This window comes from Streptopelia decaocto (assembly GCF_964273445.1).
Source record: "Streptopelia decaocto genome assembly, chromosome: 2".
Lineage (NCBI taxonomy): Eukaryota > Metazoa > Chordata > Aves > Columbiformes > Columbidae > Streptopelia > Streptopelia decaocto.
In genome coordinates this window covers 30,111,334-30,238,426 of record NC_138655.1, presented here as the reverse complement: position 1 = coordinate 30,238,426, position 127,093 = coordinate 30,111,334, and the positions used below count along the sequence as shown (strand labels likewise).

The following is a 127,093-nucleotide window of genomic DNA, read 5'->3' as shown; positions in this document are numbered from 1 at the left end:
TATTTTTTTTTTTTTTTTCTCCCCACTAAATCCCATTCTAAACAATTAGTTAAGAGAGAAAGTACCACTGGGCAGAGCAGCAGAGCAGGATTAAAATACTGTTCTTCTCAATGAGCTGAGACTCAAGACAATGAAGGTATCTCACAAAGTCACTAAGGTCTAGATTCACTTCTGCTGAATAGGATTAAAAAGAATTTGACAACCTGATAATGTTTTACCCAAGGCTTTCCTTCTCAACACACTACCCTGGATGAGCACATAACATCAGGCACTGCAGAAACCTGTTGAAGAAGTTCGAGAGCACTCTGAATCTGAAGTTTTAAAAAGAATCCTTGATTGGGGAGAGAGTGAGAGTCACGGACTTCATGTTTAAAAAACACTGAATATTGCCCAGTGGTGCAGGAAGATTTGTGATGTGGTGAAAACTTGTTATTCAAGCAGACACTATTTAAACAGCGGTTTTATCATCCCTAGGGCATAACAGTCCAAAGACATGTGCAGTTTGACCTTGAGAACATACGTCGAAATATGTGTGCACCTTCCAGTACCTGATGGAAGTCTTATGTGTGCAGGCAGGGCTGGCTGTTGAACATCTCCCATGTGCCAGCAAGGCTGGCAGATTGCTGCCGCAGCCTTTTCTGTCTGGAGAAATGAAGGTTTTTTGGAATTATTTTGTTTGTTTGTGGAGTTTTTGTTTCTTTTGTTTTTTCTTTGTTTGGTTTGTGTTTTGTTTTGTTGTTGGTGGTGGGTTTTTTTGCTGTTGTTTTGTGTGTGTGTGTGTTTGTTTTTTTGGTTTGGTTTGTGGTTTTTTTTTAATGCAGCAGGTGCCTTCCTAAGAAAAGGAATTCAAGCTATGTGCCAAAGGCCTGACAGGAACAGATGACAAAAACAGCCTGTAGCTGGGTGACTTCACCTTTGGTGCTCTGGAAGTCTTGTCCCTGATAAGAAGACTGAGCTGCTGTGAATTACAAAAAAACAACAAAAAAGAACCTTATCATTTCTCTTCCCTAGCAAAACAGGATTTATCATGTTGTGAGCAACAACAGAGCAAGCACTTCTTGTTTTCACTGCAGTAGTTGTGTAATTCTGTTATAACAGACATGCTGATGATTTCTGCTATTCAGTCTATTTTTCTCAATATCAGTTGTGCTGTGGTATCATAAATTGGTTTTGCAAAGCATCCAAAGCCAGTCAAAACACTATAATAAATCTGACCTTTCTTATAGCTTTGTTTCAATTTTTTTTTTTTCTAAGAAATGTGACTGTTTTCTGATTCCATCAGTTCTGGTCATGTTCCCCGTAGTATCTGCACAGAACATCTCTACTCTGCTAGCAGTGTTGCCTGCCGATGGGTTTACTTGGATCTCTCCACATTTAGTAGCTCTCTGCAAGTCTCACGGGAGACAAAGGCTTTAATTTAATATCTGAGTTTCTAGCTTTGATGACTATGAAGAAAAAAAAATGAAACTATATGCTGAAAAAAGATAAATAACACCTAATTTATTAATTCAATGCACATACATTTTAAATTAGTCATATGAGCTCACAGTTTTCTGTTATTTGGTTTTTAATGTTGAGGACTTACTACACCGAACTTCCAGATACATGCCTAATCAGAGGCAGGTGTTGATGGACCGACTGGTTATGTCTTTACCGATATCAGTTGTGTGATATCACCAGCTAAAGAGGAGACCTAGTCTCCTCTGTATTGTACCATCAGGAGGCTGTTAATTTCTGCTGATGCAAAAACACAAAGATGTCTATGAGAGTGGAAAAGTTTGTAAGTACAATAACAGTACTTACAGACCAGCTTATCTTTAAGAAAAAAATGGGCAAGTTTCTGAGCCCATCAGCTCTTCCAAGGTTGACTTTGCTTTTTAGTCTTTTACATTCACAGGACTGCAGGTACATGAACCCTGAGGCAAAAGTCACATGTGGCCACCCTCTATCTAAAATCACTCAAACTCTAATGGCAGCCCCAAAGCTTACAGAGATTCTGCAATTTGTCCATGAGTTCTGCAGGCTGTAGCAAGCTCCTTGTGTCCTTGTGAGCTGGATTGCTCACTTCTGCCTGGAGGGCTTCCTGTCAGGCATTAGGGCTGGTCACGGCAAGGAATCATGCGGGGAATTTAGGTGTCAGCTGCCAGCATTGAACAGGTTCCCAGCAATGGGCAGCATGGTGGTGTTGCCATCCTGAACAGTTATGGTGCCCAACACTGTCAGAAGCATTGACCACCTGTATTATTGCTACAGTACTCATGACCCTGGCCTTTTGTCCTTTCCTGGCTTGCACAGGTTACAATCATGCATGGTGTCTTGCTCCCTTCATTCATCACTGTGTGGTATTGCAACGCCTTCTGCAGAGTGAAGTCTTCTGAGGACAGGTCCCAGCTCCAGAGACAGTGCTAGATTTAGGTTATGGTTGGACTCGATGATCTTAATGGTCTCTTCCAACCAAAATGATTCTATGATTCTATCCAGTAGACTGGTAATGGGAACAAGCTGAGCAGACAGGATGTCCTGCCCACAGGACCTGTAACCTTATGGACCCATTATCCAAGAAACTTTGAAGTTACTCATGACATAGCAATACTTTTCTGATATTATCATCATGACAAAGTCAAATGGGTTTCTCATCCTGATATATTGTGCATGTATATGCATACACAAATAGCTTGGTGAGTTATTTGAAAAACACTTCCCAGGCTCTTTAAACATGGCCTTCTTTCCCTGCTTGAAAAGTAAACCTGCCGCTCTCTAATTTTGTCCAGCAAAAGGAAAGGGTGGGTGACAAGAGGATGTGACCAGACTCCTTTCATTGGTGCTCAACAATAGGATGAGGGGCAATGGGCACAGACTGAAACATAGGAGGTTCCATCTGAATATGAGGAGAAACTTCTTTACTTTGAGGGTGCCAGAGCACTGGAACAGGCTGCCCAGAAAGGTTGTGGAGTCTCCTTTTCTGGAGACATTAAAAGCCCTCCTGGATGTACTCATGTGCGATCTGCTCCAGGTGAACCTTCTTTAGCAGGTGGGTTAGACTAGATGATCTCCAGAGGTCCCTTCCAACCCCAGCCATTCTGTGATTCTGTGACTCTATGAAAGGGATTTTTGCATTTCAGAGACAAACTGTGGCAGAGCACTCAGCAAACAGAAGAAAATAAAACCAAAGCTAAAATTCATCTGTCCCTTTCCTCCTCACACAAATTTATTAAACACTCTGCAGCTTGAGATAAACACACAGTCAGCTGTATTGTAGACATAAAAGAAGGCAGCAGCTCATTACAAAGCCCAGTGATGCTGTCAAGCTGATGGCTTAGGTAGGAAAACAGGGGTTTGCTTTTTCAAGAAGTATGTTATTGTCAAACTGATGTACAGAAACAATTAGCAAAAGCAAATTAAAGGCATTAGAGAAAGGCTCCAGCTCATTGTGGATGAATTATAAAATAGCTGAACAGGGAAGGGCCTCTAAGAACAGTGTGAACAAAAACCATCATGCTGAGTGAGGGCTGCCTGGTCCAGGCAGAACATACACGTTTAAAAGTGAAGTTGGAATTTCCCTTGGAAATTATTGATGTCAGTTAGTTTTACAAGTATCTAAAATTGAAAGGTCCAAACTCAGGGGGTTCCTATAAACACACATCTTTGCTTTTATCTTACACAGTAATTGTACCGACCATCCATCACACTCAGCATCACATGTCTGTAATTAGCCAATTTGTAGCCTGAAGCAACAGATTTTAACAGCATTTCTAGGGGAATATTTTTTCCAAAAATAACGGAGGCTCAAAAATCTTTCCCAGCAATCTTTCCCTTTTGGCTCCAAAATATGGTACATACACAGGAGAACACCCTCAGACAGGAAGGCTGAGACAACGGGCTTCCACAATGCCTTGCAGCTTTTCAACTAAGTCATTAGTCTTAAAAAGAGGCCTCAGTGTGCCAAATTAGGGGTAGAAAGTAATTTGACGTGGGTTTCCCATTTCAAACTATTCTAGTTATGGAAATCCTAGATTCCTCACTAGTTGTTTTCTGGCACAAGCAAGAAATGATCTGACTCCAGGAAAATAACTGGTCTTTGAATGGATGAGCCTTTTCCTTACCTGGGTAAAAATCCATTTTTTGTGGGTCTTCTTCCACTGCTTGCCTACTTTAAATTTCCTCCAACCATGTTTAGTTACTCTTCTCTCTGTGTGCCAGCTTTTGTGGGTGTCACTCCCACGGGCCTGCTTTTCCCCCCACTCTGCTCCTGTCTCTCTCAGCTTCTTCATAAAGGAAGGACACCTGGGCAAGCAGCTGGAGAGGCAACACAATGGTCTAGGCAGCTGGGATCCAGGTCCCTGGAGCCCACTGGGGCATGCGCTGGTCACCCCGTCAAGGTGTGCATTCATGTCTCTGTGTATGCCAGCTCATACCTTGCAACTTGTATCCCATTTCTCCATTTGCTCACTGGGCATCTTTGAGCCTTCTCAGCCCACCAGCTGTGGAATCCAGCTGTCCTGGCATACTTGTCAAATTCCAGTTTCAAGAATTTTTCAAGTGACCATGACCCTGGTCAAAATATATTGTGTTGCCTTTTTTTTTTTTTTAAACAGAAATATATTTTTATTCCTCTCCTGTGTTGCATAACAGGTAGAGTGTTTGTATGCATTATGAAATGCCTGGGCTGGACTGCCTGCATTTTGCTGCAAATATGACTGTGTGTGGAGGGAGAATGTCCAAAAAGTGAGATCAGAAATTAGCAGGTCTTGTTTTAACAAGCCAGTTGAATTTATTACAGGCTTTTTGCTGAGTGTGCAAGCAGAAACAAAGCAGAAAGAGTTTCAGCACTCAAGTGGTGTAACTGCTATTAGCTCTTCTCCAGTGGCTCACGTCTGCCAGCTCAGTACAGTTTAGCCTGCTAGACTGAAATCTGCAGAAACAAATGAGACACCTTTAGCTCTCTTCATGAATGTCTAACAATTTTTTCTACCTTCTGCTAGACAAAAATCACTGAATGTGGAATAGTGTACGCTTTAAAGATCAGGATTTTGTGTGTGTGTGGCCTCAATTCTATCATTTTGTTAGAGGTTTAACTAACGCCATAATTCATATCTAAGGTACTGGTGGTGCTGCCATTAGAGCTGTTTGACTCACTTGACTGCTGTAGTTGTGATGCATACTAACGATTAGAGGACTTCTCCGTTCCCTCCTGGTGCCAATGCAGATAATGAGAAACCTACTATTACCTGTTGCTGTAAATATTTATACAACTTTCAGCCCTGCAGCAAGCCCAAGAATAGGTTCTTTTTTCCATCTTCTAACTGTCTATGCTTATCCTTTAAGCAAAATTTTGGGTTCTGCTTCCATGCTTGGCTGCTTTTTATATTCAGACACTGCCCCATGGACCTTCCAGTCTCCTGAGGCAGAGCAGCAAAGGAGAACAACCTTCTAAAGTCTTTAATTAGTTGGATTTTCTCCCAGTTGCTAACATCTCCTCTCACATTTGCATCTGTTTTGTATCATATCGTAGAAGCACAGACAATATGGCTGGAAAGGATCTCGAGAGGTTATTGTCCCTGGGGGGTTGATCACTAACACCTCATTTCTGATGGGTATCTGCACAACCTGTTCTTCCCAATCTCTTTTTCTAATGAGAATTAATCTTTCTTGCCGCAGTTTAAGTCTATAATTCCTTGTTCTGTCACCACTGAATGGTTATTCCTTTACTTTTGCAGAAGCTGCCTGAGCATTTTAGTTAATTCTAAGTATCCCTCCAGTTCTCTCATCTCTGTTCAACAACATTCTTTCTTCAGAGCCCAAGTCTTCCAGGTGCCTGATCCTTCCTATTGCCTTTTTCTGAACTTCCACTGACAACGCTATAAGATGGGCTTCTCTACCTTGATGCTTCTTCATTGCCTTCAATACTTAGCACACTATTCAGTAATGGCCAGCAAAAAAAAAGAAGATTCAATACGTCTTTGTGGCGGGTCCTTTTGCAGAAACCAGTTTAAAATGTACTTTCATTCTGAGATGTATAAAACCAGTTTATGAGGATAGTCACAGTCTTTGGCTTTGTTTCTTAGTCATACTTCTGGCAGAAATACAACAGTATTTGTACATAAGCAGCTCCCAAAGTCTTCCATGTACAGACCTGCAAGTAGGAGGAAAGACAAACAATGATCCATTTATGTGTAGAAGGAGAAGCAGGTTCTTTGTGAGGGAACTGAGAAGGATTTGAAGAGATGTGTTTTCAAATGAGGCTTTGATGGTCCTAACTGGAGAGATTTGGGGTTGCTACATGCAGGCACACAAGGCGCTTCTTTGAAGCTGTATGGACAGACAATTGCTGGATGCTCAGTCTAACCTCAGCTGGTTAGAAATGCTCAAACACTACCTGGAACATTTTCTCTGTGACCAAAATATTACCTTTTGTCACCAGAAAGCAAAGCAGAGTCTTCGCTGGCTCTGTGCCTGTTCTCCTGACACAAGCAGTGCACTTGGCAGTGGTTGAGGCAGGGTGAGCCTTTAACTTAACCAATCACCTGGGAAAAATGCAAAGAGAATCCCCAGGTTCTGTATCATGGTGTCTCTTCCCTGAAAGCATCTGCTTATTGCCTGCATTCCTCTGCCTATGCTGATAGCTTTTGCTGCTGAGGACTCAGCAGATGTGTTGATCTTTTCCAATGTTCCTTATCTGCTGCCTGGATGCAGGGCTAACATCCTTGCACCATGGAGATTTTAGATGCTGTTGTCACTAAATAAACTTTTATGAAGTGTGAAGCTGCAAGTGACATAGTAGATTTGGATCTAGCACTGTTATCAAGAGGCTATTATGCACACATGGTATGAAGCAATCTCTACAGTCAGAGGTGTCTGAGTCATCGAAAATTATGTCTGGAAAGGGCTTCCACATATCAGCCATTCTACCTCCCACTCAAACACTAGATCAACTCTACCTACTACTTCTCTGGCAGATATTTGTCTTATGTCTTGCTAAAAGTCTCCCATGATGAAGCTTTTCTCAGATTTCCTGGGGCAATTTATTCCAGTGCTTGACTATGCTCACTCATTTTCCTAATGCATAATTTAGACGGGACTAATGTGTAACTTATCACTAGATGAGAAAGCAGTGTGATCAGAGAAAGGTGATATTTCTACCTATCTCTAGTAGAACTGTAATGAAAGAGTAACACAATTAAGTATCTTGAAAGAGCTAACCCAGAGAGACCTGTGTCCATACACACGTAGATGCGAGCATGGCAGCAGTGAACTCGTCAGGAAGCTATGCAAATGCGGTGGTGGGAAGTGCTGAGGTCTGACATTTTCTGAAGTTTCTCCCTCTCTAGGCCCTGGGTGTCTTAGTCAGTGCTAATGAAGTGACGCTTCCTCCACACAGGTTTCACAGCTCTGAGTCTTCACCTGGAGCACCTCCTTTGGCAGCAGCGGCAGAGCTCACTCCCTTTCTGCAACACAGATTGGCAGGATGAGCAAACTCTCCTTATAAATCATTCAGTTGTGGAGCACTCATGCAAGATGATGAAAACTGGCTTCAGTGTCTTCTTTTGCTTAATGAGTCCAGGCTTATAAATTGCACTTGCCTGCAGATTGCTCACCGTTTTCCCCTGTTGCAATGCCCTGCTTGGCGTGAAAAAAGGTTTAATTGCACTGGAAAGCAAGACTGTGATTTTTAGCCTTGCAATTAGCTGCTCACATCGAAGCTTGGAACAGTGTGTCTGGGCCTGGCCACAAGCCTTGCATCAATATTTTATGTAATGTTTGCTTTGTGAAAAATACGTACACAAACTTTGGCTGAAAACGCAGACATCACCCTTCACCCTCAACCACTTTTGTCAGGAATCATTCTCACTTTCTGTGACTCACCAAACATTTCACTTCTCCACACAGCAGAACAAGTTCAGCAGGTGAAGCAGAGCTGACCCTGCCCTCGGTTACACACCCTTTGGTGTGTTACCACCCTCCAGGAGGTGAGCAAATGGTGGTTTGAATCCTTTCCCACAGAGAGAAGAACAAACCCTGTAACCCACCTCTTGGTGGCTGCTGCAGAGCATTCAACATTTCCCACACAGCTGCATTTTGAAGGAGAGCAGCAGCTTCTGCTGAATCCAACTCTGGGAGCTCAGAGTGACCCTGTCTGCCCACCAGGCAGCCAGGGGAGGGCCTGGAGGGGTTTAGACAAGTGAGGGCAGGAGCTGAGCTGCACATTGCCGCCCCAGCGGGCCCAGCAATGGAGCTGCTGCTGCAAGAGGGGAGGTCACGCCAGAAACCCCCATTCCTTCCTGGTGAAGTATGAGCAAAGATCTTGAGGGCCCCAGCTGGAAAAAGCTGGATGTCAGTTTAAATTTAAATTGCCTTCCCAAGTACTCACAAGAAAACTACAGATCCGACAGCTTCCCACGGCCCAGTGCTGTGAGCTAGCTCCTGAATGAAACTTAGTCCTATCACACCAATAATGTGTTGATGTTGATTGAGTTGTTGACTGCTTTTAAAATTGTTATCCTGCATCTTAGAGAACAGAGCATCAATTAATTAGCATAACCTTCTTGCTACTATTCATCAAAGAATTTTAATCTAGTTATAGTAGTTTACTACAAACTTTTCCCCAGGGAGTTTCAGACTGTGGAATTGCTAGGTGTGCTGAATAAGTTAAGTATGTGCATTTCTAAGCCATTCAGGAGTATTTTAGTGCCTAACTCCCACTGAGTTTCTTATCTCCTTTGTTTTCATTTCAGATGTGGTTAAGTTAATTCTGGAAAATTAATTAACAACTAGTAGAGAGAATCTGAGATTGAAAGCAGCTTGCATGATCATGGCTAAAAAAAAAGAATTCACAATTAAAAGCTGGAGAAAAAGGGACGCGAGGAAAACAAAACAATAGACCTCAAGAAAGTAGATTTGACTAAAATTTAATGGGAAGCCAATGAGAGGAAAGGGTAAGCTAAGGAGAATGGCTGCCACTCAGAAAAGAACAAAGACAGGTACAGATAAACTCAGACAGGACACAGAGGCAGCTTGTTTCTTTGTCTTTTCATCTCTGTCCTCAAATGGAAAAAAAAAAAAGGAAAGAAGGTCATATTAATAGTTACAGAAAAAGAATTAGCATGAGCAATTAGGGACAGGATCCAAAAGACCAAAGCATGAAGGAAGATGCAACTTGAAAAATATGGCAAATAACAAGAAATACAGCTATAGATGCCCTTAAGTAAGAGAAGAGGCAGGCAAGGGGAAGGCCTCTTCTTCACTTACTAAACAGATGTTGAGAAGGCAAAAACAATCATTTCTTCCTTTTGCTCAGCTTTCCATAAAAAGTTCAATGATGAGCAAATCTATAACAATTAATACCAGCTGAAAAAAATGAAATATTTCAGCCTGGCATAAGTGAAGAATGGGGCAGGGAGATCTTGGAAGGTAAAATTCTTAGAGGTTTGATGTTTCATCATGGATGATAAAATGCCTGGTATGATATTTAAGGACAGGTTGAAGCAACCTCAGTGGAGAACATACAGGAGGGGAACAAAAATTCAGGAAAAATACCTGCCCTTGGGAGAGAGGGAGAGAACTGGAGAGGAAATAGGGAATAATAGACCTTACTGACAACAAGTGAAAAACTAGCTGCAAATATCTGGTTGATGAAAAAAATTCTGGTACTTGCCAACATAGATGTCAGGAGCAAATTATATCAGTTCAACTATACTTTTTTCTTCAAAAAGGAAATTAATGTTAGTGAAGAAGTAATATGCCATCTGTCCTGACTTTAATAGGGTCTTTTGACACTTCCTTTCAATGCTTTTGCAAGGGTTTTAAGAAGGCACGAGTAGGATTAAATTAGTAGAAAAGTGCAACAAAAACTGTATTTCTCCATGATTTGTTGATTTGGTGTCAAAATGGAAGGACTGGGCTTTCTGTAAGGCCCTTACTTAGGTTCAACTCTGTTAAGTTTTCTACTTGATACAAGAACAATTTTTGACTTATATGCTCACACAGGATGGAACAAGAAGTAACGAGCTCAAGTTTAGCAAGATGCATTTTAGATACTACTAAAAACATTTCCTACAGTAAGCAGCACAAGGAGAAGGAAACAATTGCTGAGTGTCTGTCACTGGAGGTCTGTCATAACAGCTTAAACAAACATCTGTCAGGGATGGACAATTGTACGTGACCCTGACTCTTCTTCCCTCCCTTTTTGATTGGATGAAAAGCACTCAAAAGAAAATACTTTGACTGCAAATGCAATAAAAACATATTTTTTCCTGACTTTAAGAAGATAATAACCTTCCCCTTGGCTTCTGGAGGTAGGCACTTACATAGCTTTGAGAATCAAAGACTCTATCACATCAACTGCTGGTGATGTTTGTGAAGATCACTATTTATCTCTACTTTTTAATCTTTATTTCTAACAGCTATAATAATAATTAAATTCAAATATTACTGTTGTGGTTTGTGTTATACCTTCTTGCTTTGCAGTGGCATAGCTGAAACACTGATCAGTCTCTGGACTCTGTTAATTAAAGGAGGAACATTCATAACAGAGAACTATCAAAAAAATGTTATTGTAATGGGAAGTTTAAGGGCTAAATGGAAATGCAGGCATCTTCTCTGGTGCCTGCTGGGGCAGCGGGTTCTGCTCTGACAAAACCCTGAAGTCTTTGCACATTCTGATGTGAACAACCATAATGGTGGCCTTCATGGAAGGGTGAAAATTACTGAGCAAAAGAAAATGTGCTGCTGAAATATACTTAGAGAGAAAGGCTTTCCAGTCCGGAGCCGCCAGCCTGGGGACTAGGCCTAGGAACAGAAATACCCTTAGGAAGTGCAGCTGGCATCTCTGAAGTACAGCTAAAAACCAGAAAAATCCTGAAATATCACCAAAAAGGCCCACACCAAGAAACTACAATAGCAACTTATCATCTGAAAAAAAATGAAACCAGTGTGGGAAAAGAGAATGGATCTAAAATAACAGTAAACAGCATCATCTATTGGCTGTTCCAGATGAAAAATTGAAGTCAACAGCATCTATTGGCTGCTCAAGGTGGTGATGTCCTACAACCTCTTATGCCTCTATGATCTAAGAGGGAATTGTTTTTTTCTCCAAAACAAAGCCTCTCTCTCTGAGAACTTCCCATGCCACATGCGTTTTTCCTTTCATAAGCAGGTTGAATCCCACACAAACTTTCTACAAGCTCTTGGATGCTTACCAGGGATGCCTATCTGACTCCAGGCTTGGTGACACAGATCATCTCCCAAGTGAGACTCTGTCTATTTATTTTATTTGGCCCCCTTTTGGCCCAGTTTTGGGGTTTGTCGTCCCACCTTGGGGATGGTTGGGTTTCCCTCTGAGAATGGTTTGTCCTCTCCTTTGGGATGGCTTGGCCCCTTCTGAAATCTGTCTCGTTCACTTGATCCTGGTATTATATACCCATATAAGTAATCCTAGAATGAATCATAGAATGTCCTGAGTTGGAAGGGACCCACAAGGATAATCGACTCCAACTCCTGTTCCCGCGTATGACAACCCCGCAGTTCACACCCTGTGTCTGAAGGCGTTGTCCTGTCTCTTCTTGAACACTGTCAGGCTTGGGGCCATGACAACCTTCCTGGGGAGCCTGTTCCAGTGCTCCACCACCCTCTGAGTGAAGAACCTTTTCCTAATGTCCAACCTGAACCTCCCTGCACATCTTCCTGCCATTCCCTTGAGTTCTGCTGTTGGTTGCTGAAGAGAAGAGTTTGGTGCTTGCCCTTCCTCCTCCACTTGTGAGGAAGCTGTAGACCATGATGAGGTCTCCCCTCTGTTTCCTCCAAGCTGAGCAAACTAAATTACTTCTGCCACTCCTCATGAGGCTTCCTCTCCAAACCCTTCACCAGCTTTGAAGCCCTCTTCAGGACACTCGTCAGTAGCTTTATATCTTTTTTATCCTGTGGCACCCAGAACTGCACCCAGTGCTCCAGGTGAGGCTGCACCAGTGCAGAGCAGAGCGGGACAATCACCTCCCTGCCCGGCTGGCAATGCTGTGCTGGATGCACCCAGGACACGGTTGCCCTCTTGGCTGCCAGAGACACTGTTGGCTCATGTTCAACTTGCCATCAGCCAGAACCCCCAGATCCCTCTCTGCAGAGCTGCTTTCCAGCATTTTGTCCCCCAGTCTGTATGTACAGCCAGGGTTGTCATGTCCCAGGTGCAAAATCCGGCACTTGCCCTTGTTTAATGTCATGCGGTACTTATCTTTCATATCTTATGCTGTATTGTAGACAAGTTGCTTCACTAAGGAAAAATTTGTGGTAACCTGTAACAGCATGCACCTATTTGGCTGTTGCTGTCATTGGTTGTTGCTACACAATAGGTTACTGCTATTATTAACTGCCACCATACTAATTATTGATACTATATGATTTATTGCTGATCATAATTTGTAATAGCTTGAGAGAGATATATATTCACTTTATTAATCACAGGTATATTTTCTAGCAGTGATTTTTGTGGTATTTGTGCTAATCTGTAATAAGGTAGAGAAATTTAGTGGATAAAAACCTCTGTGTCCTTTTGTATTATGGAGTCCTATCAACCCAGCCATGATCTTCATGCACCTGCAGGCCAGTTGTCCTTTAGGTCGTGACATATTCCCAAACATGTGCTTAGTTTCCCTAACTGTGCTCCATTGACCCCACTGGGAATACAAGTGAACCTAAAGGTAAGCATGTGACAAATTTTTTTGCTGGATATTTACGAAGCTATAAAAATCAATAGCATTCCATCAACAGACAGGGTCATGTAGGAGGTTCAGGGAAGGGAAAATACACGCGTTCATCAAATGGCTTGTCATCCACTAAAGACACTTGATAACAGACCAGCCTCTTCATTCAGACCTGTGGTGTTGCGGGGTCAGGCTGCTGAGCACACAGCCACTCACGAGGTGAGCTGCAGCTGAAGAAGTAGCCGGTGATCTGAACTTGTGTCCCACCCAGGAGCTGGGGATAAAGGGATCGCTCACCAGTGCTGCCTGCTCCTCTCCAACAAAATGTTGGTTGGTCACTGCTAGAAGTGGAGGCTTGCTGATGTAAAGAATTTAGGTGGTGTTGAGCAGAAAATATTTGACACCAGGTATCCCAGCCTAGCCATGAAAACAGCGAATTGGTGTGTACAAGTTAAATTAGTATTTACCAAGTTAAAGCTTCTTCATACATTAATTTATACACTAATTTTAGCTTCTCCAAACCATTTCTATTTTGATGTATGTGGACATTGGCTAGGTAGTAAATACGTATAGTATAGAAGTATATGGATTTGGGCAGAGTAACTTGACCTTTTCTCATGATGCCACCAGGAGTCATTTCTGTGGCTCATGAATACACAACTGAAAGTTCCAGCATGAAATCAATGGAGCTACACATGGAACTACCTTGCCCTTCCAGGTTTCCTCCCCTGCTTTCAGTCACATCAAATTGCGTCAACTGCAGTCTGGTTTAATATGACAAAGTACCTAGTGTATGTCTCTTCAGGCCCACCTACGTACCTGCTGTGAGTGTGTCTGCCTTAAAAAGCCAGGGAACTGAGAGCCAAAATGAAACCAAACCAAGCACACTCTGTTGCATGGAGCTATTGTTTACTCAGACATCTTCCCTCTAGTGGAAAGCTATTGCAAAATGTTCCCTCTATCATTAACTTGCAATATCTCTGCCACTGTAAGACAGCCCTCCCTTACATGCCCTTTTCAAAAATAAATGCATCCTGTCTTTAAAGCTATTTCAGTCTGAGTTCATTAAGTTCATGTCTCTCTGAAGTTGACAGGAGACATTACAACAGGCAGGGTGGGAGTGGACCTATGGTTACTGTACTGTGTTTGGAAATGCCATGGGCGAATTTTCACAGACTGTAATGGAAGAGTCACACATCTGAGACACTGACAAAACATGTCATCTTGCACATCCCAGAAAACATGAAGCAAGTGGGAAAAGAGAAAAAAAAAAAAAAAAAGCTTTCATGAGTATGCTCAGGTAAAGATTAGTATAGCAGAAAATTTGATATGTGATTGATACAATAAAATTTCTTCCCCAAGACAACTTAGGCTACAAGGAAGACTATGATTAATCTGCTCACAGTATTATCTAGTCTTTGAGTCTTGCTGCTATAATCCAAATACTTTTATTGATGTATTTGAAAACCTCACTTATTTTATTTTATTTGGTGCTTACATTATCTCAACAGCTGTAATTTGATTTGGGAGGTTTTTATTGTAACTGATACCACCTTTAGGAAATCATTAATCTCTTTATAGGTTAAAAGCATAACTGAGTCCTTCCTGCTTTGTCATCTTCTGTTCCATCTTCTATGCAGACGGTACCTTTGCTTGTGAAAGTTAAGTCAATATAATAGTTTTAAATATTTGTGGAAAAACTAGCTGTTCTACTAAAAAAAAATTATTATTTTAACAGATGCAAATGTCTCTTTTCCAGAGATCGCGCTCTGAAAGCTTCATTCTGGATTACCTCAGAACTGCAGGGCTCTGTGTGGAGCAGAGCCGCATGTGAAGCTGGAAGTAACTGGTTTTAGTGGTCATTTCATTTTCCAGGTATTCCCTCAGACTTGTTACTACAGAATACAAACTAAATAAGAACTGAGAGATTTCATACAGTTGGCCCATTAAATGTCCGTGTGCGAACATCTCCACACAACTGCCATGGTTATACTAACCCTATACAACAAGCCTGTATCTTGCATTACTTGCATGCCACTGTGCATTTTTGTCTGTAATTCTTTCATTTAAAATGCATCGCAGTTCTTGGATCAGGAACTGGAAACAAAGATTCTCCATTTCATGTCCAGATGTGCAGCACAACCAGACCCCTGCAGTCTTGCTTGCTTGCACTCTAGTCCAATGAATCTCAAACTCTTTCGTAGTTAGGAGACTCACCTAGAATGTAGGCCTGAGTCTCCTCAAGCAGAGAAGAAACTAAATGTGGACTCCTGTGCGCACACTCTGCTTCCTGCACAAGGCAGGGGAGTCTACTAGTTATTAATTCTCCATGGTATTTAAATAGAATAATGGAGAAATTAACTGAACAGGGGTGCACACTAGTAGAAAAGATATTTTCTCTCTTAATTGATTTGGTTGACTGAATAGCAGTGTTTTTCAGTGTCAGGTGCACAAATGGCTGTTGATGGGAATCATTATGTCTGGATTTGCCCTTCCTTCCAGTGGAAACTGCTATTAAGATCTAAGTGCCTACAGTAGTAAAGCTTTTAAAGCCCCCTGCTATGACAGTTTATCATTATGAATTCCATTTCAACATAGTGAGCTGAACAAGGTGAACAGATGAAGTGGGATACAATTTACTTTTACACAGCTAACATGTTGCTAATTAGACCCAAATAAATATTGACACAGGAATTTCTAATAACATTAAACCTTAATCTCTTTTAAATGTATTTTACTGCAGGACTGTTCAGAACGGTAATCACAATTTCAAGTATAATGAAGCAGGAATAAAGGGAGTTTTTATTATTTTTAGCTTTCAGTAGTGAGGTGAAAATAACAAGTATTTTCTAGCTGTTTACCTACATGAGGCCAATGCAACCATCCAGTAAAGTGGAGGTTTCTGCCATTCGTAATAAATAAAGTCATTATGATGAACTCATAAACTTTAATTAACTTTTTTATTCTGGAAAAGCTATAGAGAATTGAAAATCTCTACACAGGCTTTCTATATGGCTATATAGAAAAACCATACAGATGTCACTCTGCCTGTTCATCATGGAGCTGGAAAAGAATGACCTTTCTAGAACTAGAAAAATTCCTTGTAGGTACTAATATAAGCTGGTCCCAAACTAGGACCTCTTGTCCCTTCTGCAGCTACCTGCTGCTGTTGGCCTTCTTTGCCCAGATCCTCTCCTGCCTCCCGCAAGATCACACACCCCACGCATCCCTCCAAGTCAACGCACCTCCTCACTTGGGATCTCTCTTTCTGCAGTTATTTTTCCTCAGCCAAAGTCCCCACTGCCAGAAACAGCAATCAGAGCTTTTCTCTTGTCCAAAAGGGAATTTACAACTAAGGATAACTGGAGAGACTGTAGATGTCTCGCAACACCATAGAGAAGTCATAGCCATATCACGTTGATCCCACACTAGTGTCCCTTGCTCATTTCAAGTCACTGTGGTGGATGCACTCGACCCTCCCCCGCAGCCAAACCAGCAGCAGTTTAGTCCAGGCTCCAGAGGAGGGAAGGGCCTGAGCCAAAGCCAGGCCAAGAACTCCTTCCAGGAGCTCCACAGGGAAGCAGAACGGCACATTGAACGCCGGTGGCTTGTGGGCACAGGGAGTCTCATGTAGACCTTTCCCACTGCACGCAATTTGATTACGAGTCAACCACTTCATTCTATAAATATGGCAGCCTGGATGAGCCCACTTTGAGCTCTCCCTGCTAAATAATTGAGCTGGATGGCAATGGTTTTACTACTCACAGGTCAGTAAATTAGCCCAATTCAAGTTCAATGTTGAGCATTTAGCTTAAGTAAATGCACACCAAATGTAATGGATTATTAAGAGATATAAGTTTGTATGATTTTTAGTGTACTCTGATTCATTTTACTTGGTAGACTAGATTTGCTAAAATTTTAAGCTGTAAGGTCCTGCTTGTGTTTACCAAAAGCAACTGCAGACTACACTAAACGCCTGCAAGATGAAGTCTAGCTTGCATCTTGCTGGAAAAAAAGGAACTGACTGGGAAAACAATGATCCAAGGCTAACACAGAGACATTACAGATATCTGCATAGTGGGGTCTATTTTGCACTCCACTGAGAAAAAAGGACTTATCCAGACAAAGGATATGGACCAAAAACAATGTCTACAACTGAACAAAGCAAAGGCCCCACGTGGAGTCAGAGAAAAGGGGTCCAATGGGGAGCAAAGGACCTGGTGGTGAAATTTTGCTATTGGACTGGATCTTGGTGTGAATGGTCTGTAAAGATATAAAAGTTTGTAGTTTTCTATGCTTGGGCGGACCTCTGTGCAGGTACCCAGCTTGAGCCAGCCCTTCTGCTGTTCTACTCCATTAAATTTTTTATTTTCTGAGAATCTTGTCTCCTGAAAGTCTGCTCTGCATATGGTCATAAGGCCTCGCCTGAAAGTTTGCTGCTGGAGTTCTAAAATACAGACTCCGGAGCAAACGCTTATCAGGGAAAGAGGAAACCTGACAGTTTGCACCACAACGGATGTGGCCTCGCCTGAAAGTTTGTCTCCAGAGTTTCAAGGCAGAGCCTCTGGAGTGAACAGTTATCAGGGAGGGAAGATGCCTGAAAGTTTGCTTTGTGAACGGGTACGGGCACCTGGAAAGAAGGTAAGCAGCATTTGGCTTGGCATACTTCCCCCGTGCAGAAAATAATAGAGTGAACCTGCTGCAGAACTCTTTTCAGTCACGCTTCTCTTTAAGAAATCTAAACATTGTTCTGCAGCAAGCAGAAGTAAGGAAGCCAAAGTCCTCAAAAATGTAATTATTTTGAATAATTCTCAAATATGCTCTTGTATCCAACAACAATTACAGAGAGCAGAAGGACGATGGGAGGGAGCAGTGGAAAAGGGAATCTTAATCTATAAAAAAAGGAACCTTGGACCTTCTTTCTGGTGTTTTCCTGGCTCCGGCTGCCACCTAGTGTTGTGTGAGGCACGGTGAGGTATGCGGTTTAAACCTGTGTAAATCGTCTCGGAGATTAAACTCCGCTTTGTACACACGGGCAGCATCGATAGTACTAGAACCACCTCTCTGAAGGGACATCAGGGGAAGAAGATTTAGCACAGCCAGGTGATAAAGAATTCCAATCAAATTAGTTTCCAAGCATTCGTGGTAGAATCCCTTCTGAATTAATGCAGAATCAACTGCTTGACATAGTTTTAAATGGGGTCTCTACTGAGAACAGACTTAAAAATCATGAACTTGATCTTCCACTGCATAAAAAAGGGACAGGTTTCTGTTCTTGTCTGCTGCTGTGGTACAGGAGTTGTATTTTGGGCTTCTTTTCCTTTTACTTAAATGGGTGTACATAAGGCCTGATTCCTAACTAAAGCAACATTGGTGTAGGGAGAACCGTCTTGGTGTAAAACTAGTCACTGCAACTGCAAGCCAAGTATAAGTACGACACACAATGTTTAAACTCAATCTAATGTAGCGTTCATTGGCACAGGCAACCCTGTTTCCCCAAAAATAAGACCTACCCTGAAAATAAGCCCTAGCATGATTTTTCAGGATTTTTGAGGATGCTCAAAATATAAACCCTACTCCAAAAATAAGCCCTAGTTACAGTTCACTTAAAAGTCCATTTAAATAGTGTCCAGGCAGCTATACATGTAAAAAAGTAAAATTAATTGACAATAGAGTGCAGCAGAACAGATGTGACAGAACATGGTGACATGACTATATTTGAACAAATGTTGATTTTCTGTTCAAGAGCAAATGTAGATTGATGTTCATGGAAAAATACGACAGCCCCTGAAAAAAAGCCATAACACATCTTTTGGAGCAAAAATTAATATAAGACCCTGTCTTATGTTTGGGGAAACAGGATATAAGCTTCTGGAAGAGGATGTATATACACGATTATTTTTAGCATCTTACTAGCTTGAATTGTGCTAGGAAAATATTTCTTTTCTACTGCCAGAGAGCTAATCCATCCTTCACAAACAGGCAAGAGTTTGCAGCTCTTTAATACAGGGGCATAATGTGCTCTCAGCTGAGCACACTCTTGCAGTTTGTTCTGGGTGGAACACGAGGCTTTGAAGCGTGGTGGGTTTGTTTGCCCTGTGTTGTAGCAGGTAGACAGGGGACAGCGGCATGGAGGACACTTCTGAAGCTCCTGCTGATCTTTGGGAAACCCTGCGTGAAGACTGAACAAACTGAAGAGTGATGTGACAGACTACGTTTGCTGTCACTTTTGGTGCAGGACAAAAAGTAATCTGGAGATCAAATGGATTATCTTGTCCAGATGTGGCTGACTCCAGCTCTGGCAGAAACTCCTGAGATGTCATGACGCTGACAATGTCCTTCTAATGCCTGGAGCTTGTGTGAATGAAGGAAGCTGTGCTAGCTGCTGTAGATCCAAAACCAATTTGTTGTTGGAAAGCTGACTGTCAGCACTTTAGCAACAGGATCAGACTTGTGAAGCGATTACTTCACTCACAGGTAATGAATAGAGCTGAACTGGTAGCTGGCTTTGAGAGGGTGAGAAACAAGAAATGAAAAGATCTGTCCTATTTACATTGTTTTGTATGAGGTCGCAGGCTGATGTTTTGTAGCTAGTCAGGATGCCTAGTTCACACCTGGTATTAGACTATGCAGAAATAAAACCATAGCTTTGGGTCACAGATATGATGAGGAATAGCCCATATTCCACCGGGGGGCACAGGGGGCAGGAGAGGGATTTTCTGCAGGGTCGTTTAACAGAACTGGATGAGAGCCTGAAGCCTTATATGACTTTGGCAGTATTTCATGCTGGGAAAAGCTCTGAAGGATTGAATCTCCTGGAACACTCTGCTTTGAAGGAGCAGAGCTTTGCAGGTTGTCGTAGAAAACAATCACAAACTGTCAGTGGATCAATAAACGGAGAGGACTAGCAAACAGTGATTAGAGCCAGGCTAAGGCTACCTCCCCTTTTTCATACCTATCAGTGCTAAAAAGTAGTAATACCTATTTTGTAGTACTGATTGCTTTAGTCTCGTGCTAAAAAATCAGTGCTCCTACTCTGAAAACCTTTGTAAAGAACAGCACTAGGCTCTGCCGCAACTATAGCAATGACGTTGACCATTCAGTCAAATTCTCAAAGAAAAGGTGAAGGGACTGGTTAAATTAAAGGGACTGGTTAAATGTGGTCCTCTCATTTCCAGCAGTATTTTTTTGAACTTTTCACTTGCTCCAGTTGCTGAATCTATTTGTCTCATCTCCTCCTTCTTGCATGTGTAAGTTTTGAGTTAAGATTCAGAGTAAGTTCAGAGTTAAGATTCAAACCACAGCAGAATTTGCCAGCTGTTGTCACGAGCTGCTCACTGAAAAGCTATATAGGAAAGCTTCCCATTCAGTGAGCTGTTCATGTCTTCATAAGGAATACTGATGATCATGATTTGACAGTCTTATCTGTTCAACCTCCGCTAACTTGTTTTCCTTCCCAACTGTCTCATTGCCCAGCAAATGCTATCTTCATTAAATATATATCTTAAATTATTAAAAAATCTGAGATGATTGTCACTCTGTCTTTCAAAGCAAGAAAATCAAGTATTTTATTGTTTTGAACATTCAGGGACTACCTCTCATATATAATCGCTTAAAAGCATTTTGAATACCCAACAATCACAACTTCTCTGTTTTACCACAAATAACACTTACTAAAACCATTTGTGAAAATTGCAGGCTAGCACAGAAACAAAAAGTAAATGCCTTTAAACTTAATACATTTCAGTGTCCTTTCACACGACGAAAGAAGTGGCCACATATTACATGAAGAGTTAACTGAGAGGATAATGCGTAGCAAACTAACAAACAGGGATTTCTCATCTCATTGAAAGGGAGATAGAAGTTAAAAAGCAAGCAGACAGTTGATAAAAGGTGCTACTATAGAGTAAAAAAGCAAAACTAGGCTGGTCTCCAACACAAACAGAAAAGATCATGATGTGAAATTCATGTAAATTTTTCCTCAAAGAGCACTATTAGAAAAGCTAACAGTGAGAAAGTGACATGCTCCAGCCAGCTCATGGGCCTCCAAAACAAATCACAGGCACAATAATCTGTGAAGTTCAAGCTCTGAGGTTAGAGATGGTTAAGGTGCCATCGTCTCACAGGAAGGCGTTGGAATACTCACTCTAAAAAACCTACTGGAGGTGTATTAATAATCCCACTTCTATAAAGGTATAACAGTTTATTATGTATGTACATCAGAGGCCAAGAAAGTGTTCAACTCAGAAAGTTTGAAGCCCACAAATCCAGCTTGTTGAGACCCAGCATTGTCCTCTGAGAAATGTTAAGAAAGGATGCACAGCTGAAGCCGCTGCTGCTAAAGCAGATTTATTTTGAATGTGTTCTCCCATCTCAAATATTTTTAGACATCTCTCCATTTCACAAATAAATCAATTTTAAAAGTTATGCAGAATTAGTTATACAAAAGCCACAGAAATGGTACAGTAGACATACTTCTCAAGACATATTGATCCCACGTCATTTACAGCAATAAAGTTACAGTGAAATGCTCAGAAGAGTTTATATCCTTATCAGTAGGAATTTAAAAAGTAAAATTAATGGAAGTCTGGCTTTTAGACAAGACCTTTAAATAGCAGCCTGATCTCACTAACGTTTATCATCTGGCACTAGATACAACTTCAAGTCACATATTTCTGCAAAATCTGCAAAAATCAACTGATATAAAAGCCCGAAATTTATAATAAGAGATCTGTTGAATCTTGAAGACAGAAAACACCATTTTCCAAAATAAAAATAGTAGGACTCGGGTTTTCCAAAGCATTGCTGTGTCTTGACTGGACCTCTAATGAGACAACTTCCTTTAGGAAACTTTATACACAGAAAAATCAGTCTAAAAACTGGTTGTTTTTTTTTCTTTAAGTGCATTAATTATTTGAACAGGAAAGTGATACTTTTAACAAGCTTAAATAGAAAAAAATCAAAGAACCAGTGTAGTTTTTGAAGTATAGAACAATTGACACCAAGTATGAAATTACTAATATTTCTTAGATTTATAAACCCTTTAGGTTTAGATATGTATCTTCTTTAGTGTCTGTACACTCTACAACCTTAGTATCAGCTGATTGTAATGGCCAAACACGAATCATACTTCATCTTAATTTAGAGTAAGTCCATTTGGTGAGAGAAGGTGTGCTCAGAAATTTCTTCTGGGAGAGGCACATATTTTCTGGCACAAGAACAACTATTTTTGCAACTCTAATGAATTTGCAAGCGTACTGGCCACATTAGAGGCTAAAGGAGAGACTGTGTATAACTACCATAAGAAAGGTAGACTACAAAAACAGTGATAGCTCAGTAATAAATGCTTTAAATTAGAGCAAAAACTACAAGGAACTAAAAAAAGACTGGAAACCTGCAAACTACCTCTACAAAGAAAGAATGACTGATGCCACTGCAGAAAACAACAGACGAGATACAGAAAGACTGGATAAGCAGTAATGCCTTCATCTTTCAGGTTGAGGATCAGATGCGATGCTGTGGTGTTTAAACAGTGAATTTTGTTTCCTCACTTAGGGAACTAGAGATTTTTATTAATCTATACATAGACAATCTCTTGCTATGCCTTCCAGTGTAGTATAAAACTTGAAAATATTAGTTGTACATATTTGCTTCTTTTTATAGATCTTTATGTAATTGTGATGTTAAATAAAATATTTAACAGGAAAAGCACTTAGCACCAGCACTGAAAGACTACCATGTATTTATCTATCTTTTTATCAGGTTTGCAGCATTAGAACAACCAACACATAGCACTATAAGACAACACTATATAATTACATTTAAGGTGTAGTTTTGGTATTCAGTTGGTTGCATCATCCCTTTTCAGAGGAATTATTTGAAGTGCTTTGGCTATTCTCTCTGCTATAGCTCGACTACTTGCTGCAATTATTCTTCGAGACATCAAATCAAATGGTCCACCTGGAAACCAAAGCAAGAAAAGTAACTACGTTATAGCTGGAGAAAATTAAAAGTCAGTAAGAAAATGAACATTGAAAGAAATAAAGTGTAATGATAAATCACTATTTAGGACCAAGTTTTGCCCCCGTATAAAAATGCACTTAACAGGACAGGTATCTCATATGAGCTACATATAAATTCTCTTCAGTGTATGTTGTCTTTTTTCATTCTTGCAGGTGCTCAGCCAAGGGAGTAAAGCCTGGCTTGCAGCTTAAGCTTGTCATACAACTGACTGTCTATTAACTGGGTTCTGTCTTGGTCTGTTAGCAGGATGGGAACCCTGCTCAGTAGCAGTAACTTGGAAAGAGGATGGAAAAACCCCTTTGTCCTCTCATTTCAGCTATGTTTTGCTCCCAGTTAGCTATTTAGAAGGACAAAAGAGTATCACGCATGCCCGTGTATTTACCTGATACATCTAGCAGCACACCCCCTGCTTCAGTAATAATGATTCCAGCCCCTGCCATATCCCAGCAGTGAATCCCCATTTCATAATAGGCATCAGCTCCACCCGTTGCCACAAGGCACATGTTCACAGCTGCAGTACCCACGGCTCTAATCCTAGAGGAGACACAGTTGTTTGTTTAATTGAGGACAGTTTGTAAGGAGGTCACAATGTCTGTGTACACTGCACAGAGAACACAAAAGCATCACACGCAAAGTGAACTGAGCTAGAGAAATGTAATGGAATGCTGCAGTGAAACAAACAAAAAAATGGGAATGGAGTTTGGCTTAAGTAGCTTGAAGACCTCTCCGAATTAGCAATTTTCCAGAAATAACATTTATTATTTCTACTGAACAATTTTGTTTTAGAGTCAAAACACATCTTAAACCACTTCTTAACCCAAAATATATTATTGAAGGCACCTAACCATGAAACAACAACATTTGCATTCTGAATACAAGACTTTAAGTAGAGAGTATGCTGATGTTGGCATTGAAAAAAATGTTACTTCAAATTCTCTGATGATGCTCAGTAAGCATCTCTACCTTGCAAAAAACCCTAACAGCAGTAATTAAAAAAAAAAAAAAAAAATTACACAGCATAAATGTGGTCCTGATCACAGAATGTTAGGGATTGAAAGAGACCTCAAAAGATCATCTAGTCCAATCCCCCCGCTGGAGCAGGAACACCTAGATGAGGTTACACAGGAAGTTGGTCCAGGTGGGTTTTGAATGTCTCCAGAGAAGGAGACTCCACAACCCCACTGGGCAGCCTGTTCCAGTGTTCTGTCACCCTCACTGAGAAGAAGTTTCTTCTCAAATTTAAGTGGAACCTCTTGTGTTCCAGTTTATACCCATTACCCCTTGTCTTACCATTGGTTGTCACCAAGAAGAGCCTGGCTCCACCCTCGTGACACTCACCCTTTATATATTTGTAAACATTAATAAGGTCACCCCTCAGTCTCCTCTTCTCCAAGCTAAAGAGCCCCAGCTCCCTCAGCCTTTCCTCATAAGGGAGATGCTCCACTCCCTTAATCATCTTTGTTGCCCTGCGCTGGACCCTCTCCAGCAGTTCCCTGTCCTTCTTGAACTGAGGGGCCCAGAACTGGACACAATATTCCAGCTGTGGTCTCACCAGGGCAGAATAGACGGGAAGGAGAACCTCTCTGACCTACTAACCACCCCCGTTCTAATACACCCCAGGATGCCATTGGCCTTCCTGGCCACAAGGGCACAGTGCCGGCTCATGGTCATCCTGCTGTCCACCAGGACCCCCAGGTCCCTTTCCCCTACACTGCTCTCTAATAGGTCATTCCCCAACTTATACTGGAACCTGGGGTTGTTCCTGCCCAGGTGCAAGACTCTACACTTGCCCTTGTTACATTTCATTAAATTTTTCCCCGCCCAACTCTTCAGCCTGTCCAGGTCCCGCTGGATGGCACAGACTTCTGGCGTGTCAGCCACTCCTCCCAGCTTGGTGTCATCAGCAAACTTCCTGACAGTGCACTCTAGTCCCTCATCCAAATCATTGATGAATATATTGAATAATACCGGCCCCAGTACTGACCCTTGAGGCACTCTGCTAGATACATCAAAATCCTTGTGTTACAAATTCCAGTTTCTTTTTGGAAACGTTGACGCACTTAGTAAGTTTGACTTGTACAGGTAATTGCCATTATTTCATTAAAAAGTACATTAAACTGTAACTGATAGCAGCTAAGATACTGCAAGAAGCAACTTAAATAAACTGCAGTCTCAATTTATTGTTTATGAATAAAATATCGAATTTGTACTGACCAAATACCTAAAATGCATTCCTTACTCAAAATTTAGCATATATTCTTAATGACATCAAAAGACTTTTTGGAAGTACAAAAAAAATCTACATGCAAAGTTTCAAAACAAGAATCCCGAGAATCTCAGGATAAAACTATAGGCCCTTTTAGATCAGAAATGTGAGCAGGTTTCAGTAACAAGAAACTGTCTATTGAAAACAACTTTAGACATAAAAGGGTTTGTGTAAATGCAGGTTTTGGCTTATCTGGAGAAGAAGTGAACGTAACCAAAACAAGAACAGTTGAGGGACAATTTCAACAGGGTTGAAAGAGGAAAGAGAGATCTATTTTTTCTTCTGAGACTATATATATATATGATTTACATTACTACAGGGAAAGGAAACTAATACATGCAATATACTTTCTGTTTATCCAGTTTTACTCCTTGTGTGCTTCTGAGAAAAAAAAGCACAAAATTGTATTTCATTTCTTTAACTAATAAACAATACTTTTCAGTCCTACAAGACCAAACATGCTTCACTTCTCAGTACTGATTGTTAGGGTTCTCTCACATATGTCCCAGCTTGAAAAAATTTAACACAAAGTTTCTCTGCAGAAGCTACTAAACAATAACATGTAAATAATATTTCACATTTAAGGTGTCAAATGTAATGCAACCAGTCCTTCCTAAAACTGATCATATTTACATATTTACAACAGTAACACTATCAGTAAACATAAAAACCAGGAAGTATCTTACCCATGAATAGGAATACTGAGAAGTCTTTCCATGTTAGAAAGAATTATCTTTATAGTCTCTGGATCACGATTTGATCCCAGTTCTGTTACTAAAAGGGATTTTGTAATATCTGGAAAAGAAACAAAACCTCACTTTTCCAACAGTACAACTTGATAGTAACAGTAATTAGCAGAGTTTACTTCATTGCTTTCTTAAAAGACTGAATAAAAGGTATTTTAATGTAAATATTACATATATTGAATGTATTAAAAATCTGTCCTTACATGGAAAAAATGGCAGGAAAAAAAAATATAGCAAACAAATAATGATGTGGTTCTATTGTGCATGTCATTAGTAAATAAAATTATATTGCTATAAAAAGTAGAACAGTGCTCAGATCTTTAAAGGTCCCACTTTAAGTGTGGATTTTACTTTACATATGGTGGTAAGTATACAAGCATGACACTGATTTAAACCATTAGTTTATAGCTGGAAAAAGTTGGATTGTTTGGTAGATTGGTTACAGACTCTCAAAAACAATCACAGAGGGACTACAGACACACAGAGAATTAAAAGCAAACAAACCAACCACAACACACAGAGAATAAAATTTTCAGTTGCTGAGTCCCGATTTTGCAAAGATCACAAGCATGTTATATGCAAAGAGCACATAATAGCTGTTTCTCAGAAGTGAATAACCCATGGCCAAAGAAGTTGGCTTTGCAAAACAAAACTACGCGCTAAGAAACAGGAATCTATCTAAGTGTAGAACTGTTGATGTCTCATTTGCAAAATAAATGTAATTACTAGAAATAAGCTACTCAATTTGGCTTACCTTCTTGGCCTGATACTTGAAGTTTTTGACCATTGCAAAATGCACCTTTTCCTTTTCTGGCTGTATACATCTTGTCTTCTATACAACTATACACAATTCCAAACTCTATCTAGAAGAAAAAGTAAAGATACCTTAAGGTTTTTTCCCTTTTTTACTATTTACTGTGAAAATACAGATCTTAGTTATAAGTAGCAACAAGAAATTAATTTGGTTTTGCTTGATTACATATTAAGTAAGAAAAAATATACCTTTTTGTTTACAACAAAGCCAATTGAAACTGCCACAAATGGAAACCTACAAAACAAAACATTTTACTAATTTATAGTGAGATACTATGCTTCTCTCATAACCATGCTTATTCTTAATAAAAACAATGTTCAGTTAAATGTAAAGAAACTGGGACTATATAGGAAATTATTAATTTTCTGGAACTTGCACAATTCCCTGTGAAAACAGACCCCACAACACTGATTACCATTTAAAATACAGACTTTTTCACCCAGCAGCTCAGAAACTGCGATCCCTGTTGCAGCCAGTTACAGCTGTTACTAGCTTGGGTACTGTCATTTTACAGTCACAGAATACAACAAGACTCTGTGCTACTAACCTTTCTCAGAAGCAACAAGCTGGCCCAAATGGTCTCACCAAAAGAAGCAAGTCACCTCTGCCCCCACCTCCACTTTCTCCACCAAGGCAAAGAGAAAGACAGATATTGAAGTGAGAAGGAAGAACGCAAGTGGGAAGAGTGAGGGCAGTGGGAGTACACAGGACACTGTGGGCTGCACTCCAGTCTTACTAAGTTTTTAGCAATCAAACAATTAATTTTTTTTTTTTACTCTTCAAAATTTGCAGTTCCAAAACATTTGCTTTAATTACGATCTACAAAACATACAAACTTAAGTCTGTAAATCCAGCAGAATGGGTTATTTTTGTATAGCTTTTGAACATGTCACTTAGCAGGATTCAGCAGCTGTTTAAAGCCATAAAGCACATAGCGGCAGTCATTTCAAATTTGGAATCAAGTACACTCAGAAAAGCTCACCATGGCCAAAATCTATCACATTTCAAAGAGAGAAGGGATAGGTAGTCAGCATTACACTGAAAGTTCCCTCCTGACCCTAGTGCAAAATGCCACTGGGTGATCACTGGTGATATTCTCTTCTCTTTCATAGTAGTGGCTCCTAGACCTCAGTGAATTTGAAATTTCTTAGAAATCAGCCCTTGGAGCCGTTAGTGCTTCTCACCAAAGCCTCTCTGAAGAGGCTCCAACTCCTAATTCTGAGTCCTGTTGCTATACTGTTAAAATCTGCCCACCTATCTTTGGCACCTGTGCCAAAGGCTGCTGACCCTTGCTATACAGTATAGGCCTCTCATGGAACAACTGCTATTGGTTACACAATGACACTACTGTAATACTTACAGAAATACTAAAATTATTACAAAAATTGTCCAGTGGCTCTCAATAATGCAAATAGTAATTTGTAACTATTAACAAGTTCATAGTACCTCTTCTGAAGCAATTTAAAAGTGAAAAAACCTTACTTTCATGGAACTGGAGACAGAAAAAAGGTAATCAGTTGTAGTTGCTAACATAAAAAAAAGAGAGGTGGACCTGTGTACGAAGTTCGTAGTTCCATCAATAGGGTCTATAATCCATGTGGGGTTATCTGTCAAAATGCTGCCCTCTCCAGCTGCAACAGATTCTTCTCCGATGAAGCTACAATAGTAAACACATTTAAAAGATATGAAGAAATTGTTTAAAAGGTCTGAATTACACCACTGTCCTTGAAATTAAAATTCGTAAAGTGAGATGTAGTTTGGGTACCACCAGTGATCATACGTTAAAAGTTGAGAAATACATAATTTATCTGAAAAGCACCAACCACATCTGATGAAGCTTGCATCAATATTTATGATGTCAGAGATAAGCACAATATGTGTGGAAAAGAAATATCCATCACTGGCATTTAGCGTTCAGAAGTTTTAATAATTTTCTCCAGTAACAGCAGCATCAAATTTTGGTCAGAGTACTTGTAGCTTTTTATACCTTTCAGTTTATTTGTACTACAAAACACTATTTTCCAGCCTGTGTTTTAACTGAAGAAAGCCTTTGTGGTCATGTGCACCCAGTTATATCACTGCAGTATTTGCTAAATCTGTCTTATTTGGGTTGAAATCAGACTACAAAGTTATTAGTCTCAAACCTGTTCAGTTTTACAAGCATTACAAAAATGATAACGTGGTAAAGGGATGAAATCCAAACCAGAGCTCCTCCTGAAGAAGATGGCAGAGTGCACGCTCAACCGTAATACTAAATCCAAGGGATAGACAAGGCACAATGCCACAGGAACCCAAATTTCACAATTTTTCCTGCTCATGAGAGTATTTGTTTTGAACTGCAAAATTACTGGGATGAGTCTAAGGGGGTGGAATTCTCTTCTATGCCTTTTGCATGTTGTTAAATTTATCACGTTACTCAACCTATGAAAAACACGCATCAAACACATGCTTTCCTCCACAAACATGTAAAATGAGGAGAACTGCTGAGAGTAAACAAATCAGGTCTCTTTAACGTTAATTAGGAGTTTTATGATTAACTATGGAGGTGAAGATGATTGCTCAGAAACAGCATGTTTCCAAAAAGAAGCAGATCTTTGCAAAGAGAAGAGAGAGACTGAGTAGCTATTCAGGTGGATGAGTAATTCATTAGAAAAAGAAACTCAGTACCAGTATTTCTAATGTGATACCAATTATATCATATAAAAAGAAGCTAAAATACTCTAAAATGCTATTTCAATGTCATTCCCTAAGTCTGTATGACTTACACTAATTTGATTAGGCTACTGACATTTTGCATCACCTCAGTTGTTCCAATTTTATGCACAGTTGTTATGTTTCACATATACAGCTACAATAAGAAAATCTTCAAGAAAATGCAAGAAAAATTAGCAAACCCACTTGAAGGAAACTGTATTAAACTCAAGTCATTATGTCAAAATGGGAAAGAAGTCCCAGGCAACTAAAACACATACAATTCACCCTTCAAGAATAGATATATTTTGGAGGGCAGGAGGAGCGGTGGGAAGGAAAAAAAGGAAGAGTGATTAAAAAATGAATATTTTATATGACAGACTTTCAGTTATGCAGAATCAGAAGATCCTGTCTTCTAAGGACGTTTGACGTTCTTAAACTGTATGAGATTTGCCAAAGGTGCACTCAGTACCAATGGGACCCATCGAGCACAGACGGCAAAGACATGCTAGTTCTAACAGCCAACAGCAGACAAGAAGTTTGGGTTCCAGGTATCTTGGAGCCACCTTTGATTCTCCAACACAAATAACAAAGAAGTTATTTACAGCTCGCTCAACTTTCAGCATGAGTCTTAAGCAAGGCTAAACTCATGTCAGTAGTCCCTGGATACACCTTGTTTTGTTACTACAGCCCTCTAATATAATGATAAAATCAGCTACCAATTTATTTAGAAACATCAAGACTTAAACCCACTACTACCGTAAATACTTAATATACTGATGGGAAGGGAGATTTTGTATCTTTCCAGCACACCAATTGTAATGAAATTTTACCAGGCAAAATCATTAACTTTCCATTTTCTTCTTCCCGTCACCTCTCCCCTTATTCTATGAAAAGCGAAGTCATACCTGTGAGAAGGATACTTTTCTTTTATCAAAGAAATGAGAAAGTTTTCTACTTTTTGATCAGTTTCTGTCACCAGATCTACTGGTGAACTTTTAGTCATAACAGATACTTTTTCTTTGAGTGCTCCACGGACTATCTGTTAAAAAGAGGAAGAAAAATAATAAAAAAGGGAAGAGAAAAAAAACTTTCTCCATTAACAGTATGGAAAATATTAGTTTTCCCCAAAATTTGAGCATAATTTTTACAGTAATCTTCTATAATGCCCACACAATACACAAACACAAGCAGTGACAAAACCTGGATTTAACTGCAGGAGCTGGAGTTCACCCTTGCATCTATCTCCAATCCTTACTCAGCACAAACTTTACATGATCTTAAATCTATGTAACACAAGAAGAACCACTGGTACATGAAACTGAGCTCTATTTTGTTAGAACAAATTTTAGATTTATAAAGTTACATACCAGTGTTAAATGAAACACTTAAGACTGAGCTTAAGTCAGAAAATTTTAGCCATAACCTGCATTTGTGATCTTAAAACTATCAGAATCAGCTTAAGCAAGAATCCATACCGTACAGTCCGCAAAATTATTTTACTATAACTTAGAAAGATTTTCTGAGGGAAGACTTCAATGAAGTCATTGCAGGGACAATGTTCTGCAGATTCTGTGGCTCCAGGGGACAGAATTAGTACTTGTGCAATCTTGTCCGTCTGCAACAACATTCAAATGTACCAAGCAGAACTACCAAGAGTTGAACATTTGGTAACGGCTCTTATGCTGAGGCTCTGCCAAGATTTTCAAACTCTTTCTTGTTCTAAGCCTTCTTAGATCACAAATGGGAAAAGTACCGCCACTGCAAGGATGCTTCTTATTTAGAGAAGTAAAACAGTCTTCTTAAAGAGAACACAATATGGTATCTTTTGCCAACAACAAGCCACTGCATAAAGTTGACTGAGGTGTTCACAAGACAGACAGTCAACAGCTTTCCGGTAGCAAAATAATACGGTGGGCAGGTACAGTTTATGGGGAGAAACAGAGATACTTTTTGTTTACCACAACTCAGATTTATTTTTTTTAATCAAATTTAAGGAACAACAGATACTCCTTGGTCTTTAATCAGACTCTGGTCCAAAGAAAGGTGCAAAACTGTTTTCTTAAATTAACCAAGCTGTAAACATGAAAGACACTCCAATCTTGAACATCACCAAATGATTCTGCTAATTTATGTTTTTGACAAAATACTCCTCAGCAGACTATCCAACATCAAACTCCTTCAAAAACTACACACATACTAGACTCAGTAAATAATGTTATTACTTATAAGTAGTTTATACTTACCTCCCCGGCTTTCCTTGCTAAATCAACTGCATAATCCATACATTCTTGCCAAGGATCTGCCATCTTTTCTTAGATATGCAGCCTACCAAAAGGAGAGATTAACACAAAAATTATTTTGGCTATGTTTTTTTCCAAATCCTAATTTTCTGCTTTCCCTGTTCTGGACTGCACTGTTTTCTCCTTGCTGGAACATGGAAGTTTGTCCTACACTTCACTTTGAAAAAAAAAAGTATTAAAAGCTTAGTCTAAGTTACCACATTTTTTCCCCACATTTTGTGATTATCAACAAGGCATGACATCAAAACAAGTACAGAAAGTCCATCTTGAAAGATACAAGAATTTACAAGGCTCTACATTTAGACACTGACCTCAATGTACATAAAGGCTCTGAAAAGCAACAGTGTGGTTACACACAAGCAACTTCACAAATACAGTGTACAGCTCAGGGCCTTTTTGCTTAAAAATACTAGAATCTTCAGTGTAATTTACTGTAGAAGACTGCTGACATAGAGCTGAGTCTATTTTTAAGTATGGTTTAAATTACTTTGAATATCTTAAATTAGAAGATTAGTATCTTAAACTCCAAATCTATCCTTTTTGTATTTCAGTCCTTCATGCTTTGTTCTAGGGGTTTATTCCGAAAACAAATATGAAATGGTTTTGATTCTACATGAGAAAGTTACAAGATCCCACAGTCATTTAAAAGTGTATTCTATATTCTTAAATATTATGAAGCAATACAAGCTACCTTATTCTATGTATCTCTACTTCTCTACTTTAATGAGCAATGTGAAATACAAAACAGCATATCATACATTATTTCTGATACATGCCCAACAGTCCACAAATCCATTCAGTGCTGCAGTGGTATTCTGAATTTTGGAAGTCTGTTTCATATTTGAGACCTAACCCTTTCAGAAGCCTTCTGGGTACTTCCTGCTTCAGCAATTAAGTCTTTAAGCAATGACCTGAGTAATAGTTTTGTAACACTTGCAGATTCGCAAATAGAAGGCAAATTATTATTAAAAAGACAGCACTAAAACAGTAGCAAAAAACCTGTGCAATTAACATGATCCATGAGTCCCCAAGTCCAGTCACCCTGATCCAATGCTCCTTGCCTTGTTCTATATAGCTACAGATGGCTAGAAAAGCTAGGTAAAATGGAAAGGGTATGATGCCTCATTACATTAATAATGCTCTTTACTTTTGGAGTGTAGGGTCTGTTATATAAATGCATAAATAATTTGTCAGGACACATAACTGAGTACAACAGCAGTGAAGTTACTGTTATCCATAAAAGACAGGTAGCGGTAGTGGCGCCATAAGTACACTGACTGACATCCAGTACAGCCAGAAGAAATAAAAAAATCATTTACATTGAAAACCTCACCAAAACTGCAACACGTATTCTGGCTAAATACCAGCGCCTGCATGGACTGGAGTAAGCGTATTATTTTTCCCCAGCTTAGTTTTGTCCTCTCTGGCTTCCCCGCGACGAGCTTGTCCCACAAGCTCAGGCCGCGGATACAGCGCAAAGGTTCGGATCTCGGGTGTCCGAGGTTCGGATCTCGGGTGTCCGAGGTTCGGATCCCGGGCTGGCAGGTCTGAGGGGCGGCCCGCGCTGCCCGACCGGGCTGAGAGCGCTTCACGCCCTGCCGAAGACAGGGCCACGCAGCCGCCGGGGCAGCAGCGCATCCTCCTCACAGTGCCCCGAAATGGCGTCGCAAGGAGCACGAAAGAGCTCACCGTTGCCGCTCTCCGCCGCTGTCACCTCCAGGGCTCCCTCCGCTCCCGCTGGGGCGCGCAGCCGTCCAGTGCGCAGGCGCCGGGGAAGCCGTTAACCCCGCCCCCTCCCCCGTGCTCAGGGGCTGCACTTGCGCCTGCGCAGTGGGTGCTGGGGAAGGGGCGTGGCTGCTCCCGCAGCGCGCGGGTAGAGATTGCGGTTGAGGTGTTGAAACTAACTTTTAATGTCGACTTCCAGTACTATTCTATATATTCATCAACGAATTGGATGAGGGAATAGAGTGCACTGTCAGCAAGTTTGCTGATGACACCAAGCTGGGAGGAGTGGCTGACACGCCAGAAGGCTGTGCTGCCATCCAGCAGGACCTAGACAGGCTGGAGAGTTGGGCGGGGAAAAATTTAATGAAATATAACGAGAGCAAGTGTAGGGTCTTGCATCTGGGCAGGAACAACCCCAGGTTCCAGTATAAGTTGGGGAATGACCTATTAGAGAGCAGCGTAGGGGAAAGGGACCTGGGGGTCCTGGTGGACAGCAGGATGACCATGAGCCAGCACTGTGCTCTTGTGGCCAGGAAGGCCAATGGCATCCTGGGGTGTATTAGAACGGGGGTGGTTAGTAGATCGAGAGAGGTCCTCCTTCCCCTCTACTCTGCCCTGGTGAGACCACATCTGGAATATTGTGTCCAGTTCTGGGCCCCTCAGTTCAAGAAGGACAGGGAACTGCTGGAGAGGGTCCAGCGCAGGGCAACAAAGATGATTAAGGGAGTGGAGCATCTCCCTTATGAGGAAAGGCTGAGGGAGCTGGGTCTCTTTAATTTGGAGAAAAGGTGACTGAGGGGTGACCTTATTAATGTTTACAAATATATAAAGGGTGAGTGTCACCCTTGTGGTGAGTGGAGCCAGGCTCTTCTTGGTGACAACCAATGATGAGACAAGGGTCAATGGATATAAACTAGAACACAGGAGGTTCCATTTAAATTTGAGAAGAAACTTCTTCCCAGTGAGGGTAACAGAACACTGGAACAGGCTGCCCAGGGGGTTTGTGGAGTCTCCTACTCTGGAGACATTCAAAACCAGTCTGGATGCCTTCCTGTGTAACCTCATCTGGGTGTTCCTGCTCCGGCAGGGGGATTGGACTAGATGATCTTTTGAGGTCCCTTCCAATCCCTAACATTCTGTGATTCTGTAATAATTGTACGTGTTGGGATGAAGACACCTAAATGCTCTCCCACGAAGCACACAGTCGGCCGTTAGCTGGGCTTTCAGCTGCTGAAGGCGCCGCTTGACACAGCGTTATTCAACGTGTGGAAAAAAAAAGAACCAAAGCCCATGAAAAAATAATGTGAATGTGTGTGCAACAGGCCACTAGAAGTAAAACGGTGTTTAATCAATTCAGGCGCCATGCTTAAAAAGAGTAAAAGCAGCAAATTTCTTACAGATGCAGTTCTTCTCCATTACGTCTTGACTTTTTCCTCAAAATTTGTCAACACCCCTGAAACAGCCTCTTTCGCTCCCTCACTAGCCCCTCCTGCCGACAGTTCTGCTAATGAGAATAATATCAAATCGGCAACCAGATAAAACTGATATTCTTAAAATATGCAGTAAGCAGATTTTCCAGAAAACTTCCGAGCTTTCAAACAGATTTTTGAAAACAATTTCCAGTTCAAATGATGCATTTTCAAGATTGCTATAATTTAAGTTATATAGAAGGAAAGAATAAAACTTTCCCTTACAAGACTGACTGATACCAGTTTCATTGTTTTTCTTCAGTCTTTTGACCCAGCTGAAACACTGAGGTGTTGTGTTCACAAATTGCAACTGATGTAATTTACTGTCAGATGCCAAATAGTGATCTATTGTAGACAGGACAAGGGTTGTGGTTTGCTTTATAGCTTAAAATGATCATAAAATGTCTGCACCACCACCATTAGCAGCCTTATCCCATTTCCCCATTGCCAGTCCAACCCAAAACTAGGCACTTCTTCAAGGCCAAACGGGTAGTTTTGTCCTTCTTTCCATCATCCGAGATATGGTTTCCATTCCTAGTGGGGCTGTTGCGTGGGACGAGTCACTGTGTCTTTTCATGTTTCCTCCTTCCCATTTTGTAAACAGGAGTAGTCACATAAGCCTGTTTTTTAAAGTATTCACAGTCCTTAAAGAACGACAGAGATGATAAGGTATGGTTTTATTAATTATTTTGGAAGTCATTCTGTATGAGGTTACACTAAAAGCACACAGCCAATTGAAAGAGGCATTTTGGCTCTGATTCAGTTTTTTTTTGAGGCAAGCTGCCAAATATGCCTCAGAACAAGCTATATTGGACTGCACCAGTATTAAGCAAAATGGCTTATTTGACATAATTAACAGTATACTTAACATTATAGCAAGTGTTTTACATGCTTTGTAAGGGGATCTCAAATTCTGCATTAATCCTAAAATCAGCAAAACAAACAGAAATGCCTGGAATTCCTCATAAGTGTAATAATATCCCTATCATAAACCATAATTTCCATTCCAGTTGAAAGGAAATTTTGTATTTCATGTAAGAGGCTACTATAAGGAGAACTGATCTGCAGGGAGGTTTATTATATGTGACACCTGACAAGCAAGAGGAACAGTGGTGATCTGTTGGTAAAACTCTTCAAACCAGACTGATCACGCTCCAGGGCACGTACTTTTCTGTCTTCCTAAAATAGACACACAAAAGGAAACGGATGAAAATAAAAGTATGCAAGATTACTACCTGCTTTCGTAGTGTGACATACTATTTCTTGTTTGCTACAGCTTTGCCCAGCCGATCTAAGTCACATATCCAAGCAAAACTGAGCTCTTGATGTTAATATCATGCTTTCTGAACTCTGTTATGTATATCACAAGAATATGCCAGGCAATTTTGTAACAGTATTTGAACTGTAACAAGGACAGGAATTGCTACCAAGAGCATTCTCGGTGGTAAAATGTTTGCAAAGCCTTGACCTTGTGCGTTCTCTAAAATTACTATACAGATATAACAACCAAAAAGCTTGATATTCACCTATTTTAATAGTTTGGCTGAAAGTACTGTTTATTATAAAGTCAGTAGGTATTTCTTTTGACAAACTCGTCTTCTCAGGTAACTTTGCAAGCATTTTCTTTGCATCTACTAGAGCTGAGTTTAACATTTTATTTATTAACGTTGAATTGGAACAGTTCAGCAACTTCTAAATGCACACCTGTAAAATTAACAATGGTTTCAAATGTCAGATGTCTCCTCCAAAGTATGGTTGTTTAGTTGTTTTTTGTTGGTTTCCTGCCCCTCCCCCCCCCCCAATCCAGTTGTTGAACATTCCCTGTGAAAATGTGCTAAGATAATAAGCTTTAGAAAAATAAAAAATTGTATATGCTACATAAAGATATGCTGGAGTCTAAACAACTAACATGTGAGCAATTCCTGCCTAGGCAAGATACTGAAGCTCTGGGAAAGTTTCTGCTTTTGTTCCTGGAGTCATTGATTGGGACAAGTTTTCACCTCTCTTCAATTATGTCAGACTAGCTTAATTTGGTTTTGCTTCGCAGTTTCTGAAGACTGAGTGGAATGAGCTTCTACATACAAACCCAGACACATTCCTGGAATAAGATGAAAGTGAACGTGAAAGATTTTTGGAGTTTTATCAGCTGTGAGTTGCCATATTTGTACTGTCATTGACAGGCTGTTAGCCCTTAGCATTAAATGGCGATTGATGAAAGCAGCCTTCCCAGGAAAATCTTTGAGATCTACCCAAAGATTTACTTCCTGCATCCCACATCTATCTTTGCCCTATCCACAAAAAATGTTGTTTTAAATATTTTGCCTGCAAAATAGGGCAGAAGAATCAGGGGCATAGGAAATGAGTAAGGAGAGAGTGAGGATTTTTTTCTGAAAAAAATGACCCTTTTCTGTAGCAGTGTTTTGCACTTGCTTCAGTAGCAACAGAGGGAGTGAGTTCAGTTTGGGGCTCTTCCTCAACTCACTTGTCTGACAGTGATAGTTGGCCTCTGATTGTGTATTCCTTACCACAGCAGCCTGAGATGAAAATAAAGGTGAAGAGAGAATTGCAGAGGAAAGAGAGAAAAGAAATAGTAAGAGAAAAGGGAACTGGAAAAGGGAGCTGTTCCTCTTAGTCTGGAAAGGGAGATGAAAAACAGCTGAAGAGATAGGCAGGGAAAAGTGGAGAAATGCCTGTGTACTTCCCACTGTCAAGAACCAAAGATTTCCAAAATATTCAGCCACTGAAGACCCTTTATGGAAACCAGAAGCACCCTCCTTTTTGTGATGTCCACACTGTATCCAGTAAAATAATTTATCAATACCCAAGTCATGTTAAAAGTACAGTTTAGAGTACTGTAAAACAAAATAAGAACAAGCGTGACACGCTTACTGAGATGTTTCTGAGGTTTATGCAAGTCTAGTGAAAATATAGTGAACCTACATGTATCTCTAAGTTGTCATACAGGTGTATTACTTGGTAGTACAAAAGACTATGACACTTTACAGCCTCTGGAACAAGACCACATTACCCTTCTGCCATTCAAGAGTACCTTTTGAAAAAGATGATGGGCAGACTCCTTTTACATTGTCTTTTTTTTTTTTTTTCTTTAATTGCAGCTGTATCTAAAATGGGTATGTCAGGCATGGTTATCTGTTTGTTTTCCAACTGCTACAAATGAACCAGAATGTAACATTACAGCCAGTGGACAATGGTTCCCTTTAGGCAAGAACCTAGTAGAAGAAAACCTGCAGCGTTTTTCTCAGTGGACGCGGTGGCTGAATCAGCCAAACCACCAAATCCAGATCTGAGAATGCCCAGGTGACTGTGGTGTAGTGTCCACCTCCACTTGCAGGTCTGAGTACTCCTTACTGCCTTAGGTCAGCTCTTTGAACCAAAACTCCATTTCTCACAGGACAAGCAATATTTCTTAGCCTTACGTGCCTTGCCCTCCCCATAGAGTTTGTCCCTACTTCTGTGTATGTCCTTCAATGGCAGGAAAATGTCCCTGAAATGCATCATATTGATACAGTCACCCTGTAGCCCAGTTATACCTCCAGGCATTGCTGAGTATGTGCAGTCATGTTGCATGTACAAACTGAAACATCCTTGCAAACATGAGAACAGCACATGAAGTTACTTGCCTGAAAACAAAGGCCCCATGTCTGAAAAAGAGCTCATTTCAGTCTTGTCAAAAGAGGAGTCAACACTGATCTAGCAGTAAGTCAGGCAGGGAACAGAGATTTCTTCCCCTCTAACTGCTGCACCATAATCACAAGCCACAAGGTGACTTCAATAGCAATGCATCACACCTTACATGCTGCAGCTGATGCCAAGTGAAAACCTCGCTAGCCAATTTACTATCGGATGAGTAGGTTTGCCTCAGTAGTTCATTCACACTGCACAGGACCATGCAGTGGTAAAAACACAATACAGCTTTGCACATGGAGCTTAGGCTTGTGCTTTCCACTGCTCTTGCACCCATTCATATATCGTCCTTTCTGTCATTACAGAATTGCCTTCCCAACTCCTCTCATTTGAAGAACATTGGCTAAATAATTGTAAATAGATGAAAGCAAATTGAAGGGATCAGTCTTGAAAGCATTCTACTCTTCTGGCTTAAACAGAAACAGGCTCAAGGCCACTGCAGAATGAGTTTAGATTGTAACAGGCCCGTTCAAGAAAGGTTGTACATCGGAACTTACGGTTAGGAGAGTGAAACATTAAACATTTTTATGTTTCAGCAATTCAAAACACCTGTAATGTGATAAAGATAATTTGTGGTTCTTCCTTGTTATGTTCACTTTGAATAACAATCCAGTTTTGAAGTCCGCCAAAACATATTAAAAAAATGGAGCACATCAACTACTGATATTCGGAACAATCTTCTTAATAAGCACCAAACAATTTCAAGACACTGACAATTGAGAAAGCCATTGATTCTGTAGGTCATACTTATGCAACCACAGGTGTAACTTCTTTATGAACCATGACTGTAAACAACCATTTCAGAACATCTGAAGTCCATCTTGCTGAAGTCTATGAGTTCTGAAGAGGAAGCAATAGATACCCAAGGTTGGAAATGCCAGGATGAAACAGAAAACCATTTAATGTTATACTTTTAGCTGAACTGTATTTTTCCTCTCTTATCATATTTCTTCCTCTTTTACACAAGAATTAGAAAAGGATATTTTAAGTTCTTGTTTTAGTTCCCACCTAATCACACAATGACACAAGACAACTGTTCTTGGAGATGTAGAAAAGATTCTGTAATAGCATAAAGTGTTCCTTCAGAGAACTGAAACACTGCAAATTTATATTTTAATTCTTTATTTTAATACATACTTTTCCTATCATTTACAAAATATATATTAAATTTAAGAAAACATTGACATTATACAGCTGAACAAAGCAATAATTTATTCCAGAAAGTGAGTATCTGTAATATTAGTTATTATAGGAACTAATTTTCCTTTCAGAACATAATTCTTCTGTCAGTCATGCAACTGAGAAATTGATGTGAACTGTGTTCTTACAGCTGAGGACAGACTGTGGCATACCAATGATTTTAAAAGAAAACTGGATTTGGTTTGAATACCACACTTCTAAAAATACCTTTGATTTTTTTTTTTGTTTGTGGTAATTTACTGATTAACTAAAATATGACTCCGTATCTTCTATAAATAGAACATCATTATCAAGATACTCCAAAATTACATTTCCACCATTGTACAATGGATATTCTTTATCAGATAGCCATGTTTCCAATGTGTGCTCAAATGGCAAGGCTTGTCCAGAGGCAGTATGGCATAGTCTCAATTTCTGTAAGACAAAGAGCACAAAATTTAATATCAAGATTTGCCTGAGATGCAAGAAGCAGGGTGAGGGAGGAACTAAAGGGTAAATATAACCAAATAACCAATAAATAACTAACAAATAAATAAGCAAACAAACCAAACCCAAACCCCAACCACCTGGAAGATGTTTGTTATTATTACTGATTTACCTGGGCTGTTGATTTGTTGTTGTTATTTTTAAGGCTTGCTAAGGAAGCTGCAGAATCTACTACTTTGCCAATACTCCACTTACTGCAAAAGAACATGGGCTTGCTTTTCTCTTTGTTGCCTTTTGGTAAAAATACTTGAAAGTAAATTCTTTCTGCCTAGGAAAACATGAAAAAGAAACAAATTATTCAAAGAACAAATGCATAATTCCAGTCATACACATCTAATAGTTTTTTCAGTAAAATCTTAAACTTCAACCCCCAAATTACTGACTGAACCTTGTTTCCTATTCCAGCAGGACCAATATCCCATTTTACTGCATAATACAAATGACAGAGATCAAGTCCAATCCCCTCCAGCTGCAAGCACACACACAACAGCTTCAAGTTGCACCAGGGGAGGTTTATATTGGCTATTAGGAAAAATTTAATCACTGAAAGGGTTGTGAAGCACTGGAAGAGGCTGCCCAGGGAAGTGGTAGAGTTACCATCCCTGGAGCTGTTTAAGAGACATGTAGGTGTGGTGCTTAGGAACATGGTTTAGCGGTAGACTTGGCAGTACTAGGTTTACAGTCGGACTTGGTCTTTTATAACCTAAATAATTCTCTGATTTTATGATTCTACATAATAGACAGTAAGTTCAGAAAGGTGGAAAGAACATCTTTTGCCAGAGTCTCACAGCTAGACTGTCATATATAGACAGACATCAAAAGGTGTCTGCCCTGGGTTTACTAGACAATAATGACTGCCCTGGGGAGAAAAAGCTGGGTTTAAATAAGCAGTGCTGGCTTTTGGCATCAGTGTAATGTCTCTAACTGGAATGCAAAGGTAGTATATATTACAAAGGTGAACTATATTACAAAGGGACAAGAGAAGCAGGACCCAAATCCTGCTAAAATGTAAATGACCACAACTTGTACAACAGCTAACACAAGAGCCATCCTTTTAGGGACACACACTAACATCACTGAACAGCCATCAGTGCTCTGGCACCTTCTTACAGTTGCTCCTCCAGTTCCACGGATGATGAGACAGTCTCCTACAGTTCACAGTCCACAAAACAGCTCATTCTACTGTTGCATCCCTAAACTATGGGATATGCCTCCTGGAATTTCTGTGCCATACCCAAGAAAATACTGGTCAGTCAGGAACACAATAACTAACACTATTTGGAAGCATGGCCCTCCTGTTTTAACCTGGTCATTGTCCAGAAGGGTAACACATAAGTCTGACACCAAAAGAAGTAATCATTTGCAGAAAGCTAATCTCAAAAAAGAGGTCAGAGAAAAGGTATTTCTAAGATAGCCTGATTTTACTGATCTGTAGAATAAGAAATGTCAGGAAGGACCTTTGGTGTCATGTAGTCCAAAACCATTCTCAAAGCAGGTGGAATTTTAAAGCTGGACCTAACTATAAAGGTAGATCAGATTGCTTCAAATCAAGTGCAGTCAAGTTTTGAATATCCCAAAGATGTAGATTCCACAAATTTTCAAAGCACATTGTTCAAAAGTCTGACCACACTCACTGTGATTTTTGTTCCTAATATCCAATTGGAATTTCACAAGTTGCAGCTTGTGCTTATTGGCACCTGTCAATTTTCCATGCACCTCCAAGACAAATGTGTCAATCTCCTCCCTATAGTGATGAGAGAACTAATGTGTCTAAGATGCAACCCAGAAACTTCATACTCAAAAAGTCTGTCTCCAGACTGGACTGAGGTGGGCAGAAGACTGCTAAAAGGAGTCTAGGAAGCAATTTAAATAGAGAGAAGTGCTGAAGGGTAACAGGATTAATTTATCAGTGTTAGACATATCACTGTTCTAGATGATTAAACAATTAACACCCAAATGAGAAAATGAATAGTATGAGAAATTAGCATACAGTAATTTGTGCTACACTTTTTAGAGCTTACTGGCTTTGGAATTAGGAAGCAACTCTTAAAATTTTCCTAAATCTATGTTGAGGGTGGATTTTTAAAATTATGTTACACAATATTTGAAATTAATCACTTTCCCTCCAGCACACTTTTAATAAAGTGCTACTATCTGTGCAGAATGCTACAGGCATGTCTTTGTGTTAGGATTTCTGCCTAAGCAAAGTTATCCAATTTGTGACCATGACAAAGTACAAACAAAGAAGCTCATAAGAGGACTCAGTGATAGAATAGCTGTAGTTGTTTTAAAAACAATAAGTAAATGTACTCTACTAACACCTAACAATAAGACAATCACACAATGTTTTTAGTATTATCATGGTATTATTTCAGTATATAAAAATCAATGTAACAGGCCTAAATTTGTTGTGTTCCAACATAACAATGTGGTGAAAAGTAATTTAATACAGGCCTTTTAAGAGGATTAATAAGTACAGATCTTAAGTGAAACCCTAGATGAAAGAATCAATTTGTCTCTAAACCCAGCATAATCCTGATATTTGGAAAAGGCCTGAACACCAGGTTTGGCTGGCCACAGTAGTGAAAAACCATAAGGAGTCTCTGAAATACTTCAAAAATCAAATAAATTAAAGGCTAAAAGAAATAGGAAGCAACTGTCATAACCTTTTTCCAACTCAAAGGCAGGAACAACTGACCTCAGGCCCTTCATACCTCATCCAGAAATGTCTGCTACATCTGAGTAGCAGAAATGACTCTTTGCAGAACACAAAGCTCAGTTTTATATGAGATGGGTTCAATCTGACTGGTACAGAGTTGTGCAAATGGTGTCCTGGCTGTGTCAGGAACCTCTCAGTATCCAGCATGAAAAGCATCACATTCAGATGTGTTTGCCATATGTGACTGGTACCCCTGCTCCTGACCCCTGGTAATAAGGTCAGCATAATTAACACCATTTTATAAAGCAAATGGATGCTTTCTGCAACCATGATGGCCACGTATCTGTTCCCTCTCCCCTCTTCCTGATGGCCGTGAAGACCTTGCACACCAGGCAGACGACTTCTCCCCCTCTCTATCAGCCTCAAGGTTCCTGGGCACCAGGCCAACTACTCTTCTCCCTACCGTCCTTGAAAGCCCCAAGCACCAGCCAACCTGGTGGTGATGACCCTGTCACAGAACAGGGAGCGCAGCAGCACACAAAGCACTGCACATAAAATGAAGCACTTACAACCCCTAAGTTGGACTTGGACCAGAACTGCTGGACTGCAAAACCTGTGATCTCCCAGTGGCCAGGGACGCCTCCACCATCATCTGCTGCCTCCCAGGACTGAGAAACTCATTCTTTTACATGTTTTAAGTCTAGATGATGAGGGGGATATTGATACTGCAAGCCAAGTATTAAGATTTGACCCATTCTGCAAAGGGTCCAGGTGACTGGGAACCATAAGCTAAGCTGTGCTGTAAAATTCTGTCCTATGTTACTTATAAAATTGTGCTACAATAGTTCCGATTATAAAAAAATTGTGGTACTCTGATCATAAAAGTCTATGCTATGCTGATCATCAAAGTCTGTTAAGATAATAAAGCCCTAATTGTAAGTACAACTTAATGCTGTTGTCTTTCTGCCAAGGATCCCCAAAAGAACCCGTTTGTCCCTGCAGTGTTGGGTGACAGCCGTATGGCAGGCAAATATATTTCTGCTATAAAGGAATTTACCCCAACTGCTCCAAACTCTACACAGACACCATTTAACAGCCACAATATTAGTCAGATTATTTTTGCGTGCCAGGCTGAAATATATGTATAAATGATCATGGGTTTGAAGAATTAAATCCAAACCCGAAGTGAGGGATCTAGATGAAGAACAAGAAATTTAGAAAACTTGCCATTTTCCTTTGGGAATTCAATTATTGAAAACAAACATGACTGACCTGAGGCAAGGACTTGTCCCCACATGCATGCATTTTCAGTTTCATTAATGACACTTTTGCCGCTGTCTCACTGTTTTTCGCTCCTTTAAGTTTTTTGCTTTTTGCTTCTTCACTTTTTTTAGAATCTGAGAAGAACATTATTCCTTTTAGTGTGAAGATTCAGACTGTCTCCTGAACATATATTGAAATTAAACTGTCAGGCCTCATATCTCCATCCCTTTCATATCCCTTCCACATCCTCCTGAGGCCATGATGTCAGGTACTCCTATTCACGAATATCTGGAATTGTAAAGGAGTTCTAAAACTGTCACATTGAGAAGTAGATCAACACTATCATGAGGTGAACACAGGTTGTAAAAGCCAAATAGATACAAGTTCTTAAGTTCCTACACCTGTGACCATCACAGCATTAATACAGCAACAGTTTCAAGTCATCCTTTCTACACATAATCCCACTGCTCAGTTAAGCAGAGCTATTCATTCTTTCTCCTGTCCTAGAGCTTGTTTAAAAGCTGCAAAACATTACACTGTAGACTCACTTTTTTTGCCATCTTGGTTGTATAGGTATAATCCCAGCAGACTGGCAAGCACACCCAATGCATTATTTGCACGTGAATTAATATGCAAATAATAATGGCTCAGTACAATTAATTACATTATAGTACTTATAGAATGAGAACAAGACAAGAGTTCTGAAAGGAACCTGAGCCTCATTTAATCTTTAAAGATGCTCCTTATAGACATACGCTGCTGTTGTCTTGTCTCAGTCCAGGTGAATGGTATTACATGCTGACATGAGTTTATGGCTATTTAAACAAGGAACTCCCATCCTTTCTTCTTATTTGGTCAAACCTGAACCCTTGGAGTTGGTCACAAGCTCAAATAGCCTTCTGAAGAAAACTGTAGAGTATGTATCCCACCATACTTGCCTATAATATGTTTAACTAGCTGCTGGGTGGCAACCATCCGAGGTTGAGGCGTGTCCAGTTTCTCACATTCATGGTCTGATTGATGCCGGTGTCTGTAAACAACAGTGTAAAACCTGTATTACCTTTTCCATACACTAATGAATGACTATTGATGCTTTAACACCCTGTTTCACTCACCTTAGGCAAAAATGTTTCTCACAGTAGGGACATAAAACTGGCAAAAGTTCTTTTCCATTGCAGCCCTTGTATGAGCATGGGTAAGATATGTGCTGATCTGTTTTCACAGAACTGTTTCTTATATTCACCTAGACATTAGTACAAAATACTATGTGTAAATGAACAGATACTACAGATCCAAGTTACCACCCCCACTTTCCAAAAGAACTGTGCTAGCTCTCCATTCTATGGACAAAACTAGTCCAGCAATTCTCTTCTAATTGTGTCCTGGTTAAGTTTAGCTCTGAGTTAGAAAAAGAATCATCATCCTACTCAAACTCAATTTACTTCCGACAGGCAGAAAAAAGAGTAGATCCATTTATTTCAGCTTGTCACATTCTCAGTTAAATAATTCATATTTATATACTATATGTACTTATCTAATGAAAAATAAACAGTTAAGTTGCACAAAATTCAATTTTAAGGTAGTCATATATTACTAGATTACCTCAGAACACCCATGAGCATCTCGGCTCCTGTGCTGAAGGCTTTGTGGCAAAAGAAGAAAATATCACACTGTTATCAACATTTCAGGAAAAGAAAGCTGCTTGTCAAAACATTTAAGTGATATGAAAATTTTTATCATGGAACACTTCAGTTAAATAATTAATCTTCTCCAAAACTTGTTCTAACTTATTTGCATTTCACAGATTGAAAGGATTGATCATATTCTTCCCAATTGTGTACACTTAGCTCTTGGAACTTGTGCCCCAAGATAACAAACTATTTCAAGAGAATAAGAATATTAGCATGTTTAAGAGTTCAGCTCAAAGCAACTGGAGGTTGTCTGTTTTAACAGATTTTGGAATCACAACAGCATAAAACCCTTCAAAGCTTCTAACACGTTAAAGTGAAATCTGCCCTCAGTTTATCAGGGGTTACCTCAGCTGCCCTCTGCTAATCTGAAGTGTAAATCAAAGTACAAGCCTGATTTGAACATCAGAAGAAACTTTATTTTTTTTTTCCTACAACAAAAAATATTCCCCCCCCCCTCAGGAAAAAAAACAAAACAAAAAAACAGTACAGAACAGGGTCCAAGCTAGATGGCTTCCAAAATAATCTACCTGTATTCTAGAAATATTCCCACTGATATCAAAGCTCTGCAACAGCTGCTCCAGAAAAGTGCAGCAAGTGTGAGGATTTATTTTTTAACTAACCTGAACTGAGTCACAGAACGTTTCACACAACATTCAGGTCTACACAACTGTCACACTGAGATCTCTTCAGAAAACCAACTTAATTTCCTTTTATGACAAGGTAATCCATCTAGCTGCACTAAGAAAGCCAGTAGATGTGGTGTTTTATTTTAGCTTTTGATACTGTCTCTCACAGCATCCTTCTGGACAGAAAGTCCAGCACCCAGCTAGACCAGTCCATGATATGTTGGGTGAGCAACTGGTTGATGGGCTGAGCTCAAAGAGTTATGGCAAATGGGGTTACATCAGGCTGGCGACCAGACACCAGTGGGGTTCCCTAGGGCTTGATTTTAGGACCAGTGTTCTTTAATGTTTTTATAAAGTATCTGTATGCACAAATCAAACATGCACTAAGTAGGCAGAACTGCAGACTCCCTTGAGGGTAGAGAGGCCTTACAGAGAGATCTGGATAGGCTACAGAGCCAGGCAATCACTCACTGTATGAAATTCACCAAGAGCAAGTGCCAGATTCTCCACCTGGGAGAGGGTAATCCTGGTTATACAGGCACACCAGGGGACAAGAGGCTGGAGAGCAGCCCTAAAAAAAGAGGTCTGGGTTGATGGCAAATTGAATATGAATCAACAGTGTGTCCTGGCAGCCAGAAGGGGCTAACCATGGCCTGGGATGCATGAAGCACAGCACTGCTGGCTGTTTGAGGGGGGCAACTGTCCCACTCTGCGCTTCACTGGTGCAGCTCCACCTCGAGTACTGTGTGCAGTTTTTGGTGCTTCACTATAAGGACATGAAACTATTAGAGAGTGTGTCCAGAGAAGGGCAACCAAGACAGTGAAAAAAAGGCCTTGAAGGCAAAGGCTGAGCTCACTTGGTTTGTTCAGCTTGGAGAGTGCTGAGGGGTGGTGATCTCATGGCAGCCTACAGCCTCCTCCAGGCAGGCAGCAGTGAAGGAGCTGGTGATCTCAGCAACACGACACAAGGAAATGGAATGAAGCTACGTCAGGGGAAGTTCAAATTGAACATTAGAAAAAGGTTCTTGACTGAGAGGGTGATTGGTCACCGGAACAGGCTCCCCAGTGAAGTGGTCACAGCATGAAGCCTGTCAGAGTTCAAAGAGCATCTGGATGACACTTTTAGTCACATGGTTTAGTTTCAGGAGGAGCAGGGAGATGGACTCAATGATCCTTACAGGTCCCTTTCAACTCTGGATACTCTATGAACTTACCAAAAGACACCTGAACAGCCATCACATACAAAGGGGAGAAAATCTGAAACAAAGAGATTTGTTTTCAGTTAGACAACATCGTTGTTGTTTTGCTAGTAGTTTCTAGCTTAACTTTTACACAATTAACTTTTGCTTACCTATGTCATAGAGCCAGTACCTTTACAAAGACACTTAGCAACTGCATCTACACAGTACCTAGAAGGGGCTTTTGTAACACAGTTACACTGCTAACACCTCCAGTGTTACTGAAGAACATGAGTAGGTAAATTATATTTAGATACATTGCAAAAGCCAGAATTATGCTTTAGTTTTGTTTCTTTTCAGTATCAAACTTCAAAACTAGAACATTTGGTTAGCCATCAAACTCACCATTTATCCTAAATACTAAATTTATTGTGAGACCACTCAGAACACTAATGACTACTGCAGCACTGGATATTTTACATTTTTGTTATATGGATTGCCAACTGGAGATGCTATCCCTTCCAGAAAACCAGCATCTCCTCCATTTGACAGTCCTGATGATCCTCCTCCTTCATACCACCCATACAGTCCTTGTGTATTTAAACTGCACATACTTTGTAAGTCTCTGCACATCCCCCCCATGTACCGCATCAACTGGATTTTTTTGCAAATAAAACCACTTTACTGTCTGCTGAACTCGGCCACATCACCAGTGGCAGCGAATGCCCACTTCCCGGCCATTACTCCAGTTCTCCATCCTTCAGATTTGGTCTCAATGCACCACCACGCGGCTGGGCTGCACAGCTCAGGTCACGAAGATCTCACTCACTCCAGCTACCAGACCGAGTGTCCCCATCAGGAAGCTTTCAGTGCCGGCAGTTTCGCTGCCTCTTCCTAACAGGTTACATTGTCACAAACATGTTTTCCTGAGAACGCGGAGGGCAGGCAAGGGTGAGGAATGGAAAAACAGTGGGATGAAAGAGCTGGTGACACAACCGACACGACAGGCCCTGGCGATACACCGTGCGAAGCCGCCCTGATGGGCACCGGCCCCTTACAGCCCCCTCACCGCCGTCCCCGGCCCGGCCGTGCAGCCTCCCACAGTGGCGGCCCGCGGGAGGCCAGGCCCTGTCTCCGCGACCCTGCCAGGACCCCGACACGCCCTCCCTTACCGAGCTGCCGGCACTCCGGCACCCCGCAGTGCTGCCCCAACTCCAGCTCCGCCATCTTCCCCGCCCCGCGAGCGCCGCGCACGCGCTGTCGAGCCATAGGGGATGCCGCACGAGGCTATGTAGATGTGTGGGCGATCCCCGCTCCGGGGCGTGGCTGGTAGCCTTGTGGGCGGGGCCTGGCGGAGGGGCGGGGCTCAGCGGGGCCGGGCGCCCGTGTCGGTCTCGCTGCCGGTTCCCGGCTGGGCCGGAGCTGCCGGGACCCTGGTGGGCTCAGGGAAACCTGCGCTGGTGAGCCTGGATCGGTTTCAGCGGCGTTTCAGCGTTCCAGTCCGCTCAGAGCCGCGGTGCTGGGGATGCTCATGCATCAGGCGCTGTTATGGTGGGGGAGGGGAATATTTTTTGTGTCTTATGTTGCCATTAGTTGAGTCAGCGCTCCGAGCAGGGCGTGTTTTCAGGCGGCAGAGGTGGGGGCAGCGCAGCTGTCCGAGATGCTCTTGTAACTTCTGAGCGCCGCGGAGGTTTCCCTAGCGATTCACTTACACTGCTTGAGAGGGGCCAGTGCAGAGCCACGAAGATGATTAAGGGAGTGGAGCATCTCCCGGATGAGGAAAGGCTGAGCGAGCTGGGTCTCTTTAGCTTGGAGGAGACTGAGGGGTGACCTCATTGACGTTTATAAAGGATGAGTGTCACGAGGATGGAGCTGGGCTCTTCTCGGTGACAGCCAACGGTAGGACAAGGAGCGATGGGTACAAATTGGAACACAGGAGGTTCCACTTGAATTTGAGAAGAAACTTCTTCACAGTGAAGGTAACAGAACACCGGAACAGGCTGCCCAGGGGGGTTGTGAAGTCTCCTTCTCTGGAGACATTCAAAACCCACCTGGACACATTCCTGTGTAGCCTCATCTGGGTGTTCCTGCTCCGGCGGGGGGATTGGACTAGATGATCTTTCGAGGTCCCTTCCAATCCCTCACATTCTGTGATTCTGATTCTGTGATTCTGCGATACATCTGTAACAGCCACACTTGCGAAGAATTTAGTGTTTATTTTCTCAGTCCAGACCCGTGCACGTTCCCATGCCCAAGCGCTAAAGCCCGTGACTGACGCCTGGGTCTGTGTCACCTCCGATTCTCCACGATGCGATCACGAGCCGTTCCGCCCGTGTCACCTGCTTGTGGCGCACCGGCTGTTCTGCCCCGGCCAGCGCCGTCACAGCCTCCGGCGCTCCCAAAACACCTTCCTGCGGCGTGGGGCTGAAAGAAAATGGGGGCGGGGGGAAAAGCACAAACTAAGCAGCCGCCTCCGCCCGGCCCCGCCTGGGCCGCCCTCCGCTCCGCCTGGGCTCTGCCCTCTCACCCGGGGTTCGCCCGCACCTCCCGCCGCTGCCCCCGGCGCTGGCGGAGAGCACGCGTGAGGCCGCAGAGGGCAGCACCCGATTGGCCTCCGCGGAGCCGCCCATGGGCGGGCAGCCCGGGGCCGGGCCGGGCCCGCCCCGCCGCCAGGTGCGGAGCCGCCGCCCGCGGGCGCAGGAAGTGCCGTCACGGCGTGTTTCGGGTTGGGAGGCTCCTGCGGGCCGGCTCGGGTTGCTCAGACCCTTCTGTCGGCGGGTGCGGAGTCGGGGTCGCCGCCGCCATGAGCAAGATTTCCAAGTTCTTCAAGGGGGGCGGCTCGGCTGCCAGGGGCCGCGGGGGGCCCTCGCCGCAGGAGGCGCTGGCCCGGCTGCGGGAGACGGAGGAGATGCTGAGCAAGAAGCAGGCGTACCTGGAGACGAGGATCGAGCGGGAGCTGGCGGCAGCCCGGCAGTATGGCACCAAGAACAAGCGCGGTGAGTCCGCTCGGCCGGGGCCGGGCCGGGCCCGCTGCCCTCCGCCCGCCGCCGGGGCAGCCCGGGCGCGCCCTGCCGGGCCCTTGGCGGCTGCTGAGGTGGCTTGTGAGGCTTCAGGTCCCGCGGTTCGAAGGGCTCTGGGGACGGGGCTGTGTTCAGAAGAGGGGTACTCGGGTTCTCGCAGGGTCTGCTTGCCCCGCAGGTGTGCGGTGGGTTTCGTGTTTCTCTGAGTGAATGTCCCCACGGTGCGTGTATGCTGGGACGTGGTGGTGGCTTCGGGACTTTGGGATCTATTGAGTGCATTGTGGGTTCACTGTGGTGAGCTGATAGCAGGGTGCTTTATTCTTAACTAATTTAATGACTGCGGTTCGTTGTGCGATACTTTGCTTCGTGTTTTGCACCACAGTCGATGCAGGTTTCGGCTGGATAAACAGTGCTGCTAGGCACTGTTAAACATGGGAAGGGGATCACGGCTTGGGTGTTGAGCATTAGTTGTGGACATAGCAGAGGAGAGGAAGCATGTGAGGATCTTCTGTGTGTTCATGGATGAATTCACGTTATCCCCACTGTGAAGGTTGGAGAATATACTGTTGGCAACTGAGGAACAAAGTGATTAAGTGATTTTTCTCAAATCACATAGGAAGTATGGGATATCACTAAAAAATGAGTGATCGTTTAGAGCATTAGTGCCTACTGGTGTGGGCTGTTGTTAGCTGCAAAGGAGAGGATAGTGAGGGATAATAAGGTCTGAATCCTGCTTATATTGATGTTGTCATCTCTGGGAAGCAAATGATGGTAGCCAATGTCTTGGGGATATACAGGCCTCTGAGAAACAAGTTAATTACTTTCTAAAGTCGCGTGGAGTCCTGTTTGTCTACTGTGCACTTTATTTTTCTTTAAATACTTCAAAACAGAAGCAAAACATTTCCTATTAAAGATTTGTGATGTAATGAGAAAGTAGCTCTTTCATCTGCTTTTTCTGTTGCTGGATAATTTTAAAAGTGAATGCCATGTGACTTGGAACTTATGAGGAGTTGTGTGTTAAAGGTGTTTTGGTTAGTCCTTTAACATATCTGTAATACTTTATCATTTAATAATGATTAGCAAAAAGCATTTCTGTGGAAAGGATTTAAAAGCATCGGTCAAGATGGGCCAGATTTGAAGGCACAAACCATCGGAGGGAGTGAAGCTGGTTCAGCTGTGCCACGGAGCCTGCCGCTCTGCAGCACAGGAGCTGCCGGGGCTCTCCTGGCCCCAAACTTTCCACTCCCCTGGCTTCAACTGGAGTGTCTGTCTTGACCCCTTGTGCAGGTGCTGGCATCTGTGTGCTGGTGCAGTGAGCTAGTTCGGGAGGGCCATGCACCTGAAAACTAATTTGCTGTGGGACAAAGTGACCAGATACCTCCCAGGACTAGTTTACTGTGCAATTGCCTGGGGGCTGATGAAGGAAAACAGGCCTGCTGCTGTGACTGCAGCAATTCCTGTTTAGATGCAGATGTGCTCAGTCCCAAGGCTGGACTTTGAGCTGGCATGGTTGCAGGAAAGAAGGAATGCTGCCTGCCTTGCTCCTGCCTCTGTGCTGCTCCCTTCCTTTCCTCGGCAGAGATCCCTGAAGGGTGTGTTTCAGAAAGCTGGATGCAGCTGTAAGATGTCGTGGTTTTTTGTTATGTGTTTTTTTTTTTTTTTTTTTCTGTTTTTTTTTTTACCCAGCGTAGGTTAAGTTCCACTTTTCCAGCTGAGTCTGCAACTGCACAGGTGCTTAGGCACCTGCAAAGAAGAGGGCGGTGCACAGGCAGGAGTGATGACTTGTTGGGAAAAGGTCGATCTGCTTCTCCTTTAACTTGGCTGGTTGATGCTGGTTCCAGGTGTTTGTCAAACTGTGGCCTTGTGCTTCAGGTGTGCAGCACTTGACAGTTGAAGCTTTTATGCCAGATGTTTGTTTCCACTGCTATGCTCAGTATGCAATTCCCCTAGCTTTATCTATGCCATTGTTTGTGGTCATGCTGCAAACAGGACTGTTGAGCTGATTATGGTTAAAAATAACTCCTTTTTATCTTGTCTTTTGCTCAGGAAGCTGCAGTTCAGGACAGTAAAGAGACTGGAGTAGGGCAAGAAGTAGAGAGTGGGAATTTTTTCATGCCAAAAATGTCTCTAAAGCCAAAATGGGATATAGTCAGAGAAGAAACAAGGGAAACTAACCTTGCCGTGCCAAAGTACTTGAATTAAGCAGGCTAGTGAGTGAACTTAAATGAAGTGGTATTCTTGGAGATTTGATATGTCAGTTGCTTTACAGTTTAATTGCTGTTGATTTACATATAACAGTGTATTAGCTGGTACACTGTACTATATAGTTCATAGGAAATCTGTGCTAACTGGCATATTCTGTAGTGTTATGTAAACATACACACAAATGAGAGAATACAGGTTTTAATCTACATTGCCTTGCTAAAATGAATGTTTCAAACAGACCTTGTAGGTAACTTCTAATGTTTTTTCTTAACTGTATCTGTGGAGAAGCCTGTGGAAACTGAAACAGGAGTATCCGAGACTGGAGCGAGACATATCTAGGTATAGAAAATGCACTAAATTAGCATGATCTCATTTGATTTTTAGACATGTGTGTCTGAGTTATAGTGACATGAGAGAGCAGATTCAAGCACCAGCAATTTTTTCATGAGTTCAGATGAGTCTTGAATGGGTTCATGTGACATCAGTAGGCTTAGCTTGATTTAAAACTCATAACATGTTAGCTATGCAAATAGGTGTGAAACATCACTTAGATATTTTTGGCTTCTCCTTTATGAAGTATCTCTGCAGTTCCTGTACCTAATCGGAAATTAGCTATGCTTTTGGCATGATACATTTCCATCATTCCCCATTAATATCTTACTGTTGCTAGACCACTTGAGGCTTTTTGAAACAATGATGTGTGTTGGAATTTCTCCTGCAAAGGTTATGTCTTGATAAGCAGTGTTTCTTTTCACAGTTAGCACTGTCTTTTAATCTCTCCCCATTCCAGATAGTAATGTTTTTTTGGGCTATCTCTTGCTGTACTTTTTGGAGTACCTCAGTTTCAGCCGGTGCACACCTGCCAGCTCCCTCTGCAAATTTGCCTTATGTCTTCAATATTTTGAAGGTCATACAGGAAAACTTAAAGGACAGAAAGTGATACCGAGCATTTGAGAACTCTGTTTAAAAGGAAATGTGTTTTTTGAAGTGCACCTGCGCCTGTGAAAATAACATACATGCGAATGGGCGTTGTTTCAGCCTGGAATCTTTCACTGATCCTAAAAAAATGTCTAAATGGAAAGAACTAAATTAAAATAAGGGATCCAGAGTAGGATTACATCTTAACCATAAAGAGCCATATAGTATTACGGAGAACAAAACCTACATAGAAAGACAGAATAACAGGTAGGCTTTTTAAAGTGTATGCTGCTTGTTGTGTGGTGCATTTGGGCAGGGCTTATGTGGCCCTGTAGCATTCCTTTTCAGTGAGTGAGTTGTCACCAGAACACTGCTGAAACCAAACAATGCTCTGGTAGTCAGTGTTAACACGGACAATGTTGTCACACCTGTGGCAGGGTGTGTGACAGGTTGGGGTTGATGGTTTCTGGCGGGGAGATATGAGGAAGCCTTTAATGTCTCTTTGTTCTGTGAGTTGCAGTTATTGTTCTCTGGTCTTCGTGATCACATTTCAAGTGTCTTGCCGTGAACTGCAGTGGTTACCCCGAGTCAAATGCATTATTGTTCTTGGATTAGTGCTTCGGTTGTAACTGTATATGGCTTCCCTCACAGGTTTTAAGGATTATGAATGCTGATGATGAGCTTATTTAGGGTGGTTATGATTTTCATGGCCTCAGCAGCATTTATTTTAGTTGTCTCTGGTATAAGGGAGGTCAGAAGTTGTGATCCATTAGTTCTTTGCAGGATTGGAGTGGAGGTTTGCAAACTGCATCCAGAAATGAGATCCAGTATTTTGACATCTTCTGAAGAAACGCTCTTTTCCTTCTTCACCCATTTCCCCCTGGGAATTTTAAGGATTACTAGACAGTTCTTTTATTTCTACTTCAGAAGATGAGATCATGGGTAATTCCTGTACTGATGGGTGTTGGTGGTGGGCTTGACAGATAAAGATGTTGTTATCACTGTACTGTCTCTTTTCATTCTGATCTGTCATGAAACCACAGGACGGTGCCACAACTACTCTATGTTACTATGTTTTTTCCTTTAGAAACCTGGATATTTGTGTGGCCAGGATTACTATTGCCCAGCTGACCATTTCTGATTCCTTAGTGAAGTATGAGCATAGTACTGATATTGGAAGTGTCCTTCTGTATGTTAATAACAGTAGTTATTTAATATGCATACTGATACAATAGTCTACTGTTGTTCTGGCCACTTGTCTTGGAAATAAAATAAAACTTCATATTAAAAGCAGTGTTCCCTGATCTTTGAACTGTATTCTGCTTGTGCTGTACTTCTGAGACCAGCAAGCAATGTGCCAAAGACCAACCAGTTGCTCACCTCTTCATTACCAAATGCAGGAGTTGAATTGGCTTCTTTTGAGCATGACAGCAATAGGGTATGAGGTGCCTTTTTTTTTTTTTTTTCCCCTGGAGAAGACCTCTTCCTGGTTGAATTGGTATTAATTACGTTTGCCTGCTTAGAGTCGTCTTCCCTGAGCTGTCTTCCTTCTTCGAAATCTTTGGAATGGGCAACACCCCTTTTCAGTGCCATTCTTAGACCTTCAGTGAAGTAAGTTTATGTTCTCTGCTCAATTTCTTTATGTTTTGATAGAATTTACATTCTTCTTCACCTTGGTTATTATAATGCAATGGCACTTCTGTGAAGCATTTCAGTGTTCTTGTAAGGGTTGCACACAAATTTTAAAATGCTTGTATGCACAGTAGAAAAGCACTTAAAATGAATAATAATCTGTAAAGCACAGAAAAACAGAGTTCAAATAACAAGGAAATTCTCATACGTTTGCTGTAGGAGCTACTATTACAAAATGCGAGTGAAGGGCATTCATTTAATATAAATGAGAAAAATCTTATAATGTGGTGTGGGAATTATGCTTTGGTTGATAAGGAAGGAGTGTGAATTGATTTTCTATGAAGTCATTTGTTCTATAAGGCACTGGTAAAGCTAAAGAGAATTAATAAAAATTATATGTTGCACTACAATAATTAGGACAAGCTGTTTATGAAAAGGTGAAGTCACAGAGTTTAGCTGCTTGTGTGGTTTAATTAAATCTTAATACAGGAACCTTCAGGATTTTGAAAACAACTGCTCTGTGTGTAACTGAGGAAATCCATTTTCTTTCTGAGCAGCCAATAATAACATTACCATTACAGAGTCCCATTTCTGAAAAACACTGACTGCAAGTTATTTCTCTGTGGTAGCTGCTGATACCAGCTGAAGCCTTTTTGCATCGATCAGTTAGTGCTCCTCAGTCCATGGGGCTTCAGAGTCTTCTGTGGCACAGCTGGTGTCATGCACAGTCTCAGACCATGACATTTACCTGCAATCTCTGGCTTCCAAACCTGAGAATCCAGGATCAAATTTTGATCCAACTGAAGCAGAGGGAGAGAATGGCTCATGTTCTAATAACAAGCATAAATAACTAGGGAAATAATAAGTAGGTAAAAAGATTATTTGTGATTAAGTCAAACAGATTTATTTTGGAATTGTCCCTGAGAATTTCACAATTCTCACATTTGCATGACATCATCTGGGGTTCATGCTTCTATTTTCAGAATATGCATGGCTTTCAGACTATCCCCCAAAACCTGGGGAGATCTTGATGAGCAACTTTGACCATGTTGATTTAAGCATTTTTCAACAAAGCACTAAATTCTTTAGTGTGGTGTTACACACCATAAATCTGTGCCCCCTCCTTGGAGGGATGCTAACTTTATTTGAAAAGTTGTGTACCCCAGTGTCAAGATTCAGTGTTATTGCGCATGGGCAGTTATTTGAATAGGACGGCAACAGTAATTGCTGGTATCAGGTGGTTGAGGTTGGGGGGCTGCAGAGCTGCTGTTGCTTCCTGGCTCTGAACCTGATACAAAAATTGAATGTAAGAGGCAAGGGAAAGGACACGATTATTAATATCATTGAAAAAGCAGTGCATTAACACAGTCTCTCTTGTGGGGTTTTTTTTGGTTGTGGGTAGGTGTGTTTTTGGTTTTTTTCTCTCCTGGCACACATGTAGTTTGGAAAGGACAGTGGTCAGGAAACGCTTGTGGCAAGATTGTGTGTGTTCCACACCCAGAGGCCAAGAGAAGGCCCTCTTCTCCTCCTGCTTGTCACGTGCATTTATTGTGGTAATGATTTACTCTGGGCAAAGTATGCTGCTTATAACTTAGCAAATATAAAAGGCTAATCTCAACAGTTTACAACAATAATGGGGAATAGCTGGATTTGGCTGTGGCCACATCTGCAAAATTCTGTATGTTTTCAAGTTGTAAGCTTTAAAGATCATGTTCCTTAATGACTGTAAGAAATAAGTGCAGCTGAAAGCCAGAGAAATGTGAGTCCTTTTCTGATGTGAGCCCTTTGGGCTTTCTGTTATACTTGAGAGTTTCTGCTGCTGAGACAATGTTTAGAAAGCAACATTGGTGGAGGTGTGGTTATCATGACAGATCTTCCTCCTCTGTCTTCTGTAGTTTTCACTTACGTGTTGCAACCTCTTCTTTCCCGTTTCCTCCTTTCTGACTTCTCTCTGATGTTTTTCTTTTTCCTCCCCATCTTCCCTGCTTTGCCTGTGTGCACAGGATGGAGTTCAAGATCTCCCGCAGTGGCGGAAGAAGCTGCTCTTCCCTGTGGTGCTAAGTGGAGTTAATCTAAAAGAGGCTTCGCAGCATGTTCGTGCAGCAGCATGTTGGTGATAAACAGGCTGCTGATCTGGTGTGGTCAAAGTTTGTCTCCCTACTAGTAAGGTAGGAGAGTGAGAATTATGAATTCTGCAGGTCGGCTCGGTGCTGAACTACTTGTCCTTGCATTTTGCTGTACAAATACACAGTGCACTTTGCCTCTTTGCTTTCCAGCTGCCTTACAAGCACTGAAGAGAAAAAAGAGATATGAGAAACAGTTGAGTCAAATTGATGGGACACTTTCGACCATTGAGTTCCAGAGAGAGGCACTGGAAAATTCCCACACCAACACAGAAGTGCTCAAGAATATGGGTTATGCTGCACAAGCTATGAAAAAAGTACATGAAAATATGTAAGTGCTTTCTAATAGCTTTTAAGTTGGGCTTACTAACCATTTTTAAACCATTTCATCACGGCAGTCTATTGTATCAAGTCAGTCAGTTTTGACTTTGTTTTTGGTCCAGGCATTTAATGTCAGGAATGCTATTGGTGCTTTAATGTTATATTTGGCAGAAAAAATACCTTTTCTTAACAGCAAGTCTTAGAAGGAGGTCCAGCTAACTAGAGAGATCTGTGTGGTACCTGTTTTTTTAGGTTTGCTTTGGCAGAGGAGACTGGCCTCTGCCCTTGCGTTTTCCAGAAGAAAACTTAGTTGAACAAACCAAATGGACTCTTTTCCTTGAAGTCCATAAGCTGGACTGTGTGATTCAAAGTACTAATTAGACCTTACTAAAAAAGAGGGTATTTTTTTTTTTTTTTTTTTGTGCATGTGTAGTATTTTTATGTCTTATATTGTTTCATGGGGCATTTGCCTGCCTGAATAAACAGACTTAAATCAGAAAGGTTGTTTTGGAATAAGTAAAAAGGAACAGAAGCAATAATGAAGTTAACAATAAGGGGAAGCTTTGAAATGGGGTGTGGTCCTGTTAAGTTCCCCCAGTTCTGCTGAAAGCTTAATATCAAAAAAGATCCGTCTGTAAAGATGCTGACCTTGGGAAGGAGGTGGGTTCTGCCCAGGGAATGAGGCTGTTGGGTGGCAGAGGTATGAGAAGCACAGAGAGGGAGAGAGACACAGACTGCTGCAGTTTGACTTCTGTTATAATCCCAAAGTGGAAGAAATTAGGTTGGCTAAAACACACTGAAACTTGTCAGGAAACATTAAGGTGTACGTGAGGGAAATTATTCCCTCTCAGTTCTTCTGTTTATACAGCCATGGGCATTAAAAAGAAAATAGGGTCTATTCAGGTTTCCGACTCTCTGCCACAGGATTTGAATGATATATCTTTAAAGAATGTTTCTATGTTATCTTGCTAGGGACTTGAACAAAATTGATGATTTGATGCAAGAGATCACGGAACAGCAAGATGTTGCCCAGGAAATTTCAGACGCTATCTCAAACCGAGCTGCCTTTGGTGATGATTTTGATGAGGTTAGTACTTCAGTAAAGCCTGCAAGTTTTAGCTGTTAAATGACTCTATAGTGTTGTGTGGTGGCTTGTTCCAGTGGTTTCTCAAAAGGTGTGCATGTGAAATTCCTTAGTTTTAGCTTACCCTACCTAGGGCATTTTTATAATTTTTTGTGTGTATATAAACACACACATATATATATGAAAACACTATATAAATTATATAAAAATAAAAGATCTAGATATGTAAAATATAAAAAATATTTTAATTTACATATACATTTAAAAAGGCAATTTTAAGTGCATTCCTGTAGTTGTTATTCTCAATTGTACCATGGAAGGAGGTCACTAAACTGTGTAATTTGTACTACACCAAGTGGAGACTGAAACATATAATTTTTGTGCTCCAAATAGACAGCCATTTGACAAATTGCATGTTCCTATGCCATGAAAGGCTGTTGTTGACAGTTCTGAATATTTGGACCAGTTTTTTAAAGTCTTTTTTAGCGCTTGAAGGTGCAGCTCCTTTTCCTGTTTTCTAGATTTTGTACAGAGGTAGATCCATTAGGTAGAAGTAATTCCAGTTGGAGGCAATCAGATTTCTTCCTTGAGTTAATTTGTTGCAGTAGCTTTCATCCAGTGTTCCTGGACTTGACTTTGTATATTTAAGCAAAAAAATTACTTTTTTCTGACCCAATTATGGCTGAGGACTTAAGGGTCAGATATTCTCAAAATTCCTGCAATCTGTGGAATGCAAAGCTGCAGATCAGGCCCAGTATCACATCCAGTTTGGGTTTGGTTTTTAACTATGTTTTAAATTGACCAAGCACGAGGAATCATTTGAAGAATGTTCTAAAGAATCAAACAATTAACTTTCTCCCCAACTAATTCATTCCCAAATGGACAACAAAGAAATATAGATATGCTATATCATATTTGCTTGACTGGGGGGGAGGGGAGGTTTCATTGAACAGTTACAATTTGTTGAAAATAGTGATGATTCTTTGTATTTTGTCCCTATTATCTGCTTTCTTATTTCTCCACTTTGTAAACAGACTTTTCAAGAAACTTTTAATCAATACTGGTATTAAGGAATGGGATTTGGCCTGTATAAACTGGGCTTCAAACAACTGAAAAACATAGTGCCATCCCGAATAGCTATATGGTGTCACTTACTTTTCATCAATGTTTAACATTTAGGAGTCTAGACTTAGTAAGCATGTTGTAGATTGACCTGGAAGTTCCTAAGGGATACTAGTCTAAATTGATGGGCATGTTTTTTGTTCTGGGAAAACAATGCACTGTCACATGGGGCATTGTTGTACCAGCACCTGCATTTTGACAGGAGCCCAATAGTTGCAGCATTTGCCCAGTAATTGGGAAACCTGGTTTGCAGGCCACGGCAGCTTTAGAGCAGGAGAGTGAATGACTTAATTGCTAGGATGTGACGTGACTTGGGTTGGAGGAGGATATTTATTTTTTTAAAGGACATTTTGACCACACTTTTGGATTTCCTCTTCTCGTGTGCTGCGAGTGTAAGGAGATGATGGAAGCTTGTCATTTCTACTGCTCCAGATAGGCGCAAAAATATCAGGGTTCTTTCTCCCTGAGTTGACAAGGTGTATGTCATGAACAATGTGAAAACGAAAAAAAGCTGTGTTGTACCTGAGTAGGATGCTCACTGGGGGGTGATCCTTGCCAGGAGGCCTGTTTCTGATAATCAAATTTACACCCCTTGCAGTGGGCAAGGCCTGGAACCTGAGAGTTCACACAACCTCTTCCCTCTGCTGTCTTTTTGGCCCAGGTTCCAGAAGAGAAATGGGATTTGTTGTTGCCATTGTGATATTCCACAGCATAGTTCCTGAGTTGTTGGAAACATAAACCACATCCATGTTTGAGATTAGGATTAGAAGAATTTAAAACTTGTGTCTCCCACTTTGAGAATAAGTGGGGTTTTTTTGTTTGTTTGTTTGTTTGTTTTTGTAAGAGCCTGTCGTGGCTGACACACTTCTCGTTCTCTTGTTTACTTCTTCAGCAGAGGCTGGTAAGGGCTGATTTGGTGTGGGCAAGTGTTAGATGACCACCAGAAGAGAGGTCTTCAGAAATACCTATTTCCATTGACTTTAAAACAACTCAGATACTAACTTTGTAAGAGGCTTGTGTTCACACCACTGACTAGGGCACTTTTGGATTTCCATTCGCACCTCAACTAAATGCCTAAGTTAGACATGGGGCACCAGCTTGTGCATTTCTTTGAGAAATCAGCCATCAATTGTGCATGATCAGATATAGACCTGATGCCAAAATTTTTCAATGATATCCTAGGATTTGCATTGTGAAATAGGTCAAGTAGGCAAACTGTGCCTTTTTTTTGTCCTTAAAATATAAAAAACACAAGAAAGTAAGCCTAGGAAGGCCTGTGGTGACTATGTCATTATCATTTTTAACTTCCGTGTTGGTGATAAGCACTATATAAAGGGGTAGGCAAAGCCCATTGCAATACCTGGTAGATCTCACTTTGCTACAGGTGCTTTTTCCCCAGACACTTTTGCCCATTGTTTCCTTTTAAACCATTTTATCAACGTGGCGAAGGTACATTTCTCTACAAGTATGTGATATTTAGCTTCCTTTCTTTGGGAAACTCCAGCCAAGGAGACTCCAAAGACTCCAGTCTTTGGCTTTTTAAAAAAAGTATATAGCTTTTTTATTTTTAATATTATACGAGGGGATTAGGTCATCTGTCCAGAAGAGCGTCCCATGCTTCTAGAGTGAATAACAGGACCCATGAGGACTCCTCTGATTCCAGTGCTGCTTTGAAATCATATATAATCATAAACTTGTGTGATATGGCTGAAGCATAATGATTAATGCCAGTCTACCTTATAATCAGTGGAAGCTGTTTATCCAAAATGGCAGAAATCACATATTAAAATTAGAATCCATTCAAGAGTGCAGGCTCTAGATTTGGAACAAGCCTGAGGAAGACAGAGGGATCTTTTTGTCTTTTGCTCTTTTTGATGAGTACTATGCTGCCTTCAGTTTTCTTTCTAATTTTATTCCTTGACCTACTTCTAACTTCTGTTATCCTTTTCCCAGCTCTCAATTAAGGTTTATTGTTATCTCCTGCACTTAGTAAAAAATAGACTCGTGATATGCTGGTTTTTGATACTTGTTTTCAACAGTAAACTATTTTTTCTGTAGTGCTTTGCTTCATGGTGGTTGACTGTGCCCTTGCCTGAGATCGCTGTCAGGACAATGAATTTGTAAATTTGTTCTCCTTGAATTTAGGATGAGTTGATGGCAGAATTAGAAGAACTGGAGCAAGAAGAATTGAACAAGGGAATGCGAGATGTCAGGTTGCCAAGTGTTCCGTCCACATCGCTGCCTTCTCGCCCTGGTAAACTGCTTCCTTGCCATTTTATGTTTCTCATGATTAAGCCATGTTGTGAGTAGGAGGAGGGGAAGAGTGAGTTCCAGAAATATATTTAACTCTGTTTTAACTTTTAAAGTACTGTGGTTTACTTTTTATATTTTGTATCTGTTTATCAGAAAAAAAACAGAGTGGAATTCTGATTTGCTATATGAAAGCATTTAGTACCAAATTCTCTGTATATTTGGGGAGACAAACTCTGGGACCTTGGCCGTGCACATTTACTGATGCATCTCCTACTGAAATGTAATGAGATCACTGAGGACTGAGAAGGCTTTTTTCTGTTTGGCAATTAAATCCTTAGTTTTTTTTCTAATAAGAGTCTGGCCTAGATTCAAAATTTTTGCATCACAAAGATCCAGCTTTGTAGGATAGTGGTTTGATATTTGCCACTGGTATTTTAATTAGAAATGAAGAAATATTGTCATTCCTTTCCTCTCTTTCTACAGAACAAACTTATTCTTGGCATTAAACAGTAGGTTTATTTTTCTGTAGTTCTGCTCAGTTCATTTTTGATTAAGCTGGAGTCAGTTACATCACTTTTCAATGTGTCCCTGTTGTCCTTTGTCAGCTGAAAAGACTTGTCCTGTACTGGTGCTAGTAGAAGAGTGGTGGCAAGGAGAATGCACATGTGGCACAGGTTGTTTATGGTGTGTTCTGCTGCAGAATAGGTTACCTAGACAAGCTCAGCTCAAAGACTCTTAGGTGTGTTTTGGCAGACAGCACTTAAATCCCTGAGAAGCAGTTTAAAATATCCAAACTGGTATTGTGGCCTCATCTACTTAAGTAAATTGCAGAACAGCTAGTAAAAAAATGGACTTAGGAAAACCCAGGGCAAACTGCAGTCTGGGCGTTTATGGCTTGTTCATACATCCTCCTCCAGATCCAGCTGTGCCAGCTGACATTTTTATGAAACCCAGGCCATCTCCATGTGCTTCTCACCATCTTAATTTGCTACTTCATCTCTCTGTGTGGCTGCTTCAGGCAAAATTAGCTGGTTACATAGTTTAAGGCCATGCAAAACTAGCTTATCTTTTCTGAAACTGGATGCTTACTGTTTCACAGCAACCACAAAATAAGAACAGTTAATGGTTCTATAATGCTTCTAATTGGTGATGCGTGTTACCCTCCTGATTTTAGAGAAGAGGAAGCTGAGATGGAGTAGGGACAGTGACCTTCCCAGTCGCACAAGGAGCCACTGACACTCGCCTCCAGAGCAAGGACTGAACCCCTGGTCTCCCATGTCCTTCTCCCAGCTTTAGTCCCTGAAGGTGGTAGTTGCAGCCCCTCTCAAGACGGTGGCTCCCGGCCATACGGCTGTCCCAGGCGGGAGCCAGCGGCTGCTGTTGAATGCACACGCGGGGTTGTTGTACCCAGGAACAGCGTCCACTGGTGTCTGGAGGATGCAAACCCTGACACGCACAACCTGAAGATAGAGGCTGTAGGGCGTATAGTTTGTAGGTCAGTGAATGAAGAGTGTTCGGATGAGATTTGAGTTCAGGGGATGCAAAAGATGTGTGATAGAAGATTTGGGTAAAATATGTGTGGGGCCTGGTAAGAGAGCTGGGAATTGGTGTTGCTGGGACCACAGCAGTTAATTGATGTTACCTTAGCAAAGATAAGTTCAGGAATTTCTTTCTCCCTTTTAATAAAGGACACCTCTCATTAAATGGGGTGAGTTCCTTTGAAGGCTGGACCTGCACATGCAGAATCCTTCAGTGCTATTTGGAAGGGGAGCAGGATGCACAGCTGGCCAGGGCAGGTGACTTGTGCCTGCTCAAGTGGCGGTGAGAGAACTTGTGGCATTCTGGTGCACGCTTGCTCTTTTTGACAGCTTTCAGAGGTTAAATGTATTTTCTGTGGGAGTCTTTCAGAAGGAGTTACATCAGATCTACATTGTAAACCTCAGGGTTATATGTGAGATAATGGCGTGGCAAAAGAGTGGCATCTCTCGCCAGCTTCATTACTGCATTACCTTTGTTTAGCTCGCCACTCCGTAAATTGATCTGAGATCTTCACGCTGAAAAGAACCATGCAGGTCCTAATGCTAACAAACAAATGGTTCTGACTGTTATATTTTTAGATGATGGTTATTGTTAATCTCTCTTTCTGTGCAGCATCGACCAGGAAGAGAGCGGAGGATGAAGATGAAATGAAGAAGCTGGCTGCCTGGGCTTCATAAGAGCATGGTCTTTTTATAACACTGAACATCATAGTGCAGATGTAAAGAGCTGTACTGCTGTTTTATAACCAAACCAATTTAGTGTGATTGCATTTCATACAGACTGATTTTTTTTTTTACGGCCAACCTTAGTGTTACTGCGATATTACAAAACCAGTTTAAAAACAAAAACAAAGAAATGCAATTGTTGCCAAAACCTCTAAGCATCAAAGATTTTCAACCTTGTCCAGAGACTTGTTTTGTTGTTAGTATCAGTTTTTATTAGGTAATGTCTCACTATATCTTTCCAGTTTGTTAAACCTGTGTGCCTCACTTATGAACACAGCTGGATTCATTATTGAAATGAAGAAGTTTAATACGTCATCAGGGCCCTATCCTAGGGGGTTATTTGGTTCAGACTATTTGAACATTAGCAAAACAGCTTTATAAATGTCCTGCCTTACAAGTTCCTTTGAGCCCAAGAGCTAACAGCCATTGACTTGGGCTTGGAGATTTAAACAATCTGCCTGGAGCAACTTACGGTGTCCTAAATATTAAGAGGAGACTCTTCTGTAGATTTTTTGAAGTGGGATAGGTTGCTTGTTTTGTTTTAGCTTTGGCAAGAATATCCCATGCACTTCTGTAGGTCAACTTGAATTGTATTTTGAACTATTTTCAACTTGTTTAAAGAACAGTTTTACAGTGACTGGAGAAAAGGAGATTTCCAAGTTTTTATAGATTCCTGCCAAACAAAACTGATTGCTGCTAACCCTGTCAAAAAAACAGAAGAGATTTGACTTTCCTGTGTTTTGTTCCATTGTGTCTTTCTAGGGTGAGTCTTTACTTTGTATGATAATATCCATTCTCAAAGGGGAATTAGTAATACATTTTTTGATTATACAATTTCAAAATAATTTTAATTTCTGAGCATTTGGTTATTTTCTCTTACTCAGTTTCTGAACAGAAATAATAACAACGTGTTGTATTTAAATGCCTTTTTAACCCTTAAAGGTTAAAAGGTGCATCTGAAGTACTTGTAAAGCTGATGTGTTATTGTCCTGCTGACAGCTTTTTAGCCTGAGGAAGAAATGCCACTCTGAGTGCTAAACTACTACATATATAGAGAAATCACTGCACAAATAGAACACAAAATGTAAATAGACTGCTTTGTGCTAACAAATTTTACTAAATAAGGCTTAAGCTGTATACTAGTAGCCTGCTGCCAGTCACATGGAAATAGTAAAACACTGTGGAGCTCCTAGGGATGTGGGAAGCAGAGTCACATTGATCTACGTTTCTTGTTTTCAAGTTAGTTTAAATTTACTGATGATTGAACCACTTCGGCAATAGGGGGAGACTTGTTTTCTCTAGATCTACAGCAACGGAAGACTGACTCCTTCTCCTGCGGGTTTTAGCCTGTGATGTGCTGGGTGTTGAGCTTTGATAGGCTACAAAAGGCTTCAGCTTGTTGGGTTTAGGTTGAGAATAAGCTAATGTGTGTTTGTGGACATGACATACTGGCATGCTGACAAGCTTTCAAGTTGATTTCCATTGATGAAACCCAAAATTTACAAACCCTGTGGAGAGATTTAGTTTTTCAGGACTTTTTAATTCTCTGTAGTGGAATTGCTTTTGGTTTGCATCCATGTGAAAGGAGAATCAAGCCATGACACTTTACTTTGGATAAATTTCTAATTGGAAAGAATTAAATGTGTTAATTCTGTCCCAAAGTTTGGAGGTACCAAGCAAATTGTCCCTTTCTGTTGAGAGTAGAGAAAACTTGGAACTATTCAGTTTTTGTTTAAAAACAATTATGGTTCTACCTTAAATTTAAAAATACATTTTGAACTCTCAGTAGGAAATGAAACACTGAAAAATGTTACTCGGTTCTAATGCTTGCTGAAATTTGGGATGAGATGCCAGCTGAGAGCGGGCTTATTTAATAAAATAACAAATATCCTGAGTTATTTAGAATCCATTTGCTAATCCTTTGGGCTGGATTCCCGTTTCCAATATATGCAGTCTATGCAAGTCTCCGAGTTGGGTACAGGAAGTGCTAGTGTACATGGATTGCATCACTGTGCAAGGCTGGCCATGTGCTGGTGGACGCATCTGGTATTTCTAAATGCAAGGCTGTGCCAATGTAGTCCTGTGCTTAGCTTGGAAAAGCTGGCTTCCAGCAGCTGTTCTTGGTCAAACTAGTGGTTTTCCAATACTTGGCACTGACTTCCCCATGATGGTAGCACCTAATGTATTTAAAGTGCTCTACAACCTAACCAAAATAGGTCTCTAAGCTTCGAGTTTGAAACTGAAGTAAATTTTAGTCTGTTTTAGAAAATCTGGACCTGCTGGTTTTGCAGAAGAACTTCCCGTGTGAACACCCTGCAGAGAGAAGAAATCCTAGGAAAGCTATTATCCTTTGCAAGCTGGTGTCTGGCTGTTCATCTCCAACAATGTTTTGGCCAAGTGTTGATCCTGGGAAGCTTCAAGTGTCTTCAGCTTATTAATTTCAGACCAAGCACTTAGGGCACAAAATTAGGGAAGAGTGAAGAAAAGAAACTGTGGTCATTTGAGTGAGCTTCTCTAAAAGCTTTTGTGTAGTGACTGGTGATTCTGGAGGACAGTCACATAGCAGTTCACAGGCTGGGACACAGGTGGTTGGGGAAGTTGTACTGAGAGATACTGTAGTCATCATCTGCAAACCAAAATGCAGTGTGGACCTCCAGAGCTGGAGTGCTTGTTGCCATATTTGTTTGGGAAAGCAGAATTGCTGCCCTGGACTTGAGTAGGGCCAACTTTGGCCTTTTCAAGCAATTGGTAGGAGAAATCCTGTGGGACAGAGTACTTGAAGGTAAAGGAGCCCAAGGTAGTTGGCTGGCATTCAGGGACTGCTTCTTCCAAGCTCAAAATCAGAACATCCCAACAGGTAGGAAGTCAAGGAAGATAACCAGAAGACCTGCTTGGTTAAACAGGGAACTGCTGGGCAAGCACAAGTGGAAGAGGAGAGTTTATAGATCACAGAAGGAGGGGCTGGCCACTTGGGAAGAATATAAGGCTGTTGTCAGATGGTGTAGGGAGGCAACTAGGAAAGCTAAGGCCTCCTTAGAATTAAACCTGGCGAGAGGGGTGTTGCCTTCTACGAAGGTAGTGATGACCTGGTTCAGGAACAGCACGGTGACTGCCTCCAGGTCGCTCGGTTCATCAGCTCGCAGACACCAATGTGGTGGATGGCAAATGGCCTTTATTGGCAGGTAACACAGGTTTATATACCTTGAGTTTACAACGTCACTTCCGTTTGCTTACATCACACACTTCTACCTGTCTAGGGAGGGGCTGCTGCCGCGATTGAGAGACGGGGACGCAGCCTGATGCAAGCAAGGTGTCCGCTTTATTGCTCAGCAAGCACACATTTATACATCAGAAGGCACATGTGTCTTATGCTGATTGGCTAATCACTTTAACAGACACTAGGCTAGCTAGGGCGGGATCGTTGGCCAGGCGGTGTTCGCATGACGACAAGACGGCCATCTCGTGGTCCCAAGCAGCTCCCAGCTCCGGGGTGCAGGCGCTGTGATTGGCCACAAGTTCCTTGTCTCTAAGTCCTGTCCGAGCGCTCTGTATCTTGCAACTATTACAACACTTAACCTTATTCATACAGCAAACATACAGCAAACTAACTTATTAACTCTAAACACAGAAAACCAACTTATCAACTCTAAATTCAGACAATCCACATCTCCCCTTTTTTTGTTTTAATTAACTGGTCCCTCCCAAGGTCGGTGACCGACCAATTCGAGGACATCCTGTTTCACTAACACCTCCGTACTGGGGGCTTTCGTGATCCCTTTCTGATTTTGGTCCGCTTCTTGCTGCACAAGGAAAATTTTGTTCATTGAAGCAGTTATTGATTTTTGCAAGCATTGCAACACACACGGGATTACTATTAATAATGCACAAATCATTAAAAGAATAGAAACTCCTTGCTTAAGCAAATCTTTTAACCATCCAGTAATACCCCAAGAAGCTAACCATCCATCGAATCCGTCCAGACCTTCCTTTACGTGTTGTACCCGAGCTCGTAATTCTTCAATTTGTTTGTGAATACTTTTTGAGTGGTCAGACAGATTCATACAACACATTCCTTCAAATTCTTGGCAGCCATGCCCGTGAGCTAATAAAAGGAAGTCGATAGCAGCACGATTTTGCAATACAGCATGTCACAAGCTATCAACATCATTGGCTAGGCCTGAAAGAATATCAGAGGTTGTGTTGAATTCTTTTACAGCCCAGCAGGCTAGCCTCTTAATTCTGTTCCAATTGCTTGCAGCCATTCCTCCAGGTAAAAAGAAGGATAAAGCTACGGTAGATCCTAAGGACCCTAAATTGACTTGGTCATCGCAATCTGGTCATAATTGTCGTAGCGATCTTTTAGACCTGGAAGAAGTGCTATTCATAGTACGGTTAAACAGGTCTCTCATATGGGGTGCAAACAGAGTAAGTTTTCCAATATAACAAGGACCTCCTATAGGTTTGAAGGGAATCCCTGGCCAGGCTCTATCTCCGCAAATTAGAAAGTACCCGTTTGGTAATTTTAACTGTCCTGTAATGTCTTTTACACTTCTAGCCCCTACGCTTTGTGATATGTTCCAGTGCAGTGAATTACCTGATACATTTTGGTATCCAATGAATATGTTATGTGTCTCTTGATCACCTGAGCGTAACAGGAACTCGTAAAACGGATCACCAAAAAAAACTACACCAGACCCATTAATCGAAAAGACCTCAGGCTGGTTCCAAGTACAATTGGGCCAAGAGGTGACGTTCGCCCAATCTCTCTGCGGTGGGAAAGAACCCCATAGAGATAATTCTTGGATCGGCAAGGGACTAGAGACATTAAGCTTTATAATCAGGTCATGTTGTAGTATAGCTCCCTGTTCTACTAGCCAATCATTGCTTTTTATGCACTTGCCGTTTTGATTGTTGTTACGCCAGCTCCAGTATGACTGGTTAAGACTACTTTCCAAGTTTGACTCGTTTACGTACCCTACAAAATCTACCAAATCTACATATGGGTACCCAATTAAGCACGTTCTAAATGGATCACCCGCTTGTGCTAAGGACAAGCAAAAATCTGTAGTCCCCGTGTGATTTGCCCAAGTGAGCCACACATTAGTACGAGGATCAACGTGGTGTAAATCAAAGCCCATACCAGTAGCGATAATCACAATTAAAACAACTATTCTTTTGCCCATTTTCGTAACCTCTGGAACAGAGTTCTTTCAGTAGTGTCTTCTATATCAGTCGCAAGATCAGGACCAGAAATGTCTTCAGGAGGCTGCTGTAGTGTCTCTCGAAAAGGTCTCACGTTTTTAGCCGGAATCCAGCGGGGGCCTCTTTCTGTGGAAACACAAGCATAGCCTCTTCCCCATGTGACAAGGGGATAGGGTCCCATTATCTTACCTGTTTCGGGGTCCCGGATCAATACTGGCGGCTTGACCTTGGCTTCAAAAAGGGTGTTTGTGCTAAAATGGCGAACTACTGGAGGATTGCTGTCTAATAGGGAACAATTCAAAAAGTTAAAAACATACAAGGCTTTCTGTATTCGCTCCTCTGGCGTAGCGGCCCCTATTCCCCCTTTTTGTTTTAATAACAGGCGTTTTAAGGTTTGGTGAGAACGTTCTATTAAAGCTTGTCCCGTAGGAGAGTGAGGGATACCTGTAACGTGTAATATACCCCAAGAGGTAAAAAAGGTTGTTAAGGTTTTAGATACATATGCAGGGCCATTGTCAGTTTTAATTTGAGAGGGTACCCCTAAAGTGGCAAAAGCGCGCATTAGATGTCTTTGCACATCGCGTGCTTTTTCTCCTGTATGACAGGAGGCAAATAACATTCCCGAAAATGTATCAACAGAGCAATGAACAAACTTTAATCGGCCAAATTCAGCAAAATGAGTGACATCTGTTTGCCAGAGTTGAAGGCTCTGTAGCCCTCTGGGGTTGACTCCTCCGGCTATGGAAGGGAAAGAATGCCTTTGACAATCAGGACACACCGCAATGATATTATGGGCTTGTTGTATAGTGAGGCCAAATTGACGCTTAAGGCCTGCAGCGTTTTGATGAAAAAAGGAGTGGCTGAGTCTAGCTTGCGCTACGCGGTCTGGTAATACCTGTACTGGTAAAGTCAGCATGTCAGCCTGCCGGTTTCCTTCTGCAATAAAACCAGGTAGAGAAGTGTGAGATCGAACGTGCATAATAAAATAAGGGTGAAGACGGGAATTTAACAGGAAAATGAGTTCTTGTAACAAATTAAACAGTGCCGTATGAGAGACATCTCGTAGCACGGAAGCTTCTGCTCGGCTAACAATTCCTGCAACATAAGCAGAATCAGTAATTATGTTAAGAGGAGCAGACCATTTTCGAAATACTCGAACAACTGCAGACAATTCTACTATTTGAGGAGAACCTTGAACCGTTTCAATATCAGACTCCCACCGTTGGCATTGGTCATTCCACCAAAGGATAACTGACTTGTGAGATCTCCCAGAGCCATCTGTAAAAACAGTAAGGGCTTGTAAAGGTTGGTTACTTTTCTTTGGCATCGGCAAAAGGTGAAAATCAACATTTAACAGCTTGTGGGAAGGCGGGTGAGAGGTAAGCTGACCTGAATAGTTAGCTAGAGCTATACCCAATGCGTCTGATTGCTGTATTAACCACTGTAAATGGACACTTGTAACAGGCAGACAAATAAGGGCAAAATCAGTCCCTGCTAGGGTTAAGCGCTGTCGAGCTTTGATGATCAAAGATGCAAACATTTCATGCTGGGTAGAAATCGTCTTTGTGGCTTGGTTAGGCAAAAAAATCCATTCAATGATCAGTAAAGGGTCCGTTTTCTGGCAGTCCCATTGGAAAATAAGTGCATGAGGTTGCCGAGCAGGGTTAAGGATGATTAATTGAAAAGGCAATTCTGGTTCCCATCGATGCGCTTGCCTATGAGCAATCGCTGTCGCAACCTTATTCAAGGAATCCACAGCTTCCGGATTAAGGTTCCGCGGAGCACACAAATCTGAGCTGCCTTTGAGCATTTCAAACAAGGGGCTAAGGTCCGCATTAGTAATTCCTAGCAATGGTCTAACCCAGTTGATTGTCCCTAACAGTTTTTGCACGTCATGTAAATTTTTTACATTCGCCTGAATTTGTAAAGGTTGCGGACCAATAGTCTGAGCCCTTATACGCCATCCTAAGTATTTCCAAGGTGGTATTTTTTGAATCTTTTCTGGTGCAATACAAAGGCCTGCTGTTTTCACAGCAGCCATGACAAGGGCTACAGCTTTCTCCATGACCTCATGGTGTTGTGCTGCCACTAGAATGTCATCCATGTAATGATATAACAATGCAGCAGGTACCACAGTTCTGACAGGACTAAGTATTTTCGCCACATACCATTGGCATATTGTAGGGCTATTTTTCATTCCCTGTGGTAGCACAACCCAATGGTATCTTTGCAAAGGGGCTTGCATGTTGACGCTAGGGACCGAAAAAGCAAATTTAGGAGCATCATTTGGATGCAATGGAATGTTGAAAAAACAATCTTTGAGGTCAATGACAGTCAAATGCCAATTGCGAGGGATCATGGTAGGTGATGGGAGGCCGGGTTGCAGGGCCCCCATATCTTCCATAGCGTCATTAATTTTTCTCAGGTCATGGAGCAAGCGCCACTTGCCAGTCGGTTTTTTAATAACAAAAATAGGCGAGTTCCAGGGGCTAGTGGAAGGCACAATGTGTCCCATGGATAGCTGTTCGTCGACTATTTCCTGGAGGGCGTGAAGCTTTTCTAGTGGCAGGGGCCATTGATCAACCCAAACAGGGGTATCAGTTTTCCAAGTTAACTTTAGGGTTTCACGCCCCTCAATGGCCCCACCTAAAAATGTGTCTGGATAGACATCCCCCACTGGGATAAGACATCATGCCCCCACAAGACCATAGGTACTGGTAAGATAAACGGTTTGACTGAGGCAACTTGTCCTTCTGAATTTTGAACTTGTATTATTTCTGCGCTTTGGTGGCTAGCTCCACACCCCCCGATTCCTGCTAATGTTTGAGAGACATTGGCTAAAGGCCACTGTGGAGGCCATTTAGCTTGAGAGACAACTGTAACATCTGCACCTGTATCAATAATTCCACTTAACACGACTTGCTGACCTCCGCGAATGAGGGTGCATTGACATATAGGACGTTTTTGTGAGATGGCTTGAACCCATAAAATTTGTGGCTCTCCTGTAGAACCAAAATCTCCCTGCCTCAGTCGAAGCGACTGGTCAAAAACTGGGGTGCAATCTTCCTTAGGAATCATTATCAACTGCGCAATACGACTACCTTTTGGGACAGTACAAGGAGGAAATGGGGTCCAGGCCATAATTTTGATTTCTGAATTACTGTCAGGATCGATTACTCCGGCAATACAAAAAGACCTGACAGAGTGGTGGACGACCTTCCTAATATTAATGCCTGTGTTCGGGGAGGTAGAGGGCCAGCAATGTTGGTAGGTAATAAATGAACAGAAGAATCGAGCAGAGTTATTGCGTGGGTGGTTGCCAGGTCCAGGCCGGCACTCCCTGCTGTTGCTGGGCTGAGGCTGGAAACACTACTGCTTCCCCCTGCATCCGCGGGGGCGCAGGCCGCGGAACTTGTGTCTGCGCGCGCCGCGTTCCCGCGCTCTGCGACCGGTTTCCCTGTATTGGGCGTCCCTGAGAATCATATTGAGATCGGCATTGGTTAGCATAATGACGCCCTTTCTGACACTTGGGGCAAACCCCAGGTGTCTGGGGTCGTTTCCAAGTGTGGGCACTAAAACAATCTTTTTTAAGGTGTCCCGGCTTTCCACACCCATAGCAGTTTCGCTGTGGGTTGGCGCCCATCGGGCCGCGCATGGCCGCAAAAGCAGCAGCCATGGCTTCATATTTATGCTCCATAGTGCCAATTCTGTTGCAGGCTTCTACCATCTCGATTAAAGTGGGGTTCTGATTTGGAAGGGATTTCAAAAGCTTTTTACAATCGGCGTTAGCATTTTCCACAGCTAATTTAAGGAGCAAAATCTCCCGAGCGTCCGCATTATCTATTTGATGTTCTAGGGCTTGTTTTAATCTGTCTATAAACTGCATATACGGCTCGCGAGATTCTTGGGTAATGCTAACAAATGCTTTTTGGGGTTTACTAGAGTCAGGAACTCTCAGCAGGGCCTTCTTTGCTTCCTCCCGGATTGCTTCTAAAGCCTCCCGGGGGATATCCCTAGCTTGGCCAGCCGGATCAGAATGCTGCCTAGTTCCTGTAAGGTGTTCCATAGTTAACCCAGCTAAAGCAGCATTCGCATGTCCTGCATAACCCGACAAAACCGTCTGCAATCCCGTTCTCCACTGAGACTCCCACATTGTATATTGCGTTGGGGTTAATAACAACCGCGCGAGAGATTTTAAATCATGTGGGGTCATAACATACGTATCAAACACAGAGGCTACAAGGCTTGCAAAATAGGGAGAAGACAACCCATGTTCGGTAACCGTACGACGCAATTCCTTAATGACCGAGAAAGAAAGAGGTTCCCACTGAGCCGCCCCCCCCCGTCCTTGGTATATCACAGGGGCGACTATGGTTCTCGCTATTTCCAGTTCCCCCTCCTTCAGCGCTTGGCGCTTTATCTCTCCCCAAACTTCATGAGGGTCAGGGGGAAAAAGATCTGGTTCTTTTTCAAGGTTAATCAGACTCGGGTCAAAGGGAGGAGACCCCGCAGCAGAGGCTAACGGTGGCGAGGCGGCGGCGGCACAAGATGGCGGCAGTGCAGAGGGTCCCGCCTCACCAGTGATACTAGAAAGATAGGGAGGAGGTGACTGAGCTTCCTCCTCGGAGCCTCGCTGATTTTGCTTTTGAGCCGATACGGCTTGAAAAATTTTTCTCCAACTGGGGAGCATACGCTGCGCTTCCTCATTTCCTGAGGTGGCTGCATCCCATAACTTTACCCCCACATTGTCCCAAAGTTCACGCGTAAAAATTGAGGAGGCAGTCACTGTGGGGATCTTAACCTGCACCCATTTAAGGATTAACTTAAGATCTTGTCCTGAAAGAGCTTTTCCTCCCTGCTTTTCAAGCAGAGCTTTCATTAGCTCATAAACGTCTCTCTCAGGGGAACTCTCCTGATTCCCCATCTTTTAGTTTCCCGCAGCTCACCTCGCGTTCCAGACGGAGGGATTGATTGGCCGTCCGGCTTATCCTGCTTCCTTTCAGCAGCTCATTCCACGTTCTGCGGGACTTGCGACATGCCACCAGGTAGGCGGTTATTCAATCCTCGGCGATTTCGTCGCTGACGATCACGTCGGGGTCACCAATTTGCCGCGATTGAGAGACGGGGACGCAGCCTGATGCAAGCAAGGTGTCCGCTTTATTGCTCAGCAAGCACACATTTATACATCAGAAGGCACATGTGTCTTATGCTGATTGGCTAATCACTTTAACAGACACTAGGCTAGCTAGGGCGGGATCGTTGGCCAGGCGGTGTTCGCATGACGACAAGACGGCCATCTCGTGGTCCCAAGCAGCTCCCAGCTCCGGGGTGCAGGCGCTGTGATTGGCCACAAGTTCCTTGTCTCTAAGTCCTGTCCGAGCGCTCTGTATCTTGCAACTATTACAACACTTCGCTGTTGTCTGGATTCTATCAGTGCGGAACTCTCAGGCTCAGACAGGATGCTTGCTGACTTGTTGACTTCTCTTGTCACCGGGGTACACGGATTACGAGGGTGCCCGATGATCCGGTCCTGAAAACAGAAACTCAGTTTTCATTAGTTTTAGTCTGAAGATCCGGTTTAATGGACTTAAGCGGACACCATCTGACTCTGCCATCTTTTTTGACCGCAGCAGGTCAAGGACAACAGAAGGAGATTTTTCAAATACGTGGCAGATAAAACTAACACCAGAGGCAGTGTAGGCCCACTGATGAATGGGGCGGGTGCCCTGGTGACAGAAGATACAGAGAAGGCAGAGTTACTGAATGCCTTCTTTGTCTCTGTCTACTCTGCCGGAGGCTGTGCTGAGGAGCCCCGTACCCCTGAGGCCCCAGAGGAAGTCAGGACAATGGAGGAGTTTGCCTCGGTTGATGAGGACTGGGTTAGGGAGCAGTTAGGCAATCTGGACATCCATAAATCTATGGGTCCGGAAGGGATGTACCTGTGGGTGCTGAGGGAGCTGGCTGAGGTCATTGCTGGACCACTCTCCATCATCTTTGCCAAGTCTTGGGAAATGGGAGAGGTGCCTGAGGACTGGAGGAAAGCAAATGTCACTTCGCTCTTCAAAAAGGGCAAGAAGGAGGACCCAGGTAACTATAGACCGGTCAGCCTCACCTCTATCCCTGGGAAAGTGATGGAACAACTTATCCTTGGTGCCATCTCAAGGCATATCAGGGATAAGAGGGTCATTAGGGGCAGTCAGCATGGCTTCACCAAGGGGAAGTCGTGCTTGACCAACCTCATTGACTTTTATGAGGACATAACAAGATGGATGGATGATGGCAGAGCGGTGGACGTGGTCTACCTTGACTTGAGTAAGGCATTTGACAGTCTCCCACAGCATCCTTACAGCTAAACTGAGGGAGTGCGGTCTGGATGATCGGGTAGTGAGGTAGACTGTGAACTGGTTGAAGGAAAGAAGCCAGAGAGTCGTGGTCAATGGGACAGAGTCCAGTTGGAGGCCTGTATCTAGTGGAGTGCCTCAAGGGTCAGTACTGGGACCAGTATTCAATACATTCATCAATGATTTGGATGAGGGAATAGAGTGCACTATCTGCAAGTTTGCTGATGATACCTGCCGTGATTGAGAGATGGGACGCAGTTTGATGCAAACAAAATGTCCGCTTTATTAGTGTACTTCACATACATTTATACTATTCCTCAGTAACGTGCTTAGAGCTGATTGGTGTTTCTGTTACCGTGTTACAGACTGATTGGTCTAAGACATTTTCTTAAACAGTTACTACCCCGACCCAAGCAATCTTCCCTGTGCAAAAATAAGAGTCCCCTTTTTACAGGACAACCTTATTAACTTGTGAACCTTGTCTAAACATAGAATAAGCACTCTCCACTCCTTCTAATTAAGGTTCTCGCCTCTATCCTTCCCATGGCCTGTGACCAACAAGTTCCAGCACATCTCCTTTTACCAATTGATAAGTACTGGGAGTTTTGCTGAGGCCAGCCAAATCCTGTCCCACAGACACCAAGCTGGGAGGAGTGGCAGACACGCCAGAAGGCTGTGCTGTCATCCAGTGGGACCTGGACAGGCTGGAGAGCTGGGCGGGGAATAACCTGATGAAGTTTAACAAGAGAAAGTGTAGAGTCCTGCATCTGGGCAGGAACAACCCCAGGTTCCAGTATAGGCTGGGGAATGACCTGTTAGAGGGCAGCATAGAGGAAAGGGACCTGGGGGTCCTGGTGGACAGCAGGATGACCATGAACCAGCACTGTGCCCTTGTGGCCAGGAAGGCCAATGGCATCCTGGGGTGTATTAGAAGGGGGGTGGTTAGTAGGTCAGAGAGGTTCTCTTTCCCGTCTACTCTGCCCTGGTGAGACCACATCTGGAATATTGTGTCCAGTTCTGGGCCCCTCAGTTCCAGAAGGACAGGGAACTGCTGGAGAGAGTCCAGCACAGGGCAACAAAGATGATTAAGGGAGTGGAGCATCTCCCTTATGAGGAAAGGCTGAGGGAGCTGGGTCTCTTAAGTTTGCAGGAGACTGAGGGGTGACCTCATTAATGTTTACAGATATATAAAGGGTGAGTGTCATGAGGATGGAGCCAGGCTCTTCTTGGTGACAATCAATGATAAGACAAGGGGCAATGGGTATAAAGTGGAAGGAAGGACATTCCAGTTAAATTTGAGAAGAAACTTCTTTATGGTGAGGGTAACAGAACACTGGAACAGGCTGCCCAGGGAGGTTGTGGATTCTCCTTCTCTGGAGACATTCAAAACCCACCTGGACACATTCCTGTGTAACCTCATCCAGGTGTTCCTGCTCTGGCAGGGGGCTGGACTAGATGATCTTTTGAGGTCCCTTCCAATCCCAAACATTCTGTGAGTCTGTGAGACAGTAGATGACTGGTTTTCTGCAAAAGCAAAGGGGTTCTACAGATTTAATTCAGTGGAGGAGGTGGCTCTTTCCCATGTAAATTCATGTGACGCTGAGACAAACAGATCTTCCTTTTTGAACATATGTCTCTTCATGCCAAGGTGGTATTTGTTTGGTGTGTGAACAGATGAGGGTGAATAGTGTCAATGCCTGATTGTAAACGTACTCTCTGTTAACTGGAACGTGTTTTACAAGAGGATTGTGGCAGCAGATGGTGCACTACAGCTGACTTCCTTTCTTGTTTCATATTTATTTTGAGAATGTTTTCTTCTCTTAGCCGGCTTGGACATTTTTAATCTTCATAGCTTTAGAACGGGAAAAGTATTAATAAAAAGTGAAAAGAATTGATATATATGCTGTAAATAAATATTTTGGTGTCCTATGTGTTATATGATTGTATTAAATTTATTTTTCTATCAGGCAAAACTGTAAACACTCTCCTTACACTGTCATTAAAATACAGTGCTCTTTAGAGGATGCAAGGATATTTTGAAACATGTTTTGATGTATTTTTTGATCTTTCAGCATCTGGTTAGAATTGAAGTGTTCTTCAAAGGTGATTTGTTTTAAAAAACAAACAAACACACACCACCACCAAAACCCCAGTGTATGCTATGGTGTTTGGGCTGCATTCCTTGACACTTAACAGTTGTGTTGCAGGAGATTCTGTTATTTTAATGTGTCCAAAGTATCTGCCTCTGCCCCAAGATATTTTCATTGTTTCAGAAATGTATTTTACTTTCCAGGCCTTAGTTTAAAGGAAGAATGGTGAGGTCTTTTAAATATGAAAAAGAAAAATTACTGGGGGCAAGGATGAATTAAAACAATTAAAATAATGCATTTTTTCACGCTTCTCATGAGAATCTCCTTGTGTGTGTATAGTGTCTCACATTTTATGTACGCACACACACACGTATATTTACACATATGGATAAAGTGTTGGAGCAGAGATTTAAGGCCATCTAATCTTAAGTAGCAGTTGTATTTTCTCATGTGTCCCCATTGCAGAGGCTGTTGCAAACCCCACCATTGTAGCACTGTCCAGTCAGATGTATATTGTAGGGAAAATCTTCCCAGTTCATGTGACTTTGATCATGGTTTATTGTTTAGTTATCAAAATGTAATTAACTGGCCGTTGCTGAACTATATGCTTGGGATCAATATCTGCAGTGCAACAGATAAAGCTAGACAATATAGTTATGAAATGTTAATATGTGCCTGGAAACTTCTAAACATCATGTTTTGCTGGTATGTTTCCTTACCTGTTTGTTTTGGTGTGGTGGTGTGTATGGGCTTTGTTTGTTTTTCCCCCCAAACTGTCTCCTGGTAGTTCCTCAGTTGCTGTTTAACACAGTTGATCATTGTCTTGCTCTTTACCAAGATGAACTTCGAGCAAACGCCCTCGGGACAGTGTGTGCATCCCACTCCCCGACCCCTTGCACCCCTGTGCTGTCTCACCAGCGGTGTTACCCCATTTTTAAGGCAGCCGGGCTGTGGAGGAACCAGCTCAGCTGGATTTCTCAAAAATGTAAGCATCTGATTCTTCTAGACTGGACATCTGATTCTTCTAGACTGGAATAACAATGTGTTGTCTAAATTAAGGATCTGTGGTCTGTAAGTGAGCCAAATGTAATAAAACAGGTGGGAAACTACTTGGTCTGAGCCAGTGGTCTTATCCCATGTGTCGATCCCTCTCCTTGGTCCAACATCAGCTTTCAAAGATGTATGGCCTTGGTGGGCGAGGGGTGTTTTGTGGATTCCAACAATTTATGTGAATCCCCCTCCACCCTGAGTTTAGCACCCTTTCCACAGAGAAGAGGATGTGCACGTGAGGAGGAATGGAAGTCTTCAGATCTATTTAATTTGTAAATATATTCAGATGTATTATATGCACTTTTGTGATTGGATTTAACTTCCAAAGGGACCTCGGTGCAGCTGCTGAACTAACTGAAGACAGCTAGGGCTGCCTATGTATAGGCATCTGTATGGTTACTATATTAACCCATATGTACCTATTGTACATACTCTATCTGTATTTGGGGTTGCTGTTTGTGCCAGGCAGCAGCGATGAGCTCTGTCAGTGGCAGGGCTTGGACTCTGCAGACCTCCAGGAGGAGCCCTGGGCTCAGTCTACAGCAAGAAACACACAGGACCTGATTTCAGTCTTTCTTACTGCTCATGCTGAAGGGAAAAGGACCTGCTTTGAAGTGCTGCTCAAAAGCCAGGGGGAAACCCTTCCACCTTTCCCACTCTCCTCACAAACCCCCACTTTTTCAAAGCTAAAAGGCTTCTTTAAATACTAACCACCTTCTTGGCTGCTTTTCTGGCCTCTTCTTTTACCTTCTCCTGTCCTTGGCCACCTTGGCGCCCAGCTCTGTTTCCTGCTCTGGACTTGCAAACATGCAGGACAGCAGGACCTCAGAAGCAGACCTTCCTGCAGAACTTTATCAGCCCCCTCCTTATGCACTCACACCATGACAAACTGGAGCTAAGATTAAATCAGTTAAAAATACCCATTTTTGAAGAGAAGTTCAGCCCAACTCAATGAAGGGACTTAACCTCTTTAATGGTGGTTCAGCTAATTGTGCTCTGCAGTGACCAGCTGCGAGCTGGAAGTCCTTGCAACATATTGAGGATACTGAACTCCAAAGAGGAATTTCTCGGTCAAGTCTCTGTCATTCAGCCCTTGCTGGGGTTCAGCACGTCTGTAATTGTGTAGTAAAATCAGTGCTACATTGAGTTATATAGGAACATATGGGACATAGCTATGGGAAGGTGTTGCAACTGTTGTCTTTGAGGCTGTTGAAGATGTCGTTGGACTAATCACTTTGAGTTACTGAGGATTTGCATCTTAAAGTAATTTTACCAAGAACTAGAAGTCTTATTTGTCAAAGGAAATTAAGCATGAACTGGCACATTGAGCAGATTGGCCCCTTTTTCAGGACTGGCAACGCACTGGAGCTGAATTGGGTTTGGGCCACTTGTCCTCTAAGGAACAAACTCTGCAGCCCTGTTGGTTGTTCTAGTGCTGTGTGTATGTGCAACAGTGGTCGTTTACTGAGCTCTCTGGAATAATCATTATGACACTTAAAGAAATATTGCCGTACTCTGGAGCATCATCGCATGCCTCCTCCTTCAGGTATTGCAGTGTTCCTCCTGAAGGAAGATAATAGGCAGGAAAGAGGAAACAATAATAGGAGAATATAAAGAACAAGGAGAATAAATAATATAGAAAATACTTTGATTCTTTCCCCATACCTTGCAAATGCAATTTTAACACTGCACAAGCAAGACCTTCAGAAAAAAAGTCCTTTGGATTTTCTGCAACAAGAGGTTGTTAAGAGTGTCTTGACTGAGCTAGAAATGGTGACAGTGGTAAATGCCAAATTTGGTCACAAGAACAGCTGAAAAAAAAAACCCCACTGCCTTTGGCTCAGGTAATTTCTGCTAAAACAAAACCAAATATAGTGGAAATTGCATATGGATGCACAAATAAAATGGATTATGTTGCTAATGACCTTCTTAGGGCTGTAATGCAAAGTTTTAGCAGTTAATAGCCAAATGTGGGTAACAGAGACCACCTCACACTTTTCAGGGTAAAACCTTCAGCTTTGCAAGCTCTGTCAGCAAGATGCGTCTAATCCATTTAGTGTCCAGAGCTAGGAAAAAAATCCTCCTGCTCAGACCAGGAAATTATGGGAAAGGTTTGTAATAGCATTAACCTGACAACAGATCTTATCTGTATGTTGTATCAGACACTTGTGGTTGAACACAAAAGGTTTAGTTTCACAAAGAAAACAAAGGGAGAAAAAAAGAAATGATGGGGGGAAATTATAAGTAGTTGAGATGTTAATTTATGTGCCTGAGAATCTGTCCAGAGCACACACTGTGTCTGAATAAACTGAAATATGAGCCAGCGGCTGCTGCACCAGAGCAAACAGAGCAGCCTCTTTGTTGAGGGAAGAGATCTTGAGCTCTGACCTTTGGACAATTATTAAGTTGTGTGCAACTCACACATCATTTGAGAAGTGAAAGATGTTGGTCTTTCCATGGTTTTCTAGATTCAGAACTGACATGCATATCCCATGGAGGGTGCCAGTAGCGGGCTACAGCATGCTGACAGGAAAGACGGATAAAAGTAATTATTTGCACGTGTTCTGTTTCTCAGGTTAACTCGCAGCAAGGTTGAGCTTAATTTTTCATTGTTTAATACTCCTTCATAACACATTACTTTGCACATTAATTTTGCAACACTCTCAACTTATTTTTTAATTGCCTGTTTAAGTAGGGATGATTGAGTCAGAGCTAATTGGTGTGAGATGAAAAAGCCGTGATCTCCACAAGAAGCTGGCTTATCTGGGCTCTTGTACACATAAGCAGAGATAACACCTCTAGAGGCACATCAACATCTTACTGAATGGCTGACTTTATTGTTTTTTTCCAAAAGATTTCATAGAATGAGACAATTTTCTCATCTGCCTCTTCCCACTCAAGTTGTTATTCCCTTGCCCAATTCAAATCTAAGAGGAATCGCATGATGTTTTTTGTTAGGTTTACATTATCTCCCCGCAAAAGGTATGTTGTAAGATTTCCAAATTAACACTGCACATCAACACACAAAAAATAAACAATCCAGGGCAAGACTTTGTCTAAAAGTACAAAGTAGTGGCCACAGTGGGGTAGATCTCTTACCTGATGCTTCTGCTTATCCCTATAACAGTCATTTTTCTACTACAGAATGAGGGGGAAAGGGAAGCCTCTCCACCCCATGACCCTGTCATCAGAAATGCCAAGCACATCTAGGGAAGAGCCACAGGGAATTTGTGAGGAGAGACCCTGTAGGAAGTTTGCCACATGTTGCACTTGCTTCCTAAACTACATCCATCTAGCTATCTGTCTATTTATTTATTTTTCAAACATGCAAAGCAGTAATGAGATCTTGAAAGGTCAATGTGCAAGCTTGTCCCCATCTTGCCAGATGAGCAATGCTTGACAAACCCACATTAACTGTCAAACAAACAAATGAGAAGCATTTCATAGTCATCCTCAACGTTTCCATAGAACAGCTGTAGCAGCTATCATTTCTTCCAGATGAAAAGCATTAATCCGCAGGGGGTTCAGAGAGCAGAGGCTTGTTTCTCCACATTAATGCAAATGACCTGGTGTTTTCAGTTTGAACTGGTAGAAGAAAGGAATATTATAGAATCTAGAAGAAGCTAATGATTCATGAGCAAGGATATTTAGACCTACTTGAAACCCAGTTGAGATATCCCAAGTCACACTTCCTGTATCCAGACAGGAGTCTCACTGGATCAGCGAATCATCTAATTTTAACCTGCTGCCAGGTCTGTGGGATCAGCAGTAACACTCGGACCGCACCAACTCAGCTCGCAATTAGGGTGAATCACATAATTGCTTTCTTCCTCATTTCCCTTATTTGCAAAGCAGAGGGAAATACAATACGTATCTCTCACATACAAAGTGGGGACAAAAATCATTATCTGAAGAGCACCGTGGTGATGTGCCGAGTACAAAACAGCAAACATTTAAGATCTCTGTGAAGAGCTTAAAAGGGATAAAAGGGGCAAATATCTCCATGAAGATTGTATTGAAAACCATGAAAACATAAGTTAGAATACTACTCCTGAAGGCTTAACAAAGGGTTGTGCAGAACCTGCTCTAACTTCCCTTCAGACAAATGAGACTCAGCCAGTGCTGGGAGTGCAGAATCCCATTTATTAGGCCAGTGCTTTAATGAGATGAGGCACAGCACACACTGGCAGGAAGACCCAGGCTGGTGTGGATGTTCACTCATTGTGGAGTGAACCTCTTCTCTGATGACACATGTTCCTGTCCCTTGAAGCTGGAGGGTTCAGCTCTGGCCAGCAGTGACTGGAGGACTGAAATAATTTCTCAGGTTTACCACTTCCATGTCTCCTCCTCCAGAGCCACGCTGCCCTGCTTGCAGTTTGGGATCTCCACACGCAATACCAGCGCTCCAGCCTGGGCTGGACCCCGACCTGACACTGTGGTACCCTTGATGAGACAGAAAAGGCACAAGTAAGTCACACAAACAGGGACAGGCGGAGGGTAAGGATCTGAAGAGACAACAGGAGACACAAGAGACACAAAAAAAAAAAAACAAAGAAAAGAGAAACTTTTCCAGTTCAGCTAGAACATCATTAGCTTTCCTGAATCTCCATTTTAGCGTCAGGTGCTGTTCTGTTGAAGAAAGACTTCATGCTAAAAATTTTCGGTGGATGTTAAGTAAGAACGACATATATCAGGCTTTCTGATTTTTCCAGCTACACAGAATTATATTTGAGGACTCAGTAACTTTGACTATTTGCATAGCTCCTTTAGCCTTCCTATGATAGTGAAAAATACCTGTCTTTCAGAAAGAACCTGTCTGTGCACACACCCTGTGCTCTGGACAGCCTCGATCTAACTCAGACTGACACTTGTTAAACAGAATTCTTTGATACTAGTATCACTTTATTTTGATGATGGTAGATAAAACTGCAGTTGGGGGTTCTAAAATGTGCCCATCAGAAGAAAAAGGATGCTTTGTATGCTTAGACATATCTCGTAGCAGCCTTTTCCTGACTCTGGAACATCCATCAGAATTCATCAACCCAAGGAGAAATTTCAGGAGAAACGTTGCCTGTTCCAGTGTAACACTCACGTTATCCAACTGGACAATAATGCATAAAGCAACAGCAGGATAACTATGGCCAACAGTCACTATTAATCTAAGTGGGGATGACATAAGTTTGTCATTTGTACCTATTGCAAGATAAGAATACATTAATATTTTATTGTTAGAATAAAGGGTTGTGTTTTCTCACCTTTGCACTCTTCCAACTTTGCATCAGATAACAAAAGATACATCAAACTTTGGGAGAGGATTGAAAACATTTAAGGAAAGCCCTGGCTCAGTTTGTTTTCCTTGCAATGTACAACCGAGAAGGACCAAATACACACAGCTGCCCTTTGAAACAAGCTGAGGATAAAGGTCAGCACAACAAGGGATTGCAAAGAAACACCCGTGCTATGGAAGAAGAAACCTTAGAAAGAGGTTCCTGAATGGGTTAAGATAACACAAAACTTAAACCACTCCCAACACAGACACTAACATTTAGTGGAGAAGTGCTTCTGCTTAGCAATTGATGAAGCAATTTTCACTTTGAAAGGGGAAAAATGCTCAAGTGTAAACTATGGACAAGGCAATTCCCTCTTCCTCCTCTGCCTTTTCCACTCTTTTGCTCATAGGGTTGTGTTTTTTTTTTTTTTCCTGCTAGGAAGTTAAGGTCTTATGCAATAAGAATGTGATGAATACTCTAAATATAGGACGACAAACTGCACTGGTCAGTACACTGATCACCTGGAATACAAACTGTTTAAAAGAGGGGACAGCTGCACGATCAGTGCCCCGAGTTCAAACAAAGAAACAGGGATTCAAGGGCATAATTTGGTTACCCGCATCCCTTAAACCAAGCCTTGTATTTCATAGCAAAACCTTATATCCAGTTGTGAATGTTGGACCTATCTATGCATCTTAATGTACTGATCTTTGGCACAAAATTTTAACTGAGATATAGAAAAGAATGTTAGGAAGAAATACCCCTAGACCTGGTATTCCATAAAGGATGTACTCCCTACAGGATTCTTCCCTTCTTTGGTGATTCATGGCCTTGACTTGTGTCTACATTTCTTAAAAAAAACCCTGATTGCAGCCACAGCTTCAGGGTATAACTCTTCAGAATCCCTGCCCCAACGTGTACGGGAGCCTGCTGTAGCACAGGGAAAAAACCCACAGACAAAACCACATAAAACTTTCTACAGAAAGTTGCATTTGTTACCAGTTTTACTAGAAATGCAAATTTCTGGCAGGACAAGCGCCAGTGCTTCATAGCTACGTTTCAATGAAGGGACAGAAACCACAGAGAGAAAAATCAAACTACTTAGTGGTCTAATGAGATACACAGAGTGAAAACAACCGGAGCTTTCCATGTCCCTTTTCTCCACAACTATGACCTCTCAGAACAACAGGGAGATGCTGAACACAAAGAGATGCAGACAGCAGCCTCCTGGAAAACATGCTGCGTAGGCTGCTCCCGCAACCGTCTGCACCAGTTTTGTTAATCACTGAATTCGCCCCCTTCCTTGAGCTGGTTCAATGGGACTATTATAGTCACAGTAACTGATGGGGTCACACTGGGAAAGGTATGAAGTGGGAGTTTTACATGGACTCGATTACCTACCAGTCAGCATTTTAGTTGATTTAGGAGTATACAAATCAAAAGCAGAGAAGTGGCGTGGGCAGACCGCAAATGCTTTGGAGGATAAAAAAAATCCTGCAGGATTATTAAATTTATTATTAAAAAAACCAAAACAAAACTCCAGTAATATGGAGGTGGGTACAATGTATTAAAATCTAAAACTAAGGGAAGATAAAAACATTGTAAATCAGCGGCTGAAGTATTAAGAAAATTGCCTTTGGAATGATATAACTCCGACAGAAAATAAAGTGTTGCTGGTTGCAATTCCTGTAATTATAGTTCACTCTGTTACAATTCCAGTTTGAATACTTCCCTGCTCGCTGTGAAGAGCACAGAATTCCACTGCAGCAGTCAGTGAAATGAGAAGGAAATGGGTGGAAATAGTGCCAGAATGGAAGCAAGCACACCAGAAATAAAAGTCAGTATAGGACAGACTTGAAAATGACCTCCATCAAGATTTCAAGGCCACCATGGGTCCTACACCTCAAACTTCACCTGTTCCTTGCAGGGGTAGCCATTCATGAACCGATAACTCAGGCTAAGGGATACCACATGGCCGCTCAACAAATTCACATTTTTCAGCTCAGTTTAATTAAAAAAAAATCAAGGTCTCCCTAAACAAAACTGTCTGTCCATGTGATACTAAATATTTGGGCTTAGCAACGTACCTTATAAACCTTAAAGACAGAGCACAACAAAATTTCTATTCCTTTGCCCTCTCATGACTAAATTGTAAATTATATTCACGCTTTCTTTAGTGACTAATTTGCAGATTTCCGTGAGAACTTCAGAAAGTATGACCCAAACACCTTTTCAAGATTTAAAAAACATTTATATAGATAGTTGTAAAGCTAACACTATTTTAATATACACAGTTCAACCTTCTCTTCAAATGTGACATCTGACAAAAGATCACATGAATTTTCAGTAAGGTGCCAAAATTTTATTGAGTTCACTCAACACCTATGAGGATTCATGTAGAATGTAAAAAGAAAATAGTTCCTTTATCTTCAACAGAAGTACAGTAAGTTTTCTGGCGTCTTATTACACAATTCTCATTCATTTTCATGCAGACAATTTTTGGTACAAACAGAACTCAGACAATAAATTGAGTAACTGTAGGAAATCGCTGAGGTAAGAAATGTCTCTTTCTAATAGTAGTATTATCCTTTTACTAGACAAGGCATTGAACATTTTTTCTACAATGGAGAAGACAGGTGTTTTGTCCATAGTTTTATTTCACCAGGAAGGTTTATACAGTTCTGCATGAAGGTCATTGTATTCACAGCCTGAAGTACAAAGCTCCCTTTGAAAACTCCAGCACAAAGACACTGCATATTGACAACATTAAACAACGATGGGGGTGGTATAGGGGCGAAAAAAAAGATTAAAACAGAACAGCATTCTTCCTATTGGAAAAGCAGAATAAAACAAGGCACTTTCAGTAAATAACTGAAGAACAGAAACAAGCTGCATCAAAGATTCCACAGAGCTGACCCAGAGCACTGTAACAAAATTCTGCAGTAATGAACAAGTAAAATACAAAAAGGCACTACACAATCCTCTCCCTGCAACTCCCCTTTCTCAACCAATTAGCCAACTGAACTTGGCACAATGGGGTCTTAATTATAAAGTGCATCTCCTGTCTTAATACATTTTGAAAAATAGGCTATAGAACACATGCGGAAATATCCCCATGTGTACAATATATTGAAACAAAAATACATTGCAACTAGATTCAATCTAGCTACGAACTGCACAGAAAAAATATGGCTTCTTTACAAGTCTTTCAAACATCTCCATACAATCAGGAGTATTTTTAAACAGACATGAATGTATGTTAGCAAGATGGTAAGAGGTAGTGTTCCAAGTAAAAGGCAAGCTCACCGATCTTATTGTTAACATGGGTATATGGCAAATGTATCCCAGATTTTAAAAGCAGCATTACCAAACAAAAAGTATTACAGCATGCTATCTTGGGATGAAAATACACAGTGTTTTGGGGGTCTCATATTAGTTCCTTCAGCAAATATGATCAGTTGTTTTTTTTTTTTAATATCCAACTATAATCCCATTTTGTAAGTATTTTTCTCTTGGTACTGTATGCTTTCCTATTGTATTGCATTAAAATTTCCAGAGAAATATTCTTCAACTTTAGAATTTAAAACCAACACATTCTACACTCTTATTAAATGTAAGATGAGTCCATTTTTACTTCAACAAGCATTCATTTATGGCTATAAGAATATGAAAACACAAATACCAAACAGATGAACACATCAAATGTGTCACATCGGCAGTATGACATGACATGCTAGTTGGATGTGTTTGGTGAGTCAACGTGAAACTTTTGTCACTCCGCTAGGAAAGTCAGCCAAATTGTGTATGTACACTTTCTAAACTTCAGCTGATTTTAGCCCTTATTAGACTTCAATGTATTAAATATATAAAGGCTAGATAAAAACTGAAATCAAAGCAGCACTGGGTATATATCTTACATTAATAATTCGTAAGGATTTATGTAAACATTCAGTATGTGCACTCTTGCTCTTTGCTGAAAGTTCTTCGCAGCTACTCCATGTCCCCACCCACAGAGTACGTCCCAAACAGGAACCTTTCCCGGGTAACAGCAGCCACTGCTGCTCTAGTGTTCTTCATCAGCGGTATACGCTACTTCAGCAACTTCAATTTCTGGTACAGAATTTTCAGCCACGGAGCCACTCCAGCACGCCTCATGGTTTTCTTTATCTGAGCTGCAACAACAGATCAATAAGCTTTGTCAAATGGGAACTAATATGATTCTCCATAGTCTTTTTATGCCCACAATCCACAATACATTTACAAAGCTTGTTCAGCTTATTCCAGATCTGAAATTATCCATCCTGAGGACCTTTATAGGATATAGGATAGCTAGAGAGAGATACAATAAAATGGTGAAATCCTCAGCTATGCAAAATTTCTGCAAGACCAAACATTTAAAAATATACTTTAAGACAAATTAAAATATAAGTAAAATAAGAATATTTACCAGCTGTCCTCACCCAGCGTTCCCTGGTCAGCTTCTACTGCAGAGGACTCCACCTCACCACTGCACTCACTTCCTTCTCCTGACATTTGTCGAGTCATTTTTCCTAAAGATAAATCCCTACAACAAATAAGAACAGAGTACCACCAATCTGTACAGCAAACGTTTGTCACTGAAGAGCTGTTTGTTTCAATTAAAACTGTGCAGTTTCTGGGAACCTATCAATCTCACTCCTACATGCCCCATTTCTTTTATTACTACAGAGGTGCAGGGCTTGCACTGGATTGCTAGTTAAATCCTTTATTTGCTCCAGCTGCTTATTCCTAAACAAAACTCAATCCTCTCACTGCACCACAATTTAGTGGCTTTACAGAATTCAAGTTCCAGAGGAGTGACTATGACTTCAGGTAAGAAATTACAAGCAGATGACCTAAACCACACACCTCTTGCCTGAATGGCAGGTGGTTTATAATCAAAACATAGTCAGATGGAAGACAGGCAGGATGATGAAAAGACTTCTTCAACACTTTCCCAAGTCTCTCATTGTAATTTTAAAGTCACCCATTAGGTTTCAGAGCAATAAATTTTCCTACTAATAAAAGATGAGTAATAATATTTTTCCTAACAGCAACACAAGTTGGCAGCCCAACTGGCTGAAAATAGGAATATAGTAATGAAAAATTATAAAAAAACCCTTGTTTCCAAAGTATTGCTCTGTGTGGAAGCCACACATCATTTTAGTGTTGAGAGTTGCCATCTGAACTGGAAAGAAAATCTTGTGAACAATTTTGTATTAAAAGTGATACTACTGTATTTCACGTACTTTTAAAATTACTCTAATACTACTGTTTCTACAGTTCTATTTTAATGCACTCATTTTAAGCAATAAGTCAGCAGTATTCTGATTATGTGCCTATGATTGGGCCAAATCCAGCATCACAAGTCCAATGCCTTGTCCAATTGTCCCTTCCTACCTCACATATATCTTAGGTACTTGGCCTTTAGAGCTATAGGCCAAAGATGCTTAATTCTTGTTGGGCAATCAGATGAAAATTCCACTTCAAGAAGGCCAAAGGCAGACCTGTTTCATTTGCTTTCAATTCCCAACAGACAAGCTGAATTTCTTAAACAAGGTCACAGGTTCACTTGGAAACTTTTACAACTAAAAATCACAGGAGTTATTTTCCATCCAGAGTTCAGATACTACTTGACCAACTTGCAAGTAATTTTAAATGTCCGAGAAACTGGCAGAGTGTTTGTGTGTTTAAGAAAAACGTCTGTCTTCAAGAAAATAATAAAAAAATGAAATCCCTTTTTATTACTCATGCCTTCTTATTTCTAGTCACACAGAATTTCTTATAATGACGTTTTAGCCAAGTGCCAGTTATTTATTTCACTGTTTAAAGCCAGCAGTACGTCATAACCATCTCGTCAAACAGGGAAAGCATCTTCCAAACAGAATTACTTGCCTTCAGGAGTAAGTGACAAACTGATGGTATTCAAATCAGAATTTTCAAACTGCAACAATTCAATTTAAATCCTTTTCCAAATGTAGTTCACTTAAATCTTATAACCAAAGATGTGATTTGTTAGTCAAAGTGGATATGCTAGACTCACCAACCCAAGTAGTATTACAATAACTTCTAAAGGGACCACGGGAGTTTACTCCTTTGCTAAGGAAACCCCAGAATGAGGGACTTGGCAGGTCTATCGGGACACTGAACAACCCAACATCAACTCCTCTGGGCCTTCTACAAAATTTAGTAGACCAGCACCATAAAGTTTCATAATACAACTCCACCATTTTTGCCTTAGATTTACATGACGATCTCCAGTGCTATTTAAATGCCTTCTGTGGCATCACTGTGGGCAATTCAGAACAAAGTTACACATTATTAATACAGACACATAATTGCTTGATCACTGCGCTCTGTCAAAACTTTGAGTACAGGTGGAATTTTATAACTCAAAGCCATTTTTCCACTTTTCTCATCTCTAGCAGGGCATTTCATATATCCAACATCTCAAAACCAGAATTGATTATTTGCCTTATCTTTACAGGATTTAAAGGATCAGGAAACATAAACCCTGTTAGCTCAGAAAAAAAAAGATGGGACAACAATTTCTCAGTCACATGTACTAAACAACAACTTTTTAGCCAGCATATGAGAAAGAGCCTACTGAAAATGTTGCTTTGTGTGTGGTTATTTTGAGAAAATTTTTTCCAATAATACATCTAAAGCTGGTGTTTGTGACTACATGGAGAAAATACCTTCATGGAAATAAACTTCTAAACCCCATACAATTTCTACATACCTAATTCTTCTTTCAATAGCATCTATATGAAGTTGCTTTTCACTTAACAATTTCTTCAGCGATTCAACCTCCCTTTGTTTTTCAAGCAGTTCCTTTTGTAGACGGTAATTTGTTTCCTCCAGAGTTTCACAGAAAGCCTAGAAGACAAATTTAAGAGCATCTTCCATTTAACTTCAGTGGACTGATGTTATTGATTTTTCTTTTAGAAACATCAACCTATAACAAAATGGTAGCTGCTTTTCTTTGTAATAATTTTCATTAAAAGGTAGAAATTTTTTTTTAAAAGTTCTGTCCTTAATAAAACAATGCTGCTTTGCTTTGAACAAAGAATTTATTATAATAAACTGCAATGAATATACTCTATCACATCATTTGTTTGTCTCACAAGAGACTTTAGAAAGAGGTGTCTCTCCTTTGGTGCACAGTCCCTACTTTTGAACCTTTTTGCCTATATGGAACATCATCTGAACTACCCCCTTCCCCTCATTTAAGCTTTGCTTTCACGTGACTTGGAAGTCATTTTCTAAGTATCTAATTATTTCCAAGATGCCAGAAATATCTGGATAAAATACACGTTCTTCCCTTACCCAGGATAAAGACAAAATTGTACAGTTCTGTACCAAATAGCTGTTACAAATTCGACAATCATGAGAGTAAGAAGACCACTGCAAAAAAAAAAAACAACTTTGAAAAGGTTTAATGAAACGCAAAGAACACTAACTGCTCAACTGTGGTAAGGAAGTTGTATTACTCTGCTGAGCATGACAGGTATATATAGCACACCCTGATGAATGTCACAGGGAGCAATCTCAAAGCTTAATGTGAAGAGCCAACGTATAATGCAACATCCACCGCAAGCAGGGAGTGACAGAAGTGCTGGCACAGAGCCTGCTGGTCTACTACTGGGAAGAGCAAGTGTACCAACAGGAATGTGCAATTCTGATTTAATAGTTTACGTGTTCTTGCTAAACAAGAAACCAATATAAGAGGCTTTCTTGGCTTAACATTACATGCAACGAACCACTAATTCACAGAATCCACTGACTATAAACATTTCATAGCAACAAAGCTGTTTTTTCAAAGTTTAAAATGGGCTACAAACATCAAGAAACTACTATTTTCTTAGCTTTAATTGAAGCAGACTTATCAACTTCTTGAAAATGTTAAGTTTTCCTGTAATCACACAATTCAAACAAATGCAGTGTTTTTCAATCCAATAACCTTTCTTTTTTTCTATGGAGTTTTAAATTATTTTATTGCCTCAGATAGCAAATTTATCTTGGTTAACAGGCACTGAAGACCAATCATCAGTTAAGCCACAGCTTTATTCACATCTGCAAGAGCCAAGAACATGTGGTATGCAGTTTATTCTTCACACAGCGTTTTTAGTAATTCCTTTAGCAATCATTCCAGATAAGCAGTCATCCTGTTTCATCCAAACCAAATAAGTGAATTTTAGTATATTTCATAAAGCTGTTCAGGATTGCTGATGCTCTAAGTGAAAACTGGCCATTATTTCCTTAAGAATATAGTTAAGTTACATCACTCCTACCTTTAGATTTATGCACAGCTTAACTAAAATATTCCACGGGTGTTGTGAAGTGTTTCAATGTTCTGAGAACTAAAAAAACCCTTTTGGAAAAAATCATCTCTAGTTGCAATCTGTGTATCAGTTCCCCAAGGGAAGGCAGTCACTGTTCACAACTGAATAGGAAAACACTGACACAGTCTGAAGGATGCCACCACAGCAGAAAGGTGAACAGAAGCTGAGAAAGACCTATCAGAGAATGGTGTGTAATGAGACATCTTGCACCTTGAAGAGCTGGAGCCTGGTGCAGTTCTAATACTCAGGTGGGAACAATTTTCCCTGTAAGTTCTGAAAGAGCAACAGAACCAGGCCAGCTGAAGAGAGCTTTGCTTCCTTCTTCAGTAGATCATGAGGGAAAGAACTTATGGAAACAGTTGCAAAGGATATGACCAAAAAAAAAAAAAAAAAGCTTTAGTGACTAACTATGTTGCCTACATTTCTGTGACTGCTGTCCACCAAAACCCCAAGGCTCAGGATTCAAAGATAATTAAGGGACTTGAGCATCTTTCATGTAAGAAGAGGATAAGAGATCTGGGACTTCAGTTTGGAAAGAGAAGGCTTGGGGTGATCTTATCAATAGGTATAAATACCTGATGGGAAGGGATGAAGAAGAGGGAGCCAGGCTCTTTCTCAGTGGTGCCCACTGACAGGATAAGAGATAATGGTCACAAACTAAGACCCAGGAAATTGAACACACAAAACTACTTTTTCACTGTGGTGATGATCAAGCACTGGAGCAGGTTGCACAGGGATGCTGTGAAGTCTCCTCTGTAGAAAATACACAACCTCACTGGACACAGTTCTGGACAACCTGCAGTAGCTGACCCAGCTTGCACAGAAGGGTTGGAATAGATTCTGATCCCAAGAGGTCCCTTCCAACCTCAACCATTCTGTAATAGCGAGGAGTATCGCCTGGAGACCAGAATTTTATGACAGCTGTATCATAAACTTTACAGAAATGGTTAATAGCTAAAACTATAATAGTGCAGCTATTTTAATAGTTTGCCTAAAATCCTATGAGATTTTGCCACAGTATGCAGGATGAAAATCTCTATGAAGAAGGCACTTAAGTTTAATTAATTATCTGAATAGCTATGTATAGAGATCAAATATGAGCTCATAACACAAAAAACATACCACATCCTTCAGATGTACATAATAATTTAACAAGAGTCAAGGCAATCCCACTTAAACAAAACAAACTGGTAAATATAAATTCAGTTGAAGGAGCAGCACTTAACATCCATGATCTCTAAAAACATATCATTACTCTATAAAGCAAGAAAACTAAGATGACCCATTCTAGACAGACTTGATATAGCTCTGCATGCCAGTGAAACATACTTCAAATAAAATAAGCCACAGCAAACAGTATTATTTTTTCAGTGTGCTGATTTGCATGTCAAAAGGTTGCTCTTTTACAACACTACTTGACACTACTCAATTATCTGCAAGAACACTATTTTTCGTGGTCAGAATTAAACTTTCATTACATTCCACAGCAAGAACATTTTACTGCAAGACCTGAAGTCCAAGTTATACAGATTGTAACAACATGCTGAATGTAAACCTACAAAACCTCTCCTTATATTTAATAGTTGCCTTATATAAATAGTTGCCCTAAAAAAAAATTTCATCCATTGGTCATAAAAGGCAAAAAGGGAAAGATGATGTCTTGGGACAGGGATCAGTTACAGCAATCAAGGATTATCAGTGTGCATCAATAATCAGACTGTGTCAGTTTAAGAAATACATCCATCTGGAAATTCTTGTGAAAAGGCAGAAATAAAAATGTTTCATTCCATACCGTTCAGCAGATTTTACAATATTCTAACAATAACTACTGCCTTTTGCATTCTCCTTTTATCATGTTACATATCACTTACCCTGCTCTCTTCTAGACTGTCAAAAGGACCTGGAGCATCATCCAGACAAAGAAATTCTCTCACTGCAAGGCTTTAGCAAGTAAAAGAGAGCAAATTACTTTAAGTACAAAAAACAACAACACTTACATATGATCATACAAGGGCAGTATTTCTTTAAGGGGCACAAACATCTATCCTCAAATTTACTCCCAAGTATTCAAAATAATGTTAAACTATTAAGTCTCAGCTGTGTATGTTAAAAAGGGACAGTATTTAAAATCTGACTTAAGTTGCACAAGTACACTTAAAGAGATTTCAAACAGCAAGTAAATCACCTTTAACATGATTTTTCAAATATTCATAGAATTGTATGCTACATGACAACTGACAAACAAGTTTATCACTTTGGTAGTGATGAGGTTTGAAAAATTATCCTGGTGAAATATAAGTATTAAAAGATGGATGAAAGAGTATGCTGCTAAAATCCATATGCAGATCCCTTCAGGAAAAGAGTGGAAGTAAGCATTTTTCAGTACCTCTGCTTTGTTAAAATCACAGTCAATTGATTTATACACAGTATATAATTTTTATACATACAGTATATATTATATATACACACAAAAATAAGTTATAAAAGAATAAGAAGTGACAAGGTTAATGTGCCATGGATATACTACATAGCGTCTCTAAAGATGCAGGTCAAACTAACGCATTCAACTTAAAATAGTGTAAAATTGTGTAACAGTTGCCATCCCCCTCTGTGCACTGTTTTGCAAAGGCCAGAAGGGAGTATGAGTCATCTCATGGTTTACTAGAGTACTTTGAGCGTCTTGCTCGTCACTTTTCACAGAAGTCTTCAGTATCTTCAACCATGTTCCTTCACCCACCTTTCTAAGACTTGCCAGCTCTGTTGTATTCATTCTTCTATAAATAACCTCCAATCAGAATATTCTAGTCACAACTAATTAGTGAGTAGCAACGTATTGGGATTCTGTGATTTCACTCACTACTATAAGTCTTTAAATCATCTCCTACTGCAATGAATGCACAAAAATAGAAGATGCAAATCCAAACTCATTCCCTGTCTCTTCCTCCCACCCAAGTCCCATGGGAGTGTGAGGGCAAAAGGAACTAATTTTCTGGCTTCTGATCATTGTCTGCATTTGAGGCAGATGCAAAGTACAAACAGAAGAAATGAAACTTATACCCAGCTACCAATCTAATAAAACAGCTTCAGGTTTGGCAAGCAAAATGTGGAGAGAAATTTCTTCACCTAACAGCAATAATTGATTATACCATCACTTTTATTTTCAGAAAGGCTCTGAAGAATATTTATCTAAAATACATTAAACTTTCATTTTGTTGTTATATTCTTGTAAGCCTGCTTTCAAGTGTTCATTGCACATGTGAAGACATAGGTATTCTTTTTGGGCCAATGTTTCATGAGAATTCTTCTGTTCATATCCACCTTTACCTCATAAACATTTACACTAACCTGAAAAAATTTCTCCTATAATCAATCATCATTCCTTTCCCCACTTCATCTACATGACAAATATGATAAATCTTTCTTTTTTCAAGCACTCTCCACTGTTTTACATTAATCAACCCATGACCTCTGCAAGACATAGTCTAAACTTGTACTATTAGAACACCTTCTCCCACATACTCAAAAAAAAAATCTGCTACTTAAACCAAGATTAGCACTCAAAGTCATGACTTAAATTATTAGAAAACAACCTCAAACCAAATGAAAAGTCATTCAGGCATATAAAGTACATTTTCAAGAAGACTGGGGTTGTTTTTTTCCTCTCCAGTTTAATCTGCTTGAAGAGACGCTTTTCCAGTGAGATGCCCAAGTCCATTTTTTAATGGTTGAATTGTTCTTTTCATAAAGATGCTGAATGAACTCACATATGCCTAATGCAGAAGAATTCATTATGTGGAAACACTTCTGCTTGCCATTTTCTTCAATACCTTCATCCTTAGTCACATAGCTCAGTTCAAACATATTTTTAAAGTATTTAATTTCTACATTTTGCTAGTAATTTTGTGCTACTAAAGAGTAACATTAAAATGGCATAACATGTAGTTATGCTTGTGAGTGAAAAATGTAACATCCAGAAAAATAAATGTGCAAAAATATCTAATCTACATATAATATCTACTTACATCAAGTTAACTCCTCCCTTTTTCTTTCCCCTACAGCTGCTGGCAAAAATCTGTATTTTTCTGTAGTTTTCAAAACTTCTTGACATTGAAAGCTGTAGATTCATTATTTTACATAAGGAGGTCAAAAAACTGAAGCCACAAGTCCCTGAAAACATTTTATCTAAAATATGCACCTGATGGCATAAATGTTAGCATCATGTAACAGAGATTAGTGTACATGGCTTCTTTCTTGGCTCTTGTGCCAGCCGACATCCCCCTCAGGAGCGGTCGCGCTGCTGGTGCACACCAGTGTACAGCACACAAGCCCCAGCAGCTCAGCCAGTTTGTCCCTTTCACGCTGCTTCTGACATAGCGTGGAGGCAGACGAGAGCTGTGTCATCTACAGAACGTCAAGTGACACTTCTGTTTAGCAGGTTAAACTTCTTTCTCCTACTTCATGGGTTATATGAAACTTCCTGGATAACATTAAATCTGTGGGTGGATTTCAACTTCATCACTGAATCTTCAATACAAGGCAAAATATGAGGAAAAAAAGACATAAAACACAGACTCCAAATTTAGTCACCTGCATACCATCCTATATTGTACCTTCAAACTACTTTGTGAACCTAGTTTTATTAAAAAATAGGTATACCAAGTGAAGTCTCCTATCCCTGAAGTGTGTATTTCTCTCTGTCAATAAACCTCAATGATAATACATTGCATAAAGAGACATGAAAGAGACTTCTCTGCAAAGAGAAAAGGCTCCTTCCATTTTGGTGCAACCCAGTTTGACTTACTTCCAAAACTGTAGAAGGAAATAGTGAGCTTTTAAGGAGGAAGCTGGGTCAGATGCTCACCACTGCTCATGTAAGGTGCAAATATTAATTTCCATTAATAGTACCTTTTATTCTCTAATAAGTGGGTGGAAAAAATAAAAATCAGACAGATCTCCCTAGTTTTAATAGTTTCCTGAGGAATCCAGACATTCCATAGATACAAATATTAGAACATAAGCCATACCAACAAGTTATGAATTTATTAAAAAAAATTAATCTTCATGCAGAGCCTGACACAGCCAAGATCAGAGTTTTCCTCAAAACCACATTTAAGTTAACTAGCTCTTCATTAACCAAAATACAAACTGATTCCACAAACATTTAAATTCCCTTTTGGATCTGATAAGCCAGGCACCCTACAAGTTATGTTTTGGGTTTTTTTTGCCTTCAATTATGAAAAACACTGTTTTGCCCAATATGCACCATCATCAAGATACAAACAAGCCAGCTGAAATATCAAACTACCTGCATCAAAATGAAGCAAAAAGCCTTCCGATCTATTTAAGCAGACTGAACATCAACATAGCTCGCTAGTCTGTCTCCAGCAGCATAACATAAGTGACATTTAGAGAACAATTCCCTTTTTTTGGCACAGCTGTTATTCTGTAAGTTAATAATCATGAAGTTCTTAAAATTCTCAGCCACATATTTCAGCCATATAATAACGTTTAATAGCCACTTAGAGAGAAACTCACATGTTGATCCCAAATTCTTTTTGAAACCATTTAAGCTTTCTGTCTCTGACATCCCTCAACAAAGCTTCACAAGTCAGTGTGACATACTGAGAGATGACTATGAATCATCCAAAATATTAACATTCTTTACTCACCTTCCCTATCCCTTTGATGATTTCATATGCCGTGTTTAGCCAGCCCTTTCTCAAGACAGCAGACTAAAGAGAACAGAACTCCTCTTGCAGGGAAGTTCGTCAGTAGCTTCATCTGCCCTAGCTTGCCTTCTCTGTGTTTCTAGCAGATCCTCTTTCGAAATCAAATGCCATGTTTCAGCACTGGACTATGTGGAAATGCAATTCATATTCCCACAGCAAGAACATTTTTTCTTCTTTCAAGTTCCCGTTCAACAATTTTTAAGCAACTTTTTGACTACTGTTGAATACTGAACTGGTTTCAGAAAACTGTATCAACACCAACACTTATTTTTCAGGTTGTAAAAACCAACTGATTTTATAATTCTGTATGTATATACTTACTATCATCTTGCACTTCATGACATGACAAGTGGTATTGGTCACTCAGTGCCTTGGGATCCTTCTATGATACTTCATGATCTCATTGTTCATTCTCTTTTCCAGATAACTTTCAGATGTTCTGAACACCAGTGTCCATAATCATGATCCACAACTCCGTATGTAATACTCCTAAATTTCCATCAATCGTTTTCCCCTTGTCTTTCAATAATTTTATATGAGCTCCCTCATAACTACTTGTAAAATAGATTTCCCTCTGCAAAAGACATTATTACTTTTCCAAGTATTATTTTTATTTACCTGCTTATCACTTCAAGTTTTTTATTACAAGCAGCACCAAAAGTCAAACGTACTTACTAATCTCTAGTTCTCAGATTCAAGAGTTAAATGCCTTGTAAAAATATGTCAAATGTAATAACAGCCATTCTACTAAAAAGTAAAGTAGATATGAATATTATATGGTCTTACACCACAGCTCACCAATTTTACATTTTAGTTCCTTTAAAATTAAGGGAATGCTGTTTCCTCCACAGAATTTCATTTTTAATGAAGTTTCAGACGAAAACAGCTCCTCAGACTCACTCCTCAAAGAATCTTTGGTACAGCAACCTCATAGCTTTACTTTTGGTGTTGGAAAAGGTTTTTAGAACTAACTGCTCTGCCTCTAGCAACTTGCTTACCAGAATTATCTTTTGGCCTATATTAAAAATATCTTATATTTCATTTGACAAAATTATACTCATGTTCCAGCTCTGGAAGAATTTCACACTTCGTATGAAAAAATATAACATTCAAAGAGACTTCTGCACTTTGTTGCTTAAACATATTATGTTTTTCAGACTCTTAAGTATTTTTTGATTTGTGGTTTACATTTACGTAAGTAAAATAATCTATGAAGGTACTTCTACTAGTATCACACCATGTCAATTAGAATTCTTTAGTTTAATACACATTTTAAGAACTAATCACATAATACAGCAGGTACCTTCCATTATGAAAGCCTAACTTATAATTTCAATATAAATTAACTATATATAAATTCTGCACTCAGCACATGGAAGTAATGTTTTAGGAATAAACATGGGACTAGTCTACGTTTTTAAATATTACAGCTTTTACTTAATAGGTAACCACGTACAATCAAATTCTCCTTTTTTGCTTAGGTTAAGATGGGATTAATTTAATAGGACACCATAATTCACATAATGACCAAATGCACAACGTGAGTGTTAATGAAGTTCCTTACTGTCTATGTCCCATACTGCTAGAGCCTAAAAGCCTCTATGAGGACTTAGAACACAAAAAAAATCCCAAGCCCCAAGCAAAGTTTAATTACGTACCAGTTAGCAATATCTTTGTGAGCTACTAGGTTCTGGAGAAATGCTTGTAGTCCCAACTGACGATCTTCCAAGAAGTCAGGATTATAATTATCCTTGAACCAGCGCTTTGGTGGAAGGGCCAACCGAAAGCCTGGAAACATATCTTTTAGCTGAAATAAAAACCGAAACCAAATTAAGAAAACCAAGAAAAAAAGTCCTGATGAAGTACTGAATTTGACGCAGGGCACTGACTTGCTTGGATCCAGCATCTTTTCTACACGTCTCTCCCCTACATCGTCACACGTTTAGTGCTAGATTTAGGTTATGGTTGGACTCGATAATCTTAAGGGTCTCTTCCAACCAAAATGATTCTATGATAGATTACACATGTGACATGAGAGACAGTTTCAGGGAAAAATGGTTAATTTCTTTATTCATTATTTGTTCAACATCTCTACCAGCACAGTAATAAACTTCACAAAGTTCTTTTCCCACCATTTTTTGGGGACAGAAGGGTATTCTTCACATACTCCTCCAACCCACTAGTTGCTCTTAAAACAAAACTAAGCACTATGCATCTAGCCAAATGTCTGTATTTCAGCCTTTGCTCCTAACCCCTCATATTCTGTCATGTTTCAGCATCCACCAAAATGGAATTTTTTAATATTACAGCAACAAACAGTATTTCAATCTTTTCTGTATCATTTGCTAGTTACTTCCCATAGTTTCAAGTAATAGATCTGTTTACTGCCTCCTTCCCTTACTTCTGGCTCTAGTGATTTACAGAACATCATCTATTGCTCTTAGCATCCTGTGACAGTCCATCTTGCATCTCAGCACTTCTGCCTTAGTCTTCAGAAGTCTGTACTACTACCCTTGTGCCAATCTCTATTTGTGTTTTGTGGGGTTTTTTTTAGTTACTTTTGACTTTAAGATCACCATGTGGCTTCTTGTGTACCCATACAGGCAATATCTCATCTTTCCTTTACATTGGATTCCTTCGCTGCCATCTTTTATTTGTGTTCTTTCAGTAAGTATGGAGTTTTCATAACCTTTTCATTGCCAGCAAAGTAGACAGCTTTGACATTCTAAGAACTTGTTGCTCACACTCTGAATCTATTCAGTTCTTAACCTGGGACTGCACTTAGTAATTTCATTCATAAAAGGAGAGTTCATGGTTTTGAGCTCTTTTACTCCAATTCATTTCTATTTTACTAGCTGTTCCTTACTAAAATTATTTCAGAAACTGGTAGAAGTACAAAACACCTTCTAGGATCCTACAGCTTATCTATGTTGCCTTCTTTATGTTATTTGACAAATCAGGGCAAATAAAGGATACTAAGCTCACTAGCTGCTTCTATTAGTTAGTTGAGCTGCATTCACTCAATCGTCTAATCCTTATTTTATCTACATGTCCCCACTGTGACATCATTCTTATTCTCACATTTTGTCCATTTTTAGCCACTGCCGAAGTCCAGCTCTCACCTCAGTTTGGACCTGAGCGTAAGTAAATGCCTGACACATACAAAACATACTGCTCTTTTGTCTTTGAATGGTCTTCCTGAAAAGCCACTCCCTCTTTGTTAATACTTCAATCAAACTGATCCATACAGCCATGATAACGATCGATTACTCAATTCAGTTGGCATTTAATGCCAAGTTTCTAATACCACTTCAGGAAACTAATAATTTGCCACCAACCTCAAGAAGCATGGTGGGAAAAGGATTTATAGAACAGTGTATTTGTCTTGTTTGTATTGGATTTCTAAGAGGTAGGGTACAGAAAATCCTGAAAGCATACACGCATGCAATTTCATGTCTGTATTTGCTATTAGAGAACAAGGAGCTGGAAGTGTTTCACCAGACCTTTTGAACCACTGATGCATGCATATAACCATTTACTCTTCAGTTCTTAAGACATTATGCTTTTTATAATGCAGCAATGTCAGCTTCAGGAACTGAAACATACCATAGTTCTGAAACTTCTAGAGAATTACAGAACAGGAACATAATAGAAGTTTTGATGTATACTGAAAGATGAAAAAGCTTCAGTCAGTGACACAGGGAAAATTCTTCCTTTTAAACAGAAATCCTAACACCTATAAATCAAGCTAGAAGCCAAACATTTTTGTCGAAGATTTGACTGCAAAACTAAGGAATTCACTTGTAAAATATAAATATCTAATCTAAAATGAATACGTCTGGAATTTTAATTTTTCAGACTACTAATAACCACACTAAAAGTCAACACCTGTAAGCCAGTTCTTGACCTATATATGGCGTAGCTGACCAAAATACAAACTTTTACATGACTTGACTTCTGAAATAAGTTGAAACCCCCAGAATGTCATTATCTTAAAAGAAGTCAGGCTTTTTCCAATACATTCCTTAACTTAGGATAGACTCAATTAAAAGACAGAAATTTCTTCAGAAAGAAATCTTTATAAACTAATTCAGATTGAACAATGTGTGGTAGTTTTAGACCACACTGATGTTTTACAGGTAGCCTAAAAAGATACTCAAACAGGTCAAAGCAAGAACCCAGAGAAATGTGGAAGTTCAAGTCCATATTCAAAACTTCAGCAGCATTAAGTTCTTAGTTGATTAGGCACACTGATCCAAGAAGCAGAACAGGTAAACAAAAAATCCCTTACTAAGTCACAAGTTTGAACATGAAAGAATGTAATAGCAGAGAATATGTTAAACTTGGAATGAAAGGGAACAATAGGACAAGGAAAAGTGCAGTTCTGTTCTTCTACTTCTATGCTTCTATAGAAATAATGCTAAATGGGATAGCCAAACACTATCTACCAATTAAAAAAAAAAAAAACAACAAAAACTTGTGCTTTTTAGACAAACATTTTTGACTTTCAAGTGTTCTAAAAATATTAAGTTGCTGACCCAGAACTCCTATTTACCCAGCATTTCTGCCTTCAGCTTCAAAAATCTAATATAATATTTCACAATTAACTTCAAAGACACTGAAAATAAATGAAAACTGACTATCATAAGAAGAACTTGTTACATTCATGAAACCTCAGTTATATCATGAAAAAGTAGAGTTTGTTGCACTGAAAAGGACCGAATAATTACTGGATCATTCCCCTGCAAGAGAATACAGGCTTCTAGTTCTATTTCCATGCAAGGAATACAACTATTAAAGAGTTGATTTCCTTTATCACAGAGACTAGGAATAAAGTATGAAGGACACTAACAGCTTCAGATGAAGAAAGACCTTTTTTACACCAGCTGTAGCTATTTCATGTATCTTTGAAAAAATGTGGAATCATATGTTTTTCATTCGTGAATATAGTATGTGTTTTATATGCAGCAAAAAAAGCAAGAAAAGGAAAAAAGTGACAAAAACGTTAGACACAATGAAATATGAAAGAAGAGTGAGGCAATTTAGCTGAGAATTTACCAGAATATAATTCTCACCTTGTCATTAAGCCTGGAGAAGTCAGTATACCGTCTGAAAACCACCCAACTTTCCTCTGGACTTCGTTTTACCAGTATTTTGTACACCTGTGTGGAAAAACAAGAATATCAGAAAAATGTGCAGAACTTCAGGCTGCCATTGTCTGGAAGGCTGAAATTATCCTTTATTTCTTAATGAAACAAAACTCACAGATAAAAAGTCCTCAATTGGATTTTAAAATAAAACAAAAACCCCCGCCCCAATTTAATTATCAGTACAAATAGTATAAATTAATTTCAGAAATTAAAAAAGCTTCAATAATTCCTAAATACATTTAACTAAGTTTTCTATCTGTAATAAAGGGTTTGTGAAATTGCATCCACATTTCTTCCCCAGGTAAAAAACAAGTCTCAGCTCTCAAAGAGGTAAGTGAAGTATGTTTTAGCGATCTACTTCAACTTTTGCCAAATTTTTTACTCACTAATCCTTGAGACTAATATGTGTTTGAGATGACTGTAATAATCAGGTACTGAGTGTTACATTGTTTTAAAATGTCTCATCTGACTTGTTTCACAAGGAAAAGTGATACCAGGATAAAAATAACATCCTCCTCTGGTTCCATTTGTCTTGAATACTAGGTTTTGTCTTTCCACGCAAAATACAACCACTTCCCGACATAACTGCATCAGAATGATTATACTACCACTGTAGAACAGAAGTAATGGATCCTTTGAATCAGATTTAGCAAGACAACAGCACAGCAGTACCATTATCCTATTTAAAAGCAAATGGATAAACATTTTTTTTTTGTAAAGCAAACCATTACCTTTTACGAGGACTGATATTCAAATGCCTGAACACAATGAATCTAATAACACACAACTTCAAACAGAAAAATATTGAACAGTGTCTACAGAAGAAGGGTTCTCATTTTACAACCTCACTTTCTGCATGGCGCTAGCTTTCCCAGTCCTGGTGTTCTCTAGTTAAAAAATACAATGAAGAAAAAGATGTTTTTGGAATCATAATGATAAATAATCCCTTTCAGGCATTCAACCAAATTCTATTTAAAACATGTTCTAAAGTGTTACATAGTAAAATCTTCTCCAGTATTTTGTGTTTTCACAGCAAGTTGTCTTGACTGATAAATATATTTTTCTTGTTGCAGTCTCAGCATGTGATAATCTCAGTGCTATCCAACTTCTGTACACATGTGAGGGTGCTTTTAGCTTTTTTGTATTCCATGATACATTAAATTGCAGACAATTACACAAACTACAGATAACTATGGTGCAAATTGAAGCAAGTTTTCAGCTAGCACTTCTCTTATCTACTTTTTAAACACAGAATTCCACTTTCAAGCAGTATCATCTGTGGAAGTCATGGACTCCAGAGGCAATATTTCAGTCATTAACAAAACGCTATTAGAGTTTAAAATTCAAGCTGCAAGACATGTCTGTGAAGCCAGCATTAAAACTGAACTCTTCTGCCTTCCATTTTCTGTGTGTTTGGCCAAATGTTTTACCAAAAGTATAAACATTTTTATTTTCTTAAAATTTCACAGAGCAGAACTGCTATATAAAATTGTCAAGACTCTTTGCTAGTACACAGTAAAACACAGAACAAGAAGGTCTGGAATATACTTCTGGATTTACTTGCTAAACGGTATTTTATTATTTTGTTCTACTAAAAGTTCTGCAAAGGCATTGCTTACAAATGCATACATGAAAAAAAATCCAGTTAGTCTGACCACCACTTTGAATAGTTAGACAACTTTAAAAATGTCTTCACAAATTATGGTTGACTTAATTGTAATAAGGAGCACAATTGACTCATGATTACTGGTCAAAAAAAATATGGTCAACCTGAAACAAACATTTTTTCTTGCCAAAGCTGAGAAAAATGTGGGGATTGTTTTTTCTTTTTTCTTTAAGATTTATAATTAATAAAGAAGAAAAACCAGAATATCACAAAATCAAGTGTCAATTCCTTCACATAAGGTCTTGGGGGAAAAAGCCTACTAATATTGACAAATTAACATAATTCTAGGCAATCCTGAATTGCCTTATTCCATAAATACAAAATATTCAATGAAGATATGTCAATATTTAGTAAAAATCTCTGGCTGATTGAGCTTCTAATTATCATTTCTAGTTGGTTTAAAAAAAAAAAAAAAAAAAAAAGAAGTGCTAATTGACCATTCTGGGATTGCTAACTCATTTGAGACTAATTGCTTATAAACACGGACATTCTTCAGCCTAGGTTTCTTGTCCCATAAGCTTCAGCAGCCTTGTGTTCCAACATGCACTAACATTTAACTCTTGAAGTTAGTACATCACCCAGCTTAAGTAATTCAAAATCATACTCCTGGGAACTATGAGATGCTAACAAACAGTAAAAAAATTTCAGCAGTTGAGTCTCCCTCTCTTACAGTTGATTTCAACTTAATTTCCACTGTCTTCTGTCTCACTGATTCTGCACTGCAGAAGCAACCAAAACTTCTAGGACTAATTACTTGCTGGTTTTAATGCACAATAGCAAGCTTATTTTCAACAGTGCAACTGAAAGAAAACCCAGTTAATTATGCACTTCAGAAACAAACATAACAACAGACGTGAATTCAGAAAGAGCAAAAATGCATCCAAGCATTTTAACAATATAGAATATTTCATGTGTACTGTAACCTGGCCTTCTACATAAAATAAGGAGTCAAAGTTGTCATGGTAACTACAGTTGAATAACATTGTACATGCAAACTGGAATATGCCTTGGCATATTTTCAGACTGACCCTTGTCAATTTAATAATAACATAGTTATAGTTTTGAAGGTATTATTTAAAATTTTAATCTACATATAAAAAATAATTGGTTCTTATGCTACCCTGCACGAAGATGATAGAAACTGAAAACCTTATGATAAGACAAACCATCACTCCTAAATAATTAAAAAACAGCATCAGTTATTTTTTTGCAGAAAGAACTTGATGATTTTATTAGTATTTCAACATTAAGGACAGCAGATTCCACAATTCTCTAAAAGAAAACAAGAGAAAAAAAAAAGTTGTCTGCTATTTCCTCCTCCTTACCTATTTGTGATTGTTGCTCTCCTAAAGTATCACTATTAATAACTAACTAGTAACAACCAACATCCATCAGTCCCACAAGCATTGCTGAGTTATCTCAAAGAAATGTTTCAATGACAAAAACAAATGCACAAATGTGTTAATATATTTATGGCATGTAAAAAAAAATCTGAATTGCCGCCTACAGTACATTTTGAAAAAAAATCCATATAAATCAGTTACACTGGTTTTCTGCCATGAGATATTGCAGATGCGACATATCACTCTGCTGTTTTCAGAACATTTCCCCACGTTAGAAACTAAACATAACAATGCAAGAAGCCAAAAACTATGTGTCTGCATTTTAATGCAAATGTTGTATGTTAACAATAACTGTAAAAGGCAAATATCAGCATATCTTACCATTCATTTCAAATAAAAGACTACATTTTATTTAAGATATTTAACTATCCATAGCTTCTACAAGTTCAGTTTCACAAGGACTTGTAACTTTGCAGGAATTCCTGCCTTTTCTAGCAGAAATTGATACCTGAAGTAGAATGAATTCCTTCTATCCCACGTACACAATTAGAGGAAACACTGCCTCCAAGTTTTAATTTCCCCACCTGTATAACAGGAATGATATTCTCTTGTACTTGGAAGTTAAATTAGTATTTATAAAGTACTCCAATATCCCTGAACTGCAAGATTGACTACTAAAAGAGAATGCAAAGTACATTCAATTGTTATCTTGTCATTAGAATATGAACTATACTATCTATCCCCAAAACTTACAGTGAATTTTGCCCTTTCCTCCATCACCTCATAACCCAGTATCGTAGGTGTGGATGGTCGATCTTCCCAGGTCCTGGAATCTGAATTCTGCTCTATTTCTTCTACGGGCTGAGTAGAGTATTCTATGGATGTATCCACACCTATAAATTTAGTCCTAACAAGTGGACTACTACACGCAGATGATGTAGAACCAATCTGGTCAGGCACGCTCGTCTTTTTAAAACTACCAATGGCAGAGTCCTCCAGCTGTCCTTTTGATGAGCTGGAACTCGTTGAGATGCTCCCAAAAGAAGAACTTCTTTGGTTTCTGTTTGTAAAGCTGGGTGATGAACTTCCAATAGGAATTGGAACAGGTACGTATGGTGTTGCCATCTTTCATGAAAGAAACCTGTTTTCGGCCCAGGAGTTTAAGGTTCATTCACTGCATAAGCCATGTTTTCTCCTCTTTTCAAGAACAATACCTGCAGTAAAGGAGAGAAAATATTGTTGTAATTTTTAAGTAAAAGCAACACTAAGATACTGCTTTGGAAAAATTTGTATCAGTGTTGAGATGGTATTGACAGGTACACATTTTCACAAGAAATTTGGCTTCATTTAAAATGCTGCTTTTAAATTGTATATCTACGATTTGATGGATAGCCTTACAGACATTCTCTGTCTTTCACTCTTAAAATTAAAATTTACTAAGTTAGATTACAAAAGAGAAAAATCTTTTTGTCCTTTATGATTTAAGTGCTGTTTTGCTTTATTGAAAACGTCAGCAATTTTTATAAGAAGCTGGTGTAGTTTTAGCAGCTGTTTAGTATAAACGGTACAGAAACTTTTCTCAGAATTGCTTCTGTAAGACATCCAGAGCAGACTACATGAGCTAAACACGCACGCAACAATATACATGACATAAATCAAAAGACTACACAGTAAACAACTTAAATGAAAAAAACTATTTGCATCTATTACATATTCACTGAAGTTTAATGGATCTGTTTTCAAACAAATATTTTTTCAAAACAACTCTGTTGCACATAATGCTGCAGACATTTGTAACAATGTTAACTGAGTGCCATTTCTATAGTTCAAATTGGAGCAATTAGGTTTTACAACCATTTACATCAAAAGCAGGGTTATAATAGCAGCTAGTTTTCCATTCCAGCAGATTAAAATGGAAAAAACAAGTTCAGGGAAAGAAAGATAGATAGAAGACTTCGTATTTTTCTTCAAGAGAACCATTTCAAGCAAAAATTAATCTTTTGTGCGCACATGTGTACATTTCTTTAAAAAAGCAGAAGAAAACTAAGATGACAGTAAACTGCCAAAAAAGCATCATCTCCTTATTTTAATGAAGTACGCAAAGAGGAGCTCTTACAAGATGCAAATTAGAGGTCACCTCTTTGGATTAATAGGATTTGAGTCACCACCCATTTCACTCAAGAGTATTCCAATCAACCACGAGGCTGCAAGCGGCTGTGAAGAGGGAAACCATCAACCTGATTCATGTCATATACACAATCAATCATCTACTGGAGCAAAAACCAAATGAGTTTCCTAATTGCCAGGGTGAAGTGATGCTTTCATTCTCTTGCTAAAATAAATCCTAGCGAATATGAATAAGGAAATAAATATCAAATGAACCAGCTTCAACAAGAAAGAGTGAAAAATGCTTTTGAAAGAGTTCGAGTGAAGGGGGGAAAAAAAAAAAAAAAAAAAAAAAAATCAAACTTCTTCATCCTTTCAGCTACGTAGGAAAATCTTCACATATTGTGTATGTCAGAAAGCTCAGGAAACTTAACCAACAAGAACAATTTCAAACTGTCAGTGACTCCTCGGGAGCAGCTCTGCTTCACTGTGGGATGAGGCTGGACACTTGCAGCATCTGAGGGAGCAGAAATGTCACTATTGTAAACTCCTGTTGATTGACCTTGCTGGTCAGGTACAAGATTTGGACTTTCCAGCAGCTTCTGTTGCAACATGGTCTTGTGCTTGGTTGTGTGACTTAACTCCACATGTCAGACAGCTGATCATATAGTCTGAAAGCATCAAGTCACATCTGTCTTGGAGACAAGACATTCTCCTGGAGTTAAACCAAGATCTAAATCCCTTTTTCCACCAATATCTCAGCAAGTGAATCTGTTTTCTGCCCTGAACAATAAGCTTCGCAATAATTTTTTTTAATAGATATAGAAATATCAAGACAAAGTATTCTCTGATTGGTTTTCTCTAGCAATATTCTCTTCTGCATAAAACACTAAACAGGGTAACTCCTTTTTCACTTGACACTTCACTGACTTTTCCATGTTACCAGAGTAAGGAATTGAGAGCATCCCCTTAAAGAATCACCCACCCAGCTATGTTCCTGGGACATGTGGGATTAAATCACTATAAACAGAAGAACCCAGTTGAGTCCAAGTTAGCAAAAAATCAAAGGATCTGTACATTTTTTTAAAAGTGGTTATTATGTTCTACTGCATGATTTTATGACTCTCAACCAGGAAAGGAAAAGGAGCCCACATCTCAGGGAATCTTGTGAAATTCACTCAGGAGTTAATCAGTTTTCGAGAAGAAAAAAAAGCCTGTGCTTTTCAGGACTTTTTGGGAAAAACAAAACAAAACAAAATAACGACAAACCATGACAACACTTTTACCAGTCACAATACTTCTGAACAGTGTCTCTTATGGAAGAACTTCTGTCTTTAAAAGTGAAATGCCAGTCAAGAATTTACTATCTTGAGCTTGGATACTTACTACTGCTCTTAACTGCACATATGTAACTGAAAGGCTGCAGAGCTTCACAGAGCAAAACACTTGATACTAAGAATCCGACATCTATACTGCACATGCTTCAGCAGCTTTTATGTCAGACAAACTGTAATTTGGTACCATTGACTGAACACTCATTAGCAGTGGGAATGCATTAGGTCTGCTCCCAGGGTACATTTTCTGTTTTTCTTTAGTACTCTGCAAGATCATTGCAAGTTGTGACCCAATGCATATTAAATGGTCATGATATTTGCTTCTAAAGGATATTCTGAACTCAATCTGACACAGTAAGCATACCCATAGATAAATAAGTGGGAATGATACTGCCAGTGTCACACCCAGATTCCTATAAACTCTGAAGAGTAGCATAAGAGTATTCTTTGAGTAACAGAAATGTCAGGCCAAGTGAGAAAAGGCCACACTGTGTAATTTTTTTTTTTTTCCCCAGAAAACAGAAAAAAGATATTACATCAGAACTCAGGCTCATAAACACATACAGTAAAAATTAACAATTTCTAAATATCTAAAATATTTACATGGTATGAATGACAACAGGGCTTAAAATCACATTAATTTACACTTTATGAAGACTAAACATTATAAAAAGAATACAATGCTCAAATGAGTGTTACAACCTTCAGACTCAAGCTTTTTCTATTAATATATAAGTTTACTACAAACTCATGCAATAAAAGGAAAAGAAAACCATTTGGTAAAAAAAACCAAACTTCTGGGCAAACCATACAGATCCTTGTTTACACGAGTGCAATGAGGATGGAAGATACAGGTGCACAGTCTGCTACTACCCAAGCTTCACCATGGACTGGTCTCATGTCAATGCACTAAACCAGTAGAATCATTGCACCACACCAGCTTCCAGAACACCCAAGAGATAATCCAGCAGCCGCACTCTTTTCCTTGTCTAGGTATTTACTTTTTGTAAGAAATTTGTTCCCTGTTCTGAACCTGTATTCAGTTTAGTTTGATGCCCAACTGTAAGGTAAGAATGAAATAAAAACAAGGGAATATTTGCTGGATGTACTGAACTGCTCCATCTGAAACAGGATACGGCCGAGTCCCAGGAACCCTGCTGTCACATGCTACAAAACAGTATGACACCAACTTACCCTACAGGGTGTTTACAACAGCCACCTCCCTTTTTGCGGGTGAAGCAAATGGACTATAATAAAAACCACTTAAAAATGGTTTGCCTCCACCTTGCAGCTATCGCAATTCCAAACCCTTTTAAGCTAATGGTTTGAATGTTCACTGACAAACACGTAAGCCACGCAATTCAAGGATAATAGATTAGAAACAAAACAATCCTTATTTAACAGTTCTAATTGGATTTAGAAGACTTTTAGCTATGCGATACTATTTGTGATCTGGTTACATGTATTATGCCTCTGGACAACAGTCAGGCTGGCTTTTGTTTAGAATTTAAGTGCTACCACGGAAGAAATAGTAGCATATTTAAAGAGAAAACTTGCCGAGTTAGGTTTAAAATGAAAAACAAAACAGAAAGCAAAACCCCAACATTTTGTGCCGACTTTAATCGAGTTAGTTTAATGACACATTTCATCTGTTTATGAACTCAAAACTGGGGTCTATTTATTCACACCTCGCATGCATAAGAACACAGAAGAGGGCAATTCCTGCCCCGAAGAGTCTGTTACCAAGTTGGAAACAACCGAGGAGAACTCCCCTCCCAAATTCCACAGCAGGACGTGTTTACGTTGCCTACCTCTGCCTACAACTTCATGGTTCTGAAACAGCTGGAAACCAAACAAAACCCGTCGGTATCTCAGTCAGCTCCCAGCGCCCGGCACAGCCCTGGAGTGGCGGTCGCCGCTGCGGGCGTGGGGCGGGCAGCGCCGCCCGGAGCTCAGCGCTCCCGCCGCCCGGGCCCGCCCGGCGCTCGGCACCGCCGCGGAGGGGACGCAACTCCCGCGCGCGGGCGGCGGCGCTCGCCGAACGCGCTCGTGCCCTTTTACGTAACTTCAGGAGCGGCCGCCGAGCCCGCGGTACCGGCGGGTCGTGCTCCCTGCACGGCTTGCGAGCCCTGCCCAGCCGCACGGCCCCACACACCGGCAGGTGCCACAGCTGAGGCACCACCCCGGAGGTGCGGCGCCGCTTCTCACCCCCGCCCTGCCTGGGGAAGGGCTTTTCCGTCCCCGCCGTTCCGCCCTGGTGTGACCAGCCCCGGCCGCGCCGCAGCCCAACCGCCCGCGACGCCCCCCTCCGGCAGGGCCCGGTGCAACCGCCTCCGCACAGGTGCGCGGGAGCTGCGCCGCCGGCGGGGGCCGGCGCGGGACGGGCGGTGGCGGGACTCTGTTCTCCCGGCCGCCCCGGCCCGAGCTCCCCACTGCCTGCCTGCCTGCCTGCCTGCCCACCCGCCCGTCTCCTCACGGCGCCTCACGCCTCCTGCCCTGCTCGCCCCTTCCCGCCTGCCGGGCCGGCAGGGCGAGCGCCCCCACTCACCTGCTCGCCGCGGCGATCGCCTCCCTCTGCCGTGCTGCCGCTGGGGCCGCCCCTCCCCCTCGGCCGGCCCCGCCCCCCCGCGCGGCGCCCCGGGGCGGGGGGCGGGCTGGTACCTGGGGCGCGCGGGCAGGAAGCGGGCAGGGACCACGAGTCCCGGCGGCCCCGCCGCAGGTAGAGCCTCCGTTTCCCGGCAGGCAGCGCGGCAGCCCGCGGCGAGACGCGGCCGCGCTGCATCTCGGGTGCGGTAGTTCCTTGACCTCGCGGGGCTCGCTGGGACCTGTAGTTCCGCGCGGCGCGGATGGCTGCGGGGAGCGGGGCCCGGGCTCCGCGGCGGGGTCAGCCCGGCCCTCGGCGGCCCCGCTGCGGAGAAGCCGGCGGGCACGCAGGGTGGGGCGGAGGGGCTGTGCACTCCTGGCTCCCGAAACCCCAGAGCTGTGTCAAGCGCGGGGTGTTAACGACCCCGAAGTCCCGCTGTACCGTGGGGGCTTCTCATACGGCAGCCGAACAGGTGCCGTGGTGGAGCGCCGGGGTAAAAGGGATCAGAGAATTTTCGGGGGTCGGGGGGGAGCAGGGGAGAGGAGGCGGAAATCACAGTTCTTATGTTCTTAAATAGCGGTGGGAATAAAACAGTATCTCTCTACACAGACGGGGACCGAATGAACACAGCATGGTTTGTGGTAAAGGGTGCATTTTCTTCATATATTTTATATTCAATATGCATCTATATTCTATATGCAGAGCATATATAGGCATAGTATTATATTACATATTATGTTATTATATTCGAATATTACATATTACATATGCATCTATAAATATATTCCATATGCACTACATATGAATGTGATACATGGAACTTCCAAGAAAGTCTTTTCAATTTTCATCTGCAGGCTACCACACACCGGCTTTTCTGGGATTCCGCCTCCCCCCCATCCCTCCCCTCCTTGGGATCTTTTATCTGGAAAATACTTGAGCACTTCGCGATTTTAGGGTAGCAGCCTGCTAGAACAGTAGCTGTGACTGCTGCCTGACGTCTGTCTCATAGTCATAGGTCTGGAAGCCCTTAGATGCAGCTCTTGGTCAAATGCTGAACAACTGATCTGCTTGTTTGTAATAAACCTGATACTTTTTGCAGGGCACGGGCACACAGTGTGGCAAAACCCTGCTGGGAAGGTGGTCTGCTCTGTGATTGCAAACAGTACTATGGGCCTGTTGCATTACTCTTGTCAGTATATACTGCTCTGGGGGCTATTGTCGCTACCACTGGAATTATATTGTTAGGTTCTTAGGGATTTTTATTTTTCCTGTGTCATGTTGCTTAAGCAGTACATCAGACTGTTTGGAATTAATTTTGAACTTAGTGGTTTTTACGGATGTTGCTCTTTCAAGTAATTTCCTCAGATTTGGCAGGGTAGCGAGCATTCATCATGAGTAGAATTAATAGATTTGAAAAGCATTTGTGAAAGACTAGTTCAGAAGCCATGCTGTGGGGAATTTTTTTTTTAATATAATTGTCTCTTTAAATTCCTTATTCTGTTTTAAATATGCACTCAGTAAGACATAACACACTAGATTTTTGGAATGTCTTATATTAATACATACATTAAATCAGAGGAAATGTAGTAAATTGCATTTTGCACTGCCAAACCTGATATGATGAGCATATAACTATTATGAACTTTGTATCACCCAACATGAAAATGTCCTCTAATATATAGGGGCAGAAGAGAAAAAACTTATACAAACAAGACAACCTTAACTTCCAATTGTTCAGAACAGTTTGTTTTTTTGTATAGTAGTTGATCATGTCTGAGCATTACAATAATTTAGCTGTATATTCTGTGTTTTTTTTTTTTTAATGTTTACTGTAAATATTTTTTTGTGTTTCCTACCTCTACCAAGCTACTTTCTAAAAACAAATTAGGTATTTTCAGCTCTAGGAACATTTGATAGTTATAAATGTATGTTTTTTAGCGTGTTAGTCAGCTATCCTGACAGCTTGTAACATTACATTTATTGTACAGGTTAACATAAATTTTTTGACAGCCCCCACAACAATAGTGATGTCACTTTTCACTACGATGTTGTCGATCAAACAAGAGCCCTATCCCGAATCCTTTGGAGAGAACAGGGCACTGTTCATCGCGGTGAGCAGGTACAGGGATACAGCATGAGCCTGCATTTCTTTGGTCACTTGGGAATTCCAAGGACGTCAGTGGGATTTTTGACTGCTGAGGAATGTGGGCTCGGTGCCTTCGCGTCACACGGTGCTATTCACCCACAGAGTCATCAGGAATGGCTGTTGCTTCGCTGGGGTGCGAGTAACTATGCAGGATTAAGATGAATTGAAATTGAATCTGTGCCTTTTCCTGTTTTTCTCTTTGTTGTAGCTCTTCCTCGCGTACTCTGGCTGTAGCCATCCACAAAGCTTTGCGGCTGCCTTGCTTCAGCTGCTGGTGTCAGCAGAAAATCTGTGGCTTTCATCGCAGGCTAGACTGAGCCACCCTGTGGCAATTCCGTGCATTTTACCTTTATTGATTCGACAGGACAACAAAACGAGTTAGTGAATGTGCAACAGACTGGAAAGTATTTGCTAGACTGCCCGGGAAAGTATTTGAAGGTTTTTTTTCTGCACAAATTGGTACCACATGCCTCCCATGTTCTGACTCCATCCACTAGTTATTTGGTTTTCCAGAGGACTGGTATATATATATTTTAGTCCTGATCAAAATCTGTCAGGCCATCATAATACTTTGTGCCAAAGACATTATTTTTGCTAATGCTAGCTGGTTAGCTAGCTTAATGTAACCTTGTTTAGGGGCTGGGACTTGCAGAAAAGCCTGTTAACGTAAAAGAACTTTATGCAACCTCTGTGAGCAATTTTATCTTCTGTTGTAAACAAACAAACAACAACAACAACAAAAAAAAACCCTAACAAAAAAACAACAAAAAACCACAAAAAACCCCAAAGATTCCCATAGGTGAGAACTCGGGGATAATCTGTTATTAAGTAAATGCAATCTCTGCTGTGCTAGTTGAAGCATAATGGAATGTTTTCCAAGTCCCACGTGAAACACTGAGAGCAGATTTTTCAATCAGGTTGTAGGATTTCAGCACTCAAACCTCATTACATTTCAATTGGATATAGGCACTCAAATTCCAGTGTATTTTGGAAAAATTCAGGCATTCAATCCCATTATATTTCAATGGGATTTGGGCCTTTCTCAGGATACTGTGAAATCTATGACTTGGAGGATATTTCTTTTATGACAAAAAAGCCAATTTTGTTTCTCAGCTCTAGAGTTTTCAGCATTAGAAATGATGGAGTTTCTCCTAAAAGCAGTTATTTCTCTTATTCTAGAATGGTTTGGATTGGAATGCAGCTTCAAAGATCATCTAGTCCCAACCCCTCCCTGCCATGGGCAGGGACATTTTTCACTAGCTCAGGTTGCTCAAAGCCCCATCCAGCCTGGCCTTTATCACTTCCAAGGATGGGATATCCACAGCTTCTCTGGGCAACCCGTTCCACTGTCTCACCACCCTCATGATACAACATTTCTTCCTTACTCCAGATCTAAACCTACTGTCTTTCAGTTTAAAACCTGTCCCTTGACCTGTCACTACAGGCCCTGGTAAAAAGTCTGTCCCCATCTTTCTGCAGACCCCCTTTGAAGTACTGAAAGGCTTCAGTAAGGTCTCCAGGAGCCTTCTCTTCTCCAGGCCGAACAACCCCAACTTTTTCACTTTTTCTTCCCAGGAGAGGTGTTCCAGCCCTCTGATCATTTTGGTGAACCTCCTCCAGACCCACTCCAACAAGTCCATGTATTTCTTGTGCTGGGAACGATGGAGCTGGACACAGTGCCCCAGTTGGGGTCTCCTTCCAGGTTCAAAAACTACACAACTTTAAAGAAGTACAGCTGGATATTTTGACAGTAGGCATAACCAGTGAAACTGAATTTCATAAAATGTGGATTTCCAGGTCCTGAGTTGTGATCCTGAAATACTTTAAGCAGTTGCTGTGTCACTCTAATGTGTCTCCATCTCATAGATACTGTATCAGTGTGTGTATATGTTGCATTTTAATACTTCCTATGTCTGTGAGATGCTACTTCAGCATATCTTCAGAGGGACCCTGGCTTTTAAAGGGCTGAAAAAGCTGACATACCCTTTGAGAGCTCCTGTCCTTGGGAGGTTGTACTACAGTTTCAGATATCCAGTGGTCAAAAAGGACTGAGGGAAAGGTAAGCGATGGGATTTAGACTCTGTTGCTGGTTGGCTCTTTGCCGGTTTGGTCTGCCTGTCATTCACTGCTCTGTGGCTGGCTGTGTCCAAGCTTACTTTGAAATCATCATGAGGCATCTCACCTGTGCAGTAGAGGCTCCTGGAAACCTGCACTCCTTCTTCAGAATTTAAAGTATCACACTGAGGACTAGGCTCTCCCAAAGTCCAGTTCCTTGTTAGCTCTAGATCTTTTATGGTTTCTAGGACTTGGTTTTATCTCAGGTTTTGAATTTCAGACTTGACCCTTGTCCAAAACACTCAGGTGTGGGATACTGATGGCCCGTTTGTTTCCTAATAAGTTACTTTCAGCCTGGTAACATCTATGTGTCATCTTGTGATGCTTGCCATAAGCTTTACTCATAATATAGTTTTATACCTCAATTGGTTTCAAGGTGGTATCTTGATAATAGACTTTTTATGTAATAAAAATAGACTTAATAGACTCATGTTGTGGATACTAGATTCACAGGTATAGTTCAGCTACTTTGTATTATTCTGACAATTCACTCAGGTACAAATGGGACTTACCAGCTTTCTATTCTGTTATGCCTGTTGAGCTTCTCTCAGCTGTGAGTCCTCACATAAGAAAGCAGAAGAACCCTGTAAGGAATTAAAACATTCCTGCCTGTCAGAGTAACAGGGAATTTTTCTCTCTCAGGGATTGCTTCTGAGTAGAGAAGCTTGCAGGTCTTATGGCCAGTATTTTCTGATGAATCAACTGTAAGCGTGGATTTTGATTTTGTTGTGTTATAACATTTGCCTCTGTCCTGTGGCAGGTATTGAGATCCCTAGCAAACTGTGTCCGTCCTTCTTCCTTTTTATCCTCACCGTCAGCATTTTGAACCCCTGTCCTAGCTGAGCATATCTTGCTTTGGCTTTAAAATACACAAGTAATTATGATTACTAACTGCTAATACTGGTGTGTCATTAATAAATACAAATATACAGAAGTATTCTGATAATTGATTCTATTGATGCTTGTGCAAAATTGTCCTTGTTGATATCTGGCTACCCTCTGGAAAAGGAACAAAATACATATTTTTGACAATAGGTAGACTTCATGATATTCCACTGGGATCCTGCTTTCCCTATTGCCTTTGCCTTGGTCTTTACTGGTAAAATCAGCTTTCAGGGGCTCTCAGTCCCCTGTGATCTGTGGGAAAGTTTAAAGCAAGGCAATTTACCTTGGTGAAAGAAAATTACATTGGGGAACATTTAAATAAACTGTACAAATGAAAATCCAGCAATCTGGTGGGATATGCCCATGAATTTTGAAGGGATGGACTGGTGTCACTGCAAGGCCACTCCTGATTTTGAAAGTCTGAGGAGAAAGAAAATGTCAAATGACAAGAGAGTCTGGGAGCTATGGGCCTAATGTTAATCCCTGAGAAGGTCATGGAGCAAATAATTCAGGGAACTGTTTCTGAACATGAAGGACAAAAAGGTGATCAAGAATCGTAATTAGGAAGTAGAAATAATGTCTGACCAACCTGATAACTTCCTATGATAGGCTTGCTGGGTGAGGGAAGAGCAATGGAAGTTGTTTATCTTGAATTAGTTAAGACTTTTGACACTGTCAAACATAAAATCCTCACAGATTAACTGAGTAAGTAGCATCTTGATTAATGACCTTGATGATGGCACAGAGTACACCTTCATCAGGTTTGTGGACAATACAAAACTGTGAAGAGTGGCTGATATACCAGGGAGTTGTGCTGCCATTCAGACAGACCTGGACAGGCTGCAGGAATGGGCTGTTAGGAGTCTCATGAAGTAAAACAAAGGGAAATACAAAGTCCTGCCCTTGGGGAGGCAAAACCCCATGGGATAACCAGTATAGGCTGGGAACCAGACAGCTGGAAATCAGCTCTGCAGAAGAGGACCTGGGGGTCCTAGTGGACACCAAGCTGAACATGAACCAGCAATGAAGCAAAGAAGGCTACTGGCATTAGGAGGAGTACTGCTGGCAGGGTGAGGGAGGTGGTCCTTCGCCTCTCCTCAGCACTGGGGAATAATATCTGGAGCGCTGTGTCCAGTTCTGGGCTCCCCAGTACAAGAGAGATGTGGACATGCTGGAGCAAGTACAGCAAAGGGCCATGACGATGGTTGTGGGCTTGGAGCATCTGACAATGAGGAAAAGCTGAGAGAGCGGGGATTGTTCAGCCTGGAGGAGAGAAGGTTCAGGGGTGTCCTGTCCTTGTGCAGAAATACCTGATGGGAGGGTGCAAAGAAACTGGAGCCAGGCTTTTCTCAGTGGTGCCCGGTGACAGGACAAGAGTCAGAGGGCACAAGTGGAAACACAGAAAATTCCATCTGAACATAAGAAAGTACATTTTACTGTGGGGGTGATCAAACACTGGGATAGGTTGCCCAGAGAGGTAGTTGCTTGGTGATATTTAAAACCTGACTGGACACAGCCCTGAGCAACCTGCTCTGCCTGACCCTGCTTTAAACAGGGGCTGGAGTAGTTGATCTTGGGAGGTCCTTTGCAGCCTCATATCTTCTGTGATTCTGTGAGCTTAGAGGCCCACTGTGCTGTGTTGCTGCAGAACAAAAAGATAACTGACACAATTTCTGTTTTCTTTAAAGCATCTAAAAGCATCTACTTTTCGAAGACTATGTGAGCAAAATCTGTTCTCATTTGCTGTTGTGTGATGAAATAAAATTCAGTTTGTTGCAAGTTGACAGGTAATCTTTGGATGTACTTTCTGCTACTTTTATTCTGAATAAGAACATTGTAAAGAAAACCCAGGGAGTAGATAATAAATAATTATTGTTAATTGAATAGTAGACTACATGGTTTCTTCTCAATCTAAATAAAATTATTATGGCAGAGATTTCAGACACTTTGATTGAAGAGTCATATTTGCATGCAATAATGACTTCATTACATGCATTTGAAGCTTCAAGTTTAAAAATGGTTAGTTTGCTCTTAGCTAGAATAAGTGGTTTTAAATGTTCTTTATTTTACGTCATTGAAACATTCACTTACTTTCCTTGCATGGAAAAGGCGGTTCTCTCCCAGTAATAACCCTTTGGACACAATGGTACCCTGTGGTGTAATATGACATGGCAAAGCTTCTGGTTCTTGGTTACAGCCTATGTAGAAGCTTTTGGTTTCCCATCTAATGCTCTACAACTTACTGTTTTGTATGGCACAATGTATTTTACTATTGATTTGTAAGAGGTATCAAAACTATTCATTCTTCTGTAGGGTAAAGAAGAAACTGAGTCTTGTTAAAACATGAGCAGACACACAAGAGGGACAGACTCTGTAACTGTTTCAGAGGTTTCTGTGTGGCTTTGGACAAATCACTTAAATTTCACTTTACTGTAGATTCTCAGGTTTTGCTGCAGGCTCATTAAGCAAGCCAACAAACTTACGGTAAATATAATCTTCTTCTAACTCTGGAAGGCATGACTCTCACTAGCATGACCCTGTGTTCTGAATTTAAAGTGTTGCTTGTCTTTCCTGCACAACACAGCTCTGTTACAGTATGCTCGCTCTGCACGCAACTGCTCATACAGCCCTATAAAGGGCAGTGTTCAGTAACTGTATCCTGTGCACAAAGGATGTGAGTTTCATTGCTTTTAGCAACAATACCGAAACCTTTCCATTTATTTCCAAAGTTCAAATAGCAGCAGTGGTGTGAAACAGCTTTGTCTTGGAGAAACATGAGGCGCATTGATATGGAAATGAGCTCACCCTGTGCTTCAGTAAGTGCCAAGGGCAGCAGCGCTGGGTCCTGCTGCACTTAAGTCAGCTTTTGCGTTGTGCTCAGCTGGTGTTCAGCTAGCCAAATTTCTAGCAGTGTTTCCTTCTCCATTAGACTTTGAAATACTGTTATACTTGACATCGTTGCATGTACACAGTTGGATAGAGTCATACTTCCACCCTTTTCTTGTGAAACAGCAACATATGGTTAGTTATTTTTGGATTAATATTACACAATAATGTATTTTGCCTATGGTAAAAACACTAGATACTTTTGACTTTGAAGAGGAAAAGAAATCTCTGTCCTTCAGAAGGACTTGTCTATTGCTTTCTGTTTATTTAGCCTTTTAGTATTTTTCTATTTCAACTCCACCTTGTGAATTGCAATTCAAGAATATGTTGCAACACTGATGTGTTAATTTAGCATTAACATTTACAGGCTATTCTAGGGCTGGAGGCTACTGTTTAGTGATTATTATTATTGCTATCTTGCAGAGCCCAGAAGTGTGCTAAACATTTGCAGACACATAGAAAAATATCATTATTTTCTGGATGGATTTGTAACCTTATATTGAACAAGATGAAACAAATGATGATAAAAATATTTCAGGCAGAAGATGGTAAGAGAGAACAAAGGTTATCACATGAAGATCAATCACTTACTCATTTTAGGCCCTGATACAGAATTTTTTATTATCAAACAGTGTTTATTGTGATGGATGATTACGTGAAGCAAAGACTTTTAGGAGAGATGAGCTGTAGTGGGAATGCCTCAGCCAATCTCAGCTGCAGCAAGTTTCACTGAGTGAGCATGGTAAAATACCCCCAAAACACAGAAACTCAGAGGCAAATCGGCTGCAAGGTGTGTTCTTCACAACTTGTCTCGCTGTCATCTGGACACAGTCCCAGCGGCTGGAACACCCATCCCTGCCTTCTGAAATGCCCATGGGTCTTATTTCCCAGTGGATGTAAGAATATGGGAGGGCAGCAGAGAGTGGGATGGTCCCGGTGTGACAGTGGGACACAGCCACGTCTCACACCCTTGCCCAAGATTGGGGAAGAGCTCCCAGGTACCATGGCTTAGAGTTAGTAATAGATACCCAAAATGTCCTTTCACCTAGAAACTTGGACATGATTGATCACTAGCATATTGAAACATCCCCCAAAACTAATAATTTCAAACAAAGGGGAAAATTAGTCACTCAAATGAGTGAATAGCATCTTTTATGTGCTGAGGAGGAAGGCAATCTTCAGGATGCCTTTTGAATGAATACTTTGCTGTGGCTGGATGTAATGGGAACAGCAGGTGTTAGAAGTGTAGGGTGAGAGATGGCAAGAAACATAAGGGCAGTTATAAGGTCAGCAAATATCAGGTGGAGTTTTGCTGTCAGAACTGCCAAAGATATTTCTAATGAGACGTGATGAAACAAAGTGAATATAAAATGATCAGTTTTTAATAAGAAATCAATATTGCCTTTCATCACTATACGACTGAATACAAACATCCCAGCAAGTGCATACTACCTGTGTAATTTAAAAATGAACTTAATGTTCCTGAATGATCTTATGTGCTGGCCTGACTCTCTCATTGTGTGATATTAAAGACATGAAGTTTTGGCATGAAGACTTTTGCTTACTAAGTCCACATTTACCACTGAAAATTGTTTTAATCTTTTAATAAAGACACAGAAAAAGAGAATTAGTTAGAACAATTAAAGTGCAATTTATTAAGTGAAGTTTTGAAATATATATTTTAAAATAAAACCTGTAACTATAAAAATATGTAATACAATAAAAACTAAAAAGTTTTCATTTTGCCAGCATCCCCTAATTGCTTTCCTTTGTATACAGAAGAATCCTAGAAGGCAGTTCTTCCACCTGTTAAACTATATTATAGCTGGTATTAAAGACTTTATCAAATGTCATGTTTTTTTGGAAAAAGAAAAAGTTAGTTGAGATGGATTCAAGCTATCACTTTTCCTAAGTTTATGCTCTGATAGGGCTTTACTGGGAACAACAACAACAAAAATTAGACACAAGAGGGGAGAAAGCAAAAGCTGACATTGCACTTTAAATAGTTGATGTTGATTTTTTTGGCCTGCAGCTTCACTGGTTGGAATTACAGGCACCCGGTGCCATCTTAGCATCCAGCCTGAGACCCAGCAAACCTGCTTTGGCCACTTTTCAGGTTGACAGCGAAATGAAAAGAGGTTGTGTCTTGGTTGACTAAATCAGATTTCTTTCACACCAAAGCGGAAAAGAGAAGCAGGGAAGAGCAAAAATAAACCAGAGCAAGAAAAAGAGAATAGAGGAAATGTTACATGTAGAACGTAAATCTTATATTCTGGATGATCTTACAGATTAATCTAAACAGCAGTGAAAAATTATGTGGCAAAGGGAGCCAGACTTCTCTTGCTCTGTACAATGTAGAATACAGGATTTTACACCACAAAGTTTCGTGTATGAATTCTCCTTGCCTGGTATTAAATGGAGTTTCTTTGGTGGGGAATGAATTGTGTGCTGTAATTTGAATGTTAGCAATCTGATTTCTGTACAAGAGGGATGGTTGAGAGGAAGCATAAATAATACTTTACCATTTCTTTCTGACATGTAGATCATGCTGCACATTAGATGATGAAGATATTTCTGTTCTTTGATATCCTGTGTTCTCACAACAAATTATTATACATCAAAGAAATGAGCTCTAAGTCAAAATGATAGTAAAGTGATGAGCTAGAAAATAATGTAAAGAGCTGGTACCTATGAAATTACCACAAATGTCTGAAGAAATGAGGTAAAGAAAATTGCTCACAAAGTTGTTCAAATGACTTAAGCTGCTGTCTGAAAAATAAATAATCTGGGGTATGACTATTAAAAATGAAATGTGGTTAAAAGCTGAAGTTTCTGAAGCACTGTATCCGATGCTGCATTACAAGCCTTCTTTCCTTAACCTCCTTCGCTGATTAAAGTTTTAGAAAGATTGTAGTGAGGGCAAGTAGAAGGCAAAAGGATTGCCAGTGTCATAAAAATCTTTCTTATCTAAGTCATTAGTTCTTTTCCAGCCATGTCAATAGTGGGTTGAAGTCATTATTGTCAGAAGACTATTCAGTGGTCTATGTGAAATGAACTGTTTAGTTCTTGTTCCTGTTAGATATTTACATCACAAGAAAAGATTGCTAGGATCAATACCAGCCAACTGATACCAGAGACAACGTAGCGCTTCAGGATTCATTGCAGAGGGAAAATTGTAGTTTACATGATGGATGATTCTTTTAGGAAGGGGTTAAGTGAGTCCCTTTTTGCTGACTGGGCTCTTGGATGACCTGGTCTAGTCTCACTTCAGTGGAGTGTCTTTCCACACCCACTTGGGGACAAGGCTTCTTCTTGCCTATGTTTACTCACCTAAATTTATGTTTGAGGTGGTCGTCTAGGATCAGACAAAAGTGTTTTCAGAGGACTTATTTATCTGAGAACCCTATTTTGGAGATTTTCTGGATGACTTTGCACAGGTTGTTCATGCAGTACCTTTAAGAAATGTTGAACTTGGGTCGTCCCCTCCTGCAGAAACGGTTGGGTCTTGGTTTTATTCATATGCCCAGAGAGGAAATAATAGAATGTCCTGAGTTGGAAGGGACCCACAAGGATCATCGAGTCCAGCTCTTGTCCCTGTATTGGATAATGTAAAAAGTCTCAACAAAATGACACATGGGTTAACTTTTCCTTGATGTCTACAAGATTAAGAGCAGAGATGAACAGAAGACAAAATGTTATGTATTCTGGGAAGCTCTGCCCATGAGAAAAAACAAAGGAGAAGAATTTTAGTGGGTGTTAAATATTCACACTGAAAATGTTAATGATGAAACTTACTCTGAAGGCAGAAAGCAGTGTTTCCCATTACTCAGAGCACAGACTTTCCACAAATTCCTGCAGCATAATCTTGTCTTTGATAGCTCTTCATTCTGGGCCTCAAATTCATTACTTAGCTCTCTATTTCACTTCCTAAGTCAATAAAATGGGGATAACAGTACTTTCTGTCTCCCTTGAAAGATGTTACTTAAGAGTTCAGTGTTGAATTATATATGAACAGTGGTAGGTGTGTGCTGAATGTGCTGAAAGGCCCAGAATAGCACCAAGATCTCTTAAAGTGAATGTTACAGACTAGACTTAGATATCTTACTATCACAGTTCTATCAGCAGATAGTTATAAGCTGTACATAAATGTTTCAGCTGCAGCTTTTGAGCCCTCTATTTTGCTTCCTTTTTGCTTGTGACCTTATTATTTATTTATTTATTTATTTTATTTTCCAAAGGGAAAATACAGAGCAGAAGGGTTACTGTAAGCTGTACTCTTGGTGGTATATTTGGATGTTATGGAAAATTGGAAAACAAATTATGGCCATGTCTTGTTAAAGATCCATGTGTCTGGACCAGATGTTTGCTCTACAGCCAGTCCTGCTAATGAGGAAAAAAGTAACTGACGATAAAATGATTGATTTCTGGGTGAAGGTCCACCTTTGCCTCTAACCCTAGCAGGTGTGTGTATTTTCTGTATTTCAGAGAACACACATTTTTCACATTGTAGAGAATATTATATAGCTTGTCCACTACTAGGACTTACAAAAGAAAATATGTTGGTAAAGACCAACAGATCAGGACTCTTTCTTTAGGAAAAAAATCACCCCACATTATTTATTAAAAGTATCAAGACAAGTGGCAAGTGAGTTACTTTGATTGTAGTTATTTTACTGCTTCTGTTGCCTTGAATTGTGAATTGTGATTGCTTAGATAAATCCACTGAAAGACTGTCTGTTCTCACTTTGGCTTCCAGAAATACCTCTTTATGTTTTTCAGTGAGGTACTGAGTTGTAATTTACAACATGAGTCTCATTGTGTGAATCTCTACAGATGTCTCAGCAACCTCTTCAGGAGTAATACAGTGCAGGTACCATTTCCTCTGCTTTCCAACAGTGAAAGAATAATGCTCTCACAAAGCGGTGCTAAATTAGAAGGCTAGCTTTTTGTCTGCTAACTTCCTATTGTTATGTACAATTTTAGTCACTATGGTTAAAGAAAAGGATGAAGCACTCCATCTTTCTGGGTGGTCTAAAAAATCTGTCATCTCTCCTCAGGTTTTCCTACAAATGTACTTGAGCTTTTCTTTAAGTCTCATGTCTGAATTTGAGAATCCCCAAAAAGGGAAGATTCAAGCAATCTCTGAAAGTAAATTTCAAAAGTTAGAAATAGGACTAATGAAATCTCAGTGTATGTCCCTAAAAGATAATTTAGTGGTAGGTACTGAATAGAGCATGCTGTGTGATTTGCTGATGAATCCTGAGATTTACTTAGATGCAGGTTCACCCACACTGAGAGCAGAGCAGTAATTCAAGCACTTCTCCTGGGTGACAAAATTGCTGTCTTCCTGTTGCTGATTTAGTGCTGAAAGGTGCAACAAGCTAGCTCATATATTTTCAATAGGAATTTTTTTAAATAAAAGGCAATAAATTTAAAGCACCCAGCTGTTCTATAAAGGCATAATAAAAAAGAGACAGTGTGTCATAAATTACCCATCATTTATTTTAAAAAAGGGTTTCTAATGAAAGCTTAGCACTAATTGGATCTAATGACACTGGGAAAATTTGGCTATTTTTCAAGACATTTAGATCCTGTTCATAGCTATTCTACTTTAACACTTTCTAGATTTTTATCTCATCTGCAATATGTCCACTGTTCTTCAAAATCTGTTTTTCCGTCAAGACCAGAGACTTCACATCCTGTCATAAACTATAACTTTATAGAGGCACACAAAATTTGAATCTTGCCTAATTAGTCCCATTTACAGAGTTATCCTTTCCTTTTCACAACAAAAAGGATGTATTAGTTCTAGCAATGTGCATTTGCTCTCACAAGTCTTTAATCTCTTTCTCCATATTTTCTTAGCTTAGTTTTATGTTTCCTGTTCAACAGAAAAAGTTTTGATTTGTGTGTGTGTGTATGTGTGTTTTCTTTTTTTTCCCCCCGTCAGTCTCATTTTCATTTGTCCCCATTTAACTGCATATGTTGTCTGCTTGCTTGAGGATTTAGTTTGAAGCTCTTTTGTGTTCTCTATCATCATTTGCTGTGCTTCCAATTAAGTGTCGTCTGATAATTTGGCCATTTCCAAGACATTTAAACAATTAATATTTTTATTTTTGCCTTCTTTCTGTTCTGTTTCTTTAAAACCCCTTAAAAACTAAAGCAAACCTGGTCTTTAAACAGGTTTACATCCCCAAAAGGGAAGAGACCTTGTTAAATAGATGAAGACATGTTATTTCTTGCAAAACTCTCTTCTGTTCATATTTAACTTATTTCATTATGTCTGAGTCAATTCAATGATTTCTAGAGGAGAATATAAAAATACGTAGTTTAATGCAGAGTACAGACACTGATACA

At 40.7% G+C, this 127,093-nt stretch overlaps 4 protein-coding genes across 6 annotated transcripts; 1 reads left to right on the top strand and 3 right to left on the bottom strand.

Moving 5' to 3' along the window:
- Nucleotides 1-21,022: 21,022 nt before the first annotated feature.
- IMPA1 (inositol monophosphatase 1) lies at nt 21,023-33,303 on the bottom strand. Its single transcript, XM_082044916.1, has 9 exons — nt 33,222-33,303; nt 31,476-31,557; nt 30,138-30,271; nt 28,091-28,195; nt 26,727-26,772; nt 26,479-26,587; nt 25,665-25,773; nt 23,095-23,246; nt 21,023-22,649 (listed from the first exon to the last, which is right to left on the bottom strand). Exons 2-9 carry the CDS (start codon nt 31,536-31,538, stop codon nt 22,531-22,533), a joined length of 837 nt encoding a protein of 278 aa, XP_081901042.1. The 5' UTR covers nt 31,539-31,557; nt 33,222-33,303; the 3' UTR covers nt 21,023-22,530.
- A 6,536-nt stretch (nt 33,304-39,839) lies between these two features.
- ZFAND1 (zinc finger AN1-type containing 1) lies at nt 39,840-48,813 on the bottom strand. The gene is made up of 8 exons (XM_082047163.1): nt 48,707-48,813; nt 47,571-47,613; nt 45,642-45,681; nt 45,155-45,282; nt 44,978-45,069; nt 44,049-44,173; nt 40,230-40,385; nt 39,840-40,045 (listed from the first exon to the last, which is right to left on the bottom strand). Exons 1-8 carry the CDS (start codon nt 48,801-48,803, stop codon nt 39,875-39,877), a joined length of 852 nt encoding a protein of 283 aa, XP_081903289.1. The 5' UTR covers nt 48,804-48,813; the 3' UTR covers nt 39,840-39,874.
- A 1,301-nt stretch (nt 48,814-50,114) lies between these two features.
- On the top strand, nt 50,115-67,742 carry CHMP4C (charged multivesicular body protein 4C). The gene is made up of 5 exons (XM_082044884.1): nt 50,115-50,530; nt 57,586-57,763; nt 58,726-58,840; nt 62,105-62,213; nt 64,364-67,742. Exons 1-5 carry the CDS (start codon nt 50,338-50,340, stop codon nt 64,426-64,428), a joined length of 660 nt encoding a protein of 219 aa, XP_081901010.1. The 5' UTR covers nt 50,115-50,337; the 3' UTR covers nt 64,429-67,742.
- A 19,027-nt stretch (nt 67,743-86,769) lies between these two features.
- Nucleotides 86,770-112,835, bottom strand: SNX16 (sorting nexin 16). Of its 3 annotated transcripts, none has more exons than XM_082047150.1 (8): nt 112,669-112,835; nt 107,434-107,894; nt 103,597-103,683; nt 100,180-100,328; nt 94,664-94,733; nt 91,190-91,326; nt 88,877-88,993; nt 86,770-88,601 (listed from the first exon to the last, which is right to left on the bottom strand). In XM_082047150.1, the coding sequence occupies exons 2-8, from the start codon at nt 107,803-107,805 to the stop codon at nt 88,493-88,495; spliced, it is 1,041 nt and encodes a 346-aa protein (XP_081903276.1). In that variant the 5' UTR covers nt 107,806-107,894; nt 112,669-112,835; the 3' UTR covers nt 86,770-88,492. The 3 variants fall into 3 exon arrangements, with proteins under 3 accessions (XP_081903276.1, XP_081903277.1, XP_081903275.1); XM_082047151.1 differs by lacking the exon at nt 112,669-112,835 and adding an exon at nt 112,329-112,461; XM_082047149.1 differs by lacking the exon at nt 112,669-112,835 and adding an exon at nt 111,932-112,311.
- Between the last annotated feature and the right edge of the window lie 14,258 nt (nt 112,836-127,093).

Excerpts from the sequence above, each read along its gene's own strand:
- IMPA1 (XM_082044916.1), bottom strand. The coding sequence starts at position 31,538 with ATGGCAGATCCTTGGCAAGAATGTATGGATTATGCAGTTGATTTAGCA. Across the intron at positions 26,773-28,090 it reads ACTACGAACTTCGTACACAG|GTTTCCATTTGTGGCAGTTT; the intron begins GTCCACCTCTCT and ends TTTGTTTTGTAG. Across the intron at positions 26,588-26,726 it reads GCTTTGTTGTAAACAAAAAG|ATAGAGTTTGGAATTGTGTA; the intron begins GTATATTTTTTC and ends TTTTTCTTCTAG.
- ZFAND1 (XM_082047163.1), bottom strand. The coding sequence starts at position 48,803 with ATGGCTCGACAGCGCGTGCGCGGCGCTCGCGGGGCGGGGAAGATGGCG. Across the intron at positions 45,682-47,570 it reads GGCTGTTCAGGTGTCTTTTG|CCTTCAGCACAGGAGCCGAG; the intron begins GTAAGTTCATAG and ends TTTGCCACAAAG. Across the intron at positions 40,386-44,048 it reads GGGACAAGTCCTTGCCTCAG|GCAGAAAGAATTTACTTTCA; the intron begins GTCAGTCATGTT and ends ATGTTTTCCTAG.
- CHMP4C (XM_082044884.1), top strand. The coding sequence starts at position 50,338 with ATGAGCAAGATTTCCAAGTTCTTCAAGGGGGGCGGCTCGGCTGCCAGG. Across the intron at positions 50,531-57,585 it reads TGGCACCAAGAACAAGCGCG|CTGCCTTACAAGCACTGAAG; the intron begins GTGAGTCCGCTC and ends TTTGCTTTCCAG. Across the intron at positions 58,841-62,104 it reads TTGGTGATGATTTTGATGAG|GATGAGTTGATGGCAGAATT; the intron begins GTTAGTACTTCA and ends CCTTGAATTTAG.
- SNX16 (XM_082047150.1), bottom strand. The coding sequence starts at position 107,805 with ATGGCAACACCATACGTACCTGTTCCAATTCCTATTGGAAGTTCATCA. Across the intron at positions 100,329-103,596 it reads TCTCCAGGCTTAATGACAAG|CTAAAAGATATGTTTCCAGG; the intron begins GTGAGAATTATA and ends TTTTTATTTCAG. Across the intron at positions 88,994-91,189 it reads GCTATTGAAAGAAGAATTAG|GGATTTATCTTTAGGAAAAA; the intron begins GTATGTAGAAAT and ends TATTTGTTGTAG.